General features: G+C 43.7%; 1 protein-coding gene across 1 annotated transcript; it reads left to right on the forward strand.

Moving 5' to 3' along the window:
• Window positions 1-31,328: 31,328 nt before the first annotated feature.
• Window positions 31,329-57,113, forward strand: TNFRSF11B (TNF receptor superfamily member 11b). The gene is made up of 6 exons (XM_065397711.1): window positions 31,329-31,358; window positions 31,747-31,920; window positions 45,016-45,385; window positions 53,896-54,090; window positions 54,669-54,893; window positions 56,725-57,113. Exons 1-6 carry the CDS (start codon window positions 31,329-31,331, stop codon window positions 57,111-57,113), a joined length of 1,383 nt encoding a protein of 460 aa, XP_065253783.1.
• The last annotated feature ends 87,066 nt before the right edge of the window (window positions 57,114-144,179 follow it).

Below are 144,179 nucleotides of genomic sequence, written 5' to 3' on the forward strand. Positions count from 1 at the left end.
GGAAAACAAGCCTTTAGTGAGCCCCTCACCCTCGTGTCATTTAAAGTTACTTACTTTGTTGCCCCCAGGGTGGGGGGGGGATCATAGTTTATTTAACACCTCTTTGACTTGCCCAAGCTACACAGGAAGCTTATAGCAGAATCCAAATCTCCTGAGTCCCAGTCCAAGACCATAACCACTGCATTGCTAGGGAGAAAATGGGAAGAAGTCGTAGCAATGGCACCTTTTTCAATAGTGGAGCCAGAGGAGGAGCCCACAAATAGCGGAAAAGGGAACTGTTGCAAATTCATTATGTGTGCACCTCTGTGTAAGGTCTGATTGCTTATGCCGGAGGTGTTAATGTAACCCACACACTTCCTGGGTCTGGTGCTCTCTCCCATCTAGTGGCAGACACCACTAAGGGCTTGTCTACACTGGCACTTTACAGCACTGCAACTTTCTTGCTCAGGGATGTGAAAAAACACACCCCTGAAAGCAGCAAGTTTCAGCGCTGTAAAGTGCCAGTGTAGACAGTACACCAGCGCTGGGAGCCACGCCCCTCATGGAGGTGGGTGTTTTAGAGTGCTGGGAGAGCTCTCTCCCAGCACTGTGCTGCAACTACACAAGCATTGCCAGTGAAGATGTGCCCTTAGAGAGAGAGATTAATGAGTCTACACTACAGCCTTAGCTAACAGCCATATGGCTTTTAGCTCATGCACTAAGCTCCAGAGGTCCCAGGTTCAATCCTGCCCACCGACGACCAGGATCTGTCAGCGTTACATTAACATAGTTCTCATTAAAAGCTATGTGGGCTTTGGAATCATCCAATCAGGAAGCAGAAATAATATCATCTAACCAATCACACACTGTGTAAAGCACATTGGGTGAAATGCTGGCCCAACTGAAGTCAATGGTAAAACTCCCAATGACTTAAATGTGGCCAAGATTTCATCCATCATGAATAGTAAACCCTCAAAGCTATAGTGGCTGTGAAATATGTTCTCTCAACCCATTCATCAAATAATGCTGAATAAACAAGTGAATGAAAATCAAAGTCAGTTTGCAGATCATTCATGAAAACAAAAGGGTCCCGAATTTCTTGAATACGCTGTTCATTGCAAAAAGTTCCCCCAGTTCTAATCAAAATGAATAAGGGAGAGATAGCTGTGATCAATAGAATCAGCATAAGAGTAAGTCCATGAGGTTGGACTATGGTAGCTAAAGAAATAAACCGTTCCCATTAATCAGCTACTAAATTACACTGGGCTTAAGTTCCTGTGGAGATGTCCTGATTAAGTATTTTTCCAGAACAGTGAGGTGTCTCAAATGGAATGTGATGTAATGCTTTGCACTTCTACAGCACCTTAAACAACATTACTTTGAGTAAATTATATGCTGTGACTTATGTGCTCAACTCTATCGGTTATATTGGCTAAATTATGCACATTTTATATCTAACATATAGTAATGTCTTTGTTTATATATGCATCTTAAGCCACAATAATTAGTGGCTTATGCATCTCAGTGATTTCTCTTTTCAGCCATTTCTTTTTAATAAAATGAAATGGAAATTCAATACAAAAATATATAGTCACTGTTTTCAGGTACTGAATTCTACTCACAGTAATTCTCACACCTGTCAAATCTCATTTGGAACCTTCTTCTGTCATTTAAAAAAAATAGTCAACACGCCACATAGCCTCATGTGTCCTTTCCCTACTCTGTCTAAAGTTCTTAGAAAACAGATGTAAAATACAAACCAGAGCATGAACTGTTATAACCTTCAGGGTTTGGAACTGGTGCATTCTGCAAAATACATGTTGACTTTATTATAATGTACAAGAATATCATCAAAGTGAAAAGGCTGGGGATGTGCAATGATCTCACAGAAGTAATAACATCTGGAATCTAAATGCTAAAAGAACTTTGAAAATTGTTTTTTTCCCCTCTAGTACATAGGAAAAAGAACAAGCATAAACAAATCTGAATCCAAGGCAACAATGAAGCTTTTTCAGTAAGGAAATATTAAGGAGAAAATTAGAAAAGGTGGGAATTTGTGCCTGAGGTTGCCTTAAAAAGCAACTGTTAAATTTCAATAAAGCACAGGATATTTATTTATGTCTCATGTGATGGAATTTAATTATAAACAGAATTCCTATTGAGGGAGTCCTCTGCAAAAGAATGCTGAGGATCCAAACAGGATCAATGCTTTGCCCAGTACATGAAGAAAGTGATTATAGAATCATAGAACTGGAAGGGACCTCGAGAGGTCATCTAATCCAGTCCCCTGCACTCAAGGCAGGACTAACTTTCTAGACCAGTATGGTTATGGATCAGTATGATTCCACTGTTGGGTAAATTTGAATTGGTGTTGAAGTTATGTGCTAAGTGGCAAACACAGGATGCCTTGATCAGTGTTTTTACTATAGGACAAATTCCCAGCTCCTTCAAATAGACATCATTAGATCTTCTCCAGCTCAAGCCCTAATTTCCTTAATACTTAACTTGCTATTTGTGACATGGCCATATTGAATGTGTTGTCTCTTTTCATCCCGAGCGGCCAGTCAAAGTTCGGGGCCCTGGGGATGTTCCAGCTGGTAGTTGAAATTGGTAACAGTCAGGTATTATCTTTTGAAACACTCTCACCTATTTACAAGGAATGTACCAAGTCCAAGTCTGAATGCAGGAGGAACCAAGAACAAAAAGAGCAGTTTCTTCAAAATCTCTCTCTAGCTTTTTCTAGATTCACACTGTGCTCTCAGGCTACTGCTTGGCTTTCTTGCTTTTTGCCTCTCTCTCACTCACTCTCCCACCCCGCACTACTTAGCAACAAACTCCTGGGCATGTTCATATATTTCTTTTGTCCTAGGATGAAGCATATCCTTACAGGTGTTAATTGGAGGGTGAGTTCACACCTATCAATCTCAATGAGGTCTTAACCTACTAATAAGGTTTCACCTAGCTCATAGCAAATCTAAAAAAGCTAGAAAGACGTTTTCTCAGAAGCTCCGCCTCCACACAATACCGTTTTCTTAGGCTTTGTCTATACTAGTACTTTTGTCGTTAAAACTTTTGTTGGTCAGGGGTTTGAAAAAACACACCCCTGACCAACAAAAGTTTCACAGACAAAAGTGCCGGTGTGGACAGTGCTATGTCAGCAGGAGAGCGTCTCCCGCCGACACAGCTATCACTGCTCACTGGGGGGTTTAATTATGCTGGCAGGAGATCTCTCTCCTGTTGACATAGAGAGGCTACACAGGAGACCTTACAGTGGCATAGCTGCAGCAGTACAGCTGTGCCACTGCAAGGCCCATAGTGTAGACATAGCCTTACGTGTGCAACCATTGGCTGAGAAGTTGTAGTACATCCAGTGCAGACACATGGCCATTCTAGGACGGGATCACCACAGAGCACAATTAAGATTTATTTGTTTGTTTTCTGGCAGTATGCAACACATTCAGGGCCATCTAGGGAGTTCCAGGGACTGCTACAATCCTTGGGAATTAGCAATAACACATTATGGCAGGGTGTTAGGGGAGTAAGTTGATCCACATTAGCTTTTATTACACACAATATCAGAAAGACCACATACTAGTACATTTCAGTACACCAGTAAGTGTCATTTACACTCTGGCATCAAATACAGGTTCAGATTTTTTGTTTCTGTTTATTTTTTATTTTTTGTTCCACTGTCCAGTGCTATAATAAAGAGGTTGTGATTCTAAAGAAGTGGATTTGGGTCAATGCAATGGAGATTTTTGGTTATATTTAGAGATGGATCCCAAACAAAAATCTCCAATGAACTCCCCTGAATTTTGGATATGTTGAAAATCCAGATTCTGATACATCTGAAAGTTTGCAATAAACCTCTTTGTAATTCACTGACTCTAAACATCCCTAAACTTTGAGTTATTTGAAATATGAACCCAGAGCTGAATTTTGCTGCTTGATCCCATATCTAGTTAAGCAATACAGCAGGTCTTGTATGACCGTGTGTATTGTTTCTCTAAATCTGTTATAGAAAGCCAGGCATCAGTGGCAAGGTTGCTAGGGAAGATTTTAGGAAGATGTTCTGCAGAGAAGCAAGGATAGTGAGAGCTTTCTGTATTCTAATACAGGTCCGTTCAATGGTGGAAGAAAGTGACTTTCTGTGTGAAACCCTTATGCCAGGTGTTGTCAGCAGCAGCAAGGGCTGGGTTGAAAGAGCTAGAGATCCCACTTAAAAACTAACAAACACCAACAGCTCTAACTCCCGCCCAGAATTATTGAGATCACTAAATACCTTCTCTGGGTACCCTTAGCATGCAATACTTCCCCACTCATAAGCAATGAGTTTGTATGAAACTAGGAAAAACTTTTTTTGGGGAAAGGGAACACAGCATCAACTTGGGAAAACAATAATAATATCTATATGAATGGTAATAAAACACTTCCCCATGGCAATAGTCCATTTATTCTGGCAGTTCATTAACTCTGTTCCCCAACTGATGGTGTAAATGTCCAGTAGGCAAATATCAGTTCACCAGGTCACTTCCCTCTTCACCATCCACTAAACCTCACTCATGGTTTGGTGTCAGTGAATGGCACAGTTCCAGAGTTGAGAGGTGTACTGTAGCAGGCCTTTCTCCAGTCTCTTGTGAAGTGCTGCTTGTTCCTGTCCTTAGGTTCCACCACCTAACCCAGCTATAGTGACTTCAGCTTTAGTTAGGAAGGGCCTCACCAGATTTCACTCAGCTCTGCTACTTCTCTCTGCAGCTTCACTGAAGAATACTCTTTGCATTGCATTGAGCCATGCTGTGCTAGCTCTCATCATGAAGCCCTCTCAATAGCACAGAATACTCAGGAAACAAAAAAACAGCAGCAGCTAGGACCCTTAAAAAAGTCCTATGAAGTTGGATCCCTTTGTCTGTGCTGTTTAGTTCCACTACCTAGCCAATTCTGAGTTTGTGTACAGTTATGGTGACTTCCAAAGTAGCATTGGAGGAATTGTGGCTAGAACGCTTATGCAAATTAAGCAGTTCCATGGCCATTCTTCCTCCTAGTCACCAACAGAGAGCTCCTTACCTTCTAGAGCATCAGACCACAGCCTTACATGTGATTTACCATTGTTGCATGGTGTCTTCCTAAAATGCCTTCAATAGTATTAGGTTTAGAGATTTCACTGGTGTGAATACAGATATTTGGCGAGGCATTTCACTGGATAAGACTCTGAAGGTGCATGATGGAAAGTATAAAGAGTTTTTCAGCTTAAAATCTATTTTATGTTGCATCTTATGTAACAGGTACAATATGTTCTGTGACTGTATTAGACTATCTGTGGAGGGAAAGAAATAGAATTTACTGGCAGAATGGGAGAGTCAAAACACCAAGCTATTTTTGACAAACATCACTAAACTAGTATTGTTGCTTATAGGCATTTTCCCTGCAATAGGAAAAATGTATTCTGTTCAAATTTCACTGCATCCATCTCTTAGTAAAACATTTTGTAAGGTTCTAAGTAGAGACTACTACTAACAAAATGGCCCTGTTGGTAATAAGAATGAGTCACAGCACTGGTTACACCAACATATAGCCATGGATCAGAGAAAACAGAAATTGGTGAGGATTTTTCCCTCAAATCTTTGGAATTTCTGCAGATGTGTTTTATTTTTGACTTGCTGTGGCCAGGCTAACTTACCCTCAGAGCGCCCCTTGTGTTGGTTAGGGGTATTGCTGCTACCTTCATCTCCAGCATCTCCTGCCAGCCGCCTGCCTCTGGTGCCATGTCCTCTGTGGCTCAGCCCTCTGGCCAAGTCACCTAAACTCAGACTCCTTCCGGGGTATCACAAACAAGTCCTAACAAAAATCCAAATGAAACTGAATAGCTCACCTATGCTCTTGGGCTGCTGAAGTCTTTACAAACCCTATCTTAAGGCTTCCCTGGCAGGAGCCTACATTGCCCCTGTAGTGTACTGCTCCCATTGTCTCTGTCTGTGTACCCTAATCGTGGGCTTCTCTCAGCCACAGAGACCTGTATCCTCTCTTGTCTCTCTCAACTGAGCTCCTTCAGTCTACCTATTATGGCTTACCTCTGTCCCCTCTGGCCAGGAGCCAGTTAGCAAGCCACCTCCCCACTTGCAAAGCATGACTAATTGGGTGCATTCGCTAGCCTTCAGGTGATGGGGGTTAAGCCCCATCACACTTGCCAATACCAGATACCCTTGTAACCCATCATCAAAAATATTTCTTGGCTTATTAAACCAAACTGCTTCCACTGATGTTTTATCAAAATTCCTGCATTTCACCACGTTGGAGCTTGATCCAGCTCCCACTAAAGCTGGGGGCAAAACTGTCACTAGTTTGGGACCTTAGGAGTTTAGAGGGGTGATAAAGGAGGTCCGTCCTACCCAGCCACTAAACCATAGCTTAAATCACCATAGCTGAGTTAGGTGGTGGAGCCTCAGGTAGGTGCTGTGCAGCCTCAACTTCCATTAGCCTCAAGAGGCTTCACTGAATGCCCACTGAAGTCAATGGAAAGATTCCCACTGAAGTCAATGGAAAGGCTTTGGAGGCATTGAGTTAACCCAAGGGAGTTAAAGAAGCTCAACATCTTCCAGGATCAGGTTCTAGCCTTTTTAAACGGAGAGTGAACAAAGCAAAAGCACTTTCACCCAGACATAATAGAATATTCAATATCTGCACACCCCAAATGTGCTGCATTATTCCTGCACACGCTCCTTTCCGATTAGTGCCTTCAGTTAGCATCCCACTGAAATGGGTGGTAGATTTGGTGATTCTTCCCTGAAGTAGAATTTATTTGTTAATTAACTAGCAATTTTGCCTGATTCGTATTTGATGCATGCCTCTGAAGGGCATCAAAGAGGTATGAACCATGAGCTTCCTGAGCAAGTAACAATCATATCCTTGCATAGCAGGTGTGTATGTTGTTTGCCTATGAAGCAATACTAGAAAGCGTGAACTTTTCTTACCATATTTTATCTGATGCCATGGCTTCAGGAAGCCATATAGGGGCAGCTCCCAGGCTACCTTTAGGTGAGACTGTCCAGTGTCTGGCTCAAGGAAGTCTCACAAAACCTGGCTGAGGAGAAGGGAAGTGACTTGGAAATTGAATTGTAGATTGATTTTGACATTTATCACCGGACGTAGTGTGGAAAGAGGAGCAGGCTCTGGGGGGCCGCTACTCCCCCACCAGGCTGATAGGCAGGCAGGGTTGAGGAATGAGTGGGGAGCCTTGAATCTCCCTTCCTGTAATGCACTGGTCAGTGGGGTGCCATTTAGGGGGGCAGGGGAGGGCTCTGTCCCCTCCCCCCGAGTTTCGGAGGGGAGGTCTACTCACCCTAGCCCCAGATGGAGCTCTTAATTGCAACAGCTTGAGTGTGATATGTGATGAGTTTGGAAGCTGGGAGCAGCACAGCCTTTGGGGCAGGGAGTTTGTTTACAAACGGAGGCAGGGTGATTAAGATAACAAAAGGCTTATCATTAAAGTAAATTAAGGATCTGTAGATGATCCTGAAAGCATTGTCAGGCACTTCAGATAAGAGATAGGAAACAAAGGGTAGGAATAAAAGGTGAGAATGGAGAGAGGTAAATAGTGGTGTCCCTCAACCGTCTGTACTGGGACCAGTCCTAGTCAACATATTAATAAATGATCTGGAAAAAGGAGTACACAGTGAGGTGGCAAAATTTGCAGATGATACAACATTACTCAAGATAGTTAAGTCCAAAGCAGACTGCGAAGAGTTAAAAAGAGAACTCACAAAACTGGGTGATTGGGCAACACAATGGCAGAAGAAATTCAATGTTGATAAATGCAAAGTAATAACAGAACTAGATAAGTTCATGGGGGATAGGTCCCTCAATGGCTATTAGCCAGGGTGGGCAGGGATCCAACACCATGTTCTTCATGTCCCTCACCTCTGTTTGCCAGAGGTGGGGAATGGGCAACAGGGATGAATCATTTGATGATTGCCTGTTCTGTTCTTTCCCTCTGGAGCACCTGGCATTGGCCACTGTTGGAAGACAGGATAGTGGGCTAGATGGACCATTGGTCTGACCCAGTATAGCCATTCTGATGTTCTTATATAGAATCCAGATGTATCCTCTCCCCTCTGTAACCCACTAGACCCCGCTCTCCTCTCAGAGCTGAGATATAACCCAGGAGTCCTGACAGGGTCTCTATCTCCACAGAGTTAGTAACAAAGTAAGAATATAGATTAAAATTTTAAACCTAACCATTGTCCCTTAAGTGACTTGCCACAAGATGTCAGAACATGTTGTTATTAGAGCTGAGTGGGTCTAGTATTTATTTAATTTTCTTTCTTTTATAAAGGAATTAGATATAGGGCTCCTGTCAGCTAATTGCTAAATTATCTGCCAAAAATCTAGAGTTTTCAAGTGCCTAAGTAGCCCCAGGAATACGGTTAAAATTGCTCCCCACAATCAAAATCTGAAATGGCGCCCCGTCGTGAAGTTGAGCCTGTGCTGAAGGGGAATTGCCTTGCTGACCAAGGAAAGTCATAGACTGCTTTCCTTCCTGAAGCCAGGGGGAACGCACTGTGTCACTCAGTTATGGTTTGTTCACTGGCCTGTGCCTTCTAAGATTATAAGCTAGCCATAAACCAGGCATTTTTAAAATGTGATCAGTATTATTCAGATTCATATATAGCATCCAACAAAACGTACAGCCTAATATTTGGTACAGCGTTGACACGATTTTAAAAAGTGGATTAGTCACATCCTTAATGACAGAGAGTGAGGGGAGCTCCTCTCTTAGTGCAACTGTTTCATCTGTTTGCATGCCCCACAAGAGAACAGCAAGTACATTGTGATGCACTATATTCACAACTAATAACAAGAAAGACCATTTCGTAGAACAAATGCTTAGATTCCAGTTAAAAAGCCTCATAAGCAGTATCTGTGGGGAGATCCTAAATCTATGAAATGAATGGAAATGTTCTGTCCACAAAGCGATAACAAAAACAAATGTCTGGAAGTTAAAGCCTGACAAATTCACATTAGAAATAAGCCATTTTTAACAGTGATGGTGATTGTGAAAGTGAAATGAATTATATTAAAGAAATAGAATGAATTAAAGAATGCTGTATGTGCCTTTAAGTAGAAATGAGAAATGCTGCGATCCAGGTGTCAGGAAAGTAGACATTAAGATAGAACAATTGCTCCACTTAAGGGCGATTGGTGAAGTATTAGCCTTAGATTGATAAGAGTTAGTAAGGAAGTAGGATATGCATGTTGTGCCCCAGGTAAATTTTACAATTTTGCTCTCTTTGTCCCTTTGTTTAGTTTGCGCCCTTTTATCTGTATAAATAAGACTGTTTGGGTCTTGCATGGGGGCTCACATTATCTGAATGTATTAGCAGAGCACTGTGCTAATAAAACAGAGTGGTCTGACAAACTGTGAGTCCTGAGTCTAACTTTGACATGATTAACCAGTGGAACAAACTCCCAAAGTAAGTGGTGGATCCTCCATCTTTTCAAATCTTCAAATAAAGGGTATGTCTATACTTTGAGCTGGGGGTGTGAGTCCCAACTAGAGGAGACATACTCACACTAGCTCAGATTGAACTAGCATACTAAAAATAATGTAGCTGTGGCAGCACAAACAGTAGGAGGAGCTAGACAACCCACCTGAGACTCTCAATGTGTACTTGGGGCAGCTAGTCCCTCTCACTGCTCGTGCTGCTGCAGCTACATTCTATTTTTAGTGCACTAGCTCAATCAGAATCATGCCCCCAGTTTGAAGTGTAGACATACCCCAAGACTGGCTGCCTTTCTGGAAGATATGCTTTAGTCAAACACAAATTACTGGGCTCAGTAACTGGGTGAAATGTTATGGCTTGAGGAGATCAGACTAGATGAGCTAATGTCCCTTCTGACCTTAAAATCTATGAACCTTTGAATAAAATGACTAGTTATATTTTAATCTTTCTTTCAGCTACATGTATTTTAGCAGTTAGCCAAGGCAGAATTTGGTTATTTCTAGTAAGGAAGTGACAGAAAATTGTGGGTAATAATGTTTCCTGGAAGCCCTCAATGGTCTAAACATCTGATGTGGTTGCTTTCATGGTTTCACTCATGAGGAACTGTGCAGTATGTGGAACATGAGTGAGCTCAGGGTCTATGAGGTCACACTGTACTATAGACCCAGCGTCTTCTTACATTAAAAAAATTAGATGCAGAATTCTCTTCCAAGGACAACACTAAACTGTGTCTTTCCCTTTGAAGTTATGCTTCGTAATGTGAAATTTCAGCTGTTGTGGGGACAATAGAAGGCCATATTCTCAACTGTGTCTAAGAGTGCAGCTGGAAGGTACAGGGGAGTCACCAAACCCATGGTTGGTTCTGCACCAGCCCAGAACTTGGCATAATTTGGAGCAGGCTCAGATTGCTTAAACAGCTGTCAACATCCCTCAGCCCTTCAGGCAGCTGGGGGTTGCTGGGGCATCGGGAAATCCCAGCCTTGGTCTCTTTTCCCCTGGACATACCCACACCAAGGTTTCTGAGACGCCTGCTGTAGGAGCTGCTACAGTGGATCAGCTCCACCAGCAGATTCCCTTATGCAGCAGGGGTCCTCTGCCAACAAGTTAGGTCAGCTTCATGCCAAGCATCTGTCTTCATATGTTCCTGCATGTTTTGCTGCTTCTACATATTAGATCAAATACAAAAGCAGCAGAGGGTCTACAATATTGAACTGTCAAGAATAATCCCTTTAAAGTCCTGCTCAGTGAGCTCCCGTCCCTCCTTCCATAAAAAACCCTGTGAAATTAGTTTTTGGCCCTCTCATCATACAGTCAGTCATGCAACAAGAGGGAAAGATTCATGGTACCAAGCACTACACTACTTTGTAAGTATTTGCATGATCAGGCCCCCAAAATATCAGAGCCAGTAAAGTGACTTTAATCAGCCCAAACAGAAACAAAGCAAAATTTGATTTCCAAAATGGAATGCTGCCACCTAAGAATATTGATAAATTACTCTAATTAATCTAACTTGCCAAACTTTCCAGCCAGTGTCTGCTCTTTGGGTAAATTTACCCCTGGGTGAAGAGTCTGTGCCGAGTTCTTCACACTTGGGGACTCCTACAATAACACTGAGCAAGAGGACATCGGTGGAGCTGCCAAACTGTAGATGAGAATAAATCGGCACAGAGAGGCAGGCTGGGATCATTGGGATCACTCAGACTGAATAGCTGCCAGTCAGTGTAGAGGGGGCACAGATGGGAAGAGGTTGCTTTTCTGTCCTGTAGACTGTGGTAATGGACATGGGAGGGCTATGCTGCAGCTTATCCCTAAACTGGAGGGGAGTAAATTCCATCCTCCTCAATACCCCTCCTCTGTCCCAGCCCAGCCACATGTGGAAAGTCACCATTTTGACTTGGTGTATTTCATCCATTCTGAATAGGATCAACACACAACCACACTCCATCCACCCTTGAGTTATAAAATCTGACAAAAAGCAGTGATCTCAGATAAACTTACCTCAGATGGGTCTGCACAAGAGCCAGTAAACTGTGTGTCATAGACTCATAGACTTTAAGGTCAGAAGGGACCAGCACGATCATCTAGTTCAGGGGTCGGCAACCTTTCAGAAGTGGTGTGCCGAGTCTTCATTTATTCACTCTAATTTAAGGTTTCCTGTGCCAGTAATATATTTTAATGTTTTTAGAAGGTCTCTTTCTATAAGTCTATAATATATAACTAAACTATTGTTGTATGTAAAGTAAATAAGGTTTTTAAAATGTTTAAGAAGCTTCATTTAAAATTAAATTAAAATGCACCGCCCCCCAGACCGGTGGCCAGGACCTGGGCAGTATGAGTGCCACTGAAAATCAGCTCGCGTGCTGCCTTTGGCACGCATGCCATAGGTTGCCTACCCCGATCTAGTCTGACCTACTGCACATTGCAGGCCACAGAACCTCATCCACCCACTCCTGTAACAGACCCCTAACCTCTGGCTGAGTTACTGAAGTTCTCAAATCATGGTTTAAAGACTTCAAGTTACAGAGGATCCACCATTTACTCTAGTTCAAACCAGTAACTAACTTGTGCTCCAGGTCGGAGGAAAGCAGCCACTACTGCCAGGACTTTTAAGAACACCCTTGGGGCAGAGGAAAGGCTAAAAGGGAGCACTCGGTATTGGAAATGATATTGGCTTTTAGTTAGGCCAAATTCATGGTCCATTTTGGTTAATTTCATGGTGATAGGATTTAAAAAATCATAAATTTAATGATTTCAGCTATTTAAATCTGAAATTTCATGGTGTTGTAATTGTAGGGATCCTGACCCAAAAAGGAGTTGGGGGGAGGGGTTATAAGGTTATTGTGTGTGGGGGGGTTGCGGTACTGCTACCCTTACTTCTGTGCTGCTGCTGGCGGTGATGCTGCCTTCAGAGATGAGCAGCTGGAGAGAGGCGGGTGGCTGCTGGCCAAGAGCCCAGTTCTGAAGGCAGAGCCGCCACTACGATCAACGCAGAAGTAAGGATGGCATGGTATGGAATTGCCACCCTTACTTCTATGCTGCTGACTTTGGAGCTGGACCCTCAGTTAGCAGCCACCTCTCTCCGGCCACCCATCTCTGAAGGCAGCAGCACAGAAATAAGAGTGGCATGGTATGGTATTAAGTATTAGAGGGGTAGCCGTGTTAGTCTGGATCTATAAAAAGTAACTTCGTCAGACGCATGGGTATTCACTCACGAAAGCTTACGCTCCAATACATTTGTTAGTCTATAAGGTGCCACAGGACTCTTTGATGGTATGGTATTGCCACCCTTACTTCTATGCTGCTGCTGGCGGGGCGCTGCCTTCAGAGCTGGGCGCCTGGCCAACAGCTGCCACTCTTCGGCTGCCCAGCTCTGAAGTCAGCACAGAAGTAAGGGTGGCAATACCATGATCCCCCTAAATTAACCTTGTGACCCCCCCTGCAACTGCCTTGTGGGTCAGGACCCCCAATTTGAGAAACACTGGTCTCCCCCATGAAATCTGCATAGTATAGGGTAAAAGCACACAAAAGACCAGATTTCACAGTAGGAGACCAGATTTCACAGTCCGTGACGCGTTTTTCATGCATTTCCATGAATTTGGTAGGGACCTACCTATAGTGAACCATAGGTACTTCCTGTGTGATGGGTGTTATCACCCAGAGCAAGTTGCTTATTTGGGCTCAGTAATGAGAACTTCCCTTGGTGACATCCACTATGACAATTAAACCTGTTGACTGGCAGTCGGTGCTATATACATACCAAAGTATTGTGGATCAGCATCTATTAGCCTACGTTAAAAAACAAAACAAAACTCAGATTAGGTGTTTTTACTTTTTGCAATTTGTTATGACACATTTGTTTATAGAACCATAAGAGGGCAGCATTTCATCTATCATTCATTCACTCTCTCTTAGGAACTTAATAGAGGCATTTTCTCTAAGGTTTATCACATAAGCGACAATGATTTTGATATGTCAGCTCTATTTGGAGCCTGATCCAATGCCCGTTGAAGTCAGTGGGAGTCTTTCCCTTGATGACAATAGGCATTAGATTAGGCCTTCAGACCATTACGAATGACATCAAGAGAAACTGTATATTTAAAATATAAAGATATCATACATATCTCTGTACGTACTTAGGAAATATATGTCTGTTACTAATGTTGAAAGTGACTGACCATTTGAATAAACTATCAAAGAAGTAATGGATTCTCCATCTCTTCATGTTTCCAAATTGAGATTGGATGCCTTTCTGGAAGATATACTCTATAGTCAAACACAAGTTGGGCTCAATATTGGGTGAAATTCTTTGGCATGCGTTAAACAGGAGGTCAGATTAGATTATCTAATGGTCCCTTCTAGTCTTAAAAATCTATGAATCTGTTAACTGATACCCTGAACACAGTGCAGCATATTATTATAGTAATAAGTTAAGTCCGTAAAACAGTATTTAATATTAATGATACATACGAGATGTTTTTTGCAAAATTCTAATTTAAAAAAATGGAGCACTGGAGGACTAAATACCTGATGGGATTGGAAATGGGATATAGAGCTGTTCACCTCTAAGCTGCTGATTCAAATCCAGCCCAGGTCGCTAGTCACTGAAAGCTACTAGTCTTGTGGATGTTTGATGTCCTAACTCTTACAAATTTGAATAAGTCAGCCCAGTGCGCAGGGAACAGGTGTTAACTGACATCTTTACCGGCAGTCTCAGCAGAGAAAAAGAGGACTGAATGGTCATGGAGACTGAACTTCCTTTTTTTTGCCTCTGGAGTGGTGAACCAACTCCAACTCTCATGGGCTTGTGATGAAATTGTATTTTGCTTGTTTGTTTAGATTATCTCCAGGGGAGGGAAAATCCTATATGTGTCTCACTGTCACTAAGGGTATTTTCAGTCATTTCAACATGTCATTTCCACACCACCTCACTGTGTCTTTCCCTTTGAAGTTATGCTTCATAATGTGAAATTTCAGCTGTTGCGGGGACAATAAAAGGCCATATTCTCAACTATGACTAAGAGTGCAGCTGGAAGGCACAGAGGAGTCACCAAGCCCATGGTTGGTTCGGCACCAGCCCAGAACTTGGCATAATTTGGAGCAATAACAGGGACAAAATGTGGTTCTATTAAAATGTCCTGGGAACAGACCAACGGCAGCTCAAACATGCAGCATTCAGGCAAAATGAAATGCCTGAAATGCCCACACCCATTAGAAGAATACAAAAGATCCCCACAAAGAGATGATGCAAGGACACAAGCAAAATACAATTTGATCACAAATCCACTAACCATCACACTTCATTTTTATTTGCTTGTAACTTTTAATATGTGTTTTGATATGTGCAGCTATTAAACAGACATGATTTCCCCAGCCCTCAGTTTTATTGTCCATTAGCATTTATTAGAAAACCATTATTGCTTCAGAATTGTTAATTTCCTATTTGAATTTTTGGTGAAAGTTTGCCAGTTTGGAATTTATTGTGGTGTTACCACTAGAAAAAAATGTGAAGCACTATTTAATTTCCTGTAACTTGCAATATAAAAAGCAAAAGTAAGTAAGTTTTGCTAAGGCGAGTGTGTATTTCCTCTTTTGGCAGAAATAAAGTATATGAGTTCATTTTTAGCTCCCACCCCCTTTAAAAAGGCTTTGACTTGCCATTTTTTGGATCAGATGTTAATAAAGTTAGTCAATTGTGTTTCCTATGTCTTTAACCAAAAGAGTGATAATGTTTAGCACAGAATCCGCATCCTGTATGTTATTTAGACTCCTAACTTCCATTGATTTCAATGGAAATTAGGAGGCTAAATACGAAATGTAAGTACAATATTTATATTCCAGTTGATTTATTTTATAATCATATGGTAAAAATGAGAAAATCAGCAATTTTTCAGTAATAGTGTGCTGTGACATTTTTGTATTTTTATGTCTGATTTTGTAAGCAAGTAGTTTTTAAGTGAGTGAAACTTGGCGTATACAAGACAAATCAGACTCCTGAAAGGGGTACAGTAGTCTGGAAAGGTTGAGAGCCACTGCTTTACAGCATCTGGGTCCATAGGCGCCATCCCTGCCCCGCCCCCATTCCAGTCCCTTCCCCAAAGTCCCCGTCCCAACTCTGCCCCCTCCCTGACCCTATTGGACTCCTTCCCCAAATCCCGGCCCCGGCCCCGCCTCTTCCCCGCCTCCTCCTCTGAGCGCATCGTGTTCCCGCTCGTCCCCCTCCCTCCCAGAGCTTGTTACACTGCAAAACAGCTGTTTGGCTGCAGCAAGTGCTGGGAGGAGAAGCAGGGACAGTGGCGCTCTCAGGGGAGGAGGCGGAGGTGAGCTGGGGTGGGGAGCTTGGCTGCCGGTGGGTGCAGAGCACCCACCAATTTTTCCCCATGGTTGCTTCAGCCCTGGAGCACCCACGGAGTCGGCACCTATGTCTGGGTCTAAGGCTCCAATTCAGCAAGGTACTTCAGCACATGAGTAGTCCCGTTGAAGTCAATGGACTTACCTACGTAAAGTTAGACATGCAGACTTTGCAGAATCAGGGTCTTATGTAGACTGAAACTAACCCCTGTATAGCAGACAAACACAATACCTAAGCAACACTTATGTCCCGCCTAAGCCCTGTTTTGAGACCTGAGTTGGAATTTAATTGGTGTATAGAGCTTGTGTGTTTAGCTCATTATAGAAAGAAGATAAAAGGGGAGAAAAGGAAACAGGAAAGAGTGCAAATCCTGCATTTTCACATACACGTGAGGTAACTGCCTGCCTAGCCACTCAATTGGGGCAAGTAAATGGCTCTGCAAGCACAAATTAAACCCATTATAAAAGTGTGGTCCAAAAAGTTAAATGTGAACTTTATGATAGTATAGCCCCAAGTATCTTCCTCCAGCTTTGCCAGCACCCATGGAATACGATGTTCTTCTTAAAGCCTGGGAGTCATGTGAAAACCTTAGTATCTCAGCTTTTGTTGGTAAAATAAAGTAAGTTTCTGGCCCCATGGTTACAGTATTGCCAACTTCAAGAGTTCAAAAATCATGAGTTTGACCCCCCCCCCCAAATCATGAGATTGGCTCAAAAAATCATGAGATTTTTTTAAAAAGATGATACTGTATTTTTAGGTCAGTCTCTTGATTTTTCAACTCCCCCTGGCCATTCCCAGGGTGTGTGCATGTGATAATGAATGTTGCCCACTCTCTCACATGTACTGGATAAGGTGATTTTGGCTCCTGCTGCAAGAGCTCTCACTCCCACATCTGCCCATCTCCTGCCCAGCCATTAATCCTGGGCCCCATCAGTTCTGTCCCCATCCAACCCCCTTCATTCAGCCCCGCTCAGTACATACTCCCAGTCCCCATCATCACTACCACATCAATTCAACCCCCCTACTCCAGTGACCCCCACCATCCTTAGTTCACCCTCCCAGCACTCACCCTATCTGCTCAGAACCCACCATCCATACAGCCCCCCACCCCAGGAGCCCCCACCCTCCTCATTTCATCCCCCCACTGCAGCCTGCAGGCCATAGTTCAGCCCTTCCTGCCTCACCTCTGTTGCTCTTCTGAGGGTTCTTCACCCTTCCCAGGCCTGGGGGAACTGCGGTAGGGTCCCCTCTCCCACCTCAAAGGCTGGCAGGGCAGCAGCTGCCCAGGGCTGATGGCTGGAGCCCTAGCCGCCCAGGGTTGACCATGATTTCTAAGTAAAATTATGCCTCATTCATGATCTTGTGACTGAATAAAACTTAAAAACCCTGACATTTGAGAACTCTATTGCAAGATCATGAGTGATTTACTTAGAAATTGCATTTCTCACAATCAATTTGCGAGAGTTGGCATGTCTGTGGCTATGGGGGGAAATGTTGAAAATATGAACCTGAATGCCTCTGAGAAGGGTGCAAGTTAAAGAACCAAAAATGTATTTTAAAAATCTCATGATTTTTACGCCAATTTCAAGGTTTTGGAGGGCCTCACTTTGACTTTTGAACAGTTGGGGTTGTCAGTACTGGTCCTCATTCCCTGAATCCAAGGGTTAAATGCAGAAAATTTGTTTCCTAGAAATTTCGTTCATGTATTTTGTGGGGTTTTTTTAATAAGCTTTTATAGCCCTTGCTTTCAGCACCAAACATCTCTGTTTAACTGCATCGGCCTGCTTAGCCCAAGGTGTCTGTTTTCTGCTTTCTGAGCTGTGCAGGCTGTGGACGCCCATGGATATTGACTCCTTCGACAGATGGCTGACAATTAGGGTGAACAGATGTCCCGATTTTTGGGTCTTTTTCTTATATAGGCTCCTATTACCCCCCATCCCCGTCCTGATTTTTCACATTTGCTGTCTGGTCACCCTAGCTGACATATTCAGAGGGGAGGTCATCCTGCTTAGTGAGCAAAACACCAAGGAGCACGTTGCAATGAAATAAAATGTACTCTCTAATTGAAACAGTAGTTTGGTTTTGTATAAATCTTTTTGTTGTCACAGTTAATGCACAAAACGCCAGGGCCTGTCAGCACCAATTTTCAGTCAGGCAGAGGGAATCGTGGGAACAATGTAAAGTTCTCCCTCCTTCTCACAAGCTGATAAACTTAATCCACAGCACTCTCGGCCTGGGAAGCATGGGGCCAAGCATAAGAACTGGCACAGTAAAAGACCTGTGAGTGACAAACATTTGTAAATATCCTATGCCAGTGGTTCCCAACCAGGGGTACACGTACCCCAGGGGTACGCAGAGATCTTCCAGGGGTACATCAACTCATCTAGATATTTGCCTAGTTTTACAATAGGCTACATAAAAAGCTCTAACAAAGTCATTACAACTAAAATTTCATACAATGATTGTTTATACTGCTCTATATGCTATACACTGAAATGTGAGTACAATATTTATATTCCTATTGATTTATTTTATATTTATATAGTAAAAAATGAGAAAGTCAGCAATTTTTCAGTAATAGTGTGCTGTGACTCTTTTATATTTTTATGTCTGATTTTCTAAGCAGGTAGTTTTTAAGTGAGGTGAAACTTGGGGTACACAAGACAGATCGGACTCCTGAAAGGGATACAGTAGTCTGGAAAGGTGGAGAGCCACCTGTGCCATATGCTTGTAAGGTTTATAAATAGTAAATTTGTTGCATTTAGCTATGGAACTGTGACGCCTTTGTTTTTGGTGAATGCGAGCTTTGAAAATACTAAATCTGCTTGGGAGCAATGGCAGCAGCCACTTTGCCTTCAGAGCTGCACCAGCCTATGGAGAAGAGACTCATGCACTATGCACTCTCATGGAAACTTTACTTTTGTTCTTTCTTGTTGCTATTTTCCTGAGTGTAAATTAAAAATTATTCAGATTGAAATTATACAGTTACTCCTTGTATATGCGGGAGGAGGGGCAGGATGGGAATCCTAAGTAGCAGCCCTAGATTTTGTTAAGAAACAAATCATTTTGGCACTGATTCTGACCTGTGCACCCCAATGAGTTTATTAAGCTAGCGGAGGTTATAAGTGAGAGCAGAGTTTGGCCCTAGAAACTGGAGAACAGACTTTTTAGGTCACCCGCAGACTAGTGTAAAATGATTCAAGTGACACAGGGCTTCCACAGCTTACCTTGGGAGAAAATGCCTGTCATTTTGCTCTGTTTTATTCATTTAATCAAAGTTGTACTCTTTGAATTCATCCTTTGCATTTAAAAGGCCAAATTCTACCCTGGATTACATTCTCCGCAACTCTACCCTGAAGTAAGCTTGATTCTGCTATTGCAGAAAAGCCCTATAAGAGTTGATAGGGATTGAAACCCTTAGGATTCTGTAGTAATTATTGTAAAAACTTACAGAATTTACTAAATAGTGATAATTAGATAGGGGTTTGTTTGTTTGTTCGTTTGTTTGTTTGTTTGTTTGTTTGAACCATTCTATAGCAGGGATGTCATTCTCTATTCAATTCTAACAGTTCAAAAAGCGTTTAGAAAAAAATCATTTTCTATTCAATTCTGATGGGCTTTTTCCAGGAGGAAATAGGCAAGCCCTACGGGAACTGATAGTTATGTTGCAGAAGGATTTTCCAGGCTTACAAAGCTTCAGGGAGGTTGTTTTGATGCATTAGCATGCATTCTGCATTCTCGCCTGGTGTTCCGCACGTACTATTCTGTGTCTCCACAAACTACTCTGGATTCAGATCAAAATTATTTAAAAGAATTCATGGCAAAAAATGGGATACCTGTAGTAGTTCCTATACATTTCCATATTTCCTTCATTTTTTCACAGACATTTTGTCTTTTTAAAGCAATATGAGAAGAGGAAGCAGAGAGAGAAAAGGCCATTTTCTCATGAGAAACGCCTTTACTTTTTGGAGAGAAGTTCTCACAACAAATCAGACCGCTTTTCGCCATTGCCCTACTTTAGCTTGCCTTGTGTATTCAGTACAAACAATTTAAAGCGGAAAGAAACGAGTTCTTTAGCTGAGAGTTGTTTTTTTGTTTTTAAATACATTCTTTCTTGTTTGTAATCCTTCACTTAGAAACTTGAAGATAAAAATGCTTTTCCCTGCTGTTTTTGTCCTTTTCCGTATGCCAGACATTCATTCCTCCCCCCCCTCTTCCCACACACACCCCATTTTTCTTACTTTCCTCAGGCACTTCTGCCCCACACCCTCACAGCAGTACAGCTGGTTAAGGAGGCAGGGTTTCCCCTTCCAGGGCTGAAATCACCCTCATGGTAGTGGGGGAGTTGATAATGCAGAGCAAGGTTTCAGGAAAGATCAAGCTTATAGGGTCTGTCACAGAGATGTCTGAATCACCCTTGCTGGACACTTACCAGGCCGCTATGTTTGTGTCCCACACGCTGGACCTGTGCGCTTTTAAGCTTCACTTGATCTGGGAAGGCTCCGGCACTGTCACTTTCTGCGGGGACCACTCTCTGGCATGACTTTGTCTGTTACCTCTTCACAGAGGTGAGACCTCACAGTGCAGCTGCCATAGGTCACCAGGACCAGTGTTGATCCCCATGACACCCCAGTTGCTTATGTACCCCCTTTCCTAGCGCTCCAACCTTAAGCACACTCTGCTTTACAGATTACCTCTCCAGGGACACATGAGAGTTGAAGCACATAACACACGGGCTTTGTAAAAGGGATGCTGACAGGGCCAGTGCTACCATTTAGGCAAACTAGGCTAGGGTTACCATACGTCCGGATTTTCCCGGACATGTCTGGCTTTTTGGTCCTCAAATCCCCGTCCGAGGGGAATTGCTAAAAAGCCGGACATGTCCGGGAAAATAGGGAGGGGTCTTGGGGCTTGGGTCCGGGAGCCGCTGGGGCCGGAGACGGAGCCGCTGGGGCCTGCGCCGCTCAACCAGGGCCAGGGCCGGGCTGGGGCCAGGTCCGAGCCGCTCGGCTGGAACTGGGGCCCGAGCCGCTCGGCCGGAACTGGGGCCCGAGCCGAGCTGGGCCGGAGCCGCTGGGACCGGGGCTGGGGGTGCTCGGCCGCCGGCCGGAGCTGCTCGGCCGGGGCCAGGGCCGGTGCCCCGGGGCCCGAGCCGAGCTGGAGTCGCTAGGGCCGGGGGTGCTCGGCCGGGGCTGGGGGTGCTCGGCCGGGGCCGGCGCGCTTGCCTGGAATTAGGGCCAGGGCCCGAGCCGAGCCGGGCCGGAGACGCCGGGGCCAGAGCCTCTTGGCCGGGGCCGGCCGGCCGGCCGCCGGAGGGAGCTGCTCAGCTGGGGGGGCCAGACTGGGCTGCGCCTCCTCGCACCCCCCCCCGCCACTGCCCCAACCCCAGCCCCAGCCCCAGCTTACCTGCTACCTCCGTTTCAGGCTTCCCGCAAACATTTGATTCACGGGAAGCAGGGGAGGGGGAGGAGCAGGGGGGCGGAGCGTTCAGGGGAGGGGGCAGAGTTGGGCAGGGACTTTGGGGAAGGGGCGGAGTTGGGCGGAGTTGGGGTGGGGCTGGGGGCGGAGTTGGGGTGGGGCCAGGACCCCGTGGAGTGTCCTCCTTTTTTTTAATTAAAATATGGTAACCCTAAACTAGGCGGTTGCCTAGGGCGCCATGATTTGGGGGCGCCAAAAAGCAGTGCCCCCAATTTTTTTTTTACATCGTTCCTACGCCCCCTCCCTGAGCGCACGGTCGCCGCTCCACTTCTCCCGCCTCCCAGGCTTGCGGCGCCAATCTGCTGTTTGGCGCCGCAAGCCTGGGAGGGGAGGAGAATTAGAGCAGGGGCGGCGTGCTCGGGGAGGAGGCGGAGCAGAGGTGAGCTGGGGTGGGGAGCTGCCGCACGGCTCCCCGGGTGGGGGAGCTGCCGCGGGGGGGGGGGGCGCCTCAGGGCAGGGGGGAAGCTGCCACGGGGGGGGGGGGCGCCCCAGGGCAGGGGGGGGGGTGGGGAGCTGCCGCAGGGTGGGGGGGGGGGCGCAAGGTGGAAGTTTCGCCTAGGGCGCGAAACTTCCTTGCACCGGCCCTGGATGCTGAAACAATTTACTCTGTAATTGAGATAGCACAACAGAGATATTTATCCAGACAAAACAATAAAACACCTGTACACGATTCCCTGCCTCAGTTTCCTCACCACTCTGGAGCATTGTTTGGGCTTAGATCAGAGCTCTTAGGCCTTGCTTTGTGCTTCTGGCTACTTCTCCCTCCCTCTAACATGGCTGGTGAGAGAATCCCCCTTTTATAAAGTCTCAGTCCCCTGTGTCATGTGAACTCCCCCCCACCCCACATGTGAAGCCCCCCGTCCCTCCTCCCACTCTCCAGACCAGCTTTGTCATGTATTCAAAGTCCCTCACTAGCTGTCCCACTGCCTGGTTACTAGCCCACCTGCTAGGACCAGTTTTCTTGGTTTGTCCACCTTTGTTGTCCAAGGGTGCTTCCATTTGACAAGAAAACTATCAAGGTCAATCCTTCAGTATTAGCCCTGTGTCACCGCCCCTTGGAATTTCATCCCAAAATAGAGGTAAAAAGACAACAGAGAAGGCAGACTAGACTTGCAGTCAAAACGGAGTTTGATATAGTTCTAGACAAAGAATTAATAATCCAAGAGAATTCATACATTGTACATAGATTACCCAAATCATCACAGGCTCACCTTCAGATACATGTGTTCACCAGCCACTCTCCCCTTTGCAGCTTCCAAGAAAATCTGTTTCTTCTTTGCAGACTGGAGGGAGAATCTTTTTACTTGTTGTTCCCCTGGAGGAATCTACTGCTCAGCACCCCAACTTGGATTGCTGCTTCCCTAATTTGACCCATAGTGATTGATGATCTTCTCTTAGGGCCTGATCCATGAGACTCAATGAGAGTGTGGTAGTTTGCAAGAAACTGCAGCGATGCATAGTTATTTTGCTCACTCATGCCAGCAGCCAGACCAAGTATCTTGACTCCAGTGCTCTATTCCTGCTGACATGGATGGTAAAATGCACCCCACGGCACTTTGCACAGTCAGAGAGGTAAAACCTTGCAAGGTAAGGATGGACTGAACAAAAGGAGGTGTCCAGTCACCAGGAACAAAGAAATTATTTTTTGTAACTAATTACTTCTATGTAGATCGCTCGGCTTTTTCTGGACCAACACTCCTGAGGAGTGTGAAATGCTTTCCACATTTTTTCCCCTGCATCTTCTGCTTTCTAAATTTTCTGGGCCACAGGACAAAAGCTTTATTATGCCTGATGTGAGACCAGAGGCAAAAGTGTGAAAAAGTCTTTGGAGCATTGACTACACAAAGTGTGCTCTATTTGCAGCAGACACAGCATGGCATTTCAAATAACTATTGCTACCCTCGTCTCATGTGGCACAGCTTCATTTTGTGCTCAAGATCCACGTTCTGTCTTGGCTCACACCACGACAATCCCACTGACGTCAATGGGGCAGGAGAGGTGACACAGTAGGCAGAATTTGGTCCAGCATGTGCAAGCACATTTGTGATCACCTGTTATTTATGTATTTATTTACTGACTTGTATTGTGCCTCAGTCATTATGGAAAGCCCTTTGTGCTAGGAGCTGCACAAACACAGAGGAAGACGTTCTCAGATCTCCATGCAAAACCCTGGAGTGAGTTATTTTAATGAATAGTCCAAAGGGGCTGGCAAATGAAAACTGCATGTGCAGCTTAGGGGAGGGAATGCAATCAAGCAGATCCACTTTTTGAACGTACATGAAATACCCTGCAGCTCAATGGGCAAGGTAGAGGAACTTAGTAGGCCTGCGTGGAATGGATTTTGGGGATGGGAGACAAAGGGGATGCTATGTGGTGTCTGGAGTCACTGGAGAGATGATGTTACTTACCTTCTTCACAGGAATGATGTGAAGCCTATTTGAGATCCTTGGCATCATATATATTATTTTTATTACAGCTAGTTCCTTGAAATGTCTGGACAGTAACATTATTTACTTTGTCTCAGTCCCCATAAGGGAGATCAGACTCCAGGTGACACCCCACCTATCTCCTATCCAATTTCTGCCCCAACTACCTCAGCATTCACAGATCACTATTAAACCACAGGGCCTCTGGGATAAGAACCAAAATGAAGCCCTTTCTAATAACTGCTAGTAGCTGATGTCTAACTGATTATCTTCCTGGCTGGCAGCGAAGATCGGACATTCCTCAACACTGATAGGAGACCACAATACTCCACAAGGCCATCAAAAAAATTAAAAAACAAAACAAAAACAAAAAAACAGTTCTAGAGCAGAATGGTATAGTCCCTCCATTAAGATGTCTGAGTGGATGGTTGGCTCATAGGGTTGCCAACCCTCCAGGATTGTCATGGAGTCTCCAGGAATTAAAGATTAATCTTTAATTAAAGATAATGCCATGTGATGAAATTGGAATTCATCCAATCAAAGTTGGTAACCCTATTGGCTCACCTAACAGGGGTATTCAAACCAGACCCAGACATGACAGTGAACACATGGCTGACTCTATAGCATGAGTTCTCAGATGTCCATGCAAACCCCTGGAGTCAATGATTTTAATGAAGCATGCCATCCTGCCTGCTGAAATCCAGGGGAGAGGGAGAAAACTTGCAATATCTCCTTATCACACAAACATACAGAGTGGACTCAGACTGATGGCAATAAAGTTACATCAGTTGATCTTGAATTAATAGGACCATCTCCCTTAGCCAGTGCCCTGAATTACAGCATCACAAGCAAATTAGTAAAGACTAAAATGAAAAACCTGTTAGCTGAAAAGACTCGCTGGCTGAAACTTGTGTTGTTTCAGTTCCAGTATTGTTTACTTTTGATAGATTTAAAAATAAATATGCTGCCTCTTTCAGAGCATTGGCGGTAACTAGAATATGTTGATTTAGTTAATGACAAATTGCTGCTTATCAAATACATGGGTTTTATTACTAAACTGGATTTTGCACAAGAAATGAAAGTTGTCTGACCGGATGCAGTCTCTCTGAATCATATTGCAGGATGGCTTCTATCCACTTTGAGACAGATCAGTTTAAGGGGTAAAGCATGACCAAAAAGATCAGCTCGTCACTGAGTAAATAAAAGAGTCATTTCCTCAGATCTGGTTCCTCTGATATACTCAGTAGTCTCAGATTCTTACCTTTGCCTTATTTTCTAGTTCTTGCACTCTCTCTTCAAGTGATTTTTTAAAAAATTCTGAATACAGCTGTTAAAGTTGTCACTGTAGCCAGAGTGTCCTCTAAATCTAATGTGATCAAATACTGCAGTGAGGATGCCATGTAAGAACCTAAATAGAATGGAGTACATGACTTTCTGCATTCTGAAGTTTTAAAGAATGTCTGTATTTCACTGTCTATGGCTGACAATGTGCTGTTATCTAACATTTTATGCACCAAGTCTACTTTTTTATGATTGTGTCCTTCACTTCCTTCACTGTGACCTTCAAATTCTATGATCCCACATCAAGATCTGCCTTGATGGGGCAAGCATCATCTTTGCCTTCCTGAATGCATAGTTTGGAGGAGGAGTTTTTCCTTTATGCATGTTTGCTCCACATATCTGCCCTTTAGTATTACCAAGAGAAATGAGGTAAAGCTTCAGTTGAAAAACGGAGGCAAGTCTGCTAAAAAGGAGTAGCAAACTATAGCGCTAAAAGCAATACATCCTCTTAGTCTGTATGTATGCACAGCCAGCCTTAGTTCTCTGTTTTACAGTACAAGTTTTATTACAATAATGATATTAATGATTTTAAAAACTCCTCTTCTATTCCCTCAGTATATGTCTGAATCAAAACCTCTCCCTTCAACCTGCTGTCCTGAGTTATATTGGGATACAGTCACTACAGTGGCATGATATTGATGCACCAAATTTTACAGCTGGAGTAATTGTTCTGACAGAATCTGAACCATATTTACCTGTGTTCCCTGCCTCACCACATTTTCTACCAAATGAACAGTGTGCCATTTCTTCAGGGCTCCATTTTGAAAGTTCTTCTTGGACATTTCAGATCACCAACACCTATTATAACTTTAGCAGAATGGTTCATTTTTAAGGGATTAGCCTAATGGCTCGGTAGAATGCCAAATTGCTCTCTTCTTGCAGCTACTATTATGCTTGCTTTCCACAATGTATCCGTTTGAGATCCTCCCTCCTTAACTGGACATAAATCTATTACTGGTGAAGCTCTTGGTGTCTTTTAAATGTAATCTCTGTTGAACAGCGAGTCCTGTGCTTGAAGCCAGAATTTTCCCACTGTTTGTTGATTGAACTCAACAAATATCTCATTGAGATCCTGAGATGACTCAAGGTCACAACATTCACCTACCAGCACCGAGTCACTGGTCTTGACTTCTGAATTTTTCCAGATAGCAGACAGGCTTAAAGAGCAAACCCATTTATAGACCCAGTTATTATAATGATGCACAGGAAGAAAAATAGATTTATAACAATCATAACATACAAAATAGTAATACAAATACTGAGAATTAGAGCTATGGAAAGACAAATACTGGATACTGGGTCTATGACTACTACTAAACCAATAAACTGCTATCCCACTCGAAGCACACCATTCTAGAGCAAAACATACAACAGCAACAGATTTCACTCTTTAACCTGAAATATAGAAGTTTTATGTATTGATACAACTCTTGCAATTACTTCTTCCTGCTCTCTCCATAGTTCCTGCTTCCTGCATAATTGTTTATTGATTACTTTTTTAATGGAAACCAGCCATTTTTCCTGTAAGAACTACTTAGGTTGCTTTCTATGAAAACTGAAGATGTTAAACTTATTTCTAGAAAGAGGAAATCTTAATGTGTAAGCTTCTTTTCATCCTACAACTTTTAAACTGTTTTAAGGAAAGTAAAGTAAAAGCAATTAACTTTTAAAAATAATTTTAAAACTGTGCAAACACCCTCCTATGGGATGTGGTCACAAACATGATACTTGTAAAACACTGCTGAAAGCAGTTTGGTTGTCATGTGGACAAGTCTTTATTACAGGGTTTGCTACCTTGTAATATGATTCCATGCATTGCAAAGCACGTCTTAATTAATTCCCAAAGGCAAAGTGGAAATGTGCTAAGGCAATTGTGAAAACATTCTAACTGCAGTTTAGACCTTGTAGTTCTGCTCTGAAAAGCGACTCTAAAAATGGCATCGTGGGATTCTGTATTTATTGTTGGTCCATGCTTTCCAGATCAAATATGCTCAGGTATAAAGATTTTTTCCCCCCTTCCCAGCCACGGTCTCACCATGAGATCCAAAAGTTAAAGCTTTCTGATTCGTGCACCACCACCTGTAAGAGATTCTGTCAGCAAAATGCTGCCTTCCTTTGCCCCTGGCCAAACCCACTGTACTCACTAAATTAGGCAGACTTTGGCCCTGCATGTGCAACTTAATTAATTCTGGGGAGAATCAGAGACCTCAAAGAGAATCCAGCTCCCTCACTCAAAATTGTGTTAGGTTTTCAGTGATAATGGGAGTAGAAACATAGTAAAAACATTTTTCACTAACGTCAGCAGATCTGACTCTGAAAACACAGAGGGAGCAGAACTTTTGAGGAAAAAGATGCCATTTTTATATGGTCACTTTTCAGACCATAACCACACTTTAAGCTAAACAGTTTTTTTTAATGTTTTTTTAAACTTTGTGCTAGTGTGTTACATAGCACAAGAGACTTTCATCCCTAGAAAAACCCTGATAGGTGCTGAACAATAAACTGTATGTATTCTAAGCTATATTAGTAAATATACATTTGCATTAGCTCCTATTGGCTTTGTCATTTTATTGGGATGGGCCCAGATCCTCAAAGGGATGTAGTTGTCTACCTCCCATTGATTTCATTTCTGCTGAAGTCAGTAGGGACCGGGACCCTAATTACTTTTGAGGACCTGGGCCATAGAGACTGAGTATTCATGGCAGACAGCTAGAGATGGGAAGATACTCACTGAAGTAAGTGAAAAGACTCACAGATTCATAGATTCTAAGACCATTGTGATCATTTAATCAGACCTTCTATATTGCACAGGCCATAGAACTTCCCCAAATTCCCACTGACTTCAGTGAGTTTTCATTCAGGTCCATAAAGCAGAAAAAACATTACATTGAAATCAGGTTACACTGTTCTGTTACTCTCATACTAACAGTAAGTATGTCATAGGCTGGAGCTAAATATGAGTTTGGTGCTTTGCATTTCTCAGTTGGGAGCAGTAAACTTCATCCACCTTCAAGACATAGGGCAAACTCACATCATGGGTTCCTGTCCACAATCAGGAGAGGGGACTCAGCAGTGTAAGCCTCCTGCAGCCTTTGCTTCACTGGGATGCTCAGAACTAAATGATAAAATCCCCAAAGTGGGCAGGACTGACCCAGGAAGGGCTAAAGTGAGGCTGGTTGGGATGGGGAGCAGTCCAGATTTAAGGTATGTCTCCACTGCAATAAAGAGGTGTGACTGCAGTACATGTAGACATATCTGAGATGGCGTTCCTCTAACTAGATCAAAGCTAGCTTGAGTAACAATAGCGGTGTAGCTGTGGTAGCATGGGTGGTGGCAGAGGCTGGCTGCTCAAGCATGTACACAGCGTCCTGTCCTCTCCTCTCAGTGCTAGGGTTTCTGTTACCCTTTTCCAGCTTCTCCACTATCACATACAAACAAACCACCCTTAGATCAAAGCTTGCCTGGTTATGCCTACATAAGCTGCAACCACACCTCCTGATTACAGTGTAGACATATCCATAGTTCCTGTCGTAGGCAGCTGGTGCTGGAGAGGCTGCTATGAAATTATGGCTTAAAATTGGCTTCTCTGTGAAGCCCCTCTCTGGCGCAGCTGGCCCATGTGGCTGAATATAGCCCATTTTTTAAAATATTGTTTTCCAGAAGAAATTTAGGGGCAGATCCTCAGCTGGTGTGAATCAGTGTGTAGCTCCTCTGAAGTCAGAACTAGGCCAACATGTATCAGCTGTGGATCTGGTCCAGAGTGCCTTGCCAACATGTAGGTTAAAATATAGATCTAGTATATGATAATACATGTGTTAAGGGAATAGAAACTACTAAAAGTAAAATATTACAGGAATCGTTGCAACACACCTTTCTGGTTCATAAATCATCAATTAGCTCTTACATGGCTAAATAACAGAAGCATTTCCTCTCTTCTCAGTGCCATGGTTTCTGTTCCCCTTTTTCCAATTTCCCCACAGTTACTTACAAACAAATCATCGTTCGTTCAAGTTCCTCAGATTTTTACACCATATATCAGGTGTTGAAGGGGGTAATTGAGGATATTGATTTCTAATTTAATAACATCATGGCACAATGCCTGCTAGGAAATGGTTCCTGCATGTGTGCAGAAGGATTCAGATACACTTTCTTTGCTCTGTTAAAGTGGTCACTTCTGTTATATTACTTAGTGTAAATGCATCTCCTGCTTAGGAGCTTTTGTCACACAGTGTGCAAGCTTTCACCTCCCCAGGTTCTTGCCAACTCCCCACAATTTTGTGCGCCAACTATCAATAGGGCAAAGCTGCAAAATTCAGAGCCAAATTGGTATCCGGATTTCAAACACTCCAAAGTTGGAGTGTCCATGTATGAAGTTTTGGTCCATTACAAAGAGAGAGATGTGGAATGTCAATCCATACCTAGGTATGGATTCTACCCCAGTTCCCCCCAAAGTTTGGGGTATGGATCATGGGCTTGAATTAGACCCACTGTTTACTCCCAGCATTTGAAAGCTATTAGATTTTAGTCCTCGCCAAAATATTTTTGGACTTTGTGTATTTTGTGGAGGGACAGAATGAGAAAACTGGAACACTTCGAAAAAGTGATCCTGCTAGAGGGGGGCAGAGGGCATACCAAAGACTTAGGATCTAAAGAGCTGAAACTTTTCCCCCAGAGTCAATGGCAAAACTCCCATTCACGTTAAACAGGCCCTAAGGAAAGTGACAGGCTTGGTGCTTCAGTAGTCAGCAGGAGTGAAGAATAACAGTATTTTGCATCTCTCTAGCACCTTTAAGACTAAGATTTCATCTCAATAAGTTTCACAAACATTAAATAATTAATCTTCACCACAATCTCCAATTTAAGTAGGGAAACTTAAAACCAAGGCATCAAAGAAATTTGCCAGTTTCTCCTCTCTGGTGTAAGAATTTAGCCCCACTCTTTCCCCCTTTCACAATATCTACAGGTTTCGGGAAGGACATATACTTCCTGCTGCTTATTTTTTTTTAAGGGAAATTTTCTTAGTTCCAGTTGGCTCTGATCCTGCATTCTTTGTGCATGCAAAACTGCCCTGGTTTCCAGAGGTACTGAGCAATGGCAGCTCCTGGGAGTTCTCCGAAAGTTTGGGGCACACAAGGAAGGCAGGATGGGGCTTATGGTGCCTACAGAAAAAAACCCACATATGTACGTACCCTGCCATCTATTTCAATTTCAGTCAAATGTAGTGAAGAAAAGACCCAGGCTCACTTTGAATGAGTGCTGACCCCCACTGACTTCAATGGGGCTACTCCTGTGAGCAAGTGCTTGCCAGTGTAAGGGTTCCACAGCTGGAGCCTTTGGTTTTTTTTCAGATTATGAATGTCTTTGTCCTTTCTGGCTAGAATCACTTATAGGAAGAATTATCATTATCCTTGGAACTTCTGCATGTTCCAAGCCCTGTACAACTAGGAAATAATTCCACCACTACTGCACTCCCCCACGCCTTCTGCAAAGCCCCTTGTGCTGCCTTCCCCTGCATCCTAGGGGCTGAAGAGGCCTTTACACCTGCAGGCGGCCCATCCAGCTCTGTGGTACCCTCACGGCCCAGGAAAATCACCGCTGAGGCCCCCAACAAAGCGAACCAGGGTGGATGGGGAGAGATGAGGTGGCTTGTTACTTTCCTGCATTAGAAGGGAGGGGAGCTCAGTGGAGTCCCCTGGTTTCCTATCCACCCCCTGCACTGCAGCAAGTCACTGGGCAGCCAGGTCCCTGCCCTGCAGGATCCCTGTCCTCCATAGCTTTGGGAAGGTTGCACCAGCAGATGCAAAGCGCTAGAGGTCTCTGCACCGCAGGCTGGACGGAGGAGATATTTTTAAACCTGTCTCCTATTAGCCCAGGGCCGCCGATGACTCGCTCTTGCCCTGCCTGAAGGTGAGTGACTCCCCCTCCCTAGAGAGAGGGCAAGGCAGGCAGCCAGCAGACACCGCCCGTCAGAGGCCAGCCCCTGACACTCCCTCCTACGTTTTCCAGCCTGTGGTGAGCTCTGAAAGGGTCCCATTAAGTCATCAAGTTTTACAGTTCCTTAAAAAAAAAAAAAGTTGGGTGATGGACAGGGAATGAGTGATCAAAGCTGAGCTAATGCTTCCTGTTGCAGCAGGGGCTATATATATACCGTGCCTTTCATGTTGGGGGGATGTCAGCAGCAGGCTGCTAGGAGACCGGAGCTTTCACTAACTCCCTGTCTAGCGTCCCAGCTCCCTGAGGTTTCTCACACCGACCACAATGAACAAGTTCCTGTGCTGCACGCTTGTGGTAAGTCCCTTCGCTGAGGTAGATAGGAGCCTTTGGATGGCTGGGGCTGCCCTGAGAGGTCAGGCTGCAGATCCACTCTTCCCTCGCTTTTTCGTTTGCTCTTCATGCTGGTAAACTTGTTCAGGTTCATCACAGGGGGCTTTTGTGGTAAGATTTAAACTGGGACGGGCGCGTCCAGCGTCAGGAGAAAAGCAGATACTTTTATCACATAAGGTATTGGCATCATTTGCTTTGCATTCATGTTCTTTCCTGTCTTACTCTTCCCGTGTCTTACCAGGCTCACATCACTCTTGTATTAGCATGAAATATATTAGCTGGCAATGGATTTTTAGCTGGGGATGTTTCTTTTATGACTTATTAAAACTCCATATTTGCCTAATCTTCCTAGTCAGTGTTGGTTATTATTGCACTAATGCTGATCAGTATCTCCAGGTCTTGGGAGAACATTCTTGCTTTAGGACTTTCTAAACAGCTCAATTTTGCTTTGTATACACAAACATATGATGAATTAGTAGCAGTGTCCCTCATGTCATTGCAGGAAATGTCATTGCCCCGGCAGCAGGTATCTTGTAAGCCCCTGCTTTTAGTGGGTTGGTGGATTTTTATATATATATATATATATATTGCTCTAAGTATACCTCTGGTGGTCTCAGCACTGTAACAAACCTTTTAAAATGTTGTTTAATCTATTTAGCTGTTTGGAAGTTAAAATTGCATTAAATCAATTTTTAAAATGTGTACAAACTTCTACTGTGTAATAAATATTTAAATAGTACTTGGTTGTTATAAAAATGGACTATTACATATTCATATACAGTAACTTTTCTAGACTGTCTTAGCAAGTATTGTGGCATTAATGTCCAGGTAATCTCTGATAGAGTTAGAACTGAGTTACACTTATTCTAAAAGTTCTTTAAAGTGCATGTGTGTGTATATGCATGTAAAACAAATTACAAGATTTCCAGTCACTGATGAGTAATGCATGTGTATTACTTTGGGTAGAATTTCCTGAAAGAGTTTTTTGAAAAATAAACCGAAGTAATTAATGGGGGCTGGAGGAAAAACAAAAATTGTTATGTTTATGGTCAGCAAATTGAAATGTGAGACTAAAACCTTTACCTTATAGTATTAAGCCTTTTTTGTTTATATAAATGCACAGGAAGTTAATTGTGGAATGTCAGCAATAACTTGTTACCAACTTGCCTTCCTATCTGTTTGTCATAATGTAGTATCATTTAAACATTTTAATGTAATAGATTCCTAGTTGACTGTAATATAATAAACTGGTACATTTTCTAACCTAACAATTTACAATTAAATTAAACTTGATCTTCATTTTAGAGCAGCACTGATGTCACCAACAGACTTTCATGCACCAAGGAATGTGAAAAAATGCCAAAAAGTTGTTACTGTATCCTGTTACTAGTCCTCCACTTTATCCCATCTCCTAAATTTGACTTCTCTCTCTGCTATTTTGGATCTCTAATATGACACCCTTTTCTTGGTGTGCCTGTCATGTGTAGGCAGCCGTGGCTTTGCAGCCCTCTAGGGTTTGAGTTTTCTTTTCTTTTCTTTTTTTATTACTTTGTTTGTTTGTTAAAAATAGAACACTGACGTTACCAGGAGAACATTTGGAAGAAATTGCTGTGACTTTAAACTAGAGCTGTTGTTTTAATCTACTGTAGCAATTTTGATGCTTTCTCATTTATATTTCTCTTTGGTCATGATTCAGCCTCTACATTGAATAGGATTGCTACTAACTCACCATCTTCCTGACCAAACCTGAAGAAGAGCTCTGTGCAAGATCGAAAGCTTGTCTCTGTCAGCAGCAGAAGTTGGTCCAGTAAAAGAGATTACATTGCCCACCATGTCATCTTCCTGGAAGAATACTATGTTTGTAGTAGTAGTAATTCTATTCAGTGTAGAGGCTGCATGTATCCATGACATGAATTCATACCCATGACATAGGTTTAGGTTATCTCAGAAATCCTGCTGTCACTATAAGATGGGTAATTTTAACTAGAGATTTATACATGATTTGCAGATCTGATGTATCTTTCCAGAGATGTTCTGTTGGTTGGTTTTTTCCCCCCTTCACTTCCTCATCCTCACAGAGATTGTGAATCGTAGCTCTGAAGAATACTTAGTTCACTATTTGTCAAACCCAAGAGCAGCTGTCTGTCTGTTCAGACAGCTGAAAATGGAATAATACTAATTTAGACTTCCAGAGAGCCTTTTCCACAATTCTTAAAGTAAAGGTGTACATTTGTAAATACTGACGAAACAAAAGCTCTGTAAGGTAGGCTACATACCTCATTTCACTGACGAAGAAACGGAGGGCTTGTCTACACAGCAAGCTACTGAGCGGCAAGCTGGTGTGCTGTAAATTCATATCCTGGCTTGTGTAATGTCCTGTGTGGACACTGCCACAGTGCAGTGAAAGTCCCTGAGTGCAGCTAGAGTACCACGCTTTGAAGTAGCAGTACATTAAAACACACTCTGAAACGATCATAGCACAGCCCTTGTAGCAGTGTCCACATGGCAAGGTAGTGTGTGGCAAACCGGTGTGCTAGAGATTCATGCCCTGGCTTGTAGCGCAGTAACTTGCCATGTAGACAGCCCTGAGACAAAGGTTAAGATCCACATCTTTCAAATACTGGTGCCTATAGTTAGCACCTACATTCATATTTAGCTACAGTATCTAAATAAGTGCCTGGTTGTCAGAGGTGCTGAGCACATGCACCTTTCATTCAAGTGAACTAGGTAACAAAGTTTGAAAATGTGTACCTTAAATAACTTGCCTGGGTTAATATAGCAAGTGTATGGCTGAGACAGAGAGACGAACCGATCTCCAGGTTCTCAGCCTTGTGCTTTAACTACCAGCCTACTCTCTCTCATGTAAAAGGGAAAAAAGTATAGGCTAGATATCTTTCTGAAAGATTAACTTGGACAATTCAATAATTAAGAGATCTCAGTTTATGCAATTAGGGTCTGATCCTGTGATGAGCTGGAAGGCTCTGTTAATTGATATATACATATGCTTGTCATATAGCTGTTGAATTCCATTTGCAGTTTAAGGGTATCTTCTGCATTTTTCCAGATGTGGAGAATACTGTACTGAATATGCTGCAGTTAGATTAGATGAAGAATTCAACATCGAGTTTAGGCTGTTGAGTGCTTTCTGGGACTGCCTCTGCTCCCATTGCAATCAGAAAACATCCCCGTAACTCCAAAGGGCCCAAGCCCTTTATGTAAAAAAAAAAAAAAAAGATGATGATGGAGTTGTGCAAAACCTTTATGAAGAAACCCCAAACCAGATAAAACCTGCTTGGTTTTAGCTTCTATTGCACACCTGAAACGCAGCCTTTCTTTGCCAAAAGGTTTGCTGAGTTTGGGCTGAGGTTCAAGTGCACCCATGACGAATTAGGACTTTGGGTGGAAAGCATGCAAAGCTCAGTCATTTTACAAGTGTTTCATGGCAAAACAAGTCAAGCTTGGTGATTTCAGATGGGTTTCACTTTTGGATTAATAACACTCCCCAAAAAAGTAACAATCAAGAGGTGCAATCCCACAAGAAAGAAAGCCTGGAACATTTTGCACAAAGCAAGACCACATGTCTGTACAGATCTAACAATTACCTCCTTAGAACTTGATACTTTGAGGTGTCCACTGCCTTTAGTTTCCATTGAAGTCTTCGGAGTTGAGGTTACTTGGCATCATCCAGGATCAGGCCCATAGGAAACATAACATAGTTCCTATTAACAAGTAAACATACAAGTATTTGAGACACCACAGATTTTTTTTTAGAACAGTCGATAACCTGTGGTATCACAGATAATGTTGGGAGGTAATTGATGTTCATTTTTTAATGATGTAGATGGAATAAGATATCAATCATTCTTTGTTTGCCTGCACTGGTAAAGGTATTCCAGTTTCTAACAAAAAGGTTAATATACAGTGGAAAGGAGAATTTTGCAATCCCTGTGAAATGTATATGAAAAAAGGCTGTGACGTAAATTTAAAGTGGATACAAGACTTTTCACACAATGTATAATGAAACCTCAGGACTCACCACCATAAAATATTTTGTGGTTAAAAAGCTCAGCAAGATTTGAAAAGTACTAGATATATCTATAAATAAGAATAGCACCTGCAGTTACAACAGGTGAGATAAAATGTACAAGGTCTGTCAAGACTCCTGCTTCAGAGTATGAAATAATCATGAGCGGAATTCAGGAAAAGAAATTTTGCCCATGGGGTCAAATTCTGTTGAATTTACTCAGAGGTGAGTAGTCCCAATGAAGTCTTTGAAGTAATTAGGATTTAGTAGTAAGGAAAGTGAGGAAGTTTAGGCCCATGCTTTTAGTATCTCAGTTAGCCAGGTGACAGGATTCTCCCCCCATTCCCTTTCCCAGTCTGAAAAATTTTGCATACTGCCAAAGACAGGATGATAGGATTAGAGGGCCATTGATCTGATCCAGTTTGGCAATTCACTATGTGCTGTTTTGACTCACTAAACTATTAGTAGCGTGAAGGCTCTTTAATGTCATTTCAGGTATTTCAATACTATAGGCCGTATTGTGCCACTAAACTTTAAGCAGGACCTTCCCATTGATTTCAATTGAGAGTTCTGTTTAGGAATTGATGGCATGATTTAGCCCTCTGTTTTCACTTCATTCAAATACTCTGAAAAGCAAAGCCGCAGAATTCTGAGATTCTAAGAACATTAGAACATAACATAAGAATGGCTGTACTGGGTCAGACCAATGGTCCATCTAGCCCAGTATCCTGTCTACCGACAGTGGCCAATGCCAAGTGCCCCAGAGGGAGTGAACCTAACAGGTAATGATCAAGTGATCTCTCTCCTGCCATCCATCCCCACCCTCTGACAAACAGAGGCTAGGGACACCATTGACCCATCCTGGCAAATAGCCATTAATGGACTTAACCTCCATGAATTTATCCAGTTCTCTTTTAAACGCTGTTATAGTCCTAGCCTTCACAACCTCCTCAGGCAAGGAGTTCCACAAGTTGACTGTGCGCTGTGTGAAGAAGAACTTCCTTTTATTTGTTTTAAATCTGCTGCCCATTAATTTCATTTGGTGGCCCCTAGTTCTTGTATTATGGGAATAAGTAAATAACTTTTCTTTATCTACTTTCTCCACATCACTCATGATTTTATATACCTCTATCATATCCCCCCTTACTCTCCTCTTTTCCAAGCTGAAAAGTCCTAGCATCTTTAATCTCTCCTCATATGGGACCCGTTCCAAACCCCTAATCATTTGAGTTGCCCTTCTCTGAACCTTTTCTACTTTGCATCCATTACAAACACTGGCAACATTTTTGACAAAGTGAAATTGAATCATAATTTATCAAGTAGGAAAATATGCTTCAGGATGGACTTGGAATTCAAAACAGAAACAGATTTATCTCTTTCAGTAAATTAAACATTCTCCTGTGGTCTGCTACCCAAACCACAAAGCCAAGCCAAATAATAATATTTTCATACTCTGAAAAGCTACTTTCCTTTCTCCCAACGAAGTGATTTAAGGGAATGATGCTTGAAGGATTTTGCTGTATTTGCTGTATTTTTGCTGTATTTCATTTTTAATTTAACAGAGAAAAGCAAGCAGTTATTTGTCTTACATTTGAAGATAAAAGGAAAGGGTGTGTACTACTTTGCATGCCCAAGGTCTGAAATAAAGTAATAAGATCACTTTATTTCTCTTTCTGAAGCCTCTTCTGAAGGCTCAGAGAAAAAAAACCCTGTCTGATGTTGCATTTGGCAGATCCTCTGACTTCTTTGTGCAGATTGATGTAAAGTGTGTGTGAAAAAATGTTGCTCTAGGCCCATGTGTTGAGTGGCACTGCCAAAGGATTGCTTTTTAGTCTTCTGTAACTAATTTTGAATGATTTGTTAAAAGGCATTAAATATGTTAAACAAACCATACATAAAGATAGAACTATTTGAAATTTTGTTTAAAAAATCATCTAAGTTAGACATAGACCTTAGAGGGTTTCTGGGCATATCAATTATGGCTAAAGAATCATGTATTACTTCATTATTTTTCATGCCATTAATCAATTCAAAGATTATATGAAAGTCTTTAAGATTGATCCCAAAGCTTCTTGGAAGAGATCTAAATTCTGTGCGATGTTTAGTACCTCTTAGCAAGATTGGACCTTTAGAGTCCAATAGGATTGGACCTATGATATGACATCAGAAATCAATTTGAATTTCACTCACAAGGTGAGTGGATATTGTTCTTTTTCTAATGCATATGGCATGAGATTTTTTTGGTGTACAAATTTTTTTTTTACCAGTATCATTCAGAATTGAATTTTGTTTTGTTTTGTTTTTTGTTTAAATCGAGCCTTAAGTTCCAGCACACTGAGAAATAACCTCTGTTGACTTTACTCTGTAACAAACTACCTGTTGCTCTACATTTGTCCACTTGTTGAGTTTGTAGTTATGGTGTAAGGGCTCAGTTCCACAAGGTACTCAGTATCATTGACTTCAGAGGGTGTTGGGGGAGTTCAGGGATCAGACCTAAGTTGCTGTGTCTGGTTGGCTGTTTTCAGGTAGTGCCCTGATTTTCTGTGCAGTAAATATTGGTTCCATTCATGGTCCTAGTTTCCCACTCCTCAGTCCATGGGAGTCTTTCCATTGACTTCAGTGGGAGTTGGATGAGGGTCTGGGCCAGCCATGGTTGTGTGCTCCTGGAAGGGAGATGCGGCACTTTGCATCAATCTTCTGGATGGCAGATGGGGAGCCGTGACTACTAATGAAAAGAGTCTTGTCCAGCACTGCTTGGTCTGAATGGAGGTGGCCAGGGAGGCTTTAAATCTGGGCATAGAAATCAGGGGAATCTTGAAAGGATTCTCAAGGATCCACCAAAGTACTTGCAAAGACTAAGTCCAGTGTTTTTAGTGTTTTTTTCCTCCGCTATGTTTTTCTTTAATACTGTTTTTTCAGTGCCTGTGTCTGGTAGTAGCATTGAATGGCAATTGTGATTGAAAGTGATAGTCGTTATATGTACAAAGGTTGAGGCTAACTGTTGAGTTCATGATTTGCCTTAAAGTGTATGAATCTATGAGTAAGGGATTAACTGGATGCCCATTTATTATAGTTTTCTCAACCATTATTTCTGACTCTTACATAAATTCAAGACAGACTGTTTTTTCCTTCAAAGTAAACGTGCCTGTTTTGGATTTGGTGGTTAAGTAGTCATGAGTCAATGTGATCTAGTGCCAAATTCTGCTCTCAGTGAAACTGTATTGAAGTTGTCAAGGCTGTATCCCCACTTTGAACTTTAGGGTACAAATGTAGGGGCCTGCATGAGGACTTCTAAGCTTAACTACCAGCTTAGTTCTGGTCCGCTGCCACCATTCCCTACCCTGGGAAGCTTTTAGAAACTTTTCACCAATTCCCTGGTGAATACAGATCCAAACTCCTTGGATCTTAAACAAGGAGAAATTAACCCTTCCCCCCTCCTTCCTTTCACCAACTCCTGGTGAACACAGATCCAAACCCCCTTGGATCTTAAAACAAGGAGAAATTGACCCTTCCCCCCTCCTTCCTTTCACCAACTCCTGGTGAAAACAGATCCAAACCCCCTTGGATCTTAAAACAAGGAGAAATCAATCAGGTTCTTAAAAAGAAGGCTTTTAATTAAAGAAAAAGGTAAAAATCATCTCTGTAAAATCAGTATGGAAAATAACTTTACAGGGTAATCAAACTTAAAGAGCTCAAAGGACTCCCCTCTGTCTTAGGTTCAAAGTACAGCAAACAAAGATAAACACTCTAGTAAAAGGTACATTTACAAGTTGAGAAAATAAAGTAAAACTAAGACGCCTTGCCTGGCTTTTTACTTACAAGTTTGAAATAAGAGAGACTTGTTTAGAAAGATGGGGAGAACCTGGATTGATGTCTGGTCCCTCTCAGTCCCAAGAGCGAACAACCCCTTAAACAAAGAGCACAAAACAAAAGCCTTTCCCCCCCCCCAAGATTTGAAAGTATCTTGTCCCCTTATTGGTCCTTTGGGTCAGGTGTCAGCCAGGTTACCCGAGCTTCTTAACCCTTTACAGGTAAAAGGATTTTGGAGTCTCTGGCCAGGAGGGATTTTAGTACTGTACACAGGAGAGCTGTTACCCTTCCCTTTATAGTTATGACAGAAGTCAATAGACTTATAGTAGTTTAAAAGTCCAGAATTTTACCATAAGTATTTAGAGTACCATGAAACGGTAAAAGGTCCAAAGTCTAACTTTAAAAAAAAACCTAACTAAAGCTCTGTTTCCTCCTACTTAAAATCCTCCTAAAAGACTTTCAATTGCAGTATTGATGCCATCTAAAATCTAAAATACTCTAAAATCTTTGCTCAGGGTAGGACACATTTTCACTGTTTTTACAAATATGGTCAGGCATATGCAATGTAGTTGAATTTCCCATATTTTCTCTAAGTTCTGTGAATGAATTCAAGTCACTACTTTCCATTAACCAATAGGCATTCAAACAAGAGGTTTTCAGTCTGTCAACTTTTTGTGTTTTTTCAGATGACAAACATATCAAAGCCTTGCATCGTGACAGGTTTCAGAGTAGCAGCCGTGTTAGTCTGTATCAGCAAAAAGAACGAGAATATTTGTGGCACCTTGGAGAATAAGAAATTTATTTGGGCATAAGCTTTCGTGGGCTAAAACCCACTTCATCGGATGCATGCAGTGGAAAATACAGTAGGAAGATATATACACACAGAGAACATGACAAAATGGTATGGCAACACCCATTTTTAAAACAAACAAGCAAACAAACAACCTGGCCTGCTGAATGGTCTTCTTTCTCTTTTATATCCACATTTAGATTATTATGGGTGCTGCTCCACTACAATGTTACATAGGTATCTGTGCTTACCAGGGTAGAGATTCAAATGAGTAGATTCACCCATGCACAGGTCTGTTTGGTTTTTTTACCCCCACCAGAATGGACCTCGGTGGTCCCAAAAGCTATATTTGTATTAACTCCCCTCTGAACCTGGCTGGAATAATTTGCTTATAATTTGTAATGAGTTGCATCATTTAGGACCAGATCCTGTAAGGCAGTGAGTGCCCCCTCTCTTCCTCACTGTCTCCCCTGCCATCTGCCCTGATTATGGGAGCTGAGCTCTTTGGAAAAACTGCCCCAACCTCTACAACAAAATCTCATGCTTGCCTCCCCTATATGGTCTTCTGTGGAAATCGGCAGCTAGTGACAATGGGCCAAATCCTGCTCTCCTGGGTGCTGAGCACTCTGGGAAATGTGCTCCCGTGTGCACAAAGAGAGAATGAATGGTAAGCGCTAGAATTCTACAACTGCAGTAAGAGATGGCTTGTCTTTTATGGAAGCATTCAGATGCATTACAGTGTAGAGATATTCTGTACCCAGGACCTGCTGTAATTTCCATTCAAGCTGCATAATAATTTTCACATAATGCCAGCTTCCCATCTGCACTGAGTACTATCTGAAGCTCTCAGAGCTCCATAATCATCTAAATTACAGCATTTGGCTTAGAATTGTCATTTCAGTTTCTCCACCCCACACTGAAGTCTGACAAATGCTGCTCTAATGTGCTGTGTATGCCCATGCAAGTGTTTAGGATATTCGGGAGGGTGGTTTCATTCTTGCTAAATGAGCTGTCTGATGAAGAGAAAAACAAACCCTAAAAGGAATCTTGGACTGTTAACAGCCACGATTTATGAGATTATCAAGCCTTTTTTCTTACTAGAGTAATAATCAGAGGTTTACCAAGGGTGGGTATGTGGCTCATCAGTGAAAAGCCATTCATTTTTCAAAAATGTACTACACCCTCTTTTTAAATAGCTTCTGTGAATCAGATACAGACATTTAAGAAAAATAGAGCTGTAAATCATCAAGACAAATTCGAATTAGAAATAAAGCACCCATTTATAACAGTGAGTGTGATTAACTATTGGAACAAAGTACTGAGGGAAGGGGTAGATTCTCCTTCTTATTATGTCTTCAGATGAAGACTGAATGCCTTTCTGGAAGACATGTGTAACTATAGCATGCTTGTGACAATCATGGAGTCCGCTCTGTGGGCAGCTACAGCCAAGAAAAGGCACGCGTAGGAATACAGCAGGGAAACTCCCTTCCAATCCGAGGTGCTGGAACAATTTGTATAGTGGGGGTGCTGAGAACCATTGAACCAAACTATAAACCTTGTATCTGATGGAAACCACTTCAACTCCTAGTTCCAGTACCTATGCTTCCACCCCAGAAACACCTGTTCCAAATCCCCCAGAGTAAATACACACACACAATACAGTGGAATAGTACAATGAATATAGGAAAGGGAAATACTTTATTTATTTACTGAGGGATGAATGGAGAAAAACAACAGGGGGAAAAGATAGGGGGAACAGTAAAACAGAGTTACATCTAACACGAGGACCCATCAGGCTGGTGGTACCACAATATAAAAGGATGGACACTGAGCACTGCATCTAGATTCAAATGTTAGGAATCCTGGGCAGAGTTCCAGTCCAGCAGTGGGTCTTCCTGGTCATCTTCCGCACCAGTAAACTTTCCCCAGCAACCCCCTCCGGTGCCCTCTTCTACTGCTCTGCACAAACCCACACAGGGCGACAACCTCCCCACTTAACTATCTATAACTTCCTTCCTTATTCCCAACACAAGGTCACAAGCCCTAGTACTCACGGCCCCATACAGCACTGGGTGACAGTGATACTGGGTCTGGCTCTGGTTTGGCCTTCTCAGGTGATTCCTTCTTGTCACAGTGTTCCTCCTGGTTCCTGTCCTGGGACATCCCTGGTCGGCTGCTCTGTCCCTCCCAGGCTTCAGGCTGGTTCTCAGCTGCTTCTGTACGTGAGGGCCTGCTCGATTTGGGGCTCTTGTCTGGAGCTCCAGAAACACACACTCCCCTGTGGCTTTCCCTACCGTAACTCCCCTCCCTTTGGAACAACTAGGCCTTCCTCTGCCTCAGGTTTTAAAGGAGTCGTGCTCTCTAAACCCCGAGGGAAATACACAGGCTTTAGTCACGCACAGTTTATTGGGCTCAATGAAAGGGTAACTGGGTGAAATTCTATTCCCTGTGTTATATAGGAGGTCAGACGAGATGATCTGATAGTCCTTTCTGGTCTTAAAATTATGAATGAACCTATGAAAGCTATGCTGCCATGGGCAGCACGTAATGGAGGCTGGGAGAGGCTAAGCCTCCCCAAACCTCCACTAATGCTTCCCGCCACGGCCCCAAGGCCGGACTGTGGTGGGGCTCAGTGCTCCTCTGGACAACCAGGACTTGGACAGGCAGGTGGGCCAGGGTGGATTGGGAAGATGGGTGGCCAGGGTGGCTCGGGCAGGCTGGCCAGCCGGGGCTCGGGGCAGCTTGGGTGCGTGGGCTGGGGTGGCTTGGGCAGGCTGGCCGGGGCTCCTCTGGCCCCAGCAGGTGAGAGTGGAGGGATGGAGTGGGGGCAGGGTCTTGGTGTAAGGGGAGGGGCATGGGGCTAACCTCCCTGAATGGGGGGTTCATGCGCCATCCATGTGTGCTGCACTACCATAAATTTCCTAATGGAGGACTGCGTAAATCAGGGGAGGCAGAGAAAGCCTTTTGACCCCTAACAAGGCAGCGGTGACCAAAAGTCGGTACAATCTGATACATAGGTGCTGGAACTAGGGTCGCTGGGGGTGCTGCCACACCCCCAGACTTGAAGTGGATTCCATTATATACAGGGTTGACAGTTTGGTTCAATGGCTCTCAGCACCCTCACTATAAAAATTATTCCAGCACCCTTGATTAAATAGCTGTTTGGAAACCAACATGATAATCAGGTGATGGTCAAGTGTCCACTTCTCCCATTGATATCAGTTTTGGTTTTGTGCCTGAGGGAGTTTTGCTTATGTAGAGTGCAAATCTGGTTCCCTTGAATAAAGCCTCAATACGGAGGCTAATGCTGAATGGGCATAGAATGTGAGCCACCACTTATACCTAGAGATGGCTCTTCAAGGTCAGGGTAAGGGTATGTTGGTGGTGGGAAGGTGTTGAGAAGCTTGTGGGTTGCCATTGCCTGTGTTACATTTGTTCTATGTATCAACAGAGAACTATGGAGCTAGAGCTATCAATCCAGCACCACTGTTGGACAGCCAAATATACTTTAAATAAATAATGTTCTCCTGGTATAAAGCTTCATATTCAGTTCTCATTATAATCCATTCTAGAAGATGAATCCCTCAGTAACACACACGTGCTTGTTTTCCACAAATAGCCACAAACAGAGGTAATACATTGGAACTGATTCATATAACGTTTGTAAAACCAACAATATTTAAAAGAGTAGCAATGAACAGAATGCACAATATTTGTCTGGAGCAGTGTTCTGGGTCCCAGGGCTATGCCCATACCTACTGACATCACGTGTATCCCAGCACTTTATGCATGGAAGTAAACAAGTGCACTCATACATTTTGTTGATGCATTACTGGAGAAACTGCAAAAAAAAAATTGTATTTAGATGACAAAATAATGACATTCCTCAAATGACTGCAGGAAGTTGAACTGATTATTCATAAGGTAGTTCCCAGTATAGTGTTAGTATTGTTATAGGTGCGTGTGCCTTTTGGATAAGGTGTAAAAGTGAGATCCCATGACAGGAAGCATTAGCCCTAGTGTTCTGGGGCATTCCATCTTGGGAGATTACATTCTACCCTCCTAAATCCTCCCTGCAATTTCAGTTAGCTGCAGCATTCTTCACATCTGTCTAAAACTATTGTTTAGTGTTGCTGTTGGATATTAAATAGCAGTTACATTTTATCACAGGAGTGACTGAATGTCAGTGCTAGATTAAATGAAAGGAACTTAAAAAAAGCATGCTGCTACATTTATTTGATTGTTAAAAATAAATATAGGAAAGGAGTGTCCTTTGAATTTTGATCTACCTTTTTGGTAATAGTGCAATCTAGTAGTTTTTTTTTCTATCACAGCATAATTAAAATTGCTCAACAGTACAATAATATATTTATCATTTCTGTTGCACTATAAGTGTGCATGATGGTTCACGATACAGATGGCCTGATTCTCCTCTCACTTACATCAATGTAAATCAGGAGCCATTCCACTGAAATCAGTGGGTCGGATCCACAGTTGGAGCAAACAAGCACTGCTCCTTGGCCCACTGGAGTTACATTAGTGTAAGCGAGAAGACAATCCAAATCCACAGTCCTGTTCCCACAGCATTTACAGTACCTAAGAGCCCTCTCCTGCAAAGAACTGCTTAAGGGATTTTCAGGGTAAGTCCATTTGTTAGTTAATGAATAGACCCAGGAAAATAGAGGGGTATCACCGTAAAATCATGCTTTTTAATTGGTTAGGGTTAGAGTGGACTTTGTTGGTTTCAGAATATTTTAATAGTTGTAATACGGAATGCCTGATTTTTCTTTCAAATATTAAATTTTCTATGATAATGTAGCCACTGGAGAGTGGGAAAGTTGGTTCATGTTTTTATATATTGCTGCAGTACGTCTTTTTTTAATGACTTTGAAGAGACAGACATGATTAAATACATAAGCACATAGAACTGTAGGGTTTTTTTGGCTGTGCTGTATTATAGAACTAAAGAGAATAATATTTTATTTTATTTTTACTAGTTCTTGGATATCTCTGTTAAGTGGACAACTCAAGAAACCGCTCCCCCAAAGTATCTCCATTATGACCCAGTAACATCTCGCCAACTGATGTGTGACCAGTGCCCGCCGGGAACCTATGTAAAACAGCACTGTACAGCTACAAAAAAGACTGAATGTGCACCATGTCCAGATCAGTACTATGCAGAGGACTGGAACAACAACGATGAATGCCAGTACTGCAACATAGTGTGCAAAGAGCTGCAGTATGTGAAGCAAGAATGCAACAGTACACAGAACCGCATCTGTGAATGTACTGAAGGGAGATACCTTGAGCTAGAATTTTGTTTAAGGCACACAGAATGTCCTCCTGGATTTGGTGTAGTACAACCAGGTACGTATCTTCTTTCAATATGCAACAGAATTAATTAGAGCTGTACAAAGCATTAAAGACTTGTGGCACTTAAAGATTAGGAAACAAGCTTGTCCAGATGAAATTACAGACTAATAAATGGCAAAGCTAATGCAACCTGTTACCGTTGTGACATTGCTTTGGACTATAGCCAAAGGAACATTTCTCAGTGGAATACTCTGCTCCTACTGAATGTGTAATTTAATGGCAGTACAAATGTAGCAAATTGCACTCTAATGAGAAACATGATGGATAGCCTCTTTTAAAGGAACATTATCTGGGATACAGTATTTCTGTTCTGTCATTTTGAAATCTGCTGTTTCAAGCCACTGTGTATCTTGACAAACACCAGAAGCATTAACTGATACAGTACCAAGAGCATAATTATAACAATATTAATGTAGCTCTAGAGTCAGAGCAAAATGTGGTAATAATTAATTATCGGTCTCCTAAATGGGAACTGCAAGAGAAACCATTATTATTATCATCCAAAGACCAGCCAACTACTTCTTTGTCAAACAAGCTGGTAACATGCTGTATGTCTGGGAGGGATAAAGGCTGTAGCAATGTTGTTTTCGTGGAGCATTTTCTTCATTTTAGACAAAATAAATTGTTAAGCCTAAGTTCCTGCCTTGAAACAAAATATTTTGTCATCCTGCAAATGACTTGGCCCAGGCTAGTGCCAACATTGAATGTGGCCTAAAAGAAATGGAAGCTGGCATTCTGCCTAATCATAGTTACACCATATCCTTCATGCTACTGCTTAGATCTATATGGCATTTAAATTGTTTCATGGGCTCTGATTGTGCAACAGGATCTACATGCCCAGACTTCTATGCCTGTGTTGAATCCCACTGAATTTTGGGTGTAGAGATCCATGCAGGCAAAAATCTATGGATTTCTGGGCATAAGGATTCATGCAGGTTTGGGGCCATAGTTAGTATCACTGTTAACTTTGAAACTCTAGTAGCAGAAAAACAAAGGATAATGAACGGGAATTTCAAAAGTAGTTAGCATTGGCCTACCTCTATTCCTATTGAAGCCAGTGACAGTTATATTATTGACCTTAGTGGGAGTAGAGTTAGGCCACCAGTGAGTATGTTTGAAAGAAGTGAGCTGAGGGCCCAAGAGGATCCAAAGTTTGAACATTCAGCTCCTTATGGATTTGGTATAAAAATCAATCTTCCTAGCACTGAGTAATTACTTTGGAGTCTGTATCATTGTGTGTTCCACCTGAACAAAGATGTGCATGTATGCTGTATGGTTGTGGATGATGTAAATACACAGCAGGGTTTTAGATGTGACCAGCAACATATGTGTATTTGTACTTTTTATGCAACAGAAGAGGAGGGTTAAAGAGTTATTGTCGATGCATGGTGGTGCTGTCCACATCTGGTCTGATTGATGTGGCTGTGCTGTGCATACTAGATTAAACAACTCAGTCTAGTAATCCATCAGTCAAGTAATTTGTCCTTTATTAAAACAAATAAACTGTTTCTGACAGTAGCAGTAGCAGATTCACATGGCTATGATGTAGCCATGGTTGCCCATAGAACAGACTTCTTTCTTCAGTGGTCCCTCGCAAGTCTTCTTCCTGTGATTCAGTATGGGAGGATTTAGACTTCCTAAATCTCTCAAAATTGCATCTTTCAACCTCATTTGTGGTCAGTCCCATGCTCTGCTTCCTTTGACCTCAGACCTACAAAACTTCTGTAAAAGTGTATCTTCTGCACATTGGACATAATTCCATCGTTGCTGTCATCTTGTTCTCAGCTGGTGCAAGACTGCAATTTGCCAGGATTGTCTAAGTATCTCCTTGTTTGTGACAAAATCAAACCAATGGCTGTTAAGAATATGCCACAATTTTTGATACTGAAAACTGTTTAGTTTCCTCTCCGTAGTTGTTTTTAACCGCCATGTTTCTGCTCCATACAACAATTGTCATCACTTCTGCATTGAACACTCATATCTTAGTTGTCACACAAACATCCCGCTGCCCAAACAGAGGTCTTTGAAGATGCTCAAATGCCACTGATGAAAGAATGATCCGACCTGTAACTTCTTCGGCTATTGAACCTCCTGCTGTCAAGCAACTACCCAAATAGACAAAACTATTCACCCATTCAGTCTATTGCAATCTACATACAATATCAGAAGGTCATTCGTTTCCATTTTATAGGAGGTATACCTAGCTTTGGTTTGTCATCATTGATCTTAAATCCCATAGATTCTGTAGTGTGTCGCAACTCTTCCAGCATTAGCTGTAGCTGGTCAGTAGTCTCTCCAAGTAAGGCAATATCATCCACATACTCAAGATCCTCTAAAGATGAATCTTTAAGTTTCACACCTTCTACTTTGGCCTCAAGCAGCTTTCTCATCATATTGTCTATTAGAACATTAAATAATATAGACGAGAGACCGCATCTCTGGAGTACTTCTGATTCTTCTGAAAACCAGTCTCTAATATACTTTTTGACCCTCATACGGCTAAATGTACAGTGGTACAGGTCCTCCACTAGGCCCACTAAGTCCTCAGGCACTCCATACTGGTATAGCAGTATCCACAATTCTGATTGATACACTGGGTCAAAAGCAGTTACAAAGTCTGTAAATGAGGTGTTAACTTCCTTTGGTCACTCTAGTCATTTTCAATAACATTTTGCAGACCGTATATTGCATGGACTGTAGGTTGACCTGTAAAGAAACCACACTCATTGTTTTTTGGTTGAGATAGTATTTCAGTCAGTTCAGTAGTATGATCATACACCCCTGCCCTGGGATAGACAACAACATTATTCCCCTATAATTTGAGCAAGCTGATTGTTCTCTTCTTTTGAAAAAAAAAATGATGCAGCTGTTTTTTCAATCTTCTTGAATGTGATCAGTTTCCCAAACTTTAAAGACAAATCTGAAGCCAATGAACTAAACCCAGGTCTCCACTCATTAGCAGTTCTGATGAAGTATTGTCAAGACCAGGTGCTTTATCATTTTCTAACTGTTTGACAATAAGCATCACTTCCTCTAATGTCACCAGCCTGTTTTCTACAGGGTTCATTTTTGGATGAAGTTGTAGGTTATGCCTTGATGGGTTTCTGTTCACTAATTCACAATAATGTCAATGCTTAGGTTGTGCATCAATATCATGGCAGAATTCTCCATTTTTGTCCTTAACTGAAGAAGCTGTGAGAATGGATGTCCAATTAGGACTTTCAAAGTGTCAAATACACATTTCTGATCATGTCTTTTAGAGGCTTCCTCAATGCACTGTGCCATACAAGTCCACCATTGCTTACAATCACTTCGACAAGCCCTCTTGACTACTTATTCAAAACATTTCTTTTCCTGTATTGCCTATTTCTTCCCCTCGTCACTGACTCAACTCTGACTTTCCAGTGCATCCATTCTGCAATTCACCTCTTTTTTCTCCTATAATTTGATGGTATTATCTTTAATCCAATGTTGCTTTTTCATTCTCCTTAGTCCTAGTTGTTCTCCAGCAGTCTCTGTGATAGAATCCGGAAATAAAGAATCCCATTCTTCCTTCATGGTACACAGCTGGTTATCCAATATACAATATTTGTTGGAAATCGCTACCATGTGGCTATTAACAATTGCTTCAACATGAAACTTATCAACATTGAAGCATTTCAATGCAATACATACATGTCTCTGGCACTTCTTTGAACATCCTTGTTGCTATTAGGAGCAAATCAATACTCCTAAATACTCATACATCCCAGAGGAGTTTAGTCAAGAGTGTCTGAACTAGAATGTGATCCAAGATTTTACTGTCACCCAATGGATATCAAAATGCATACTTACGGCAATTCTTGTGCTGAAACCAGATACCATTAAAATAGTCCAATAATTTGATAGTATCTGATAAAATAATACAGATGAATAATAACGATTAAGGCACAGGACCGGGAGTCAGAAGATATAGGTCATATTCCCAACTCTGCTATAGTTTCTTGTATGATCTTCAGGCAAATCATCCAACCTCTCTGTGCCTCATTTTCCTAATTTGTAAACTGGGGTAATAATAGTCACCTCTTACACAGTGTGTTCTTTGGCTTAACATGCTAATGTTTGTCAAGGACTTCATGATCCTTGGATGGAAGGTGTTACAGAAACGTGCAGTAATAAGAATAGAGGCAGGTACAAACTTGCGATTGGTTACTGCCTAGAGAAGAGAATGAAGGGAAGGAGACACAGGAAAACAAAGGAATGTCTCAGAGATAAGTCTTTTTCAACTGTAATGCCCCAATCTCCAAAGCTGCAGAACTGCTTTCCTAGTCATGCTCATACAGAAAGAGGCAAGGGATTAAATATCGTAGGAACATTAGCTGAAGCTTTTAGAGCTACACTATTCGTTGGTACGCAGATTGCAAAAGCATTGTTAAATAAGAAGTTTGATGTAGTGGCTTTTACAGCTAGGTTAGAAGCAAGACTCAAGGGGCCTGAAACAAAGTACACAAGGATGTCCATTTGGAAGACCCACAAAAGAAGTCTAGGTTGTGTGGGAAGCCTGCTTACTGTATCCATCAAAGAATAATAAAATAATGGCTAACAAAACTGAAGTCATCAATCCAAGACCAAGCCAAATGTGTTAGGCTTTCAGAAGAAGACAAATGATCTAATCACATAATCTTTTGGAGAGATGGGTTCCCAAACCACAGCAGAGTGCATCAACTAAACAGCAAGTAGGCCTCAAACAAGAAACAGAGATACAGACTCTGGCAACACAATTACTTTTATAATCTTCAGGTTTTTAAGACAAGGCAATTGCTGGAAAATTTAAAGACAGTGAACCAAATTTTGTTCTCAGTTACATCTATGCAACATCACTCAAGACAATGTGTTTGCACTGGTGTAACTGAGGGTGGAGTGCGGCCTTAGTCTATCAAAAATATCCCTCATAATCACACATGGAAACAATGTGGTCCAGTGGCTAGGACGCAGGCTGGAGAATCGGAATCTGACTACTGCTCCCAGTTGCCACTGCCTCAGTGTAACCTTGGGCAAATCGCTTAATCTCTCTGCTCCTCAGTTTCCATATCGATTACTGCAGATAAAGGACAATTAACCATCTTTGTAAAGTGCTTTGAGATCCATTGAAGTATAGCACTATAAAATTAAGTATATTAAGTATATTTTTCTTCCTTGATCTTAGTCCTGGCATCCAGGCTATGAGGCATACATTGGTGACACTATAAATCTTTCAGTGGCAAGGGAATCAAAGCAGAGGTCACCCTCCTGGCCAAATATTAGGTATGCTACACCATCAAAGCATATTTATTCTGGGAAGTGATCCTACTGTCAGACTATTAGACGCTGTTAATTTAGCAGCCATCCAAGATTGCTCATTGCACATGATTTGTTTCTCTTGGATACAAAAGGGCCTCACTCTTCTCTGGGACTGTTCCTATATTTGGACTATAGTATATATAGCCTCTTTCTCCTACAAAATTGATTCTGGCAACTGGAAATGTCTTATTTTAATGAATTTTGTAAATTGATCAGATTGTTTCTCACACTGGTGCTCTCTGGTCTGTTTAGTTCTTGTAATTTACTAAGGTTTGGTATTGTGTAGTTCTAATAACATATGCCTCTTACTTTTGAAACTCATTTTAACTAGAATGTGAGTTCCTTCAAAGGACTGATAAGGAACTAAAATTGGGCCAAAATTAGAACCTCAAAGCAAAGTACCTTCAAATTGCAAAGAAGAACAGGAATTTAATCTGTTGACCTAAATCAGCCATTATAACTTTGATTCTAGGTCAGATCAAAACTACATGGGGCTTGTTTTCTGGTTTGGGTATGGATGCAACTGAAATCACACAGTAACATCTATTCTCAGGACATTTCACCTCAAAATGACATAAATTACATGAGATCACTTGATCGTACAAAGGTGGACCATTTTTCAAGAACAATCTTTGAGATCTGATCCTGTCAAATCCAAACCAAGCCTTTGCCACTCTCTGCACTATGGTGCCCAATAATGTGGCAGACTTCCTAAGAGAAATCCACTTGGGAGTTAATGCAGATTAAAGCAGTGTTAGCTCTCACTTTGCACCTGCTATTCCCCTCAAGCGGGCACCAGGGGGACAGTTAATGGCAGCACACATTCTAAGTGAGGGAGGCTGGAGGAGCAGTGCAAAGGTGCCATACTGCTTTAACCATGTAGAACCTGGGGCTCTGCTGGGTTTCCAGATCACCCACCCTATTCCTTTCCCATTCAGAGGAAGATGCAGAAGAAACTCTGCATGGAGTTTCCATGTAGTTTGTCACCCCCTGCAGGTATTTTTGGGAATGAGGACAATCTATCTCCATCTCCCAAAATATGGAGATGCTAATCTCTTTGGAAGGAACAACCTGAAAAAGCAGCATATCTGTGGTAGGGGAAAGTCCACCAGAAATTCTCTTAGCAATGGTAGTTGATGCCTGATCATCTGAAATGTGCAGATCTCTGTCAGTTGGACTTTCATATTGTTTACGGCAGTTGTCATTGCATAATATTAGCAGATTAAAAAGGCAAACCTGTATGTAGCCTTCTGTGGTGCATTATTCTGTCACTATCTTTTAGAGGGTTGGCTATTGCAAAATTAATTTCTTTTAAGTAATTGTACAGAATCACTTCTGAAGTTCAGATATGCTCTCCTGCACATGTTTTTACTCATTATCTAGTAAAAGCAGAAGTTCTGCGTTTGAGTATATATAAATATACTCTTTATTTCTTGGCTACTTGAAAACTCAGAGATTCATATCCTTTTGTTTCTAAGGGAATCTTAGAAATGTAAAATTGTAGTAAAGGTGGATTTGCTTATTTTAACGCAAACCTCTGTGCATTTAGCTTTTAACAGCAAGTACTCCCAAAATACACTAGATGGAGGCATTTTCAAATGCAAATATAGTCCTCAATTCCAGCAAAGAATTGAATAATAGACTATAGACTAATAGACTTAAAGGTCAGAAGGGACCATGTCTTTAAGTGCATCCTTTTTCGATGAAGCATTTACTCATGTGCTTGAATTTGGGCACATACTTAAGTCCCATTGGTTTCAGGGAGACTTAAGCATGTGCTTAAAGTTAAGAGCATGCTTAAATGCTTTGTTGAATAGGAATGTATTGCTCAATTGGGGATATATTGTATGAGCTTTGATTTGAGCCGGGATTTTCCTTTGATAGACTCTTCGCAGTAGCTGCCTGGCTTAAGTTTCATGCATTAATCTTCTCCCTTTCAGTCAACGCGGTGCAGTAATGTTCCATGTTTTCTCAGTTCTTTAACTGTGGGACAATAAATATTTTCTTCATAATAGCAGTTAGGGCAAATACTGTCTATATACTTTTCCTGAGCATACATGTTTATTAGATTTTAGGCAAGCATAGAATAATATAATCAATCCAAGAAAGAGGGGTCAATATGTAATCTTGAATTTACCATGTTACTGAACAACAACTTACTTTTAAAGGCTTTGGAAACTCACTTAGTTTATGCAATGGCATAATTTGTTATAACTTTGGAATTTCATATTTGAGAGATTAAAAATACGTATTGAGAAACTTCCACAAATGTGCATATATAAAGAAAGGGAGGAAAGTCACCATGGATGAATGGTTTTAATTTAAAGGCCAATATGTAGACCGGGGTAGGCAACCTATGGCACATGTGCCAAAGGCAGCATGCGAGCTGATTTTCAGTGGCACTCACACTGCCCGGGTCCTGGCCACCGGTCTGGGGGGCTCTGCGTTTTAATTTAATTTTAAATGAAGCTTCTTAAACATTTTAAAACCCTTATTTACTTTACATACATCAATAATTTAGTTCTATATTATAGACTTATAGAAAGAGACCTTCTAAAAACATTAAAATGTATGACTGGCACGTGAAACCTTAAATTAGTGTGAATAAATGAAGACTTGGCACACCACTTCTGAAAGGTTGCCGACCCCTGATGTAGACGGTATTCAAATTATATTACAGAACACTCACAAAAAGAAGAACCTGCTTGCAACAGATTTAAATAAATGGGCTGAATTCTATTCAGTTACAACCAGAGTAATTTATTTTAGGGATCATCTGCACAGATGTAACAGAGCAAAATTTGGACCAATGTTTTGTGCCCGTTAATTGATTCTCAGAAAAAATCTATATGGAGGAAAACTGAAGGTCAGACACCTTTTGTAAACATGTGAATAGAGCCAAGTTATCTGATGCTAATTTACAAATGTATGCAAGGATGCAAGGATGAGAAGCCCGTGTGTTTAAAAACATTATTTAACATACTTCTGTAGCATGAGCATCTGAATTTGAGAGAAAAGTTTTCAAAATTATACAAATATCTTCCAAGCGAGTGTTCATGTAGGAGCGAGAAAGCATGAAAATCCAAAGTCATGGTTTATTTTTTGCTATTTTCTTTCCTGGTGCACAAAAACTCACACACAATATGTATCTTTTGTAAAAGGTAGTGGGTTTTGTTTTTCTAAAGGCACCCCTGAGAGTGACACCATTTGCCAGAGATGTCCAGAAGGATTTTTCTCAAATGAAACTTCATCCAAAGCAGCCTGTGAAAAACACACAAACTGCAGTGCACTGGGTCGTAAAATAGCACTGACTGGCAATGCGGTTCGTGACAATATGTGTCGTGAAAACACGGATGCATCAGCTCAAAAATGCGGAATAGGTATGTATAATGCCAAAGTGTCCCAACAAGCATTATTAAAATGGGATTAGCAATGGCTATGGTAAAAATTATTAAAACTGTTAGGTGCTCAGATCCTACAGTGATGGGCAAACTGTAAAATTCTAGTTACTGTCAATTAGATGATATAGAAGGGGTAAGAAGCCTATAGTGCTATGAAATAAAGACCAGTCCCTTAATTTAAACATGTTTTTAAAATAATTTTTCTTACAATTCTGGACTCTCTATGTTTTGTCAGGGCCAAACAATTTCAGAAGAATTCAGACACTTGCTTGGATCATCTTGGTTTATTTCACCAAATCAATTCCCTATCATGGCAGGGGCCTCAGGCATTGGTGTACCTTGGTCCCTTCTGTTCTGTGCTTGTGGCATACAATAGTTTAGTCTCTCCTGAAAGCTGTAATTCTAGTCTATCCAGGTTATTGGCGTCAGTGCAGGAGTAACTTGGTGGGGATTAGTGTCCTGTGATGTGCAGGAAGTCAGCCTAGATGATCTGCTGGCCCCTTCTAGCCTTGACTTCCAGGACTTAACCTATCTTTTTCTCTCTTATTTGTTTTTAGATGTAACCCTATGCGAGGAAGCAGTTTTCAGGTTTGCTGTTCCTGAAAAACTCACTCCTAACTGGCTGAATGTACTAACGGACGGTTTGCCTGGGACAAAGATTAATGCAGAAAATATAGAAAGGATTAAACAAAAACATAGTTCTCAAGAACAGATGTTCCAACTGTTGAAATTATGGAAGCAGCAAAACAAAGAACAGGATATGGTCAAGAAGATCATTCAAGGTAATTCCGACAGCATAGCAAACACAGTTAGAAGTAACTTTTCAAATAGCACTTTTGTAATCTCCTGGGGCCAAATTCTGCCCTGGGTTGTGAGCACACTGCTCACACTGACACCAATGGGAGCTGTGTAGGTGCGACTGTGTGCAGAATTTAACCCTTTATGTTCAACAGAAAGGACCAAATTCTGCCCAGACTTGCAGTCTATGTGACCCCATTGGGTAATATGTATGGAGTGTAAATCAATGCCCCTTTGGGACCATAAGAGTAGGAAATATTGTGATACTCAGGGTCCATACTGCCCTCATTTACACAAGAGCAAGAACTATAGAAGTCAGTGGGAGCTGGGTGTATACAGATCAGGGGAAACTCAGGCTTACAGTATATGATATAAGTAGGGCCCTACCAAATTCATGGCTGTGAAAAACACGTCACGGACCGTGAAATCTGGTCTTCACTGTGAAATCTGGTCTTTTGTGTGCTTTTACCCTATATTCTACAGATTTCACAGGAGAGACCAGCATTTCTCAAACTGGGGGTCCCGACCCAAAAATGGGTTGCAGGCGAGTTGCAAGGTTATTGTAGGGGGGTCTTGGTATTGCCGACCTTACTTCTGCACTGCCTTCAGAGCTGGGTGGCCAGAGAGTGCTGGCTGCTGGCCCAGGGTCCAGCTCTGAAGGCAGCAGCACAGAAGTAAGGGTGATACCATACCATGCCACCCTTACTTCTGCACTGCTGCTGGTAGTGGCGCTGCCTTCCAAGCTGGGCTTCCGGCCAGCAGCTGCCGCTCTCCGGCCACCCAGCTCTGAAGGCAGCACTGCTGCCAGAAGCAGTGCAGCAGAAGTAAGAGTGGCAATACCACAAGCCCCCTACTATAACCTTGCAACCCCCCCCCCCCCCTATTAACCCATTTTGGGTCAGGACCCCTACAGTTACAACACTGTGAAATTTCAGATTTAAATATCTGAAATCATGACATTTATGATTTTTTAAATCCTCTGACCGTGAAATTGACCAAAATGCACCGTGAATCTGATGGGGGCCTAGATATAAGCAAGGCACTATAGGTGCTGGTTTGAGAGACCTAAACCCTTTAGATATCCACGAAGAGGAATAGTGTGGGCACTGGCAAATCAAAATCTCATACATACCCCTGCAAACATGCTTTTCTCTTCTTGGAAAGAGTATCCCTGCTCATTCCTTCACCTCTCTGCTGAAACTGCCACCATCGGTGTCAAAGGTGAGATTATGATGGCAGTTTTTGTGATGTTAACACTTGTTGCTGGAGTTTTCACTGAAAACCACCACACCCTTTTCACATGAGCCACCATCAGATTTGAATGACTTTTGTTCTATAAGGAATGGATTTGAAATGGTGTCCTAGAGAAACCGTTTTTAATCTATGTCTGTTTATGCCATTGTAACATGTCTGTGCTGGAGCTGATGCTATGTTGGAACTGAAGCACCAGTGACAGTTATAGCTAAAATGTCTAGGCATTTCCTGTATAGCAGGAGTAAAATAGTTGTGTAGTGCAATGTAAGATACAGAGCCCTGCCTCATGCACTATACATCTGACAAGATGCACATTACAAAATTGTAGAAATAAATGTATGATAGCAAGTATGTGCGTAATTTGGGACTACTTATATGAAAAAAGTTACACGCGTGCTTAAGTGCTTTGTAAAACAATAATGATAAAAGGGTTATTTGGAAATAAAACTAGGAAACATTCAGTGGGTACATGTCCTTTTCTGACTTTAGAGTTTGTTTTAAGCCATTATAAAATAGTAATGAATCATATTAATGTCCCTCCTTGCTTTTTGTTTTGTGTAGATATTGATCTCTGTGAAAACAGCATTTTAAAACATATTGGCCAGGCTAATCTAACCTTTGAACATCTCAACATTCTGATGGTGAGTTTACCAGGAAAGAAAGTAAGAAAAGAAGATATTCAGCACACTATGAAGCTGTGCAAACCTACAGAACAAATTCTAAAGCTTCTTAACCTATGGAGAATAAAAAACGCTGATCAAGACACTATTAAGGCCCTAACGCATGGGCTGAAGCATTTGAAAGCGTACCACTTTCCCAAAAAACCTATCCAAAGTCTGAAGAAGGTGGTCAAGTTGCTTCACAGTTTTAAAATGTACCAATTATACCAAAAACTCTTTTTTGAAATGATAGGGAACCAAGTCCAATCAGTAAAAAAACGATGTGTCTAATTCAAGATATTTTTCCATACATTCTCCACTATTTCTCCCTAATTACTGTTAGCAGTAATTAACGTAGAACATTGTTCCCCTACATTGTATGTGACTATTTATAGGAATGTATGACTGGAATGGCTCTCAGCTCTCAGAGCTTAGAGGTTTTTTTATTATAAAGTCACTTCTGTAAAAGCTATAATCATTTGATGACATTTAGGTCCTGATCTGCAGCCTTTGGCATCCAAAATTGAAAAGTACCACTGAAGTCATTGTGTGAGCAAAGAATGTTAGACTAGGCCTAATACAGTATTTACTATTTATATGCATTGATATAAAGGTTTTTGTTGTACATATTTATTAACTTAAATGGAAATTATATGAGACTTAAATTTAGAAAGAGAAATGAAATACAAACTATATTTTCAAGATAGACTAAAATGATCAAGTATATTTTTAAGCAGAAATTATGTAGCATTTGCTAAGAGATCCTACTTTCTTTACTTTGTGGATTTTTTAAAAATTGTTACTTAGTTTTATGTGTATAAGTTGTGGTATCTTTTGGTAGGAGTTGTTTAATTTATCCAAAGTTTTTAACTCAAATAGTATGAGAAATATACCATAAATGACCTGAATATTTAAATATTCTGTGAGAAAGTGAATGTACCATATTTAAAAACTGGATGTTCAAATACGATTCTAGGATCTTATTTTATAAAACAATTAATTTTTTCAGTTTACCTTTTGTCTGTTTATGTGGTTTTTCTCATCTGAAATGTACAAACCCAATACAGATGTTTTCCTGTAGATTTTGCTCCCTGTTGTGAAGACATAGGGCCTGTTTCCCCAATGCCCCATGTCTTGTGTAGTCACTGATACCTGAACAACACAAATGCAAAGGGATTAGATAACACCGGTATTCTGACCTGGTAGCATTGTGCACTCACTACACATGGGTCAATGATTATACAAGGTACGAGGCAATGGAGCATCAGGCTTATGGTGAGGCTTAAACAGATCTGACGCAAGCAGGTACAACCCCATTGAAGCCTGATTTCAGTTTGGACTGTAGCCTGATTTGGGGTGTGTTAGTAGTGTTGATTTAATTTATCCACTTAATTTAATTTTATCTAAGTAATTTTAATTAATTAATTAATTAATTAATAATTTTAATAGTTTAATAATGATTATTGTGGATATTAATTAGTATGGGTTTCGGCTCGCCAATTTGTTTGATCAGAAGATAAAGTTCGTCCTGAATCAGGCTTCACAGAGTTTATAAAAGGAACTTCGGGGGTATGACAGGAAGTTTACACTGAGACAGATGTAGTCATAAAGACCTTTTTATTAAAATCAATGAAGATAGTAAGCAAATGGTAAAAAAGTCAGAATTACAGAGTTAAACTTGTATCACAGTTCTTTCAGACATAGATATATATGAATATAAGATTATAAGCTGCAAAGTTGATTAATACTCACACTCTGTTTTGATAATAACCTGGTGTTGGCAACACCTTGGGCGTTTTCACACCTCTGGCAGAGGAAACTGCAAAGTTGTTTACTCTCTAACTTAACTCTATATGTCTTAACTAAAATAAAATATAATATAAGGGAGATTACATTCCTTTTTAACTTACAGTCTTGAAAAGAAATGAAGAACGGCCTATCAATAGTTAATAGCCGTGTAGGAGATGGGTAGCATCAATACGTAATTGAAGATGGAGGCAATGAAGAGTAGACAGGAGCAGATAGGTGGGTAAATTGCCTGTCTAATGGCGAGCTGCCTCGCCTTTTTATAGGGCATTAATCGGAAATCCTTCCTCTTATGCCCAAATTTCATTCCTCCCCCACGGAAATGTTAGGGTACACTTACCCCATAGGCTAGTATGTATGTGCGTATGGATGACAGGTATGTACGCACTTGTGGTGTATCTGTTAGACTTGTGGGCAAAACCCCCTTTTTCCACCCTTTACTGCTATTGGTCCAGGTAAAGGTCTCTAGACATCTGCATGGGTGTTTTGTCTAATTTTACTTTTCTGGGTAAGGGTCTCAAAAGGTGTTAACTTCGCATTAGCTTAACATACAGGGGTTTGGCCTGTAGGTAGGTCTCTTGCATTACAGCCAAACTTACTTTTAATATAAAATCTATAAGCCTAATACATCAAATACTCAAATTTAAAAGAAAGATATATTTATACAGACAAGCAAATTAATCCTTAGGGATACACGACCATAGTAATCCTTGCAGAGTTCACAACCTTTGAACATACCACAGATTAAGAATTCAAGAAGGGAGGATACACTGGCCTCAAAGAATTGGAATGCCCCATTCCACAATGTCAATGCAAAGGGAAGCGTGAAGATATGGCACCACAACTATGCAGCTTCACAGGCCTAACCCTTGTGAGTAGGGAGTGTGCAAAGGCCCTGGTGCTATTAAAAGCCCATGTGCTATAACAGTGGCAGCCAGTCAGCTTGGGTTATTTTAGGTCAAAGGACTGGAGAGGGTTGCTTGCCTGATTGCCCCTTTAAACCATCTATACAAAGAGACAAGGTGGGTGAGGTAATATCGCTTATTGGACCAACTTCTTCTTAGCTAGCGAGCCACACAGAGCTCTTCTTCAGGTCTCTAATATCCTGGGACCAACATGGCTACCACTACACTGTGTATACAAAGCCTGTTCACTCAGGGTGTGGTGAGCCAGGGGAAGGAAAGGGACAGCAGCATTTAGTCCCAAATGAGAATTATTATTACACTAGAAGTGATGAAAACTTTATATACATTAAGCAAAGAACAGGAAAGAGGCTACTGCAATATACAATAGATTTGGAAATATGCACCAGAAGAAATTTCTTTCTAGAGAACTCAGAATTGAGGCATGTTTAAAAATGTTTGTTGTGGATGTTTAAGTATGCAGGAATAAATTCTCCTTGATATTCCGAATGAGATGGATTAAAATCTAATTTAGTGTAGCTCTACTTTGAAAATATGGGTTATGGGCATCATTGCTATCAAAAAAGATTCCTCTTACACATTAAAAGCATGTACGTGATTTAAAATGAATATTATAATAGAAGTTGTTTCAACTAAATTATAATAAAAGAACTTAAAAGACCATCACAAAAGAGAGTCAGATGATTTGAAAAAGAGACCTCATATCATTTCAAGACACTTTTCTAAGTGTAAAACCTGGTTTGGATGTTAAAGGCATTAAAATCAGTGTACTAGTCATGCCATTACAGCATTATAAAGTGAAATCCAACACATTCTCCATAAATATTTGTCTTAAAGAAACCTGATCCAGATCAATTTAATCCATGAAACAATTCAGCAATTGCTACTTCAGTTACAGTGCCAAGTTGACATACAATTAAAAGCACCTTCAAAGTCAATCTAAAAGCACTAATAGACAAGGAGAAAACTCAGTTGCTTCTTAAACAAGTATTTTATTTTAACAACATTCATCTTCAAAATGCGTACCTTTGGACTTCTATATCAGAATGAAATATTAATAATTATTATCATTTAAATAGCATTGGAAATGTACACAATGCTTCACACAACATAGAGTATGACCTTGGGGAGATTTCAGAGACACAAAGGACAATTAGGCACTTAACTCTCATTAAAAGTCAATGGGAACTAGGCATCTAACTGCCATTTGTGCCTTTAAAAAATCTCCTCCTTGCCTAAATACAAAGTTGCAGCTGTTTAACTAAAGATGCATTATTTAAGCAATGTAGTTAAACAGGTGCATACTCATGTGAGGGCATTCTTAAAGCAGTTTAAACCTGGTTTATATCAATTTAACTTAATTCTCTAAGGAATCTACTTAATATTATGAGTGGACAATGCCTAGGACATGCTGTTGTGTTCCACAGGGAGCGTCCTGCCCAAAGTAGACAAGACATAGAAAGACAAGACCCAGTATAATAAGGGAGGCATAAGACAAGAACATAAATGGAAAGGATGCTCAGGAAAACTGTGTTTTCAAGGAAGGTTTTGAAGGAGGAAAGAGAAGGTGTGCACTAGCAATAGTGGGAGAGCCTTCTACATATAGGGTGCAATATGAATGAAGTGCAAACTGACAGTGAGGAAGTTGGAAGGAGTAGCCAGGTGAGAGGACAGGGTGAGAGAAGAAAAGCAGAAGGAAATGCCAGCAGACCTATAAGCAGGGGTGCCGTTACATACCATACCACTCTAGCCTTCAAGGCAAACACAATATAAGCAACCTTGAGCTCCATCTGTGCCAGTCCCAGTGCCTTCCAGTTATGCTCAGTTACACCTGTGCAGCCCCACTCTAGCTGAGGGGATAATTTGCCCTGCAAAATCTCTCTTAGTGGGGATGGTGCATGAAGTTGAAAGAATACAGTCTGCTTTTCATTTTTTATTCCTGATTTTACCTCACTCCTTTTCTCCCCATTCTCTGCTCGCTGTGCCCTCATTTCTCAGTTCTCTCATTCGCCCCACTCTCTGTCATAAGAAGGCCCATACTGGGTAACAACAAAGGCCCATCTAGCCCAGTATCCTGTCTTCCAACAGTGGCTGGTGTCAGATGCTTCAGCGAGAATGAACAGAACAGAGTAATGTACTGAATGATCCATCCCCTATCTTCCAGTCCCAGCTTCTGCAAGTCAGCGGTTCAGGGACACGCAAAGCATGGGGTTGTGTCCCTGACCATCTTGGCTAATAGCCATTGATGGGCCTATCCTCCATGAGTGGGATGAGGGGACAGTTAGACAGAGCACTATGAGACATCACAAGGGGCAGCAGTGGGGAATGGGGAGCAACAGGATGGGAGGCAGCAGAGAAACCACACAGGAACAGGAGATGGGGGACAGGGCACAGGCAATGACTGAGGTACAGTGGTGGGAACTGAGGACCCACAGCACTAGGAATGGGGGAGGGGCAATGGAGAAAATAGCAGGGGGACAGCACTGAAGACAGAGAGAGACATGTAAAAGTATACAGCCCAGAAAATAACTTGAAGAGCAACTAGCAAAAGACACGAAAACTAACAGCAAATTTTTTTTAAATACATCAGAAGCAGGAAGCCTGTCAAACAATCAGTGGGGCCACTGGACAATCAAGGTGCTAAAGGAGCACCCAAGGAAGATAAGGCTGTTGCACAGAAGGTAAATAAATTCTTTGCATTGGATTGCATGGCTGAGAATGTGAGGGATATTCCCACACCTTAGCCATTCTTTTTAGGTGACAAATCTGAGGAACTGTCTCAGACTGAGGTGTCAACAGAGGAGGTTTTGGAACATATTGATAAACAGTAATAAGTCACCAGGACCAGATGGTATTCACCCAAGAGTTCTGAAGGAACTCAAATATGAAATTGCAGAACTACTAACTGTGGTATGTAACCTATCACTTAAATCAGGCTCTGTTCCAGATGACTGGAGGATAGCCATTGTAATGCCAAATTTAAAAAGACTCCAGAGGCATCCTGGCAATTACAGTCCAGAGAGACAAAGCGGATGAGGTAATATCTTTGATTGGACCAATTTCTGTTGGTGAGAGAGACAAGCTTTTGAGCCGCATAGAGCTCTTCATGTCTGAGAAAGGTACTCCCAGCCTCACAGCAAATGCAAGCTGGAACAGATTGTTTAGCATAAGTCATTAGCACATATTGTAAGGGACCATTCAGGGTAAAGTGGCCCATTAACACCTCTTCAGTCATAGGACAAAAGTGGGAATCTACCAGTGCTCTGAGCCAGTATGGCCATTTTTTTGTTCTTCTGTTCTTAGTTTCGCCCTCCATTTTGGGGACAAGTCATACCGCATTTACACTTCATTTCTGTTTCCTCTCTGCCCCCTTCCATTTTGAGTGATGTTCCCTCCTTGCTTAAAGTTACTCCTGACATATCTCATCCCCATCCCCATCCTCCCCCGGTGCTATAAGGTGCAGTTTCTTGCCTCTTGCCACAGAATCTGTTGGAAGCTGCACTAGGTAGCACCACCTAGTAGATGAAAAGGGTCAGAGACCCAAGGTCCACAGGCGCAGTTAGAGGAAGTGACCAGCACTGGAGCTGGCTAGAACAGCCAGAGAGATGGACACACCTACTTATGGCCATACCCCGCGAGTTGGGAATTCCTGCTATACAGACTTCTAAGAGCATGGTCAGGTTCTGTGGTTCTTCTCTGAGTGGAGGAATGCCCGATGAGGTAGAGCTGTATTGAGGTTTTACCAGCCTGCGCTTGGGATAGGCACATTACTCAGTGGTGAAGTCAGGAGTGAGCTATGCTGGTCATCCCAGAAAAGTTTCAGCCAAACCTTTCTACCACACCACACCACACCCTCTTGCACTCTACATATGCCACGTGTTACAGGAAAGTGGTTTCAGGAATGTTATAGAGCTATTTAAACAGTTTTTAATGGGATTGTTTTTTCATATCCCTCAGCTTGTAAAGGCAGGTGCCTTAGACTCAGAACCTCAAAGGTATTTAATCTTCTCTTGTCCATTTAAATCAATGGACATGAGGAGCCTAAATATATTTGAGAATCTGGGCCTTAGTTACCACCTGTCCCACCAATATTCTCTAGATCTAAAAAAAGGTCATGAGTTTAAGGCCCAATATCTTGGCTCTTCAAATAACTGACATTTTTAGATATAGAAAACCAGTCACTGGTGCAGACCTGAATTTTGGCCCTCTGGAACGGGGTAAATTTTGGTGAGTGGAAGGAAAATTCTGTATCTGGGGGAGAAGGTAGAAACAAGATGTTGGCGCAGGGACTGAGTTTGTTTAGTGTTTGTACAGTGCTAGCATAATGGGTCCTGGTCCCTGACTGTTTCCTAGCTGCTACAGAAATACAAATAATAAATCCAGGTTGATTTAAAAATAATGTCAGCTATCTGAGAGTTGCTCAGCGATTTGGATAGCTGGAGCAGTCAAATCCAGTGAGGTGATCAAAAGTGCACGATAAATTTACTTATTTCTTGTCTTTGAAATTTATCATATGGCTATCACCTACACATACTCGCTATCTAGGTATATCTAGATATCTATAAATAAGGCTACGATTCTGTCATGGAGGTCATGGGTTCTGTGACCACCAGGACTTCTTCTGGGGCAGGGCTGGAGCAGCTATCAGCCCAAACTGCTGAAGCAGCAGCTGCTGGAACAGCTGACCAGCGGCCAGCCCCAGGGCTGCTAGAACAGCTGACCAGTGGCCAGTCGCGAAGCTGCCGGAGCAGCAGTCCCCAGCCCACCAGAGCAGCAGCTGGGGTTGGGTCAGCCCCTGCCGCAGGAGCAGCTGCGGGGCTGGAGCAGCTGCAAGCCCCGGCAGCACTCTGTCTGTCACCCCGCCCCCTCTTCAGGGTATTTTTAGTAAAAGTCAGGGACAGGTCATGGGCTTCCGTGAATTTTTGTTTATTGGCCGCGACCTGTCCGTGACTTCTACTAAAAATAACTGTGACAAAATCTTAGCCTTACCTATAAGCAGATATAGATATAAATATAGCTATAAACTAACACAGAGAGGTGGGAAAAGTAGATTCTTTTTTTGGAAGCTTGATTGGCTAACTTTAAAATATCTAAATGGATTTTTTCCAATCTTCTAAAAATACCCAACTTTGGCCTCAGGCCAAAGATGAGAAATTTCCATGCCAAAATACTGTTTTGGAGAAATAACTGTAAGGAAAGGTTTTGAATTAGTCCTTCCACACCTTAATTAAACTCTAACAACTCTACTGCTAAATAAATATGGATACAAAATGTATGGGACCAATACTTCAGTCCTTACTTATGTGAGTAGCCCAAGTGGATTAAATGAGGCTACTCATATGGGTAGGGGCTACAGGATTATGTTTCATGATTGAAAAGAGTGGAATAACACTATTTATTTTACAAGTCTAGTCTGGTCACAGAGCTCCCAAGTACAAAAGTAAAGCAGAACTCGAGTGAGGCCTGTTTGGTCACCCCAAATACATAAAAATAGTTTATTCCACTTTCATCATCATTATGCCTGGTATTTATGGCAAGTTTGCGTAGGATTTCTCTTGTTTATTTTTTCATGTTTAAAAAAAGTTCTTTCGTACTAGCAGGTTGTTTTTTTAATCATCGTGACCTTCGGTACCCAGGAGGTTATTTAAAAGCAACCACATGATGAGAGAGTGTGGCTTTGGCAATATTATATACATGAAGAGGACAGGGTGTGGGTCAAAAACTGTGGAATATGGCATGTTCTAGAGAATATTTTCCCTTTCCTCCTTAATCTAGGAAAAAAGACTTCACTCAATATGAAAATAAACAAACATTTACCAGCAATGAAATCATATTTCATTCTGGATGTCTAGAATTCTGCCAGGATTTTGTAGTCATTTTTGTTGTCAGAAAGGGTCGCAGTGCAATGAAGTTTGAGAACCATTGCTCTAGAGCTAGCATGGCTCAAGTGAGAGCGTTCACACTGCAAAATAACACTCAAGCTGACAGAGTGATTGGATTGTTGCACAAAGTAGTCGTGTTTGCAGCTGACAAGGAGTGCCAACTCTAGCCAGTACCACTTGATGCTCCTCTCCTCTGCAGGGAAAGAGCAGCACAAGCTGTCAGAGATGGTCGGGAAACAGCAGAGAAGAGGGCGCAGATGTTGGGGTCAGGGGTGCACAAATTAGCTTGACTGTTTTTACACCTGGGGATGCTCTAAACTATGCCATCTGCCTGTGGTCAGCGGGGACCATTATGCCAGTTGAGAATATGTGAAGCCCAGAAGTGCTCTGCCCCATGACCCTCTACACATAAATAACGGCCAGCTATGCCAGCTGGGGAATCCACTACAACAAGGGAAGCCTCAGATGCCAAATTCTGGTATTTTCTGGCCTCTTTGCTCCACCACAAAGGGGCCTGAATACAGAAGAGAATCTGGCCCTTTGTTTATAATTTGCATTTAATTTTAAATAAGGCATACATTTTTAACAGTGAAGGCAATTAACCATTGGGAAAGTTTACCAATGGTGGTGGTGGATTCTCCATCACAGGCAATTTTTAACTCAACCATGGCTATTTTTCTAAAAGAGATGCTCTAGTTCAAATAGGACTTGTTTCAGGGAGGTCAGGCTCCAGGATCACAGAGCTCAGCCTCCCCACATTCAGGACCCAAAAGGAATGAATGTAATGATCAACTTCATAAATCTTATGACGAAGAAACATAAATAATAATAATAACTTAATGTTTACAACGCAACATGGTTATTTTATAATCCACATACATTATCTTCACAGCTATACATAAACATACATAAAAAAAAGGTCAGTCCCCACAGAAACACATTGAGAAGAAACTCAGAGTTCCCAAAAGCTTAGGTTGAGTTCACCTGAGTCTCAGTTAAAGTCTTTGATCTCCAAAATCTATACACTCGGCAGAGTCAAAAAGCAACATCTTCCCTCCACTTGCTTGTCGGAATCTTCAGTTGGGATCCAGGCAGAATCTCCTCTGCTGAAATCACTGCTAGCCAGTCAGCTGACAGATTAACCAACCACTCAGTTAAGTGTATAGATTAAAAAAAACTCTGTTACAAGAAAAATACAAAACTGAGAATAACAAAATATATGACTCCTCCTCATGATCACATTTAAAGAAATGTTGGTGGATCATATTAGTTGAGACACTTTTAACTAAAATAGTTTGGTGAAAATCAAACAACATTCAAAGTACACAATTAAAATAAAAGAAATTATTTTTCCCTCCCAATTTTCCCTTTCTATAATTCACTCTGCCAGGGCTTCCCTGTGGGAGGGTTAACAATATCACTAACCTCCTGCAAAATGCTTCAGAGTTAAGGAAAACTCCTGGGATACATCTTCACTACCCGCCGTATCGGCGGGTAGCAATCGATTTATCCGGGATCGATATATCGCGTCTCGTTAAGACATGATATATCGATCCCCGAACGCGCTCACCGTCGACTCCGGAACTCCACCAGAGCGAGCAGCGGTAGCGCAGTCGACGGGGGAGCCGCGGCCGTCGATCCCGCACCGTGTAGACCCCAGGTAATTCGATCTAAGATACTTCGACTTCAGCTACGCTATTCGCGTAGCTGAAGTTGTGTATCTTAGATCGATCCCCCCCCCCCAGTGTAGACCAGCCCCTGGTTTCTGCTCCTGTGGCTCAACTTCTCCCAGCCCACACAGGGCACATGGCCTTTTGAAAAGTAACTGCCCTGACTACGTGCCCTCATGGCATAGGCGGTGAGCATCATATTAGGGTGACCAGACAGCAACTATGAAAAAATCGGGACGGGGAGGGGAGTAATAGGAGCCTATTATAAGAAAAAGACCCCAAAATTGGGACCGTTCCCATAAAACCGGGACATCTGGTCACCCTACATAGACTGGGGGAAGCTGTGCTTCCCCAAACAGCCAGCTATGGCCCCGTCCATGCTCTGCCCCAGCAACCCCCACTTCCTTCCCCCTACCCCCGCTTCCCACTTGCTCAGCGCGGCTCCAGTCTCCCTGTGAGGTGGCCCTGGCTCGGGCTGCGCCGCCCACCTTCCCGTGCTCCAGGGGTGGGGAGGCTGCAGCCATGCCACCCGCCCTCCCATCGCTCTGGGGCTGGGGAGGGCTTGGGGGCACTCCGGGGCTGGGGGCACTAGCTTGGGGCAGGAGCCAGCGGCTGCGGTGGGGCTCTGGGCTCCAGCAGGGGGCGGGGGCGGAAGGGGTGCAGCTGGGGGAGTCTGAGTCCAGCTACAGGGAACCTACTGAGCATATCCAAAACTACCACATTGAATTCCAGAAACTTCTGGATGTGCAGTGCTAATTGTGCAGCTGCCTAGCACCAACAACCCAGACACGTTCACTTCTATCCCTGCCCAATAGAGCTCATAAAGAGCTATCTCCCTATTAGGCACGTGGGTTACAGTTGGATACTGAAATTTTACATGGCTACATAATGCCAGAAGCACTGTTGGGCCTAGAGTTTAAAAAAAAGCACCATTTCTGCATATCTTAATCGGGAACGTATCACACATTTAGAATCACTCAAGGTACCTTCAGAAAGCTTTCATAACAAATTATTGATTCCCTGTCATAATGCATTAAACTTGCAACTCACAATCCAACAGCATAATCTGCAGGGAATTTGTATCACAGGGGTGGGGGAGGGAGATGAGAGGGAAGTCTGACGAAGACTGATGCTTAAATGTAGAAGTTCTGCCTGAGGAAGTACTGAAAAGTCTTTGTTTACAGCAGTTAATAAAACTCAGAACCAACTGCCATTAACTGAGATTCGCCCTTCAATTAAACATTCTCAGACAATATTTCTACGTGCCTAAAGAGATGCTGCCTTTTCAAAAAGAAAAATAAACTGTATGACAATCCATGAATAGCACAGTTAGTTCTGAGTGTTCGGGTTATGTATTATTTGTTCCATTAAAATGATTCTGCTTGCATAGTAAGTCTGTGTCTGCTTTCTTGGGGATCAAAAGGCATTAAAAAGATTTCCAAATAGATTATGTATCTTTAAAGATAAAGGAAATATGGATCTAATTTAAAGACATTGATCAATATTTTCCTATCAGTCACCCTCCAGTAAATAATAGGATTTTGGAAAGATACTTCAGTACTGAGACTGAGATATTAAAATGACAAGATGTTGGTTACAATTAGTGGTGAGTCACAACATGGAGCTACTCTTCTCACAGGGTCATGTGTTCTATTCCATGTGTGGAAGGTGAACATTTACTTGAATAAATCCATGACTTCCAAAGGCAGCCTTAAAGGTAGCGCAAAATGGAGAGTGGGTGCAACCTGAAAACCTCCTGGAAGCAGGAGATCTGCAGGAACAGACTGGCCCAAACTCCTGGATCTATGTCTAATGTGTCTACCCTTATGCCAGCTTCCCTGTCCCCTGTCCTTCCCACCCCAGCAGTGTGACTGGCTCAGTAGATGTGCTACCATTGACCCCACCCCCGCCCCAGCCCATACCTGCTGCATCCTGCCCTCACTGAGTTAGAAGCTGCAAGACACAAATCAATACCACAAGGAGCAATGTTAACTTTGTCAGGGATTTGCACCAGTATGGGTTTGCTAGTGGAGAATGCTACCAAGAGTGCTGTATGCTTTAGCCTCCCCCCGCCCTCTTGATGGTCACACCCCCGATTCCCAGAAAGCTCCAAATTCATGTTAGTATCTTGTGATGGGAACATATGCAGTGGAGGTACTACTTTGTGCTACCCTGTAGTTGCACGCCTTTACATCCAATCTATTTTTTCCATCAGGGGTGATACTTGATCCTTTAAGCAGAGACTGAACAAATGTTGAATGCAGCACTGTAATACTACAGTGATTAAAGCAGTACCCTGCAGTATAAACCACAGCACTGGAGGAGCACGCTTAGTACACAGAATAAAAAGAATCAGACAAACCGAATACCTGGGTTATGTGAGTGGTAATGATTAGGAAAAGTCTTAAGCTAAGAAAATGCACCTCTATTAAGAATCTATACTACTCCCCAGTGTAGTTACTATAGGACATATGCTCCAGTTTTTCTGAAGCAACAACAAATCTGATAAGAAAATCTCAATCCTGTTGCCTGACAAATCTCCAGCAAGGCTAAAGTTGTGACAAAGCTTATACAGCACTGAAAACACTTATTCAGCAATTTCCTGCTTTAGACTCCCAACAAAACGTTTAGAGTAGAAATAAATACACACTTCCAAAGTGGCCTACTTATGCAGCATGTCGAATTTAATAAAAAAAGGAGTATCTCTTGCTCTTATTTACTAGTCAGCTATGTTCCTCTTTTGTGTGAGAACATTTGGATTTAATATTGGGCTCTGGAGATATTCACTGTTGTTTAAAAGGAAGTTAGTTTCAATGGGCCTAATTCAGAGATGGAGGAAACCTCTGGTCAAAACTGAAGGGAGGCTTGGGGTGATTTCTCTGCCTCTAGTGGAATTCACCACCTTACTGCATCCATATAAGAGATAACTATCTCTGGGGTACATACAAATACTTCTTAAGAGCAATTTTTTTTCATGTGCCAAGTATGAGGTGTTTTCCAAAAAAAAAAAAAAATCCCAGAGAAATGTAACAAGCTGGCAGTGTTTGCTTGAAACATTCTATCCTGTTAGCAACTGTTGACCCTGCAGGGAAGGGATTAGGGCTCTGGTTACTCATTGAAATAGATGGCTCATTACCCAACCCATATAGAAAGAAATGGGAGAGTGGCTTTCTAGAGAGGAAGAAGCACACAGACATGGGAAAGCAACAGACAGCCCTGGGGAGCAGGTTTGAGCTGAACTTTATGGTCTGTTAGGCCTTGGCTACACTCGCGCTTCACAGCGGCAGCGCTGTGAAGCGCGAGTGTAGTTGCGCCGCCAGCGCTGCGAGAGCTCTCTCGCAGCGCTGCAAGTACTCCACCTCTCCGAGGGGAATAGCTTGCAGCGCTGCGAGGGAGCGTGCAGCGCTGCAGGCGCTGATTACACTGGCGCTTTACAGCGCTGCACTCGCTGCGCTCAGGGGGGGTGTTTTTTCACACCCCTGAGCGCAGCAAGTGCAGCGCTGTGAATTGCCAGTGTAGCCAAGGCCTTAGTGTTAATAAAGGCAAGGAAGGGTGCGAGTAGACTTGTTTGTGATATAAATGTTTGCATAGTCTCTACCTGAATGCATGTTACTGAGGTCCTTTGAATGTCTTATTTTGATGAAACTTGTGTCTAAAGCCGAACACTGTAGCTTGGGGCCTATCTCTGTTCTTACCCTAAGCAATGAAGAACACTTTTCCTCCTCACATTCAGATCAGTTCTCTGAAAAAGTTAGCAGTCCTTCTTGCCATGAATAAAATCTGAACTGGATTTGAAAAATGAGCTAGTTACCACTGAGGTTTTAGAACTTCTTGCTGTTTGAGGACATAAAGTGTTGATGTCGGCCGCACCAAAGAGTAAGCCAGTTTCCAACTTCCTTCAACCATATTTTTCACAATCACAAATAACAGTAGTGTTTAAATGTTTTTTAAAAATTGGTTTATTACAATTTAAGGATCTTACCCTGTATTCCTCGCAACCCCCAAATTCTCATTGATTTAAGCAGTAATTCTGGGTCTGGAAAATGTGCTTGATAAGTCATAGTGCAGCAGGCTGTAAATAAGTGTTATATCTCTGCCATTGGCAGTCTGAGAACTCAGCATTACAAAGGCCACTGCTTGTAGAAAGATGACAAGCGTTTTAGACATGAGAATTTTAATTAAAAATGTTATTTTTAAAGTTTACTTGAGGTGAGAGGGCCTTCTTATCTTTGCAGCTCTTGGACTGTGGGGCTGAACCAAATGGCTACAATTTAACTTTAAATTTAAATGTACTGCATAGGATTACTCAAGCCATAACTAAAATGTTGGGAACCTACCCAGCCATTCAACATGCTATATAGGAGTCATATTGAACCACTGGCTAGAACACTGAACAGTAAGTAAAGAAATGTTACTACAATTCAGATATCAGATTCACTGGCTTTCTACTCATTATTCATAGGCAAATGTTTAATGATTGTTCTAAAGGGGAATTCTGACTCATCATAGACAGACACTTCACTGAATTTCTGAAGGGTTATGTCAAGGTGGAGGGTTTCAGTCTGGTCTCTGCAGACTTTCCCTCTATTAGTTTTGGTTCCTCTTTTCTGTCTGCATACACTGCAAGCTGAAACTTAATCTTTCTATGTGAGCCTGATTCTAATCTTGCTTGGACTGGTGTAAGTCTGCTATAACTCCATTGACTGCAATAGAGTTGTTCTTAATTGACAACAGCATGAGAGACAAATCAGGTGCTATGGCCTAATCTACACTAGCTCTTTTCCTCCTACTGGTGCAGCACCAATGGTGCAGATGAGGCACCAGGAGTTACAGGTGATCTAACCATCTTGTGTAGACGAGATAAGAAGACAGAGGCTAGAATTCCAGTCACTACCTGAGAGCTCTTGCTACAGTAGCTTCATCGCTGGTAACAATGGTGGGGAGTTCCAGGGGGAAAAAAGACTAGTGGCTAGTTTCTTTATGAAAGGAGGAGAAATGATATCACTAATTAAGCTGAATCCTTCTTGTAGATGGTGAATCACTTTTTCCTGTGTATTTTTGGGACTTATCAGAAATTGTTTCTTTTTACATGCCAGATTAATCCCAATGCCCCAGGAGGGGGGGAAAAGCTTTTAAAATTAATTTATTACATGTTCTTGACTACAGTTAAATACTCTCTTTTGAGCATTGCTGCTAATACCAATATCCTGGAGTTCCAGAAGATTTGGAGTTGTGGTTCATTTGAATATGAAAACAGAGTGGCTTGGATTTATCATTCTAAACACAAATGGCCAAATTGAGCCCTGTTGTAATTGACTACAGTCAATGGAATGGTAACAATTCACCAGGGGACTGCATGTGGCTTGAAAATTCAGGAACCCCCTTATTTATAAATAATCAGCAACACATTTATTGAAGCTTCTGAAAGGAATGAATAGATCTGTTTCTCTGGAAGAATGGGATGCAGCATTTAAAGTATCACTTTACTCTGTATGTGTAGTCTGGATATTTTCTAGAAGTTTCTCCCATTAAATGAGTATATAATAAGCTGCATGTGATTTACATATGGTGCATGGCTTAAGAAACTAGTGGGTGGTATATTCAGGTGCCTAACTCCTTTAGGTGCTTTAGCAAATCTCCCCTAATGTTTCTAAATAGCCAACTTTCCCAGGCCTCCACCAGTCTACTTTTATTATGATAAAAGTAACATTCTCAACTTTATCTTTTTGCTTTCTTTACTGTTCTGCTAATGGTCTGAGCAATGTAAATATGGGGCCTTGGGTGCACGTGTTTTCTCATTGTGATATACTGTATGACTTGGCAAATAATACTTAGGATTTATATGTGGCTAGATTATCACAGACCGTACTTGGCATGCAGGGGAGCAATACCTCCTGAACAAACCTGTTCATATTGTGAGTCTACCTGCAGTGAGGCGGTCAAGGGCTATTTGTCTGATACCACCTATGACAAGGAAGGGGATTGTAAAGGACAGGGATTGAGAGGATCCCTACCTCCTCCCTCTTAATCACTGACTAGGGCAGCACCTGCTCTATGACAAAGATGGAACTGTCTCTGAGAGCTTTTCTACACATGGAATTATTCTGTAATAGGTACTAGTTTTTACTTCACACTCTACCTTAGTCTGAATTAACTTTCAAATTAAAGTGTAGACAAGCCCTGAGTTGCAATTTTGTTTTCTTGTCTGCTCTTAGAACAGTGTAGCTACATTCTGCCTCTTATTCAGACCAGCTTGTCAAGTTGCATTCTAACCCAGTGTGGTTTTCATAACAAGATCTAGAACAAGTCTACTCCAAAGTTACAAACCTAGGTAGGAGGTCAAAAATACCGTCTTGGAATGACCCTTACAGAAAAAAGTCAGCCATTCACTCTCTCATTCTGCTTCTTTCACCTGAGCTATACATTAATTTTTCCAGACAGAAATGAGTCATGTTGCTGGGTGTAATAAAATCAACAAACAATAAAGGGCTACTATTATTTGATGTCATATGAAATTATCTGATACTTTAAAACTTGTAGCAGCTTCACTTTCACACTAGATATCAGTCTCTTAAAGTGGTGGTTTATGGCCTTTCATACAAGAGGTGTGAGTAATACAATAAACTTCCCACTCATGAACAATCCCACAGACTTGTTTAGATTTAGAATCTGGTGTGTCTAGTAGCACATGAGGAAACCCATTTTTCCCCACTGCTGTCTATCCACAGCAAGATGTTTGACTCCATCATAAATTGTCTCCATGATGGCAGCATCCTTTTCAATCATCCTGCCATAGGTCATTCTTTGTCCTCCACACCTTCCCTTCTCTCCAGATGAAATCCAATCTAAGATGTAATTTGTGCTTCTGCCATGGGGTAGCCTGAGAACGTGGTCAAACCACTGTAGTCATCTCTGTCAAATTAGTCTGCAATCTGTTGACCATGCAGTGTAGCATTTCTGCACCGATTACACAGTCTCTCTAATGAATCCCCAAAATTACTCACAGACAACACTGGTGGAAGGCATTCAGCTTCCTGTTGTGTACTTCCACCATCTGCCACATTTCTGAGATGTACAATAGTGTTGGAAAGACAATAGAGTTGTACAACTTCATTTTACTGTGTAGATGTATCATCTTACTCTTACAGAAGTTTGACAGATGGGAAAATGATCCACTGGCTTTACTGATTCTTGCCTTCACTTCTTTAGTGAGCTGCCCATTAGCAGATATTGTACATCCAAGATAGATAAGCATCAGCTCTTTCATACTGTTATCCATCAATCACACATGTGCATTCTCCCCTTATTCCACAGTCTTGGTCTTCTGCATACTGATACAAAGACCCACTATACCAGCTTCTGTTTTTATGCTTGTGATGGAGGGTCCACCACACACGAAGCCTGAAGGTGGTAAGATGTCTAGGAGAGCCAATTTATTCTCCAGGCTGCACCTGGAGGAGAAGCCAGGGAACAGGGATTAATTAGAGATAAGGCTCCACTGGGCAGGAACAGGTGGGGCCTGTATAAAGCCCAGGAGCTGAGAGCAGAAAGGGGCTGCAGTGAAATAGACTGAAGTCACTCCCTGGTAGAAGGGAGATGTGTTTGGGGCTGTAGAGGTAAGTAGCCTACAGTTACTTCCTGGGAGGAGGGAGTTGTATGGCTGGAGGAGAATCAGAAGGTACGGAATGGCTAAAGGAAAAGGCAGCAAGGTCCAGGATGGAACAGACCTTGGCTGCTAACTAGAGCTGGAATGTGAAGTAGAGGGTGGGCCCGGGTTCCCCTACCAGCCAGTGGGAAAGTGGTACAGACCAGGCAGTGGATAATGGACTGCCTGGGACAATTTGCCCTGAAAGACTTTGATGCCCCAGAAGGGGAGGACCACAGTGACCTGGCTTGAGGGCCAAGTCACAAAGAGAAAGCTGTAGCTCCTGGAATTAGAGGGGCTGCAGGGTGAGAGAGGATGATGGGTGGAGAGACAACCAGAGGCGGGTGCAGCAGTTTACATCCTATCCAAGACGATAGTGCAAAACACTTTTCCAGGTGCAGATAGGAGGATCAGCCCTCTCCATTTATTGCAAATAAGCTTGTGACAGAGTGCTGGGCAACAGCAGCTGAACCAGCACCAGGGTCACTGCAACTCCAATTGGTTGCCTGGGGGTAAACCCAACAATGATAACAGTGCCTGATAGCTGGGAAACGGGCTGGAGAGAGCTGCCAAGCTAATTAACCAATTAGCCTACACAGTAGAAAAGGCATAAGAAGAAAGTGGAGGGGAATGACGGTGCGAGAACCAGGCTGTGAGTCAATCCCACAAGAAAACTCTGAGGGAGAGATCTACTTCTCTTATCCTTGACTGAGGGGGCTGAGGATGACAGGCAGTTCTAAATAAGGTGCTCCACAACAATGTACAGCTGGTGGGGGAACAATGAAAATAAAACACTTGTGGGGTTACAAGGTGAGAGTCTCTGAGGGGTTCATGTGCATGTGAAGAAAAAGACAGGAGGAAAGCCTTGCCTTGTTTTAGGGCTTTTACAGATCACACCTCTTCTCCAGTCTTTAGGATATACCTCCTTTTCCCAAACCATTCTATACAACCTGCACATGTATTTCACCATCACTTCCTCTCCAGCTTTTAACATGTCAGCATCTATCTTATCATAGATGGATGCTTTACAACTCTTCAGTTGCTTTATGGTCTCAGTTACTTCCTCCAAGGCTATTACTTCTAGTGATATAAGTTCGCTATTTCTTCACCTCTGTCAATGTGTGTTAATGGGTCTGGCTGGCTGAGCATAGCCTGGAAATGTTCTATTCAACGGGCTCTCTGTCCTTCCTCTGTGGTTAGGCCTATAGGCTCAACCCTGGAATATTGGGGCTCGGCATTCAGAAACTGGCTTGCCGTCTATGTGAATTAATGCCTGGAGAAAATTTTCAGTCTGAGTGTTCTCATCTAACATAAGGACATAGGCCTAGATTTATAAAGGTATTTAGGCCTTGCTTCTCTCAGCATTGCAAGGCCTAAGACACTTAGGTGCCTAAGTCTCATTGCTAAAACTGAGTTAGCTACTTAGGTGCCTAAGTTCCATGAACTTTCAGTGACACCCAGACTTCTAAAGGCTTTAAGTATCCTCATGCCTTCTTGTCAACTGTCTAAAATGGTCCATCTTGATTATCACTACAAAAGTTTTGTTTCTCCTGCTGATAATACCTCATCTTAGTTAATTAGCCTCTTACACTTGGTATGGCTACTTCCACCTTTTCATGTTCTCTGTAAACATTTCTTACTATATGTTCCATTCTATACATCCGAAGAAGTGGGCTGTAGCCCACGAAAGCTAATGCTCAAATAAATTTGTTAGTCTCTAAGGTGCCACAAGTACTCCTGTTCTTTTTGTAGATTCACAATGGCACTTAGGTGCCTAAATCCAACATTTAGGCACCCTTGGCATTCACAAAACCCCTGCTCAGCTGCCACCTAACCCTGTAGGTACCTAAACTATCTAGGCACCAAGTTTCCACTGATAAAGTCCTTAGGAAACTATGTACATGTGAGTATGTGCACAGCCACCTCAGTCCTGATGGCCAACTACTTGGTTCACACTGAAGCCCTCTTGAGATACTCAAACTAGGTGTCTCCCTGCCTATCTTGCCTGTAGGGCTCAGTCTGTTAGGTGTGCTGTTAGATGCGGCTTACTTGCATGAGTTCTGTCTGAAGACTGATTGGACTACTCACAAGAGTAAGGGCTACAGCTTTGGCCCTGTAGCTTCCAGTCACCCCATTGACTTTGCTCTGAAAGCTATTTGGAACGATTATATTAACATAGAATCATAGGACTGGAAGGGATCTCAAGAGGTCATCTAGTCCAGTCCCCTGCACTCATGGCAGGACTAAGTATTATCTAGACCATCTCTGACAGATGTTTGTCTAACCTGCTCTTAAAAATCTCCAATGATGGAGATTCCACAACCAGTGGTTAGGGGTCTATTACAGGAGAGGGTGGATGAGGTTCTGTGGCCTGCAATGTTCTTAAAAAAATCTCCAAAGATGGAGGCAACCTCCCAGGGCAATTTATTCCAGTGCTTAGCCACCCTGATAGTTAGGAAGTTTTTCCTATTGTCCAACCTAGACTGCCCTTGCTGCAATTTAAGCCCATTGCTTCTAGTCCTATCCTCAGAGGTTAAGGAGAATTATTTTTCTCCCTCGACCTTGTAACAACCTTTTAGGTACTTGAAAACTGTTATCATGTCCCCTCTCGGTCTTCTCATCTCCAGAATAAACTCACTTATTTCAACCTTCCCTCATAGGTCATGTTTTTCTAGATCTTTAATCATTTTTGTTGCTCTTCTCTGGACTTTCTCCAATTTGTCCACATCTTTCTTGAAGTGTGTCACCCAGAACTGAACACAATACCCCAGTTGAACCCTAATCAGCGTAGAGTAAAGTGGAAGAATTATTTCTCGTGTCTTGCTTACAATACTCATGCTGCTACATCCCAAAATGATTTTTGCTTTATTTTTATTTTTTTGCAACAGTGTTACACTGTTGACTCATATTTAGCTTGTGATCCACTATGACTCCCAGATCCCTTTCCACAATATTCCTTCCTAGGCAGTCATTTCCCATTTTGTATGTGTGCAACGGATTGTTCCTTCCTAAATGGAGTACTTTGCATATGTCCTTATTGAATTTCATCCTATTTACTTAAGACCATTTCTCCAGTTTGTCCAGATCATTTTGAATTTTAATCCTATCCTCCAAAGCACTTGCAACCCCTCCCAGTTTGTTACCATCCGCAAACTTTATAAGTGTACTCTCTATGCCATTATCTAAATCATTGATGAAGATATTGAACAGAGCTGGACCCAGAACTGATCCCACTCAATATGTCCTCCCAGCTTGACTGATAACTACTCTTTGGGAATGGTTTTCCAAACACTTATGCACCCACTTTATAGTAGCTCCATCTAGGTTGTATTTCCGTAGTTTGTTTATGAGAAGGGCATGTGAGACAATACCAAAAGCCTTACTAAAGGCAAGATATTCCACATCTACAGCTTCCCCCCCATCCACAAGGCTTGTTACCCTGTCAAAGAAAGCTATTAGGTTGGTTTGACATGATTTGTTCTTGGCAAATCCATGCTGATTGTTACTTATCACTTTACGTATACAGAACATGTATAAAAACATGCATCTGTGATTTACCACATGGATATTGCCTCCACCTCCAAAACAGCCGTAGAGCCAATAGATATGGCGGCTGGAGGATTCCCAGTGCATGGGGCGTGGCTGAGGAAAAGAGGGCATGAGTAGGCCACCCCTACACCTGATTGCTCAAAGAGTTCCTGTGGCTGTGGGCTGCCATCACAAGCCACAGCAGACTTGGTCCAAGGACTATCCTGGCATCTGGATGACCTCAGTGTTAGGATATAGATATTCAAGCCTGTCTGCAAAGGCCTATACTTTGAGAATTTAGGTTTATTCTTATCACTTAGCTAGTTATAGAGGTTATAGAGGTAAAGAATCAAAATCACTGTCTGTCTGTGTAAGGGCCTTCTCTTACTGTGACAGTCTGAGGCCTGGTTCTTAGGCTAAGGCCTTTGGCTAAGCAGCAGAGGCCAGCCATAAACTGGGAAGTGTATGGTCACATCCTCACATTCCAAACTAGTCACATTGAAATAAGGTGCTATTGGGCTGTTAGAAATACAATCCTGTCCTGATATTCCTATCACCTGCAGAGAAAGGGAAGAGCCTAGAAGATGTAAAAGGAAACTTAGTTTAATAGCATCCTGTCTGGCAAGAACTCACTTATCAATAGCTGGGATGTGAAATCCTCATTTCTGTATTGTTCTATCACTGTAGTCTCCACTTCCCTATTGTTTGTCTGTATAATCTCTGTCTGGTTCTGTGATTGTTTCTGTCTGCTGTATAATTAATTTTGTTGGGTGTAAACCAATTAAGGTGGTGGGATATAATTGGTTAAATAACCATGTTACAGTATGTTAGGATTGGTTAGTTAAATTTCAGTAAAACGATTGGTTAAGGTATAGCTAAGCAGAACTCAAGTTTTACTATATAGTCTGCAGTTAATCTGGAAGTAAGGGGGGAATGGGAACAGGGACTGGGGGGGGGGAGAATTGGGACCATGTTTTGCTAAGGGGGGGAATGGGAACAGGGAATGGGAACAGGGACACAGGCAAGGCTCTGTGGTGTCAGAGCTGGGATGGGGGACACTAAGGAAGGAAACTGGAATCATGCTTGCTGGAAGTTTACCCCAATAAACATCGAATTGTTTGCACCTTCGGACTTCGGGTATTGTTGCTCTCTGTTCATGCGAGAAGGACCAGGGAAGTGAGAGGGTGAAGGAATAAGCCCCCTAACATCAACACTCAGGACCAAGGGTTACAAAACCATCTGAAAGCAACTATTCCACACACTATTCCAGGACTAACACAAAGAGCTCTTCACAAGCACTTGGAGAATAGGGGCAGAACTCATAGCAGTGTAAGCAAAGGCCTGGAAGACAGAAAACTGCCTCTATGTACAGCCGTATCCAAGTCCTTTGATAGACTATGCAAAAAGTCAGTCTCCTTAAAAAGACCTCTACTACATCTTAACTTTTAACAGAAAAAAACCCTCCATCTGTAACCATGCCTTTGGAAAACAGCCATAATTCAATTTGCATTCATATTATTTTAGGGACATTTTCAGAAATAGTCTCCAAGGAAAATGTTGGAAGCCCTATCACTTGAGCCATTTAAAGCTAAAGTAGACAAACTAGAGAAGAACCAACACACTCTAGGGAACACACCTACGTTTGTGGGGTGGGAAAATGGCCAAGCTAACTCTTTTCCTTCCCAGTTTCAGCATTCACAAAGACAACTGTACATACGAGGTAAACATTGACTTGATTTGAATTCTGCTCCAGTGAAATCCCTCAGGATGGTGCTCTGTACAAACGGCATGACTGACAATGCGCAATGTGTCCATGGAAAGAGGGCTCATTATATAATTTTTTTAAAAGCTATTCTAAATAATTTGGAACCACTGAATTGGCCAGATAATGGGTCTCTGTAAGCAAGTGCTCATATCATTGTTACACTCACATTCCTTCCTATGTATTACACCTATTGTGTCTTGTCTTCAATTAAACTGTAAGCTCTTCAGGGAAGGGTTCATCTCCTTCCGTACAATGCATAATAAGGACTCTGATTTTGTCTGCCACGTGTCATGCTACAAATAAATAATACATAACTGTCAATTTTGTGGCCAATATGGAAAGATTTGAAGGAAATAAACTGTGTAGCTTGGGCTGGAAGGGCAGCTAGTTATTTCTTAAACACTGATCTTCTTGGTTATTGACCTATGTGTGTTCATATAATTCTGAATAAGAACATATTTGTGCTTGGGAGAGGAACCCCATTGGAGCTAAAGAGAAACTGTTTTGGAAAAAGGAAAGGCTTTAAAAGGTGACGCTTTTAAGTAGAGATCTAGTCCACCTTCTGAATCTTGGGAAAGTTGGGATCAGCATCTGAACTTTATAATATGGCCCTTTTTCTATGACCAACTGGACCAACAACCTGGACCCACCCCTCATCCTCTCAAGTCTGGGAAAGTTCAGATCTGGATCCAAACTTTGCAAGTTGTGTCCTCTCATCTGAAGAATTAACTCTGTTCATTGACAGCTGTTCGGGGAAAAAAATGTACTCTTGTTTTCTTTTATAGCTGCTTATTTAACTGGTTTACCTTGAAGAACAGCTTAAATGGTTTTTAATGGGCCTCTCTGGTATTATGTTTCTTTGCCTTTTGGAGAGCAAAAGAAGGCTGAAAGTGATGGGGGATATCAGGTATGTGAGAAAGAGGGCAAAGATTCAGAAGGGAGGAGGGAAAGGCAATAGTGGTGAAAAGAGTGGGATAAAGTATAGGATAATTAGGCTGGATATGCAATATATTTATGTATGGTTGTGACATAACCCCAGGTATAATCTGGACTATTGAATAGCTGTGTCACCCCAATTCTCCAATTTAGGGTGCCTCTTACACTGCTTTACTGTGGGAACAGCCACTCCTGGCCAGTTAACACACAGTCTCCAGCATGTAACTTGCTCCCAGTTACACAATATTGAGTGCTACTAGCTAGCCACTCATGAATTAAACTGCAGCGCAATACCAACAAGCTCTCTAGTCCCAGACTTTCCCCCAAAAATGTGCATCTTCTACTGTCCAACACAGTGCTGAACAATGCAAGCTCATATAAAGTCTGTCATTTCATCAATGGAAAATGATATGCGCCAGCCTTATTATCCTAAATGGAATTGCCCACACACTTTAATCCAAACACACTGGTTAAGATAAAAGAGTGAAACCAGTTTATTAACTACAGAAAGAAAAGAAAGATTTTAAGTGGATACAGGTAATTAGGCATAAAAGTCAGGATTGGTTACAAAAGAAATAAAAAGATAAAATGCAAGCTAATTGCCTAATTTAACAAATTAAGTGAATTTAAAAGCAAAAGGTTTTTCTCACCATAAGCATACAGCAGTCTGTACTGGCTGAAAAGCCTCCCAGCCAGGACTTCCCCAACCCTAAGTTCCGTTCTTTGAGTGTTGTTGATGTCATGAGCAGAGATGAAGGAGGAGAGTGAGGTCAAGCAATTTTCTCCCCTCTTTATAATTAAATTTCTTGTGCTAGAAACATCCTTGCTGAGTCATGCTGACAGACAGTCCCTTGTGGATGTGAGGCTCTAAGTGATAGTCCGCTTGACTTTATTGATACCTGTTTGCAGGTACTAATGTCTCTGAAGAATTGGTTTGGTCCTGCCTTTCTAACTCTGGAACATGTTACACAGTAGAAACTTATAACTTTACATACAAGGTTGATACACATATTTTACCAGGACAATAATGTTCAGCAGATTATGAGTTTTCAAATGATACCTCACAAGGCATACTTTGTACCGAGTTTGTAATAATTCTGTAAAAGTGGTGAACATAATGGTATACACCATCACAATGATGCCTTGTCCTGTGTAAGCAGAGTGTATGTATGGTGTGCTGTACCGTATAACAGAATGTATGAGATGTTTTCATGCATATTAGAAAAAGGGGGTTTTGCTGGTTGTGAAAGGACTCTATAGTATTAAGCGGCTGTCAGTGCATTGCATGTATTGAAGTGCCAAAGCCTGTTGGCATTAGGATTCAAAGCACAACTTGGGATGTCTCCTTAGTTTTCATAGTGACCAGTGATTGCTTTGAAGTTGCACAGACAGAACCAGAACTCAAAAGGAAAAAAGACTGGAAGGAATCAGAGCCGAGAATTACTGACACAGTGAAAAAGAAAGTAAGCAGTAGGAAGAAAGCAGCCGCTTCTGCCTGTCTTCACCAAGCAGCCTCATTGAAAGTAAGTAATTAGAAGCCACATGAGATGTGTGTGAATTTACCAGATACAGTACTTCACTTTAAAATATGACTAACCCTGGTGTTCTGAGAGCTTAGTTGTCCCTCAGATAATCAGGGAAGCTATTTATTGTAACAAAAAGCAGGAATTGTCCTTCACAATATCTGGCAACACTATGTATTGTGAAGGGGATGGGGGAAGATAAAGACTTTCATCAAATCCTGGGACTGGGGCTGAGGACTGAAAAGAGAGGGAGGGCTTTGAAGCAGAGGGCACAGGTGCTGGAACTAAGTGTGCTGGTGGTGCTGCCACACCCCCGGCTTGAATCAGTAATAAAACCCCAAATACATGGTTTCCACCTTCAGCACTCCCACTATAAAAATTGTTCCAGCACCACTGGCGGGGTGGGGAGAGGTTCAAGGCCAAGAATTACCATGGAGGTGCAGAGGACACAGAGCCAGAGAAGACAGAATAAAGAAGGTTTGAAATGATTTAATAGAAAATAAGATGTTAAAAAGATGTGATCACAGAACTATATTTAACTGAACTGGAATAATTCCTCATAACACTATCTTTCTTCAGTTACACATATTTTGACAATAACTAGGGACAAATTCCTGAGAGGAGCTGAGCGTCCTTAATACCCAGTCAGTGGGTACTTGGCACCTCTCAAGCTCACACCCATGAAGTGTCCAATTACAATCTAGACACCTTTGAAAATTATCCCATTTTTTACTCCAGAAAGTCAAGGGGCAAAAATCTACTTATTGTGACTGTTTTAATCAATGAACTAGAAACAGAAGAGATGTCTGCAAAACATAATGAGACTTGAGTAAAAAAGAACTGTCTCCATTCTTATTACTTTCACTGCCTTTTCAACTTTGCACTTGACCAAAGATTCACCTGTTTTTGTATAATAAAATGGATTTGAAAAGAGATCTTATTGTGGTGTTGAGTGTGTTTATTTATGTTTAGTTCAGAAGTGCACTTGCCTCAGCTGCATTTTTAGCATCAGGGTGGGCAAATCTTTCTATTTTTTTCATTGGACAAAAAAATATTATTTCCTTCCTGTTACATAACCCAGAAGTCCCAATGTCTGCTATTGTGATAGCACTGTCTACCTTCCTAACACACAAGCTAAAGTTGCTCACAGACAGACAGACGTATTTAACCTGTCTTATTTTAAGCTTTACATTTTTTTACTAATGTGAAATTTCAAGTCAGCTGGAGTTAACTCTGAACTTTTCAATCCATAATTCTGCAGTACTAATATAGTTCTAGCAGGCATTGCATTGAAATCAGACTTCAGCGCCGTATGTTTAAATTGGAGCTATTTGTGGTTTATTGGATATATGCAGAATTACAGTTCTGTTTGTCTTCGGGTTTGGTTTTTTTTAGACACTCCCTAAATTTATAGTTATTCACTGAGTCTCTCTTCCAAGAAAAAGCCTTATTTACTTTTAAAAATACACTTGTCTATATATTTAGACTACTCTTTTGTTATTCTGTATTTAACTAAGATAAAATACTGATAAAAACAAATTAAGAATGAAATCATTCATCATGAAAGCCTGTTATTCAGTCATTAAGAGCGTCCATATATATAAAATGCAGACTCTACCTAATTAGGAAGCTAGACCTGGAAAATCTGTCTATACAGAAAACAAACAAAAATATGAGACCTAAAATGAGTAAGAAATCAATCATAACAAATACTGAAAACATTAAAGAAATAGACAATATACAACTTTAGCTCAATCCTCTGTTTGTTAAGAGACAATGCATGCTGAAATCAGGCAAAATGAATACGAAAGTCAGAGGTTCTACCAGGGTTCCTTTGTGATCTTAAGTAATACTTTTGATAAACAGGCCCTGATAAGAATAGCCTTGATTAGATTGAAACATACTGAGCTTACCATCAGAAAGGTATGTGAAGGTAATACGTCTCTCACTAGGCGCTTTCAATAGCAATTCAGACCATATGACTGCACAGAACAGTCTGGGAACCCTTAATAAGTAGAGCAGGTCAGAAAAAATTCTGACAAAACACTTTTTCATTGGGATTTGTCAATTTTGCCCCACCCAGTCTAAACGTTTCATTGTGGCAGTTTGATTTGTGACTAAGTTCCAACAGAACCCAGGTTTCGGAATCCTGCATGGTTTCCTGGCAGCTCACCTGCTCTGCTCCGCAGTAGCTTGCCTGCCAGCCTGGACTTCCCCAGAAATCCTGGCCTTTTCATAAAGGTCCCTGGCCTTTCATGGGGAATTTTGGAATTTTGGGTTTTCGTTCTCAATTGGAACAAAACCAAATATTGAAATCATCCATGAGACAGATTTACTTTTCTCCTCACAGCTCTAGTCATCAGGTGAACCTACTACTTTATGTTCCCAGAAGGGATACATCTCTTGTATCTTCAGGAGGAGACCATTTTGTACAGCATCTCTTGTTCTTTTTTAATTATTTATATTTGTATAGTGCTCTTGACAAACAATAGTGAGAAACAGCTTCTTTCCTGAAGAGCCTGGAATCTAAATATACACGGCGAAGGATGGGAGGGAAAAACAGAGGCACAGAGAAGTGGAGTCACTTGACCAAGGTTCACAAAGCAGGTCTGTGGCAAACCCAGGAAGAACACCCCCACTTTCTGACTCTTAGTTCTATCCACCAGACCACACTGCACTTGTACTTATCTTTCCTTTTGGTTTTGCCGCATCTTCTCTTAGGCCTTGTGCTAACTCAGTCATAGATAACTCCAGTTAGCTCTGCAGTGAACTCCTCTCAAGTTAGGTCACGTCTACACTAGCAAGCTTACAGTGGCACAGCTGTACCAATGCAGCTGCGCTGGGGACGATCGCTCATGTAGCTGCTCTGTGCCGACGGGAGAGAGCTCTCTCATCGACATAATTAAACCACGTAAACAAGCGGCGGTAGCTATGTTGGCAGTAGAAGCTCTCCTGACAATATAACTCTGTGCACACTACCACTTATACTGGCAAAACTTATGTCGCTGGCGGGGGGGTGGTGGTGTTTTTTCACACCCCTGAGCGACATAAGTTTTGCCGACACAAGTCGTAGTGTAGACATGGCCTTAGTCTAGCTCAAATGAAAACGGTTCACAGTGCAGAATTTGGGCTACATGGATTGTTTGTGTCAGCAGCTGATGAACTGAGCTAACTCGAGCTGTAGCCTATACTCTCTTACAGGCCAGTCAACTTGAGTTAAAAGCAGTGCTTAATTTGTGCCAGGACTTGCCAGGGCTGAGCCCATTGCCCCGGCACCTCTGGGCTTGCCACATCAGTTATGAAAGTAAAAAAATTGCTTGAGCCCCAGCACCTCATTGCTTGAGCCCCGGCACCTTTTTCATTGCAAATTAAGCACTGGATAAAAGTACCACCAAATATGAGTTAAAGGGATTTTATATGTGAACAGGACTTGAATTATAACTCAAGTTAACTCTGCAGTGAAGACAAGCCCTTAAAAACAGAAGGCAATAATAACTAGAGCCAAGATCTACATGTACTTTCAATGAGACATCATAGGGGTTTGTGTGACTGTTACCAGCCTGTTTCAAATGTACAGTACTCTTTTTAAGTGGGAAGTCTTTAAACTGGATGTCTCCCAAAGAACTGATTTAGGCCTAATTAAACTTAATAGCATGGCTGCCTCTTGGTAGGGATATTAATTTTGGTTTCATTGGGATGCCTTCAAGTAATTTAGTGCTGCTTAATTCTTTGTGCCTGTCGCAGTCTCATGCTGGTTCTGTCTGCATGTTCCTTTTAATAACATTTTCTCAGTCACTCCTATGCTGTGTTTCAGACAGTTCTTATAACAAATGAACTGCTTGCTAGTTTGCTCTTTCCACATGGTGCCATTACATCACTCCTTCTATCACTGGCAGTGGGTTTGTTCTCTGGAAAACTGCAGGTCACCATCTGCCCAGCTCCACAAGCCTATCCAGTAAAATGAAAAGCCTGTTGCAGCACCTTAGATAGCAAGACCACTATTGAATTGCTGTTATGTTTTTCTGATACAGAAGCAAGCCATCAGCCTGCAATTTGTTTCCTTAATCTTCAATAAACGCACAGGACCAGATCCTCAGCTGATGTAAACTGGTCTAGCTCCACTGACTTTAATGGAACTGTGTTGCCTTGTACCGGCTGAGATCCTGGCCCCAAATTCCTAGCTCTTAGGATTGTGGAGAGAACCTTCAAAATGCATAGAAGATGTGAGGGGGATGATCTGGACCAATGACTACAGGTGCAGGGTGGGAAACAGAGAGAACTTTTTTGTTTATTTAAAAGAGCCTTCTTGCAATTAATGATGCATCTATATGTGCCTATTTTCATTACCTCCTTCTTTCTGTTCTCCTTCCCTCCTGTGATTACCGCACTGACTTTTTGTGCCATTTCCAATTAGATTTGAACCTTCTGCGGGCAGAGACCATGTCAACCTGCATGTGAACCAAACCTGTTAAAACTTTACCTGAGCTGACAGCCTGGCACTGGCTCTCAGCTTCTTGGCTAACTGACATCCTTGAATATGGAGGACTCAAGGCATGTGCCAATTCTTTTATTTTTGTCATGATGCTCACAATAATCCACAGTCTATATGTTAGGGTGTAGTCTGCCCCTTAAGGGTAGTGGTGCCTAGCAGTCAGCCCACCCCTGGTTAGGTGGCATGGCCCTTTAAGATTTTGGAAGGGTTTTTTTTGGTGTATACAAAGACCTGGGAAATAAGAGGTAATAGAGGAGAGGAGGTGGTCCTGGGAATAAGTAGTCTTTGGAAGAAAGTCAGTCATTGCTTTTTTATGGGCCTAGGACCTGGCGCCTTGCAGAGTGGAGGGCAACACTCCCCTCTCACCCAGCCAATTGGGAATGAGCTGGGAGACAGGGACTAGCATATATGTTGCCTCTTCCCACCACAGAGTAGGGCAGACATCAGTAGGGAAGGCTGCCTGCTGAGCCCCTAAGCTGGGGGACTAATTGGGAAAGGGTGCTCAGCTGAAGATTAAGCTGGTTAAGGCTTTGTAGCTGACCTAAACCACTACCCCCAGCTCCATGGAAGAGGACGTGGGGGGAACTCCTGTTTGAAGGAGGGAGATACTATTTGTCCCAAAGCAAGCAGCAGAGAGACTACCTGAAATATAACCCCAGCCCCAGATGGAGGACTGAAAGACCAGCTCCTGGCTGGAGGAGGGAGATATTGGTCCCTTAAGTTGAGAGACACGAGGACTACTCCCAGCTGCTGTCAGAGGGTCTGTGAGCATCTCTGAGGAAGTGCCTCTGTAGCTGGCTGAGAAGAAGCTGTGAGGAACTACAAGTCCAAGGTGGGGATAGGAGAGTCTGCAGATCTGGTGAAGACATTGACAAACAGGGCAAAGGTAGGAGCAGCCCAGGGAAGTGGTTGAGGGATTGAAAGAACAGTCCTTAGCTGCCTAAAACAGGGTGTCTGGGCTGGAACCCAGAGGAGAGAGTGGGGCTGGGTTCCCCTATCACTCTCCCAGATCATGAGGGGAAGTACAGGCATCAAGAGTAAAGAGACAAGATCTATGAATCTCAGACAGAGACCAAAGGATGGGCTTGGAGACCATTAGACTTTGGGCTTTCTTGGTTTTGGACTTTTCTGTTAACACCAGAAGAGGAACTGACTGTGACTTGGCCTGAGGGGTAGGCATTGGAAAAAGCAGATCATTGTGGAATCAGGATGGACAATCAGGATGGAATCAGGATGGACTGCATCCTGACACAAGAAGGTGCACCGGAGGTAAAAGTCTAGACTACACCACGTAAAGCTTCTTCTTCTTTAAATAGGGGCACTCAGCTCGGAGAGCAAAACTCATGTTTTGAACCATAGTGCAAAACCAGACTCCCTGGAGGGAATGAATCTGCATTTACTAGCTTTAACATGGCCAACCTGTTCTCTCTCCCCATTCTTGTGTCTCTTTTCATGTTTAAAGAAAGCAACACTCAAGCATCCTCTTGATGAAGACACAGCAGCAGACTCTTTTCTCTGTATGCCCATACAGTGAAATCCTGGTCTCACTGAAGTCAATGGGAATCTTAGCATTGACTTCAATGGGGCTATGATTTCTCCCATGACTAGGGTGACCAGATGTCCTGTATTTTATAGGGACAGTCCCGATTTTGGGGTCTTTTTCTTATATAAGCTCCTATTACCCCACACCCCCTGTCCCGATTTTTCACATTTGCTGTCTGGTCACCCTACCCATGACATAACCTCCATTGGTGCTGAGGAACTGAGATGAGCACCCGTGTAGATAGTGTTACACAGAATGACATTGCTTCTATGAATGACAACTCACATCTACACATAACTAAGAATCCCGTGGAAATGAACAGCACTGGTTTTCCTCTGAGCTGTTCATCCACATACTATAGGGTCTTACTCCGAATAGCTAGTTAAACATCCTGACTAACAGTATAAACCTCCAATATGAAGTGGGCCTGCTTCCCCTTTCACACCAATACGAGTCAGGAGTGATCCTACTGACATTAATAAGCTTAGACCAGCATGACAGGAATTAGGTCCAATGTATTTGGCATATGTGACTTGGATTATCCATTTACAGAAAAGCCATGCTTGGCAAATTAAAGCCACTGTGCCTTTGCAGCTTACTTTTCATCTCATTTACACTTTTTTTTTTAATCAATGCAGTTTCTTCAGCTACAATTCAGTATGTTGGAATTTCTGCCAGGGTATGAGAGTGGATCAGACCTATAAGCTAACTCCACCTAATGAGAAACTTCGATGCAGTGAGTGACCTGGATTGCTATTAACTGAGGGATATAAAACTTTCATATAGTGCTTCACTGTAACTTTGAATGCAACTGATTGATCAAAATACCTCAAAAAAAGGAAGTTATTTTCTTAATGTTCCAAGTGTCATTTTATTGTAGCTTCCTAAAGTGCACACTTCCCCTTTGTACTACTATGACTGCCGTTACTAAAGCTTTTTGTCGAGAGCTTCATGTACATCAGTATGCAGGACTCAGTAGGAGCAGATGTGTGTCTCCAGCTATCAAGTTTGAGAAAAGAGGGGCCTTTCTTTAAGCACATATATTTTAAAGTGAGGGCAAAGGAACCAAACTCTTGCTTATGCAATGACCACGATGCTGCTTCATTTTTCCCCACATCAGTTTTGACACCAGTTCAGTAGTGAAGCCTGCAGGAAAAGCAGAAGCAATGAAATGAAGGGTGTTGGCAAAACAACAAAGAACATGTTAGAAGTCAAAGTCCATATCCTGCCCTTGTGACACCGAACACACACACACACACAATGCTCCCATTGATGTCAATGGCAGTTTGGTTTTTAGAAAGAGGGCCAGATATGGCTCTGAATTCGTGTGCCTCTTTAAGTACATGAACTGTCTCACTGACTGCAATAAGACACAGGCAAGGGCTTTTGTGTCTTGCTGAACTCATAGACTTTAAGGCCAGAAGGGACCATCATGATCATCTAATCTGACCTCCTGGGTTGAATGACTAGTTCTAACAACAAAGGCAATTTATGCAATAATAATTGCAATATAGCATTTAACTGCATAAATATATTCAAACAATGGATTATCTGACTGCCCTGGCATATGGACACCATAGGCCATATTTGTTACTCTCTCCAGGTGGTAAAATGAATTATCCCTACCATGAGACCCCAGCCCATTGGCACATAGATTCCCCCAGAAATAAATTATTTCAATGATGAGGAGGAAGAAATACCTGAGTAAATATTTACCTGCATATTTCTTTGGTCTTTGTAATTGTAGTTTCTGAGCAGCTTTGTGCTATGGTCTGAAAACTGCTAAACCAAGGCTATGGTAGAAAGTGAGAAGAAGCAGTTAAACCAGTCTAGAACAGACCCTTGGGGAGGGTTTGCAACCTCCTACCTAGAACACATGTCCTCACCCCTCTTACTTTTCACAGGGCTCTGGCATTTGAGCCCTCACTTAATGAGGTTCTTTCAGCTGAGGGCGAACCCCTCATTTGAGACAGGTTAAGCACAGTTCTGCTCCCCTTTATTCACAATAATGCCAACATTGGTAACAGCATTTCACTAGCCCTGCATTCAGTACTAAGGTGATTTGTAACCCAACACCAGCCAAAGTTGATCACTTTGAGCAACACACTGCTCTATCTGCTGAATATCTAAGCAGAGTAGGTGTGTTCATGTAAATACAGATTGCTCTTGAAGTCTCTCCCCCTCCCAGCTAGCTGTCAGGGAAGAATTCAGCAGACACTGCTTACATATAGTTCATCAGCTACCCTTGGCCTACAACTTCTCCTCTGCCTGTTTCAAATTTGAACAAAACCCTTGACTTGACGTCCCATGTTTCCTTTTGACACACTAATAGCAATAAAGAAACATGCTGAAACAACTTTAAAAAATTAGGTTTATGATTTGTCTATAATTACCATGTCACTTCCCTTTTATGTTTGTAAATTACAGGGGAACAAGCTAATCTGTTTTTTGATGTTCTATTATTTTAAATTACCCGGTGGCTTTGTGGGGCCAGTGTAACTGAATAGCTTTGTTGCTATTACACAGGGAACGCCTTCCCCATTAACTTTATGACTCTTCCTCAATCCTAAAGGTTAGCTTCAGGGGAAATAAAAATTCATTTCCCCTTTTAGTGGGCTAATCAGTTTAATATAAAGTTTTTAATTCTGCACATAGGCTTTAAATTAAATAGGATTACACAACCTCTGTTCTTGTTTCAAGAATATAATTTTCCAGGAGTATCTTGAATGAAGAAATCAGGATAGTTAGAGACCACATGGATCAATGATTTGTTTTTAGTCAAATGTGGTCTGCAGTTCAGCATTTCCTGGAGCAGCCACATCTGCTACCACCTGTCTTCTCTGAAACTAACTGAACTGTGACTTTCAGCTTTCTACCTTTATAGGAAGACACAGCACAGCTTTAATTAGATCCCCTACAGTTCTCACCAGCACACAACCTACCTGCATATTACATATAGAAAGAACCACTGTGGGACAAAGTTAAGGTTGGTGTGATGCTGTATGGTTGAATATGACCACTTATAAAATTGATATTGCCACTGTTATACAATTGCAACAAATCTTGTACAAAGTATGTCATGTAAGGTGTCAATGGAAAAGTTATGATTTGCTAAATAAGATTATCCTGTTCAAATCCATGTATCATCACTGTATGTGAAGTTATGAATATCGGCTATGTGTCTGTATCTCAAATACAGATACATTTGAGGGGGGGGGGGAGGGATAGCTCAGTGGTTTGAGCATTGGCCTGCTAAACCCAGGGTTGTGAGTTCAATCCTTGAGGGGGCCACTTGGGGATCTGGGGCAAAATCAGTACTTGGTCCTGCTAGTGAAGGCAGGGGGCTGGACTCAATGACCTTTCAAGGTCCCTTCCAGTTCTAGGAGATGGGATATCTCCATTAATTTCTTTTCTTTTCTTATTTCAAATGTGTTTGTTCCTAGGGTAACACCCACAAGGTAGTTTACTTCCAGTCTCGCCAGCCCATTGTGAATGGACTTTTCAAACTTGATGGCCCATTAAGGACACTTCACTCTAACCATGGGCCATAGAAGAAACTCATCCTGCCCATTAAGCCTTCCTGTGAATGCCTCAGCAAGTATATGGGTAATGGCTGCCCCTGTTAGTCAACAAAGCGTGTAAAGACATGTGATATGCTCATGTGACCCTGAGCTCCATCTTGAGCCAGTAACTTTCCATGCACCTGGGCTGTGAGCTTTGTTTGAGCCAGTAAATTTCCAGTAAACATGGCAAAGGGTATAAAAGATCCCTGAGATAGCTCCATTTTGCCTCTTTCCTGCCCTGATTCTCTGGATTGTGGATTTATAACTAAAAGGATCATTTTGAACTATGGACTGAGGATCTTCCAATCTTTTGGAAGTTACCAGAGAGACTTTACAAGCTAGCAGTTTATTCATTCACTGCTACAAACCTGATCTAAGGACTTTGCAAGTATTTGTATGTATATGATCTATCAACCATTATTAACTCTCTTCTTCTTTTCTTCTGTTATTAAACCTTTAGTTTTTAATTACTAAAGGATTGGTATCAGCGTGATTATTGGGTAAGATCTGAGTTATATATTGACCTGGCTATGTGGCTGATTGCTTGAGATCATAAGAACTCTTTGTTTGATTAAATTGGTTTTCAATAACCACTCATCATAAAGTCTACTGTCTGGATGGTGAAATAAGGGATGGAATGCCTAACGAGACTGCATTTTTTTGCTTCTTGTTAACCAGTGTGGCGAGACAGAAGTTTACTTTTGTTACTGGCTTGGTATAATATAATGATAGAATAACCACTAGTTTGGAGTGAGTCTGCCCTATTTCTCATCAGTTTGTCCTGAATGTGGCATCTCCAGCTGTGACCCACTGAGGCACAGTGACAGTTGGCATTAAAATAATAATAATTAAGCAATCCCTAGTTCTCTCAAGTTTAAATCCTCAACCTTAACTCTGCATCCAGAAAGTTGTTTTGTTTGGGGAACTGTGTACTCATGACAGAGGTCATACATGCTTTCCAGTGAGCAAAGACTTCATTCCTTCCTTAGGTCTCCAGGCACCCTCCCCACTTCTTTACCCATGGAGACAAGTATAATCAGGCCTTAAACTAAGATTGGCTCAGATACACACTCACGTTATCTTCCTTTGTTATTTGACTGCTATTCTCTTTCTATTTTCCTTATGTTTTAAAGCCATCTCTTTATTGGAAATTACACTGATGACAAACAGGTCGCACACAATATAAATCAGATAAAGTCTCAGGTTCATATTTACTGAAAGTAAACTATACATTTGTTTCTATTCAGCTTTTTAAAAAAAAATACAAGCAAGGGTAATTAGGGGCACAAATGTGTGAAGTAAATAGTTGTTCAAGTGACACCTCAATTCAAGGAAAAGCATTAATCAGGGTTTTTTATCTTCTTTTTTTTGTAAAGAATTTATACAAGACTCATGAGGATGGACGTTAGTATGCAATAGAATTAGTTTACTTAACACGTAATTGCTTGGATCTATGTTTTCATGTTATTGCCCCTTTAGTGGTTAGCCAATATTTGGAGCCTTGCAGGGTTGTTTCCATTCGGTGGGAAAATTGGTGACATGAGTCAGGGGTATTCATGGTGTGATCTTGTTTGTTTACAAAAACCAACCAAAAACCCACCTACACAAGGTCCTATTTCCCTGAACAAAATAGAAACTACCACCAGTAGGTGGTATCCTTGCTCAGAAGGCCCTAATCTGCCATTCTAGCAAGCTCTATGCCAAGAAGCTGTTCCTTTCAGGCAGAAACTCACAACTCCTTCTCCTGGCTTACTGGTACCTCCTAGACACACATCACACATCCTGTACCCAATCCTAGCTCCTGTGTTTGCAGCCAGGGAAACTGCTGAGTCCACATGGACTAGCAGTGACCTTCCTCAGCTGATCAGGTGTTCTTAATCTTTCCCTGTTTGTTGTATAGGATGCTGATCAGGTGTTCTTAATCTTTCCCTGTTTGTTGTATATCTTCCTCAGCTGGTAGCCCCACAGCCTCTACCTATTGTCACTACATAAAGGGGCTTGATTGTTCCTTCTGTTGAGCTTGAAAGAATGCCTGTCATACCCATTGGCTTTTTTTACTTCGTTTGACCCTTTGACCACACTCCTGTCCCTGTTTTTTCATTAGTTGTCCCCCGTAATTTTTTGGTCTCCAGGTCCACAGGAGCTGGGGGGGGAGGGGATCCTTTAGTAGTGGGCAGGCTTTGCCCGCCCACTTCCTGGATCCCAGTAGGATACCCATTGGCTTCAACAAGGTCTGTCAGCATAACAATAACAGCACTTTCAAAACATTCATTTGCATTTTGTTACACTATACTGTATACAAGAATTGTACAATAGTTTCATACACATTAGTTACCATTCAACTAATAAAGTTACTTAAACATGGATCCTTCCTATCCTATAGCATGTTTCCTCTGATTCTAAGCTTACTTTGTTTTTGCTGTATTGTACTCAATTGAAGAAAGAAGCAGAGACCAAAGTAAGTTCTGTTCCCTCCCAACACTAACCTAATATTGTTTTTGTTTCTGGCTCAGGGAAACAAATGCTGGATGAGAACTAAACATTAATCAAATCTTTGCTACATATAGGTCAGGAAAGTCTGATAGGCCAGAGAATCCAAATTATTTTTTTCTGGATTGTTAGAATTGTATTATATTGCACTGTGTTGAATCATATATTCTGTGTAATGTGCTTTTGATTGCCTTTGTATGATTAGATATATGGTTGAGCTGGTTTCATATATTGTGAACTGGAGCAATAAAAAGCTAAAGTAATCATTCTCTAAGGTATCTATAATAAAATTTGATTTTTCCTTCAAAGTACTCAAGAAAAAAAACACAATTCTCTCTCCATCTGGCTTTGCTACAGAAGAAATATTTAGACCATTGCTGCAACAAGGCTGTGATTAACGTTTGCCCTGAGTTACAACTATGCAACCCCATTTAAAAACAAAACAAATAGAGGTTGCACTAATAAATGAGGGCAACATTTAGCCATTGTCTTGTCTTTCTCACCACCAGAAATTGGTCCAATAAAAGACATTACGTCACCCGTCTTGTCTCCCTAATATCCTGGAACTAACACGGCTGTAACCACACTGTGTAGAATATCAGTAGTCAGCATTCTTCTGTAAGTGTTTCTGCCTCAGGTGCCTTTGACAGTGGTGCAGAAGTAAAGGGCCTAGAGACCTGCCTAGGGTTGCCAACTTCGTAATATTTAAAAACTGGACACTCCAGCAGGAATGCCGGAACCTTCCTTTCCCCACCCCTGAAGACCTGCCCCTGCCCCACCTCTTCCCCTGAGGCCCCGTTCCTGTCCTGCCCCTTCCCCCAAGGCCCCTCCCTCCGTCACTCACTGCTTTTCCCCTCTCCCCCCTCCCCCGTGTGGGTCAGGAGGTACTCGCCTGCAGAGCCGGGGCTGGGAGCTGCAGTCGCCCAATGCAGGTAGGAGGGGCTGAGTAGGGGCTGGTGCAGGTGATGACTTGGTTCCTCCTGCCCCCCCGCTATCCGCCCATAGTAACTGGACTTTCGGTGTCCGCTCAGTAGATCAGTAGTTGCAGCTAGCAAGAGATGTTAAGAGTAACAAGAAGGGTTTCTTCAGGTATGTTAGCAACAAGAAGAAAGTCAAGGAAAGTGTGGACCCCTTACTGAATAAGGGAGGCAACAACAGAGGATGTGGAGAAAGCTAATTTACTCAATGCTTTTTTTGCCTCTGTCTTCACAAACAAGGTCAGCTCCCAGACTACTGCACTGGGCAGCACAGCATGGGGAGGAGGTGACCAGCCCTCTGTGGAGAAAGAAGTGGTTCGGGACTATTTAGAAAAGCGGACGAGCACAAATCCATGGGGCTGGATGCACTGCATCCGAGGGTGCTAAAGGAGTTGATGGGTGTGATTGCAGAGCCGTTGGCCATTATCTTTGAAAACTGATGGCCATCGGGGGAGGTCATGGATGACTGGAAAAAGGCTAATGTAGTGTCCATGTTTAAAAAAGGGAAGAAGGAGGATCCGGGGAACTACAGGCCAGTCAGCCTCACCTCAGTCCCTGGAAAAATCATAGAGCAGGTACTCAAGGAATCAATTCTGAAGCACTTAGAGGAGAGGAAAGTGATCGGGAACAGTCGGCATGGATTCACCAAGGGCAAGTCATGCCTGATTAACCTAATTGCCTTCTATGATGAGATAACTGGCTCTATGGATGAGGGGAAAGCAGTGGACGTGTTATTCCTTGACTTTAGCAAAGCTTTTGATACGGTCTCCCACAGTATTCTTGCCAGCAAGTTAAAGAAGTATGGGCTGGATGACTGGACTATAAGGTGGGTAGAAAGCTGGCTAGATCATCGGGCTCAACAGGTAGTGATCAATGGCTCCATGTCTAGTTGGCAGCTGGTATCAAGCAGAGTGCCCCAAGGGTCGGTTCTGGGGCCGGTTTTGTTCAATATCTTCATTAATGATCTGGAGGATGGCGTGGACTGCACCCTCAGCAAGTTTGCAGATGACATTAAACTGGGAGGAGTGGTAGATACGCTGGAGGGTAGGGCTAGGATACAGAGGGACCTAGACAAATTAGAGAATTGGGCCAAAATAAATCTGATGAGGTTCAACAAGGACAAGTGCAGAGTCCTGCACTTAGGACGGAAGAATTCCATGCACTGCTACAGACTAGGGACCGAATGGCTAGACAGCAGTTCTTCAGAAAAGGACCTAGGGGTTACAGTGGACGAGAAGCTGGATATGAGTCAACAGTGTGCCCTTATTGCCAAGAAGGCTAACAGCATTTTGGGCTGTATAAATAGGGGCATTGCCAGCAGATCGAGGGACGTGATCATTCCCCTCTATTCAGCATTGGTGAGGCCTCATCTGGAGTACTGTGTCCAGTTTTGGGCCCCACACTACAAGAAGGATGTGGAAAAATTGGAAAAAGTCCGGCGGAGGGCAACAAAAATGATTAGGGGGCTGGAGCACATGACTTATGAGGAGAGGCTGAGGGAATTGGGCTTGTTTAGTCTGCAGAAGAGAAGAATGAGGGGGGATTTGATAGCTGCTTTCAACTACCTGAAAGGGGGTTCCAAAGAGGATGGATCTAGACTGTTCTCAGTGGTACCAGATGACAGAATAAGGAGTAATGGTCTCAGGTTGCAGTGGGGGAGGTTTAGATTGGATATTAGGAAAAACTTTTTCACTAGGGGGGAGGTGAAGCACTGGAATGGGTTACCTAGGTAGGTGGTGGAATCTCCTTCCTTAGAGGTTTTTAAGGTCAGGCTTGACAAAGCCCTGGCTGGGATGATTTAGTTGGGGATTGGTCCTGCTTTGAGCAGGGGGTTGGATTAGATGACCTCTTGAGGTCCCTTCCAACCCTGATATTCTATGATTCTATGATCCCCTTTTCCACTTTCCGGTCGAAAACAAGACACCTGGCCACCCTAACCCTGCCTGAATTTCCTGATTCTGTTATATGCTTAGTGGTGCACACTGTATGCAGTACTACATGCAGACCACTTTCAAAATCTTTGAATAAAGCTGCCCTTGCTACCTTTGGATTACAGAGCTGTCTCCGAGGTTTTTGCTGCCCTATGCAAAATCTCTCTCGCAGTCATTAATTGCTGATTCAATAAGTAGCCATTAAACATTGTACTGGCCTAGGAATCTTCTTGTACTGCTTAGTGTTAACATTTGCTTGAGTAGCTTTTCTTTTAAAACAAGATTTCCACCTAAAAATCACGAAGAGACTGATATGCAGAGGTCACAGCAGAGAGGCAGGTGGCAGCAGAAGGTGACTGACAGCTGGCGAACGAGTGGCTGGTGAGGTGGTGAGCAGAGCGAGCAGGGCTGGGGCCAGGTCACTTCCCGCCACCCCGTGAGTGCGGGGTTGGGCCCGCCCTGCAATCACCGGGCAGCAGGAAGTGGAGCGACCCGGCCTCAACTCACTCCACTTGGCCAGCTTGTGCTGGGGGGCGGTTCCCCCCTGCCCCTCAAGACTGCTCCTGCCCCCCCGCTGAGGCCTGGGGCACCAAAATGCACCTGGTGCGTAGGGCACCAAAATGTCTAGGGACAGCCCTGTCTGTAGTACCTTCAAACTTTGCATCTCAGAGATTTACAAATCAGAGTGAATTAAACCCTCTGAAATAGGTATTGCAAGGACTATTATCCTCACTGTATAGATTAAGGAATGGAGGCACAAAGGGTTTGAGTGACAGTGACACACTGATTCAGGCAGGAAATCTGTGGCAGAACCAGAAACAGAACCCAAACCTCGTCATTCTATTATTAAACCCATTGGCTCTTCCTGGTGAATTCTTCTGACTGAGTCAGTGAAACCCATACTCTGCAATTAGCATTTTTAACCTCAAATAATATAGGACCACTTGGGCCATCTATTAGTGTACATGTACTGTTGCTTTAAATATGTGGCAGAAAGGGAGTGGGAAAGCATCTAAACAGATGCTGCCCAGTCTCTCAGCGTATGCACAGTGTGCCCAGCCATTTGATAGCATCGTCATCAGCCTGCCATCGAAGTAAGTCGGTGGGCACTCATCATGTCTGAAGTTGATCGCATCTACACCATGGGTTGTTGGAGAAACCCCATTTGAAGAGATTGGCTACACAATTTCCCTATTCTGTTTGAAACTGTTAAAGGGATGACCACAAGTGCATTGGCAGGTGTAGCCAAATAGTTTATTGTTCATTTATTGGGTGTTTTATCATGTTATGTCATACATAACCATTGTATGCTAATAGAGTTAAATTGTAGGATTATAGAAGTATAAGACTGATCAGTAGTTAGAAAGGATAATTATGTATTAGGTATCTAAGTAAATAGGGCTGAAACACAAGGCCTACAGGCTGAGGCCTGTAAGATTTTAGCCATATGAGGCCATAGACTTAAGAAATGCTAGACATAAGTAAGTGACCAGGGAATGACCCTATGCCACAAGATTACGGGAAAAGAGGTACTAATGGGTGATAATGCGAAAAATTAACAGTAAGAATAATGTTTTTGCTTACAAGATACCTAGTAGTCACATTTTTCTAACACATGCCCTAACCACAGGATGCACAATGTGCATAAATGCTAATGAAGTATAGTCACAATCACATTATAAAAAGAGAGTGCCCAGATTAGGAAAACTGAGCTCCCTATGGGAAACTCCAGCAGGAACCACCCCATTACTGATGATCAATCCATCAGACCCAAACACTATCTAAGAGGATGTGAGTATAATCATCTTTGTAACTTGTGCATTGGTCTGTATAAAATTGCTATATATTTGGGTATTCATAACTTTAACTGTGACTTTAATAAAACTTGTAAAACAGACTAGACCTTGTACTTGTAAATGTATGTGTGGCCCGGGGTGGGCAAACTTTTTGGCCCAAGGGCCACATCTGGGTATGGAAATTGTATGGCAGACCATGAATGCTCACAAAATTGGGGGTTGCGGTGTGGGAGGGGGTGAGGGCTCTGGTTGGGGGTGTGGGCTCTGGGGTGGGGCCAGAAATGAGGAGTTCAGGGTGTGGGAGGGGTCTCCAGGCTGGGGCAGGGGGTTGGGGTGCAGGGGGGGCTGAGGGCTGTGGCTGGGGTTGCGGGCTCTGGGGTGGCGCTGGGGATGAGGGGTTTGGGATTCAGGAGAGTGCTCTGGGCTGGGACCAAGGGATTCGGAGGGCGGGAGGGCGATCAGGGCTGGGGCAGGGGGTTGGGGCCAGGAGTAGGTCGAGGTGCAGGCTCTGGGTGGCGCTTACCTCAAGCAGCTCCCAAAAGCAGCGGCATGTCCCCACTCCGGCTCCTATGCAGAGGCGCAGCCAGTCAGCTCTGCATGCTGCCCCGTCCGCAGGTGCCGCCCCCACAGCTCCCGGAAGCAGCGGCATGTCCCCACTCTGGCTCCTATGTGGAGGCATGGCACCAGCCAGGCGGCTCTGCGAGCTGCCCTGTCCGCAGGTGCCGCCTCTGGAGCTCCCATTGGCCATGGTTCCCAGCCAATGGGAGCTGCAGGGGTGGCACTTGGGGCGGGGGCAGTGTGCAGAGCCCCCTGGCTGCCCCTACGCATAGGAGCCAAAGGGGGGACATGCCGCTGCTTCCAGGAGCTGCGTGGAGCCATGGCACACACAGAGCGGGGCAAGCTCCCAACCCCACTCCGCGGCTGGAGCAGCAAAGCGGGACAAGCCCCAGACCCCGCTCCCTGGCGGGAGCTTGAGGACCAGATTAAAACGTCTGATGTGCCGGACACGGCCCGCGGGCCATAGTTTGCCCACCCCTGGTGTGGTCACTACCCTTGGTCTTTATGTGTTCCTAAAGACTCTAAATCTGAAGCAAGTAGCAGAGATGACTTTCACTCTGTTAAGCTTGAAACTGTAGCCACTGCAGAGCCGAACCTAGAGTGGTGTAATACCACATTACTAAATTCACTTTAAATAAAATAAAAGGCTACACAGATCAAAACCTGGTGGATAGATGGTTGGGTTGTTGACGAGAGAGTGATTAACGACTGTCGTCGCTGACCACTTGTTATGCCAGGCAGATTCCACCGTCATGTCCTGGGGTGGCATAGATGACCATAAAGGGCATCTAGAAGACAGGCGAACAGGCAGGTGGTTGAAGAAAGCGCATGATGGAGACCCCTTCACGGCGAATAAAGGGAAGTGCTTTGTTACTAATATTGGCAGCCATGGCATGTAAAGTCCCAGTAAAAATGCGCATAGCTTTGTTAAGCTCTACTTCAACCAGCCTCAAGTGAGACAAGCGACACCAGACAGGAGCACAATACTCTGCTGCTGAATAGCAGAGCTAGGGCTGATGTTCTAAGCATCCAGGCGCTCATACCCCAGATTGAGCTGGCCAGCTTTCTGAGCAAGTTGTTCCGAGTGCTAACTTTGGCTGCTGTCTTCCTCAAGTGGTTGTGGTACGTTGATGACCTATCCAATGTTACGCCAAGGTAAACTGGGTTTGGGTCGTGCTGCAGGCATTGACCGTTTAAGAAAATATTTAACTTGTGGCTTGCGCTTGTGTTATGCAGATGAAATATGTTATAAACCGTCTTAGAAAAGCTCGGCGCAGGTGCCATCAATTACAGTAGTCTGTCATGAGCTTCATATCATCTTTCAGGACCATGTCAATTTCTGAGAAGGAATGAGCTTGATAGCTGCAGCAGATGACAGCGGCGTAGATAAACTTGCACAAGCGTGTTGCTGGCGAGTCATTGATGTACACATTCAACAGTATTGGTGAAAGAACTGAACCTTGAGGAAGACCCGTTAATCTGACACTTCCAGGAACTGCAACGGTCGCAGTTGTGTACTGTGAACCCCCTATTTTGGACAAAATGCTCTACTACTTTGACCACTCAATGTGAGGCAACTTAAGCGAGTTTACACAGAAGGCCTCTGGGTCAGACCATGTCATAAGCGGCGGTCAAATCCAGGAATATGTCTCCTGTCTTTAGATTTTGTTGAAAACCATTTTTGATAAATGTGGTCAAGGCCAAGACTTGATCAAAGGTGCTATGTCCTTTCCTGGACCCTGCCAGCTCAACCTGCAAGACATTGTCCAACTCTGGAGCGATTCATTGGAGGATCAAGTGTTCAAACACCTTGAAGCACACTGACAGTAATGATATTGGGTGGTAACTTGCCATGTTGTGGGGGCCCTTGCCCAGCTTAAGAATGGCAATAATCTTTGCTTGATCCCAAGCGCATGGTAGCTTCTTCTCATTAATGATGCATATATAGAAGTTAGTGAGCCACTGTAACGCCTTTGGTCCAAGGTACTTAAGGAATTCCGGCAAGATGTTATCATGCCCTGCTGCTGTGCCTGGTTTGATGGAGCTAAGGTCCTTATCTAGCTCATGGACCATGAATGGCTCTGGTTGACTTCTGCCCACATTCTAATGTTGAATGTGAAGCAAAGGGAGACAGAGTAACTTTAAGGATAACACTGTTTTCCTAATGAAGTTCCTTGTTCAGTGCTAGAAGAAAGTGACTTACTGACGCTCTTTTCTATTGTCACATGACACAGTCGAAGGCCCAGTGTCTTGCATGGCAATTTAGACACTGGTGTTGGACAGCTGGCAATCTTGTATTCTAACCTGAAGTGGTCAGGAGGTCTGGGCTTTCTCCGTTGACTCCAGAATGTGTGGTACCTACATATATGCCATGGTACATTTGTGGGCAAGGCTCCTGACGTTCTTGTTTCCTTTTTCGTTTAGTTGCTTGGGGATTTTATGTTGTTGGCCCTGGATATGTTTTTATAGGCATGTTGCCCTGGCTTATTGCAAACTCATTTTTAGTTATTTTAGTTAAAGCTGCCCAGTGACTATCAGGCATGGAAGCCTATAAATTAGCATGTATTATTATAATAAAGTTGCATCATTACTGAAAGTCAGACTGTCGAGCATAGACATCTAAATAGAGGGTAAGTGAGAAGTTGGAAGGCTTCATCACTTTGCAACAGGGAATGCAGCAGAAAATATCTAATCTGGAGAGGCAGGAAAATGAGGTATACAAAAGAGAAACCATGCAAGTTTCTGTTAGCTTCCAAACTCAGTTGAAAGACCTAGAAAGCTGGGATGTTAACAAAAGATCCTCGGGATTGTCAGTCTTTCAGAGGGAACTAACAAAAATTACACACTTTTAGGACAACCACAGCTGTTGGGGTTTTTTTGTTTGTTTGTTTTTAACTATTGGGACTAAATGCTAACAGACAGCATGCTTATGATCCCCACCAGACCAGAGAGCAGTGATTGTGCACTACCACAAATAGAGAGAGAGGCTGCTTGTAGCATCAACTACCTATGAAATGGAAGAGTGTAATGATCAAGCACAAACAGCCTGCTATTTTTATAAGTTGCTTCTCCAGGCATCCATATGCATTGAGCTCACTTAAGTTTATGGCTTTGGAAAGAGCAAACCATTTGCCATTATTTGGTATTGACTGGCAGTCCTCTGCTATGCTTACCTCTAGTAATGGGCAAAATTCAAAGGTACAGGGGTTCTGTTCACATAACTGTGGAAAAAGTTGATTATTATAACATACTCTTGCACTCTGAAAGTACCCTCTCTTAGGATCTCAAAGTGCTTTCCAGATACTAAGTCTCTCTACACCCCTTTGATATAGGTAGATATCTCCATTTTCCAAATAAGGAGGTATGGACCAAAACTTTTACATCCAGATGACTAACATAAGGTGCTTAAATTCACACTGATGCACTCAAGTAGTGCACAGGCCTCCTTTTCAGGGGCTATCTGCAAAGGGGTAAAATTCATCCTATGTGCAAACTCCTAGGCCATGTCGGCACTACAAAATTACGTCAACCTAACCTACATTGGCATACAGCTACTGCATTATTAAATTGCTTGTGTGTGTGCACACATGTGGCTCCTTGTGTCGGCAGTGCATGTCCTCCCCAGGAGCGCTTGTATCAATTGTATTGTCAGTGTGGGACATTGTGGGACAGCTCCTGAAAGCCAGTAACAGTTGATGTAAGTAACGCAGTGTCTACAGTAACACTGTGTCAACCTAATTACATTGACCATGACTCTATGCCACGTAGGGTATGTCTACACTACGAAATTAGGTCGAATTTATAGAAGTCGGTTGTTTAGAAATCGTTTTTATAAGGTTGATTGTGTGTGTCCCCACACAAAATGCTCGAAGTGTATTAAGTCGGCGGACTGCGTCCACAGTACCGAGGCTAGCGTCCCAATCTTATTAATCTCTCCTCATACAGAAGCTGTTCCCTAATAATTTTTGTTGCCCTTTTCTGAACCTTTTCCAATTCCAATATATCTTTTTTGAGATGGGGCCACCACATCTGCACACAGTATTCAAGATGTGGGCATACCATGGAGTTATATAGAGGAAATATGATATTTTCTGTCTTATTATAATCTATCCCTTTCTTAATGATTCCCAACATTCTGTTTGCTTTTTTGACTGCCGCTGAGTGGATGTTTTCAGAGAACTATCCACAATGACTCCAAGATCTCTTTCTTGAGTGGTAAGCTAATTTAGACCCCATTATTTTATACGTATAGTTGGTATTATGTTTTCCAATGTGCATTACTTTGCATTTATCAATATTGAATTTCATTTGCTATTTTGAAAATTCAACCTGTGGTCCGCAGACCCCTACCATATATGCCTTAGATTGAAAACTGACTGAACAGAATTCAACTATAAATGTGGCCTGTGCTCAGTGCTGCATTTGATGCAGTATGAGAAAAGGGTTCTAAATTGTGGTCTTCTATGGTAATGACAACACTTCCAGGTTTTGACCTGTAGGTGGGGGTATTCACATACTTTTGATTGATCAGAAAAACAGAATGCCCTCTCTGGGATCTGAAATTTTATTTTCATAGTCACCTTTGTCAGACCCTTTAGACATGGTCTGCGAACCGCTGCATTAGATAAAGCACTTAGCCTGTCAGTGGAAAAGGCAATCCCTCCTTAGTTCAAGTGCACAGTTACTTCCATTCCTATCATCTAAGAATAAAGTATTAAGATAATATTTGCTTCTGAAAAGGCCTGAACTCAGTTTCCAAGTATGATCTTTAATTCGTCATAAAATTAACTGTCTGGTTTTCTGGTCATTTTACTCCCTCAAATGAAACAGCTGTGCTCAGGTTTTTCTGCCCTCTGTCAATAGAGGCATAAGTACTACAGTTTTAAAAAAAAATCTGGTAACCGAGCCTTTGATATACAAAAACCACAGAGTTGAGTCATGAACTATGGACACAAGACAACTAATTGTGGGTTATGTTAGGCTTGGGGAACAGGTTAACTCTTACATAATTACAATTGAGATAGCTGTGGAAACAGTCAAGGAAACACAGTTAATAGAAAGAAGCAAATTAAAATATATTGATACCTATAAGGGAAAACAACAGAAATGTCTGCTTTCTTTAGCTCCTTCAGTGACTTTGGATGTTCAGTAGATTTACCACTATTGAAAAAAATATTCCTATTGTTACAGGGAATGTCCGACTATTTGTTCTAAATAATTAGACTAAGTACATGGAAGGAATAGCAGCGACGGGGTTAATAAAAGCATCTTTAACAAATACCCTGTCATTAACTGCATTAGCGGCTGAGCAAAAGAAACAACTACAGATGAAAGCAACATATTATTGTGTGTCTTGGAGACAGACTGGGGGAGTGGGGCATCAAACTGCAGAGATCAGATGGGCTGGGGAAAGGGTGCCGGTACATGAGGAAGGCTGGAAGTCAAAGGGCTAAGGAAACAAAGAAGTGGTGTGGGGAGATTGGAAGTGTCTGACAGTTCTCATGCTTGGAGCTGTTCATGTGCATACGGGGAAGGGAGACAAGGAAAGGGTGTGTGTGTGGAAGAGCCTGCCAGTGCTAGTGTGATGTCTTCTGCTTATATTCCACTGAATTAGGGTGTGGGGGGAAAAGTATCTCCAAGGAGTTGTGTTAATAATGTCCAATAACTTATTAGAATGTATTAGGGAAGTTGTCCCCTATATATCCCAATAAGTTACTGGACATTATCATTAGCACTTAGCTTCATGAAGCTATTTTTCCTCCACACCCTGCTGCACTGGAGGAAGTAACCAGAGGGGCAGCCATTTTAGACTTGATTCTGACCAACAGGGAGGAGTTGGCTGTAAATCTGAAGGTGGAAGGCAATGTGGGTGAAAGTGATCATGAAGAGAGAGATTTCATGACTGTAAGGGAAGAGTGAGAGCAGCAGAACTATAAGGACAATGCACTTATAAAAAGCAGACTTACACAGACTCCGAAATGGTAAGGTCCCAAGGGAAGAAAATCTTAGGGCAAAAGGAGTGCAGGGGAGCTGGCAGTTTCTCAAGGAGACAACATTAAAGGCACAACTGCTAACTATTCTGATCTGAAGAAAAGATAGGAAGAGGCCAGTATGGCTCTATCAGGAATTCTTTAATGATCTGAAAATCAAAAAGGAATAAATAAAAGAGTTTTATTATTGTTAAGCACTAGAACAGGCTTCCAAAGGATGGTGTGGAATTCCTGGCAGTGAAGGATTTTTCAGAACAGGCTAGACAAACACCTGCCAGTGTGATGGGGTGTACAAACCCCCACTAGGCAACAAGGGATTGAGGGATCATTTTGGGCTCAGCCAGCCCCACCCCGCCACACCTGGAGCAAATGCTCCATCTGCTGGAGCAGTTAAACGTCAGGGAATTAGCTCATTTGGATGGCAAAGCTGGAGGTGAAAATAAATTTGAGACTTCAGCTATTCTTTCACCAAGACCTCCTAGCTCTGATAGAAGCAAATCCATTGTCGGGAAGAACACCTGTACTTTGAACTGAATATCGGGAGAGTCAAACGTATAGTCTGCATCCCCTGTGTCGTCAAAGAATCGCTTGTTCTTCTGGATCCTAGAGTCACTTTTCATTTTTGGGTCAATGCTGAGGCTTGAAGTGACTTGTTTGGCTTCTTAAAAAAAAATTGTCCAAGAAACTTTCATTGTTTGAATTTCCTTGACTAAGTTGCTGACGTGTTTAGCTCCCTCTTCCATTGTTAATTTGGTGCTTTGTAGGACCTTGTTCTTATCAATACACTGAAGCACTTTAAACCATATTGTAGTAAGAACTACAAATTCAAATGACTTAAGCCACTTAATCAAACAGTCAACATCTGCCTGGATTTCAGGAGGTAAATGAAGCTCCTCTTCAATTTTAATTAAACTTTCCAGCATGCCTGTGTGATTTTTGATTAGGGGGTAAACATCAACTCTTGCACTCCACCTAGTTTTAGATACAGAGTGAAGAGATATATTTTCAGTGGTCTGCAAAATTTTCCGTCTCGCAGGGCTAAGAGCAAATACTTAATAGAGTTTCTGAACATTTCCAAAATATGTTTTTACCTCTACACTGGTTTCCATAGCGTGGGTGCCACAGAGGTTCAGCGTGTGAGCACTGAATGGAGAAAAATAGGCGTGGGCATTTTCTTCCAAAATTCTTGTCTTTACTCCCTGAAATTTTCCTGACATGTTAGAGGCATTGTCATATCCCTGCCCTCTGCACCAAGATAGTTCTAAGGGTATGTCTACACCCAGCCGCTAGTTCGGCGTCTGGGAATCGAAGTTCTGGGTTCGACTTATCGCGTCTTGTCTGGATGCGATAAGTCGAACCAGGAAGTACTCGCCGTTGACTGCGGTACTCCAGCTAGACGAGAGGAGTACCGCGGAGTCGACGGGGGAGCCTGCCTGCCGCGTGAGGACCGAGGTAAGTTCGAACTAAGGTACTTCGAACTTCAGCTACGTTATTCACGTAGCTGAAGTTGCGTACCTTAGTTCGATTTGGGGGTTTAGTGTAGACCAAGCCTAAGTCACATTCTTTTAAAAACCTCTTTATCTGTTCTGCTATATCTGCGCTAGTCTTCTTTTCAAAAGAAGTTTGACAAATCTTTCATGCACATCCCAATTTCCATTTTTTTGCATCACATATCTGAGAATAAAAACTAACTGCTCTGTGTGTGAAACATCAGGTGTACCATCAACAACAACGCTGAAATATCAGGCTTTTATTACCTCTTCAAGAATAGAGTTTAAAACTTTCTCCCCACACAGTTTCAAGAACTCATTCTGACTACGCCATGACAGGTAGTGAGCCTGCATTCTTCGACCAGACTCTCTGCATTGAGCTACCAACTCTAGATGTTGTTTCCCCTCAGTATTGTACCTGCCCACAAGCTTCAGTGTTGACAAGAAAAGCCCACAGTCGTCATAATCAACAGTAGAATGGCTACCACGAAATGGCAGATTATTCTTTGCTAGGAAAAGGATTACGTCAACAACGGCAGTTAATATTTTATGCCATTTTTCCTCCTCCTGTTTCATACTATGCTGTAAAGCTGCATCAATGCCTCTTTTATCACTGAGTGTCTGAAATAATTCCTTCCACTTAATGTAATTGCTCAAATGTAAAGCGTTTTCTTTATGATTCTTGATTTTCTCATAAGTCTTTTTCCAATTATCGGCAATTCCACCTTCGTCAAATTTTGAATGATGTAATTGGTTAGTTTGAGTTTCACTTCTGTAGAGACTGCAGGGAAAACAAAATATTGCTGCAGCATCTTTACTCCACACCATCCAGTCTCTTTCAATACATTCGCCATTACTCAGATCAGGGGTCGGCAACCTTTCAGAAGTGGTGTGCCGAGTCTTCACTTATGCACTTTAACTTAAGGTTTCGCGTGCCGATAATACATTTTAACATTTTTTAGAAGGTTTCTCTCTCTCTAAGTCTACATTATATAACTAAACTATTGTTTTATGTAAAGTAAACAAGGTTTTCAAAACGTTTGCTTAATTTAAAATTAAATTAAAATGCTGATCTTACGCTGCCGGCCCACTCAGCCCGCTGCCGGCCTGGGGTTCCATTAACCTAGTTCGGCAGCGAGCTGAGCGGGGCCTGCGGGACCGCGGCTGGCAAGGGGCCGGCAGCTGGGACCCCAGACCGGGGGTGCAGGTGGGAATGTGGGGGGGGTGCAGGAGCTCCCATTTGGTGCTCAGGGTGGGAATGTGGGGGGGTGCAAGAGTCAGGGTATTGGGTGTGGGGGGGCTGGGTATGTGTGGGGGGTGCAGGGGTCAGAACGGGGGCTGGAGGTGTGTGAGGGGGTGCAGGGGTCAGGGCAGAGGGCTGGGTGTGTGTGTGGGGGTCCAGGGGTCAGGGCAGAAGGCTGGGTGTGTGGGGGGGTTCATGGGTCAGGGCAGAGAGCTGGATGGGGGGGGGTTCAGGGGTCAGGCAGAGGGCTGGGTGTGGGGGGGGTTCAGGGGTCACGACAGGGGGCTGGAGGGGATATGCCCCGTTCCCACCTCTTCTCTGCCTCCTCCCCGGAGCAGCCAGCACGCTGCGGCTCAGCTCGGCTCCGCTTCCCCTTCCAGTCCCCCTCCCTCGGGCGATCAGCTGATCGGCGGCAGGGAGAGGGAGGGGGAGGGGCAAGAAAGCACCACGCTGGGGGAAGAAGCGGGGGAGGAGGGAGCTTGGCTGCCGGCAAGACGAAGCTTCTGCCTCCTGCCCCCGCAGGAGAGATCGGTGGGCGGGGGGGCTGAGTGGGGCCAGGACCCCAGCAGGCAGCAGCGTGCCATCAAAAATCGGCTCGCGTGCCGTGTTTGGCACGCATGCCGCAAGTTGCCGACCCCTGACTCAGATGTTTAGAAAAAACAGTTATCAGCAATTTCCTGCCAAAAGAATCACAAGGAAAGTTTTCGGGCTTATGTGGTGGACCCTTCAATACAATAAGATCTCTTTATATCTAGGTACTTCCAAGAGGCTGGGTCATTACTGCACAACTCTTCTTCGTCATTCCCATCTACAGCAGCAGGACTAGTCGACTGTACCAGTTTCTCAGTTATAGCAGTGTTACCTCTGTGTTCTCCATTGTCTATCCAAAGAGGTTGGATTTCCTTCTCTTCCTCCACAACAACCATAACATTGTTTTCTGAATGTGGTAATATTTTGGATTCCTCACACACCACCTTTTCTTTTTCTCTTACAACACCACTTTCACTTCTCACTTCTGAAGAGCCTTGAATGTCAGCATTGCTCAACTCAGTCAACTGACTTGACTTGGATTGTGCCTGAAGAAATTTGTGAAGAGTTACTTTTCCCTTTCTTCTTGTGTCTGTCTAGCTTTCTTCTGCTTTCTGTTCTCAAATCCTGAAAGATATGTACGTTTCATTTTTCTAACCCCTACGATCATTGACTATGTGATGATACCTGCAAACAAATTAATTCCCTTGGTATCTTTCATTTTGTTAGGTAGTGTGACGCTGTACCCCATAATGCTTTATGGGAATATGACATAACTGGAATATGATATACTGAATCTATCTATGCTACATATGCTATGTAACATATCTATATAAAGGTTATGATCTACTGAATCTATTAATCCTATCTGCATGCATGTATCATTTTTGTATTCGAAGTTATAAATATTGGCTGTGTACTGGCTTGATTTCTAAATAACCTTAGTAGAGCATTTGGTCAGTTTCTGGAGAAAGGAATGTTGAAGTTAAGTACCTAATCAAGAGACACTTAAAGGACAATGAATCTTGGAATGCTCCAATCCACATAAGAAGTCTACTTGAGGACGTTCAAGGTAGCATGTAAACAATGGATGCTACCTGTAAAAACTGTGAGTCATGCATGGACATGTGACTTGCCCAGGTAACTCCTAAACTCCATCTTGGAGCTGGACTTTGCATAGGAGTGAGGAGGGGGTCTCCACCCACAAGAAAAAGTCTATTTAAACCCCTGGGAGACCCCTCCATGGTGGTCTTCAGCTGTCTAAAGAGAGAGCATCCCTACCCCCCAGGATACTTGAAAGAAACTGGAACAAAGGACAGTGTGCAAGGGGTGTGAGTGATTGCTGGACCCAGGCTAAAAGGAGATTAGTCTGTAAAAGGGAGCATTCTGGAACTGGTGAGGATCTTATCTGTATTCAGTTTGATTAGACATAGATTTGCGCATTTTATTTTATTTTGCTTGGTGATTTACTTTGTTCTGTCTGTTACTACTTGGAACCACTTAAATCCTACTTTCTGTATTTAATCACTTTTTACTTATTAATTAACTCAGAGTATGTATTAATACCGGGGGGAGCAAACAACTGTGCATATCTATCAATGTTATAGAGGGCGAAAAATTTATGAGTTTACCCTGTATAAGCTTTATACAGGGTAAAACGGATTTATTTGGGTTTAGACCCCATTGGGAGTTGGGCATCTGAGTGTTAAAAACAGGAACACTTCTGTTAGCTGCTTTCAGGTAAACCAGCAGCTTTGGGGCAAGTAATTCAGACCCTGGGTCTTTGTTGGAGCAGACGGGAGTGTCTGCCTCAGCAAGACAGGGTGCTGGAGTCCTGAGCTGGCAGAGAAAGCAGGGGTAGAAATAGTCTGGGCACATCAGGTGGCAGCTTCCAGGGGGTTTCTGTGATCCAAACCGTCACAGGTAGTTAATTGAAAAAATCCTTATGTACCCCATGTGTTGTGGAACAATTTGAACTGCGACTCCCTGCCCCTTATCCAACCCCCCCGGCCTTGGCCCCTTACCATGCCGCTTACCCCATCCTTCCCCCTCTCCCGGAGCCTCAGCGCGCCGCATCCAGGAGCGGCCCTGGACAGCGCTGCAGTGGCGTGGCTCCGGCGGGACCTGAGCTGCTGCCGCTCGGCCTGCCGGAGGTCACAGCCCCGCCCCCTTACTATGCGGCTCTGAGCAGAAGGAGCTCAGGTCCCGCCGGAGCCACGCTGCTGCAGCGCTGTCCAGGGCTGCTCCTGGACGCGGCGCGCTGAGGTGCTGGGGGATGGGGGAAGGTGGAGGCGGGGGCGGGGCTGGGGGGAGCCTCAGGCATTCTCGTGGGGGCCCCTGCGGGGCCCAGGGCTTGGGGCAAATTGCCCCACTTGCCCTCCCCCCCCCGGGCAACCCTGCACTGCAGCCTGGCTGCGGCTCCGTTCCCGTGTCCAGTCTCAGCCCCGCTCCTGGCCGCAGACCCACCCCCAGCTGCTGCCCCAGCCTCAGCCCCCTTATCCCTGTCCACATTCCTCCCATTCTCCCCCGAGCCGTGGCCCCAATCCCAGCCCCGGCTCCAGGGAGGCAGTGGGTGAGGACAGGGGTAAGGGGGGGGGGCACACAACCCTCAAAAGTTTGCGGACCACTGGTCTAGAATGAGGATTTGCCTGATCAGCTGATTAGTTTGCCTAATTCAATACTCTGCTTCCAGCAGCGGACATAGCTATGCAGGTGAGTATATACCTCTGTTGAATATGTCAGAATATGTTCTATCTCTTGCACGAACCCAAGCATTGTTTGGTTTAGCTCTAGACTGGACAGACATCTTCTAAGTAATTTAAAAGGTTGTTTTATACCCTGTGCCTTTTTCCCGAACGTGTCTTTCAATACACAAAGGAGAAGCTGACACTATGTAAAGCACATTGGCAGTAAAATTTATCCAAGCTAAGTTATTTACTATCATGTTGCAGTCACCCCATGTGTTTAAATCCATTTGGAGTTTCTCACAAGCCCCCATAGTTTTCATTAATGAAAACCGCTTAGTCATCAGAAAACTAACTCACTGGCTGTCTACTTCCTCCCACAAATCATTAATGTGTCAACATAACACTGGACCCAGTACTGATCCCTGGGTTACCCCACTATTTACTTTTCTCGACTCTGAGAAACAGCCTCTCTCTTAACTTCTTAATGCGTGCCAAGATATTTCTCCTTGACCTCTGGTTATGTATATCCCATCACCATTTGGATTGTGGACATTCCATAAAACATTTATACATTCTATTTAAAAGGTTAATAGTTACTGTATGAAGGACCTTTTTGAATACTTGTGTAAATTGTATCTACCAGGTTGCCTTTTTTCTACCCTAAACTTCAACTGATGCTATTCAGTCTGTCACTAATAAGATCATAGCCAAACCCATGATTTAAAAGGACAGTGGATCTGCTAGCTGCCTTCCACACCAAGAGTTGCTTCACAATACACTCCCGCAAGATCTCTAACCCAGATCATGAGCAGGTGGAATTCTGTAGCCACAGAGCACCAGAAATAAAAACTAATTATAAAGTTTCAAAAAGTGAACTATAATTACAAAGGAAGTACATTTTAAATGCGCTCACAATGTATTGTGATGGATGAGTCTGTCTTGGTGATGAAAGATGTCCTCCATGAGCATGAATTGGGGGGAAAGAGTTACTTTTGACCAATAGGTGAATGCAATACTTTTTTTTTAAACCATCACCTCCATTAAAGAGAATCCTGATTGACAGAAACAAGAGGATGAAAATGGGATGAGAACTTCAAAGGCTTCTGCTCTTGAAACAGAGTACTCTGCTTTCAGGAACCCCAAATCTCTCACATTCTTCACTAGAGTCATTTCTAAGCCCTTCTCACAGGAGAGGTGTGATGGGGCATACTAAACATTGGGAGCCTGCAACTAGACCGCCAAGCTGCCACAGAGAAGGAAGCTCCACTGTGTGTTTTTGGTGATTGCTAAACTTTTTACTGTGCATGACATACCTGATCTTGCATGTATTACTGACATGTAGGGGATAACTCATCTGACTCTTTGTTGATACAGCTTGCTATAACCAGATACTCAGGCCAACAGCCCACCAGCCAGCACATCCAGCTGTGCACTTTGCATCTGATCAGAGGTGTTGGAGATGTTTTTCCGCAAGAGTAGATTCATGGAGTTCTAATATAAAATGTGAGTCCTGTGACTGAATGTATCTGGGCAACTTTGGTACGGTACAGACTATCCTACTGCTTATTAAAATAGATATCTGTTAACTCTGCCAAAGAACTCTAACAGGTTCGACAGGACCAATTCTCCCTTAAAGAACCTAGAATCTGAACTCCTTTTAATATCTGTGGGTGCTGGATTTGAGTGCCTGGATCTGAATTCTCCCTTACAGTTCATGTAAGTACTGCATCAGAACCTAAACTAGAAAGATCTAACTTCTGGTTCAGAAAGCCTCCGAGCATGGCTATATTGCAGCATTTCTAGCACTCTGGGCTGCAATTATGCAAGAACAACTCATAAGACTTTGGCACCATCTAATCCTCAAACATAGTCTTGTTTCAAACTCAAACCTCCTATTGTAGCCTAATTTCACCTGCAAACATGATTTCTTTTGTGCTGAACTTAGAAACGGATCACTTTCCACAAACTGAAGTGAGGGAAAAAGGGGCTAATCCTCCACATGTGCACCAAGACTGAGCAAATGGGGTGGAGAGGGTTGCGTGTATAGGGGGGAGTGTTAATGCTAGAGGATGGTATCCGCACCTCAAACAAGATGACTCAGTTGAGGGTGTCAGTTCAACGAGCCTTATTCTGGTTATTCTTTGGTACAGGAAGAAGTAGTCAAAACCCAAAGTAACAGGTGAGCAACTATGTGGATTCACACTGAGGACAGCAAACAACTTTTTTATTATAGATAGATAGACAGAATTGCATATACTGCATTATTGACCATCTGCATAGTATTGAGCTCCCTAGCCATGCATTATGAAACCACAGGGCCTAATTCAAAACCCACTGAAGTTAATGGAAGCCTTTCCATTGACTTCAGTGGACTTTGGATCATGTCCCACAGTATCTACTTTTTTTTCCTTATCTTTGCATAACCAACATTGGAGCAACACCTTTGTTGTCCACTGTAGCATCTGGCCCACAACACTACATTGCAGTCAAACCCCCAGCCATGCTTGAGATATTCTATTGAATAATAAATGATACTTACAGATAGAAACACCCATAGGTGCAGGGGGTGCTGCTGCGTGGCTCAAAGTGGTTTCCATTATATACAGGGTTTACAGTGTGGTTCAATGGCTCTCAGCACCTCTGTAAACACCTGTTACAATCTGCAGTGCAATTTTTCCCTGTTCACTGTTCCTACTTATCTTTCTATTAAATATGTCCACGGTACTTACAGCCTAGGGCCTCTCTCTATAATGGTAAAATAATAACAAATTGCTAATAGCATTGCTGAAGCATAACCTACCCTGTGAAGCATCTCAACAATCTATGGATGAAGAGTGTATCTGCAATTATTCAAGTCCTCTATCTTTCTAATAATATACATAAAGGTGAAAGCTGAAAACAAATAGTGAGCATTTTATTTTAAAAATGGCATTCTTTTATAAGCATATCTTATTTACTAAAACAAGTGGGTAATGCTGTCATCAAGAAAACATTGTTACTTGGCCATGGTCAGATTTGCATTCTTCCCATTGGATCATAATTCCTTTTCTTTCCATTCCATAAAAGTTCATTCCGTTCTAACTTCTCCAGTAATGTTTATCTAGAGTACCTAATTATATAGTGCAATCTGCATCTGGAGTGCTGGTCTGATGTTGTTATAATTCCCCACAGACATAACAAAAATATTGTTTTAAACTTATCCATTGAATAAAATGGCTGCCTTTTACTTTGACCACTGATAACACATGGATGTAAAATAAAATTATTAGATCTTTTACAAACATGACTATGTTGACCAATTATAATCTGATCAGTAAAAGTGCTGAAGTCATTTAATATCACAGAACTATCTTCTGTTTTTTTTGTTCCTGAAGCAGCCATAAAAACTAACACATTTAAATAAAATGGACCAGATATTGTTAAAATGGCAGATCAGACAAATAATACAATAAATTTTTGTGAATATGGTGAATGTCTGATTAAAACAAAACTTGGAAAGAATGTTGTGTGGGAATAATGAAAAGTGAATAATAAAATGGTGTCGGAATAATAATTTCATGGTTTCTCAATACTCAAAGCCTAAAAAAAGGAAGGTTCTGGCGAACCTATATTGTAATAATTATATGCAGAGCACCATTACTCTTAACTATAAAGAGGATTTTTTTCTCTTTTTTTGGCAACAGTAAAAGGAAAGTGGGTAGATAAAACAAACTCTTTAATTCATATGTCCTTACTCATAGGTTTCCCGTCAAGCATGGCTTCTTCTTCATTTAGAATCAATACTAAGTAAGGAAAGTATAAATATATAAATTGAAAAACACTTTCTGTGGGCGCACCGGTAGCCAAAGTAAATTGTCTGAGGTTTGGAGAGACCATACATTTGTTCTGTACTTTCTCTAAAACTTGCAAGCGAAGAAGAAATGTTTTGTTTAAATCCCTGGAATGATATCTCTAAGGAGTGCTTAAAGTATGGGATGTGTGTATAAAATGCAGCAAATAAGTAAATGAGGACAAAATGCTCAGTGAGTTCCTTGCCTTTTATTTGCGCTCTTTTCCCATTCTCCTTGGAGAAGGCTATGGTCTCACTTAAAGCAAAAGATTGGAAGTGTGGACGACTTGGTTCTGTTCTTATTCTGCTACCAACTCTTATTTATTCAGTGCCAAGGGAATGCATGGCATTCTGGCTGTAGGCAACAAAAATAGAGGCCCCTGATCCAGCAAACTACTTAAGCAGATGTTTAACTTTAATCATGTGAGTAATCCCTTTGAAGTCCATAGGGCTACTTGTGCTTAGAGCAAAGCACATGATTAAAAGCTTGTCTGGAAAGGGACCTAAATTAAGACTATCCTTTTACCCTCACAAAATTATTTCTTTGCCATCAGGCATGTCACTAAACTTTTGTCTGCATCGCTTTCCCATTTGTAAAATGGGTACAACAATTACATACTTTATAATTATTAATTCTGACTTTATTGCATGATAGAGTGCTTTGAGAACTTTTGAGAAAAGTGAGTTAGAAGCACATCCCACACACTTTTATCGCTTGCAAATCCTTTTTCCTAACTGCTCAGATTGGACAGCTCTCAATGATAACATTAACTGGGGGAAATCAAATGTGCTCCCACAGTTGAGGGGATGATTTAGCTCCCATTTCAAAAGCAGAGAGCTTTATAGACTCCATGATTACCAGCAGCAGCCCTGAAAAAATGTCTAAGTTTATTTAGGGGGGAAATGAGTAAGAGCATTCAAACATATTTGGAGGGGACCAGCTCTATCTTAACATTTGAAGCAAGGTAAATATGATAAAAAATAGGAAGGTATGAAATGTACCCACACATGTAGATGGAGTCACTCCCGTGCAAAAGCCCATACAATCCCTGTGTTCTTCTCAAATCCTGTGATACTGAAGCTCTACTTTTGAGTTCTTGGGCCTTGTGTGGTCACTCTGAACCAGAGTGAATTCCATCCATACAAATCAAGGTAAGCCTTGGTGTCACAGGGTGGCTTTAAATGAAGTGGATCCTGCTCCCCTGTGCCAACACAAGTGCATCCCAGATTGACCTGATTAAGAAGGCAGAGTGGCATCTGGGTCTACTTAATGAGAGGAAGACAGCGGTGACTGAGGGGAGGTCCCTGGTGAGAGTTCCTGAGAAAAGCTGAGGGCAGGAGACCATCCGAGAGGCTAGCCTGCTGAACATTCTCAGGCAGAGGCTTAGAAATCTGGGAAAGACTCCAACTGGGAGGGCTGGGGTGGCTGTTTTGATAAAAGAACAGGCAGGGACCAAAGGAAGGCTCATGTGAGACTGAAGATGCCAGAGTTGGGGTATGAGGTGTGTTGTTGAACTGGGTGTCTTGTGGACTACGTGCGCTTTGTGGGAGCTAAATGGACTGTTTGGCAGCTTTTGAGGACTACTTGCACTATGTGGGATAATAAGCTGGCCATGAATAGGGGTAATAATGGACTTGTGGTAGAGTCCTTAAGGGGCCTGAGAGAGGAAACTGAGGCAGTAACCCCAGCATTATTACGTCCAACTGCTTGAAGGTAAGGGGGAATCATGAAACTTGCTCATCTCATTTTAGAGCAACTCTTTATTCTTCACAAAGGACCTGATCTTGTGAGGGCCATTTAGGGTAAAAAATCTGTCTGGGGATTGGTCCTGCTTTGAGCAGGGGGTTAGACTAGATGACCTCCTGAGGTCCCTTCTAACCCTGATATTCTATGATATGAGGAGAGATTTAAAAGACTGGGACCATTCAGCTGCAAAAAGAGACAACTAAGGGGGGAATATTATACAGGTCTATAAAATCATAAATGATGTGGAGAAAGTGAGTTTGGAAGTGATTTTTTTACCCCTTCACATAACACAAGACCCAAGGGTCACCCAATTAAATTTAATAGGCAGCACGTTTAAAATAAATAAAAGGAAGTACTTCTTCTCACAACAGACAGTCAACCTGTGGAACTCATTGCCAGGGGATGTTGTGAAGGCCAAAAGTATAACTGGATTCAAAAAAGAATTAGATAACTTCAAGGAGGATAGGTCCATCAAAGGCTACTTCCCAAGATGGTCAGGGACACAGCCCCATGCTCTGGGTGTCCCTAAGCCAATGACTGCCAGATTCTGGGACTCAACAACAGGGGATACATCGCTTGATAATTGCCCTTTTCTGTTCATTCCTTTTGAAGCATCTAGAAATGGCCACTGTCAGAAGACAAGATACTGCACTAGATGGACAACTGGTCTGACCCAGTATGGCCATTCTCATGTTCTGGTCTTAACCCTGTTACAGAGCCTTAATCCTGTAAATGTCATAAATCAATTTTCTTTCAGACTCTCATTAATGGGAAAATAATGGATAGGATTGAAAGAATTGGAGAATTGCTACCACTCAATGTTGCTCCCTTTCAATCCAACTTGAAGGAAAATGGCAGCGGGCGGGGGACTGAGACAGTTGAGACCTTTGTTCCACTTGCAACACAGACCTAATCAAAAGCAGTGCTATATCATATAAAAATTACATCCCCCATGATGCCTAACAAGCTGACCAGTGATAGCTCTACCGTCCATACAGCCAGTGTGTTATAAATATTTTTCTCATCACAAGAAAAATGGTCAGATATATCCTATTTTTAAAACATTCACAATTTGTTAAATAGCTCTGAAGATTTTAAATAACAAATACGATTAAATGAATCGTCACATGATACAAAAATATTTCTGTGCCACAACAAATTTACATTTGTAAGTAAAATGCATTTTTAGCTCATTGTTTCATAACTAAGAGCTCTGCCATGCCTTGGGCCACTGCCCTGGGTTTGGCACAGAATCCTGAGTTCTTTGCCATGCTGGGATGTGTGTGTGATGGATGCACCACTCCTTAAGGGAGTGCAGGTTGCATTCTCCTCCTGTTCTGGCTAGCCCTGCTGGCTGGTTACCATTCCCTCCTGCTCCCTTTTCTTTGTGCATGTGCTCCTGGGCTCCTAAAGATTCTGATTAAACCCAGCACCTATGAGAGCATTTAGGGGAAGGGTTAAGGGGAGGTGGGCAGAGGAGAGCTGCTTCCCCTCTCCCCCCGCTGCACACACTCACACTGTGCAAGCCCCATTTTGTCCTTAAGGAGAACCCTGTACACGTGATGGGCCAAATTCTTCTTGCAGTTACACTGCACTGGTATAGTGGAGGAGAATATCCCCCCTCTCCCCCTTCTTCCCCAGAGTTCTAGCATAATGAAATCTGTTTGGCTTTTTCCCATAACATTTCAAGCACTTGAGAGGTTTTCAGTCAGAAAATACCACAGACACCCCAGTGCACTTGGGTGCCTTGGATTTTAATGAGCATCATGTACCATTTGTCTTTGTGGGAGTTAGGGGGAAAAGAGAAACCATTCTGTTAACCAAGAAAGTCACCAAGATGATAGCATCCTTTGCTTGTGCCCAGCACTAATTTCCACTTGAAAGCATTTAGAAGAACTTACTTCCTCATTGGGGGGATTGTTTTAGCATTTGAAATATTGAAGCTAGCATAATTGAATTTTAACTATCTGATCCAAATTTATTTCAGGGGATTGAGTCAAAACAAATACAAGTTTGCTTACTACTCTTGAAACTGACTACACACACCCACACTCTTCAGACCTCACCAGTTACAGCATTAAACTTATTTCTGAAATAGTTGGCCACATAACATATCTATCTAAAACCATCTTCCAGGCTTAGCTGGGGGATCATCACAACGTTGTTCTATTGCTAATTCACATTATAATGTTCATGGGAAACATTTTCTAATAGCTACTTCATGTTCCTTGTTTTAATTTAAAATTATGGCTTCTTCAAACATCAATTGACCCACAGGATTTCATTTTTGGACCATTTCTCTGAGCCACTGAAAATGATGATTTCTTGGAGAATGCAATCTGAGTGTCATTTAAGCCCACATACCAAGGCCTTATCCAAAGCCATGGCAAAGAAGCCAAAAACAATCCCATACCACTTCCGAGGTCTAAGCTGCACAACGAGTGGGTCTGTACCCTCCATAAAAAAATAAAGGGCTTTGGCCTTATGCCTGCTGTACTTTTCATAGACTGATATCCATCTCTTGGATTTTGCCTTGCACTATGTAATCATGGTCCTGTGTCATTTGTAGCTGCTTGAGTTCTTGTATTCCATCATTTTCATTTCTGGCTTGTGATCTGATTAAATGAAGATCTGTATGCCATTCAGACAGCATTTTCAGCTAGTGACATGTGTTTGTATTATCTGCTGAGCCTTGCTCTTAATCTTTTATGTTTTGTTATCTGGAGTTCGACAAACATTAAAAATGGTGCCTCTGGTGCATGTTACAAAATCAGCACCTTACTCTTGCCTCCTGCCACAAGAGTCAATAGAAGTGAGCCTCCTATTTCCTACAAAACACCTCTCCTCTATATAGCTCTAACCCCCATCTATCTCCACTCTACATATGCTCAACACCTTCATCAACATCCTCAGCCGGTGTAAATAGTCTTCAACTGAGCTATGACCATTTACACCAACTGAGGATCTGCCCCCTAAAGTCAATCCAGAAACATAAACTGATAGCGAATGCAGCAGCCTACATAATCAGCTGTGCTTCCTGGTGGGAACACACAGCACTGGTGTTTCATGATCTGCACTGGGGCTTGTTGGTTTCCAGATTTAATCGTTTTCACCTATAAAGCTCTAAGGCCCAGATTTTTCAAGGTATTTAAGCATTGCTGTGCTCAGTGTTGCAACGCCTAACTGATCTAGAAGCCCAAATCTCATTTTCAAAAGGGTTTTATGCAGTTAGTAGTTTGCCAATGGGGAATCATTAAAACTGTACTTGAGTAAAGATACTGTGTATTGATGCACCCCAGTCCCGGCACAGACTCTGGCTGTTCCCTTTTATCAGGCAGGCTTTGCCATTAGTATTTCTGTGCACCACCTGAACCCCCTGGCTCTACCCCTACCATTCTGCCACCTCAGCTATAGGCTCCCACATACCCCTATTCTTCCACACTCCCATTGTGGGAAGCAACACGAAGCTCAACTCCATGATTCACAGGTTGCTGCAGTTTCCTTGCAAGGCATGACTGCTTCTCAGGTCCTCCCTTACACAAATGCAATAGAAATAGGATAGTTCGGTGTGTTTTGCATGCTGGGAAGCAGTGCCAGGGAATATAATGAGCAGCCTTCCCTCTACAGAGGAAGGAAAGAGCAGGTCTGTTGTATAGTTCTCTGCTAAGGGAACTGAGGAAGTACTCAGGCCAGGAGGAGCTGAGGCAAGGCCCAAAAATAGGGAGGATAGAGAAGGACCCTCAGGAAGGGTGAAGCAAGAAAAGGAATAGATGTGGAGCAATAAAGTACTAAGGTGGGACTGAAACCTGGTGTTTCTATTCTGCCCTTTTTTAAGTGCCAATTTGCAGGTCCACTTAATGGACAGCAGCATTCTGCAGCATTAGCTTTGACTTCTTAATGGTCTGCAGGTGTAGGTGTAACACCGACCAGAGTCTGTTAGTGTTACACCTACACCTGTGGACCGTTAAGAAGTCAAAGCTAATGCTGCAGAATGCTGCTGTCCAGTAAGTGGACCCGCAAATTGGCACTTAAAAAAAGGTAGACCTCTGGAGTGTAGTGCATGAGCCTCTATGGCATGAGCTAAAAGCCAACTGGCTCTTAGCTAAGGCTGTAGAGCAGACTCATTTTAACTCTCTCTAAGTGATTTCAGTGCTACTAGATGGGACAGAACACCACACCCAGGTGGTGTGTGGGTTACATAGGCATAGAATGGGTTACATAAACTATATATGTCAATCCTAGATATAATTTTGAGGTGACAGAGGCATGGATAATTGTGATGAGAACTGCATCAGAGAGAAAAGGAGGAGGTTAGCTTGCCAAGAAGTGATGGAGAAATCTTTCTTGGCCACAGCTGCTACTTGAGCATCCAGTTGAGCAACTCCAGGGTGTTAGATCATGGCTTACTGCTATTTTACAAACGGCAGACAACCTGTAGCAACACAAGTTCTGCCAACTTTTCCGACTGCTTTCCCAGCCTGTCAAGATTATCTCCTCTGGGGTGAGTTGCAGCCAGTTAGTTCTCGTGCAGGCCCCAAGCTCATCAAGGTACTGGGTGATTGTTCCACTGTTTAGCCTGGGTCAGATGTGGTGGAAATGTACACCTGAGTATCATCATTGCATTGGATGCACTCCAGCTCAGGTTTCCTCACTAACCCTCCTAGCAGCCTCATACACATATTGAACAAGAGGGGTAAAAATACAGACCCAAGTGTCAGCCTATAAAAGAGAATCCTTAGGCCAGAAAAACTACCCATAGCTACGGTTCTCTCAAACAATGCAGCCACTCAAGCACAGCTCCATCCACTATGACTAGTGTTAGCAAACAAGCCAACAAAATGTCACAGTCACCTGTGTCAAAGGCTGCTGATCGATCTATAAAGCTCAGCCTGGACACTTTATCTTCATCCATTGTTAGATCATCAACTAATGCAACCACTGCAGTTTCTACTCTGTGTTTAGGCCTATAACCAAATTGACACAGGACGAAGGAACCCGAGGAATCAAAAAATTTGCAAAGTTGCCCTGACACAATTTTCTCAATGACCATCCCTAAAAATGTGAGTTTTGGACTCTCGTTTGCCTCAAATTGGAATACTCCTACTGATTAATCGGATATTGAAGACATGGTCTTGTATGGAAGTAGACCATTTTTGAGGAGAAACTGAGGAAGAGGATACATATCCATGCCAGAAAGGTAAGATGTCTGTTTCACTAATATAAAAAAATTGTTACTTGGGTGTATCTAGATAGCAGCTAGGGATGTGATTTTCTGTCAGGTCTTACAAATAAGCAGGGGTGGGTCTGATCAGTAATGAATGGGAGACCTCTATAGAATAGCAGAGTGCTACAGGCAATACTGTTGAACTTTAGTAGAGCACTCTGAGTCACCATTAAAACACTGCTATGGAATTTTGTTGTCTTTTGAATAAGGTATAAAAACAAAGTCTTGACAACATGGGCCATTTAATGATCCTTCAGCACTTTTTTGCAAGAGTGAGGTCGCTAGTCCTAATGTCCTGGCCAAAGTGTGTTCTGTTTACCTAAATTTGCCCATAATTTAATTAGATACACTATTTTAACGTAATGATCTAAACTTATGTGTATTGTCTCTATGCATTATTAAATAACTACTGTATTCCACACAAGAATTTGAGTGGTTTGTGAAATTATTTATATATGTGTGTGTTTTTGTATCTATTTTAAAGTACTTTGGAATGAACGGTATATGTAAATATGTGAATACTGAATAGATTGTCATTCCAGGTATCAGAATGCATACACACAAGGGGACGGAATTAAGGTTGCATGGATGACCTTAATTCTAGCATTCCTTAATTTTTGAGTGCTTGACTTTGCAATATTCTTTTAATGTATTTTTGTGTGTGTAATTTCCAAGGATTTTAAAAAGCAAACAGAAATTCCATCATGTGGAATCCACATTAACACCCACAAGGTTCACCAGCATGCACCTTCCACAGCACAGTCTTCTGCCACTTGAGCTAACAGAGTAGCTGATAGCAGTAATTGGTTGTCATCCACTGTGTGCACCAGCACTAGAGGGGATTAGGAGATATACTTTAGTAGTAGGTTTCACAGATATTTGCTAACAGCAGGGGGATGTTGACACTCACTTTAGGCTAGGTCTACACTACCCGCCTGAATCGGCGGGTAGAAATCGACCTCTCGGGGATCGAATTATCGCGTCTCGTCGGGACGCGACAATTGATCCCCGAATCGACGCTCTTACTCCACCAGCGGAGGTGGGAGTAAGCGCCGTCGACGGGAAGCCGCGGAGATCGATTTTGCCACCGTCCTTACAGCGGGGTAAGTCGGCTGCGATACGTCGAATTCAGCTACGCTATTCACGTAGCTGAATTTGCGTATCTTAAATCGACCCCCCCCCCCCCCCGTAGTGAAGACGTAGGAATTTTGGGTTCCATTCCAGGCTCTGGAGGGGAATGTGCACTAGCAGTCACAGACTTTTCTTTTCCTGTTCTCTTCCTTTCCCCTCCCCTAACCTGGCCCCTTCCACCCATCCCCTCAAGTCCATTCCTGCCCTAGTCTCTTCCCAGCCCCCCGGCTTCTCATCCCAGTACTCCTGCCTAGCCAGTTTCAGTCTCTCCTACCCCTCAGTTCCTCATACAATATCAGTCTCCTCACCTGGTCCCAGACTCCCTGGCTCCTTATCCCCAGGCTCCTTGTCCAGCTAATTTCAGTCTCCTTCCATCCATATACACACTAGATCCCAGTCTCCCTCCACAGCTTCCTCATCCCAGCTTCCTTGTCCCACTGGCCCTTGTTCCCCATCCTCATCCCCACTCTGACTCCCTGTCCCAGTCTTCTGCCCCCACCTCCATCTTGGTTTCTCAGGCTCTCTGTGTTCTTCCAAATCTCAACTGCCTCCCACAATTGGGCTGCTCATATGACCGCAGTCTCCATCTGCCATCCCAGTGCCTTGTCCCAGTCTCTTTTCCCAGTCTTACCCCACATCCAACCCCTCATCCAATCTATTTTCCCTCACCTACACGGGTTCCCAGTTGACCCTTTTTCCCCACACTCAGTCTCCTCATCTGATCTAAGTCTCTCTCCCCACTACCACCACTCCTGTTTCCCTTCTGGCTACCAGCGCCAGTCTCCTTGCCTCATCAGTCTCTGTCTCTCTCTTCTCCCCTGAACCTTGCCAGCCCTCAGTCATCCTCTCCTCAGGTTATTTGTCCCAATTTACTCGTCCTGCCTCCCAGGTCTGGCTCTTGTCCTCTCTGCATAGGAGTCAGACAGGTTCCTGCTCCATGCTACCTAGATGCCAGTGGGGGATAGTGGGGGGACATTAAGACAGGGGTGCCATTTCAGATTTGGGGGTGCAACTTTAACTGTGATTCCAGGGACTACTTAGGCACCTGATAACTATTTTTTTGCAGATAATAATTTAGAAATTAGCTGACAGGATCACTGTATCTAGTTCCTAGATAAAGAAAGAATATATATATATATATATATATATATATATATATATATATATATATATATATATATATATATATATATATATATAAATACCAATTAAAGCCATATTTAAAGTTTATATGTAAATTTAGAACAATTAGGAGATAATACAGCAAGATATTCCACTCCCGAGCCTTGAGGTGGAGTCAGAACTGTTCAGTGGCGTCTTGCCATTAAACCATTAAGACCCTCATTCAGCTCAGTTTGTGGTAGGGAAGAACCCATGCTTTGGGAATGGGAGGAGTCCATTTCAGTCCCCATGGCCAGGATAAAGCCCCATATGAGGAGGGGGTGCCACAGTCACTGAGGGGCCAGTTGCTCTTGAGGGAGAATTCTAGATTTGGGAATGACAGGTCCCAAGATCCCATCTCAGACAAGCCCGAGCAAAGACTGTGGAAGTTACAGGGTGGAAGCACTTGCTGCACAGAAATTTCTTATGCTGATGTCAGAAGTAAGATCTGAACAGCTAGTTCTGAGGGCAAACTTTGTCTCTTTGGCAAGTGTGTAATGAACAGGCTGGTGTGTATGTGCACACAGGTACCTCTTGTGGTTCCCCCAGCTGTCATGGGCCCTACGCTGCTAACAGACAGCAGAGATTCTCCTTTAGCTCAGGCATCAGGGCCCTGTGCTTTCATGCAGACGATGGGGGGACTGCCCCGGCCACAGCTATTGTGGGCAGCACGGTGGCATGTGGCGGTTCCAACTGGCTGGAGAACGGTCACAACAAAGCAGTACTTCCCTGAGTTCCTCCTTCGCCTGCCCAGTGAGCTATTCAGTGCAGTCAAAAGGTTGTTACATAATAGAACAGGGTCAAATAAAAGCTGGCCACAGTCATTTGAAATCCGTGTGTAAGTGACAGGGGCCAACATTTCATCAGTAGCTGTGAAAAACTTGAATCTCCAGACCCCTCAGCTGGAATTGCAGCCTGGGACTCCCCAGCTCCATGGAGCTGAACGCATGTGAGTGCCAGGGGGCGCTCGCTGCCATGTGGGACTCTAGGAGGCCTTTCCTCTTTGCCACTGCCATGCAGTTGTGCCAGGGTCAAAGGTTTCTCAACAGCCAAGGGGCAGAGGTCAGCGCTGTGTGCGGCAAAGGCCCCAGGACGGCACCGACCTTGTGAGCCGCCTGAGCAGTGCCCCAGGGGTGTGTGTCAGGGCCATGTTCAGCCAGGCCTCCCAAGAGCCACGGCTGTGCAGCTCCGCACGCTGGCTTGTCAACAGAGAAACCCTGGCCAGGGATGAGTCTGTTTAAATTGCAAACACCCTCTAGTCAGTACAACTGGTGATTAGCAACTTTAATGAGACCTTAACCCCAGGTGCCCTCTCTCCCTCAGCGCTCTGCCAGGGCTCAGCCCTGCACACAAGTTAGGGAGCATGAGCAGAGCCAGTGGGGCACGGCCAGACAGCAGAACTGGGGACGGCAAGAGCTCCATCCTGAGCTAACTGCCCACACAGTCCTTCTAGCAGATCTGTACAGCACCTAGAAAGCGGTCGGGACCCCTCAGGGGGTCGTGAGGTTATTACATGGGGGGGCACGAGCTGTCAGCCTCCACCCCAAACCCTGCTTTGCCTCCAGCATTTATAATGGTGTTAAATATATAAAAAAGTGTTTTTAATTTATAAGGGGGGTGGCACTCAGAGGTTTGCTTTGTGAAAGGGGTCGCCAGTAAAAAAGTTTGAGAACCACTGACCTAGCACATTTCATGTATGCTTCATCACATGGCCCCACTTGTGCACCCCTTATCCTCCTAGCGCCTATGCTGAGGCTCGTGTCCCCTTCTCACCTAACCCCTGCAGTACCCTCCTGAGCCCCCTAATCCCTCCTGCACCTCTTCTCCCTTAACCCTTTCTGTGCCTCCTTCCCCACTAACCCCTGCACTTCCCTCCTGTACCCCCTTCTCCCCTAACCCTCTGCACCCCCTCCCTGTGCCCCTTATCCCCCAGGCACTTTGTGCAGCCGGTCTCCTACCTCCAGCAGCTGCACCTAGCTCAACAAGAGCCAACTGCACCGCCGTTCTTCTTCTGCCCTTCCCACCCACCACCATCCAGCACCTGCAGCACCACGATCAGCTCCCGCACTGCAGAGCACAGCCCCTGCCACTGCCACTCCCCAAAGAAGGGCTACAGGGGCTGGCAGCATGAGCCCAACATGCTGCACCATGGAGCTGGCCCACAGGGGCTCCATTTTAGGAGGGCAGGGGGGTACTCCTTCCAAAACCTGGAATGACACCCCTGTGGTACAAAACTCGGGGGGCAGAGCAGAGGGGGCAGGCACCCGCCCCTGACTTCCCTAAATGGTGCCCCTGCATTGAGAGCACAGGAGAGGGTCTCCCTGCTCTCATTTCCTGTGTCCAGCTCTGAGCTGCTTGGAGCAGCAACTGAAGGGAAAGCCCTGCTTAGCCCCTGCAACCCTGGGATGGAGCATACTCCAGTCACTCTATGGGGATGGTACATGGGGATGGGGCTACACATGCAGGAGCTGTGAGGGGATGGAGCATGCTCAGTGCAGATGGAATCTTTGGAGAATTTAGCTGCCAAACTGCAACAAGGTTTTTCCTGAGCATGTGTGAACTGAGATTTTTCCAAAGCCTTATAACTTGGCCAGAATAGGGCAAATGGTCATGGAAACAGCGAAAGGCAGACATGGAGGCACCAGAGCTTCTTAAAAAGTATTCCTATAACCAATTCATTACCATTGGCAAAACAAAGTATTTCCCCTAATATTGTCTTCAGAAACAGCTAAACCATTTTTGGTGAATTTTTTTTTTTTTTTTTTTAATTCCAGCTGAGGCAGACATCTGGCGTGAAAAATCTCAGCCTGAACCACTTAAATTTGACAAAGTTATAAGCAACTGAACACAGGGTCTTATAATGGGAAGTATTGATAACCTTATTATTACAAATTATTATTACTATTTTATTTTATTACTGTTGTGCCTACGACCCCTAGTCATGAAGCCCATTGTGCTAGGCCTATACAAACACAGAACAAAAAGACAGTCCCTGCCCCCACAGAGCTTACAATCTAATATAAGAGATAACAGATGGAGATAGATAGACAGCCCGAGGAATACAAGGAAACAATAAGATTATATTAGTCAGCATGATAAGCAGTCTTCTCTACACACATGTGGTTTAACTGTTGTCGAGTTTATTGTAGGCATCACGGAAAAGGGGAGTTCTGAGGAAGTATTTGAAGGAGGATAAGGAGGTAACTTTGCTGATGTTTACATGGAGCTCTTTCCAAGCATATGGGGCAGCACAGGAGAAAGCACAAATGTACTTTTATTGGAAATTTAACAAGTGAATAATGGAGGCTGGTATTATGGGCTGATCAGAGGTGAGTGTCAACAGCTCGATAGCGAATGAGAGCTGATCATAGATTGGCGATAGACCACGAAGGGCCTTGAAAGTGAATTCAGTCAGCTTCTGTTTGACGTGATAAAGAAAGGGGAGCCAATAGACGGATTCACCTATATGTCTGATGCGATTTAAAAAAAGGAGGGGCAAGTGGATAGATGCTATCGGCATTGCTATTTGCAGCTATCTGCCAGCTGTGTGGTGGAAGATGTGTCTCAGCTAGTGTCAAGGCTCCTTCCCCACTCTGAACTTTAGGGTACAGATGTGGGGGCCTGCATGAAAACTTCTAAGCTTAACTACCAGCTTAGATCTGGTCCGCTGCCACCACTCCCAATGTGCTAATTCCCTTCCCTGGGTAGCCTTGAGAGACTCTTCACCAATTCCCTGGTGGATCAAGATCCAACCCCCTTGGATCTAAAAACAAGGAAAATCAATCAGGAAAATCAATTCTTTTTTAATTAAAGAAAAAGGTAAAAATCATCTCTGTAAAATCAGGATGGAAAATAACTTTACAAGGTAATCAAACTTAAAGAGCCCAGAGGAACCCCCTCTAGCCTTAGGTTCAAAGTTACAGCAAACAGAGGTAAACACCCCAGTAAAAGGTACATTTACAAGTTGAGAAAACAAAGATAAAACTAACACGCCTTGCCTGGCTGTACTTACAAGTTTGAAATATGAGAGACTTGTTCAGAAAGATTTGGAGAGCATGGATTGATGTCTGGTCCCTCTTAGTCCCAAGAGCGAACTCCCCCAAAACAAAGAGCACAAACAAAAGCCTTTCCCCCACCAAGATTTGAAAGTATCTTGTCCCCTTATTGGTCCTTTGGGTCAGGTGTCAGCCAGGTTACCTGAGCTTCTTAACCCTTTACAGGTAAAAGGATTTTGGAGTCTCTGACCAGGAGGGATTTTATAGTATTGTACACAGGAGGGCTGTTGCCCTTCCCTTTATAGTTATGACAGCTAGGGATGCCCCCACCGCCATTCCCTTCCCCTTTCAGAGACCTACTTTTCATGAAAGGAGGGAACATGTACTACACTCCTTATTATGGCTCTGGCCAGCAACTGCATGGGTGGGGAATGGCATTCCTTGTGTTGTCTTGAGACCCCATCTCCCTGTGCACCTGTGAAGGGGCTGGTCTGAGATAACTTTAAACAAGAACTCTTAACTAGATGTTTCCAATTCAGACTCTCACTTTTTGCAGAATGGGGTATGCTTTACCTTTTCCACTAGCTTTTGGAGGTTGAAACGACCCACCTAACATTCAGCATTGTTCTGCAGTTTTCTCCATTCCAGGAGCTGGAGGATATTGGGAGTGGCTTGCCTTCGTGCTGGGCTCTAAAGGGAGTACTGGCTGGTTCTCCTTTCCCTAAAGGATGGTGGCAAAGTTATGGAAAAAACCTCAGGGCTTCAGCAGGGATATAGAAGACCCTGTTGGAGTAAACAGATATTTGTCCTATCCAGCCAGGTTCATTAGTTTCGACAATAGATTCTGAGTATATCACAGTCTATCTTCTAGACTGCAGTCGCTCTGAGTACATGGCCTCACATCTGCTTGCCAGGTTAAATGCTTGGATATTCCAATATTTTTGCATTACAGTCACTGAAATAATCCAGCTAAGACTGCAACAGGGTTGGTTTTCAGATCATGAAAAACCCACTTATGGCCTGGAAATGTGAGTATTTGATTCAGATACAAATTAAACAGAACAGCACCTTGAAGGAGTCAGTCTACATATTTGTTTTACAGATTTGTTTAAGCAGATTTCCACCTATTGTATGTGGCCAGTTTTTCTTACAACAACCTTTGATGTCAGGCTCACAGGAGGGACCACTTTTCAATTAAAGATAGCAGCAGCATGCAGTATGACTGCCATCTCCTGGACTAGGCCTACCACTGCTAAAATTTCACTTGTGCAAGTTACTTTTTCTTGTGAATCTGACTTTTAAAAACAATGAGGAGTCCTTGTGGCACCTTCGAGACTAACAAATTTATTTGGGCATAAGCTTTCGTGGGATATAACCCACTTCATCAGATGCATGGAGTGAAAAATACAGTAAGCAGGTATAACTATACAGCACATGAAAAGATGGGAGTTGCCTTACCAAGTGGGGGGTCAGTGCTAATGAGGCCAATTCAATTAGGGTGGAAGTGGCCATTCCCAACAGTTGACAAGAAGGGGTGAATATCAACATAGGGAAAATTATTTTTTGTAGTGACCCAGCCACTCCCAGTCTTTATTCAGGCCTAATTTGATGATGCCAAGTTTGCAAATTAATTCCAGTTCTGCAGTTTCTCGTTGGAGTCTGTTTTTGAAGTTTTGTTGTTGAAGAATTGCCACTTTTAAGTCTGTAATTGAGTGTCTAGGGAGGTTGAAGTGTTCTCCGACTGGTTTTTGAATGTTATAATTCTTGACGTCTGATTTGTGTCCATTTATTCTTTTGCGTAGAGACTGTCCAGGTTGGCCAATGTACATGGCAGAGGGGCACTGCTGGCACATGATGGCCTATATCACATTGGTAGATGTGCAGGTGAACGAGCCCTTGATGGTGTGGCTGATGTGGTTGGGTCCTATGATGGTGTCCCTTGAATAGATATGCAGACAGAGTTGGCAACGAGGTTTGTTGTAGGGGTTGGTTCCTGGGTTAGTGTTTCTGTTGTGTGCTGTGTAGTTGCTGGTGAGTATTTGCTTCAGGTTGGGAAGATGTCTGTAAGCGAGGAATAGCCTGTCTCCCAAGGTCTGTGAGAGTGAAGACTTGTCCTTTAGGATAGGTTGTAGATCCTTGATGATGCACTGGAGAGGTTTTAGTTGGGGGCTGTAGGTGATGGCTAGTGGTGTTCTGTTACTTTCTTTGTTGTGCCTATCCTGTAGTAGGTGACTTCTGGGTACCCTTCTGGCTCTGTCAATCTGTTTCTTCACTTCCCCAGGTGGGTATTGTAGTTTTAAGAATGCCTGATAGAGATCCTGTAGGTGTTTGTCTCTGTCTGAGGGATTGGAGCAAATGTGGTTGTATCTGAGGGCTTGGCTGTAGACAATGGATCGTGTGATGTGGTTCTGATGAAAGATGGAGGCATGTAGGTAAGTATAGTGGTCAGTAGGTTTCCGGTATAGGGTGGTGTTTATGTGACCATCGCTTATTTGTACTGTAGTGTCCAGAAAGTGGATCTCTTGTGTGGACTAGTCCAGGCTGAGGTTGATGATGGGGTGGAAATTGTTGAAATCCAAGTGGAATTTCTCAAGGGCCTCCTTCCCATGGGTCCAGATGATGAAGATGTCATCAATGTAGCGCAAGTAGAGTAGGGGCGCTAGGGGATGAGAGCAGAGGAAGCGCTGTTCTAAGTCAGCCGTAAAAATGTTGGCATACTGTGGCGCATAGCAGTGGCCTCATTAGCACTACAAAAAGTAATTCTCCCCCCACCCTTGATATTCACTCCTTCTTGTCAACTGTTGGGAATGGGCCACTTCCACCCTAATTGAATTGGCCTCATTAGCACTGACCCCCCCACACTTGGTAAGGCAACTCCCATCTTTTCATGTGCTGTATATTTATACCTGCTTACTGTATTTTCCACTCCATGCATGATGAAGTGGGTTATATCCCACGAAAGCTTATGCCCAAATAAATTTGTTAGTCTCTAAACTGCCACAAGGACTCCTCATTGTTTTAACTGATACAGACTAACACGGCTACCCCTCTGAAACCTGACTTTTAAAAAACTTCTGTTTTCCAGGGGCTTTGTGAATGCTGGACCCTTGCTAGGAAAACAGAGTAAAAGTCTAGTGCCCTGTATTTTTCATGATGTGTAAAGACCCCAGTAAAAGGTTGATCTGATTATCATTTCCTTCAGACTGAGCTCACGGCTTGCCTCACTCTGATTAGGGGATGTGAAAGGTAGATTGATGGATTCAAGTGAACCCCAGAACTCTGTGATCTACGTCTAGGGTGCCTATCACTATGGATCCAAGTGCCTTGACCTGAAGAAGAGCTCTGTAACAGAAGTTGGTCCAATAAAATATATTACCTTACCCACCTTGTCTCTCTAATACAGTGCTTCACATTTGCAAAGAGGTATCCATAGTGGACCCTACATGTCACCTATCCATGATACAGCATCGCTGCTTGCAATCACTATTCAGGTTTATCACCTTTTGGTCACAAAAAGGACTTTTACAAAAACCTGAGTCTTGAGGCTCACTCCAAAAGCAGTTGGGAGAGTTCATCTCCTCAGGTAGGTCATTCCAGGGTCTGTAGGCATCAGCGGAGAACACCTTGTCTCCAGCTCTCCCAGTTCCATAGAAGGCATTGGCAGCTGCATTATCCCAGAGGAGGGGGTCATAAATGAAGATATAGTCTCTAATGTAGCTGGCCCAACCTTGACAACTAAGAGAATCTCTACACTGCCCCACAGTTCAGACGACAGGGATGTGAATAGCAGTGTGCACCAAAGTGTTGCCTGTAACTCCCCTGTGCGCATAGGCACCAACTCTGTGGGGAAAAATTGGTGGGTGCTCTGCACCCAGTGGCAGCCAAGCTCCCCTCCCTGCCCCCCCACTCCAACTCACCTCCGCCTCCTCCCCTGAGCGCTCCGCATCCCCGCTTCTCCGCCTACCTCCCAGCTCTTGCTGCTGCAAAACAGCTGTTTCGTGGTGTAACAAGCTCCGGGAGGGAGGGGGGAGGAGCGGGAGTGCAGCGCGCTCAGGGGAGGAGGCGGGGCTGGAGCAGGGATTTGGGGAAGGGGTTGGAATAGGGGCAGGGAGGGGGCGGAGTTGAGGCGGGGACTTCGGGGAAGGGGTTGGAATGGGGGCGTGGCAGGGGTGGAGTCGGTGCGGGTCAGGGGTGGAGTCGGGGCGGGACCGGGGGCAGAGGGGGGTCAAGCACCCACCGGTGCCAGCAGAAGTCGGTGCCTATGCCTGTGCGCACACTGCAGGGGCTTACTAAAAAGTTCCCAGTTTGCGTTAGCATAGTCCTCTTCAAACTAGGAACCGTTTAGTTCATGCCCACAGCATACACATGGGGGAGTTACAGCGTGGCTCTCTAGTGCATGCTGCTATTCACGTCCCAGTAGTCCAAACTGCAAGGCCCTGTAGACAGAGCCTTACAGCCGAGACTAAGGTCTTGAGTTAGCACCTGTAGAATGTGAGTCATTGGAGTAAGCAGGACACGAGTGTGATGTAGTCTCAGATGTTTGTCCCGCTAAGGAGAACCCTCGGAGGGATAACATTGTTATCCACTAGACTACAGTGTTACTGCCCTTATGTGACCATGACCAACAACAACTCTTATCTCTTGCTTGAGCTTTTGGCTCCTCTCCGTCATAGATTCATAGCTTAAGGCCAGAAGGGAACATTATATCATCTAGTCTGATTCCAGTAGATCAGTCCATAGAACTACACCCATTTCCCCCTTGTAAATAAGCCCAGTAACTTCTTTGTCTTCCAGAAAGACATCCAGTCTTGTTTTGAAGACATCAAGAGATGGAGAATCCACCTTGGTACTTTGTTCCAGTGGTAAATCACCCTCACTGTTTAAAAAAAGAAACTGTGGCTAATTTCTAATTTGAATTTGTCTGGGTTAGCTTCCAGCCATAGGTTTTTGTTATGCCGTTCTCTGCTAGATTAAAGAGCCAATTAGTACCCTGTATTTTCTCCCCCTGAAGATACTTATACACTGTAATCAGGTCACCTTTCAATCTTCTTTTTGATAAGCTAAACAGATTCAGCTCTTTAAGTCTCTGTCACTACAAGACATTTTCTCCCACTCTTAAATAATTTCTGTGGCTCTTTTTGGCCCCTTCTCCAATTTCTCAACATGCTTTTAAAAGGTGGACGCCAGACTTGTATTCAGTATCTCACCAATGCCTTGTACAGAGGTAAAACCACCCTCCAATCCCAACTCACTACTCCCTTGTTCATACATCCAAGAATTGCATTAGCCGATTTTGCCACACTTCACACTGGTGGGAGCTCATGTTCAGTTGCTTGTCCACTATCACCCCTAAATCCTTTTCAGACTCACTACTTTCCAGGATACACTCCCCCAGTCTGTCGGTATGGCCTGCATTCCTTGTTCCTCGATCTGACCTGGTATTTGGCTATATTAACATGCATTTTTTTGAATGAGCCCAGCTTATCAAGTTCTAAAGATTGCTCTGTATGACTGCCCAGTCCTCATTGTTATTTACCACTCTGCCAATCTTTGTTACATGCAAACTTTATCAACAGTGATTTTTATTTACTTCCATATCATTGAGGAAAATGTTGAATAGGGTCAGCCTACAACTGAACCCTGTGGAACCCCACTGAATACGCCCTCATTCAATGAGGATTCCCCATTGATAACTACTTTTTGAGATATGTGATGGTGTGACGGGGCAGCCCTTCCCCGCACTAGCCCCAGCGGCGTCAGACCAGTAGCTCTGACAGCGTTCGTACTGGGCATGCTCCAGATGCTCACTGAGTATAAAAGGAGGGAACTCAGCTCAGTCGGGGCTGGCGGCCGCAGGGGAAGGACCTAACTGGGAAACTCCTGCAGAGGACCAGCCGACGCTCTTGAAGCTGCCAGGAACAGAGGCTTCTGCAGGCCGGCACGAACCCCTACGGCGGGAGGAACCAGAGGAGGCGACAGATCCGGAGACTCGCGGAGAACCCTGGGATCCGTGGGAGACCCCAACTCCCAAGCCGGTAGGAAGCGACCCGGGGGAGGTGACGGACTGGTACCTTGACCCCGGTAAGCCTCAGCGTGTTTCAGTAGGACCCCCCCCCCCCCCCCCCCCGCTGAGCCAGTAGTAAGGTCCTACGGCCCTGCAACCAGGGGCGGTTATATGGACTTTGGCCACTAGCCTGGGCTGCCCTGCAACCCGGGGCGGTTATATGGACTTTGGCCACTAGGCCGTGCTGCCCTGCAACCAGGGGTGTAAACCCTCACACATGGTGGAGAATGAGGGCAGCGATCCGGGCCTGCTGAAAGGTCCGTGAGAACAGGGTTTAACCGTGGGAACCCCATTAAACCCCAAGATGGAGACGGAGAAGCTCCTAAAGTGGATGCTGGAACGGCAGCAAGAGCAGGCGGCCCAACAGCAGCAGCAACAGGTGCAGATGATGCAGCAGATGGCCAGCCAGCAGCAGCTGCTGATATCCCAGCATCAAGAGCACCAGCAGCAGCTCCTCCGGGACTTGGCGATCCAACAGCAGGCGCAACAAGAACGCCTGGTGCAGCAGATGGCCACACTATTACACCCGGCAGGAGCCACAGCCCCCGTACCTGCCGGGGCCGGACCCAGGGAGAATGTAGGGGAATTGCCGGTATGCCTCACTAAGATGGGGCCAGAGGACGACCCGGAGGCGTTCCTGGAACCTTCGAATGGGTGGCGACCGCCGCCAAGTGGCCCCCTGAGCACTGGGCCACCTTATTAGCCCCCTATTTGACGGGACAGGCCCAGGCCGCCTACCGTAGCCTCGACCCCCAGGAGGCCCTGGAATACACCCGGGTGAAGGCGGCCATATTGGACCACACCGGCATTAGTCCGGAGACCTATCGCCAACGCCTCCGCAAAGAACAGTACTCTCCTGGGGCCCAGCCCCGGGCTGTGGCCCAACGGATACGGGACCATTGTTGGAGGTGGTTGAACCCAGAAGGCTTAACCGGACCCCAAGTAGCGGAGATGGTGGCGCTGGAGCAGTTTACCCAGATCCTGCCCCCGGGAGGAAGGGCCTGGGTATGCCGACATCGACCGGCAACCCTCTCAGCGGCAGTGACCTTGATGGAAGACTACTTGTCTGCCGAGGGGACCGAAGCGACACCCCGGGCAGCAGGAAGCTATGGACAAAGGGGCGGACTGGGCAAGGGGAATCCCCAGAGAGCAGGGGCTTGGGAGCTACCGTCCGGCGCCCGTCCCGTGACCCCGATGCTCCCCAGTCCAGAGCCCAGACACAGGGCAGCCCGGGTAACGACCCACAGGGACCCGCTCCCACGAGAGAGAGGGAGCCCACCGGGACCCGCCACGGCCCGAGAGGGGTGCTGGGAGTGCGGACAAGAGGGGCACTTTCGGCGGGATTGCCCGTTTATGGACTGCAATTATGGACAAGCCTAGGTCGCCGGAAGAAGGGCCCATAAGAGAGGACTGGGAAAGCTCGTGGTCCCCGTCTGGGTCGAGGGGATCCTCACCAATGCCCTTGTGGACTCGGGATGCAGCCAGACCCTCATTCGCGAGGGGCTGGTCCCCAACCTCAAACTCTCTGACACGCAGATACATCTACAATGTGTACATGGGGACATCTGCCCTTACCCCTTGGCCTGGGCGAAGATAGAAGTCTGCCAGCGGGAGGGGGGCCTTTGTGTGGGCGTGGCCCCCAGATTGGCCTACCCGGTAGTCTTGGGACGAGACTGGCCGGGTTTTGGGGAGATTCTCCGGAGGTACCAACCGCCCAACCCACGAACCGACGGGTTGAGGCCCCCACGAGTGGGGCTGCTCGGACACACGCCACAGGATGACCCCAGAGAAGGGACATCAGCACTGGGAGAGCCCCCCGCGACCAACCCCCCTGTAAGGTCCCGGTCAGTCGAGGATGCTCAAATGGAACTGGAACGGGATGTGGACTTTGTGCAAGAACAGAGAGAGGACCCGACCCTAAGTAGGGCCTGGGAACAGGCCACCAGCCTCGGTCCCGACGAAGGCTAGACCCCTGGGCCCCCAGTGTCCACGCTTTGAGATATGGCAAGATCGCCTGTACCGGGTAGTGCAGGAACTGCAGGCCCAGGAGACATTCCGTCAGCTATTGGTCCCTCGGAGGCTGCAACAAAGCCTCCTCCGTCTAGCCCACGCTAACCCCTAGGCTGGGCACCTGGGGTGGGAGAAGACCCTCCAGAGGATAGCTCGTCGGTTCTTCTGGCCTGGCATACACCAGGAGGTGCGAGACTACTGCGCGTCTTGCCCGGAATGCCAACTGGCGGGACCAAAAGGTGTGGCCCGGGTACCCCTGATCCCTATGCCAGTCGTCGGCATACCCTTTGAAAGGATTGGGATGGACCTGGTTGGACCCCTGGACAGAAGTAAGACAGGAAATCGCTTCATCCTAGTGGTAGTGGACTACGCGACGCATTACCCTGAAGCCGTACCCCTGAGGACGGCCACGGGGCCGGCAATCGCTACCGAACTAGTGAAGATTTTTGCTAGAGTCGGGATACTGGCGGAAATCCTGACGGATCAGGGCACGAACGTGTCCTCTAAACTGATAGCAGAATTGTGCCACCTCCTCCATATACGAACCCTCCGGACGTCTGTCTATCATCCCCAGACAGACGGCCTGGTGGAACGTTTCAACGGTACACTCAAATCCATGTTAAGGAAGTTCATGGAGGAGGACCCTACGCATTGGGACACCCTGTTGCCAGCCCTGCTGTTCGCCATCAGGGAGGTACCCCAGGCATCAACGGGATTTTCACCCTTTGAGCTCCTGTATGGCAGGCAGCCCCGGGGGATCCTGGACCTCCTGAAGGAGGAATGGGAAGCCCAGGAGACCCGAGTCCTCGGGACCACCCAATACGTATTGCAACTCCGAGAACGGCTACGAACGCTAGGTGCGTTCGCCTGGGAGAACCTGATACAGGCACAAGCGAACCAAGAACGCCTCTACAACCGAGGAACTAGGGGATGGAGTTTCGGCCCCGGGGATCGGGTGTTGTTTTGTTGCCATCGGCCGAATCAAAACTGCTAGCCAAATGGCAGGGACCCTACGAGGTAATCCGGAGGATTGGACCAGTAGACTACGAGGGAGACGTGCATATACCATGTAAATCTTCTGAAGGCCTGGAAGACCAGGGAAGCCCTGCTCATCGTCCCATCCACCCCGGCATCAGAACTCGGACCCCTAGTAGGGGACCCCCCGGACCCGAGGCCGGTGACATTAGGGGTGGGCCTCGCCCCTATACAGAGAGAGCAAATACAGCAATTGACAGGGGAGTTCCCCAACGTTTTGTCCTCCCACCCTGGACGAACTGCCCTGACGAGTCATCATATAGCAACCACTCCAGGTCAGAAGGTAAGAGACCACCACCGGCCGTTACCCCGGAAGATGTGGGATACCGTCCGAAAGGAGCTGGAGACAATGCTGCAGAAGGGGGTTGTGGAGGAATCAAAGAGCGAGTGGCGCAGCCCCATCGTCTTAGTCCCAAAGCCTGACGGTATTACCCGTTTTTGAATTGACTTCCGAAAAGTCAATGCTATCTCCCACTTCGACGCATATCCAATGCCGCGGGTGGACGAATTGTTGGAGCGGCTCGGGGGAGCAAGGTACTTATCAACCTTAGACCTAACCAAGGGATACTGGCAGATCCCCCTCACCCCAAACTCCCAGGAGAAGACTGCCTTCTCAACCCCGTTCGGCCTCTTCCAATTTATAATGATGCCGTTCGGGCTACACGGAGCCGCGGCTACGTTCCAATGGTTGATTAATAAGGTCTTACAGCCCCACGACCAGTATGCGGCGGCGTATATGATGACATCGTAGTCTATAGCGACAACTGGGAGGACCACCTACGCCATCTGGCTGGGGTGTTGCAGGCCCTTAGATCAGCCGGCCTTACAGCCAACCCGGCGAAGTGTCACCGCGGGCAAGAGGAGGTAACCTACCTTGGATATATGGTAGGGGGTGGGAAATTGATGCCTCTAATCAGCAAAGTGCAAGCCCTCAGAGACGTACCCGTCCCAAAGACGAAGAAGCAAGTGCACCAGTTTTTGGGCCTAGCTGGATATTACCGTCGCTTCGTGCCAGACATTGCATCCATAGCCGCCCCCCTGTCAGACCTTACAAAGAACTCACAGCCTCGACAAGTGCAGTGGTCGGAAGAGTGTAATAAAGCTTTCGAAGCTCTAAAAGAACGACTCACTCATGAACCGGTCCTGCGACACCCAGATTTTTCAAAAGAATTTATACTTCAAACAGATGCCTCGGAAGTAGGCCTGGGGGCCGTACTCTCCCAGGAGTTGGATGGGGAAGAACACCCGATACTGTATTTAAGCCGTAAACTGTTCCCCCGGGAACAACGGTACTCCACAATAGAGAAAGAGGCCCTGGCAGTGAGATGGGCCATCGACGCCCTACGTTATTATCTGTTGGGGAATAACTTCAGGCTGATCACAGACCACGCCCCCTTACGATGGATAAATAGTATGAAGGACGCGAACCCCCGGATACTACGTTGGTACCTCTCGCTGCAACCCTATGACTTCCACGTATTTCATCGCCCGGGTAAGGCACACGCTAACGCGGACTTCTTTTCCAGACAGGGGGAGGAGGGGGCGGACCAACCAGAGGGGTCCCTCTTAAGGGGGAGAGTGTGTGGCGGGGCAGCCCCGCCCCGCACTAGCCCCAGCGGCGTCAGACCAGTAGCTCTGACGGAGGAAGTCCCACCCCGTTCGTACTGGGCATGCTCCAGATGCTCACTGAGTATAAAAGGAGGGAACTCAGCTCAGTCGGGGCTGGCGGCCGCAGGGGAAGGACCTAACTGGGAAACTCCTGCAGAGGACCAGCCGACGCTCTTGAAGCTGCCAGGAACAGAGGCTTCTACAGGCCGGCACGAACCCCTACGGCGGGAGGAACCAGAGGAGGCGACGGATCCGGAGACTCGCGGAGAACCCTGGGATACGTGGGAGACCCCAACTCCCAAGCCGGTAGGAAGCGACCTGGGGGAGGTGATGGACTGGTACCTTGACCCTGGTAAGCCTCAGCGTGTTTCAGTAGGACCCCCCTCCCCCCCCGCTGAGCCAGTAGTAAGGTCCTACGGCCCTACAACCAGGGGCGGTTTGGACTTTGGCCACTAGGCCGTGCTGCCCTGTAACGAGGGGCGTAAACCCTCACAGATGGTAACACATCTCCCACAACATGTGGGAGCAGACACCTTTTTCCGTGGCCCTTGACCATAACTAAGTGAGAGATGTATGTTTCTGAAAATTTTTACCCCCCAGCACTTCTCCTTAAGAGATACAGCATTCTTTCTTTCTTCTGGGGGTGTGTCATAGTGAAACCTCTCCTCAAGGGCACCCTCTTGGACCTAGAGGCATTGCACGAGGCCCTTGTCTCTGGCACTTCTTAGTGGCCATTTTATTGGCCCTGTAATGGCCTTTCCCAGCCTGTTTCTTCTTTCAGTTTTCTGTGTAGCAGGGTGCTGGTGCAAAAGCATCTAATTAGCCTCTGCCCGGTCAGCTCTAATCAAGGGAAGCAGACTGGGGCTGATGGAAAAGGCATGATGCCGGCCTGAGGATTGGCAACACCTGCTGGTCTGACAAGCCAAGGGCTATAAAGGCTGGGAGGGAGCCAGAAGGCAGGGGGCAGCAAGGAAAAAGTCAGTCAGGGAGCGAGCTGGAGGCCTCCTAGCTGAAGGCTGACTGCCTGTAAAGCTTGTATATAGATGGACACTGGTGGTGGGACAACCTTAAGTAAATAAAGACACAGGTGTTGCACAACCCTGAAGCCTCTCTGAGCCTTACTGGGGAGAGCAAGCGGGCACCAGGAAGAGGGGCGGGTCGTGAACCCTGCTATACTCTGTCTGGGTTTTCTGTGGCCTGGCCTTCAAGTCAGTCACATAAAAGTTCAAACTCCTTCCAGGGTAACAAAAGGTCCAAATATATTCAAACTAAAACTCTTCTGCCCCTTTTGGGCCACTCTAATGTCTTCTGCTTTGCATCCCCTCCTGGGTAGGATGGCCACTTGCACAGTCACAGAATACTGGACATTCTGGTACTTCCGGGAATGGCGTGGGCCTACCCCTAACGATGTGACCCCACCGCCTCAACGTGTCTTCACAAGTACATGTGTGTGAGGTCATGCCAAATGGAGGATGCCATTTTAAAGGGCGTGCTGCCCCACCCCCACCGGCATAACCTTGCGTGCATGATGTGTGCGAGGTTATGCTGTCGGGGAGGAGGGAGGGAGAGCGGTGTGCTCTTCATTAGGCCATCCCATGTCTGATACCAGACAAACCACATCTGGTTTTGTCTCAGTACAGTAACTCCTCACTTAACGTTGTAATTATGTTCCTGAAAAATGCGACTTTAAGCGAAACGATGTTAAACGAATCCAATTTCCCCATAAGAATTAATGTAAATGAGGGGGTTAGGTTCCAGGGAAATTGTTTTCACCAGACAAAAGACTATATATATATATATATATATACACCCACAAAGTATAAATTTAAACAAACAGTTTAATACTGGTACACAGTGATGATGATTGTGAAGCTTGGTTGAGTTGGAGGAGTCAGAGGGTGGGATATTCCCCTTACTGCTAAATGATGAACTAGCAATTGGCTGAGCCCTCAAGGGTTAACTCTCTCACTCTGCAAGGCAGCAGGAATGGAGGGAGATATGTGCATTTCCCTTAAGTACACTGCCTTGTTAATAAGATCAGCTTGCTGAGACCGCAGCTGCTGCAAGCTCCCTCTGTCCTGAGCCCTGTTCTATCGAAGATGGGGTAAGCGGGGTGCAGGAGCAGGGGGGAGGGGGACACCCTGACATTAGCCCCCCTCTTCCTTCCCTTCCCCCCAGCACAGCAAGCAGGAGTCTTGGGGAGCAGCTCCAAGGCAGAGGGCAGGAGCAGCACATGGCAGTGGGGGGAGGGACACAGCTGAACTGCAGGCAGCTGCTGCACAGGGAACTTAGGGGAGCGGGGAGCTGATAGGGGGAGCTGATAGAGGGCTGCCGGTCCACCCTGGTTCCAAGTCCCCACCAACTAGCTGCAACGGGCTGCTCTTCCTGCACGCAGTAGACAAAGCAGGCGGCTGCCAAACGACGTTAGAAGGGAGCATTACATAACTTTAAACGAGAATGTTCCCTAATTGATCAGCAACGAAACAACGTTAACTGGGACGACTTTAAGTGAGGAGTTACTATACCAGATAATGGACTAACATTAGAAAACCAAGACTGTCTGGTTTAAAACCAGACAAAGGACCTGTCTCCTCCTGGGCCTTGCAGAGTTCCTGCTCTGCTGATTCTTGTCCAGCAGGATTCCTTCCCCAGAGCTGCGGGCAGTTTACCTCAAGGATCTCCCCGACCCATGCAAGCCCTGTCTCAGTGCCACCTGCACAGGAGCCTGACCCGGTCCTTGTGTGTCTTATCCAGCCTGACTTCCCCAGGCCTTTCCCAGACAGAGAACTGTCTCCTTGTTCCTCTCTCCTGGGTCTCTCCCTTCCTAATTGCACTCTCCACTCTGTTTACATTCTTTTCCCGACCCTTTGCAGCTGGGGTCACCAATTATCATTAAATTACCATATCGCCATCAGCTGGGGCTAGCTGGTAGGTCACAGGCAAGGCTGAGCCCTGCTTGCCTTAAACAGCCAGCCAGCCTCTGACAAGATGTCTGCATGAAACAATCATACAACAGCCATCTTAAAACAACTAAGCTTTATTAAAAACAGAGAAAATGGAATGGAAACAAACAAACAAAAGAAAGAAAAGGCTTGCATTTACACTTCTCAGAAACCAGACAAGGCATTTTCAGCTCAGTTGTAGAGGAAAAAAGAAAGCGCAATAGCTTTCACCCCTTGAAAGTAATCCCATCTCTCTGAGCACTCCTTGTTCAGCCTGCCAACATCGCTTGCGGTCTAGAGAGAGGCTTTCTGTGCTGTGTCCAGAGATCTTTCTTGTTGAGCCTAGACTGCCCAAGGTTATTCCCTTTTCCAACCCAGTTGTCTCCAGTTAATTACACACACAACAGGATCTGGACTTCTTGCTTTCTTTAAGGCCTACACACAGTTTTTGTACCTATTTAACTATTTCAGTTAGGTGGTATGTTTTTTATTTTTTATTGATACAATTTAATCTTTACAGTCACCATAGCATGGATTCTATATGCAGCACCATATAAAGATGTCTTACACCGGGATAGCTTATTCCCTTGACCTTACTGGAATAACAGTGCACACACTTGGGGTTTTTACCACTTTAACTAGACCAATTTCAAAGGGATATAATTAAAATGTGCAAAAAATTTATGTGGACCAGCACTAAGATATCCTATTGAGGCTACAAAGGCTTTTCATGATGATTAATAGCCATTTTTAACTGCTTAGCTCAGGGATCATATTCTGCACATTCTTGTCTGCTCAGAACCCAGCATATCCAGCCTCTGGTTTCAATCAATTAATCAATTTCCCTCCGAGCAATTTTTACTGTGCTAAAATATATATATGAATTCTGGGCCCCACAACCTCCATCACATCTTGTAATCAACTTTTGGTCAATGCCTGTCAATGCACTAGCCCCCAGATACACACGCCCACCACATCATCTTTGAAAGCGGTGAGTGTTGTTCGCAGAAGGCCTGAAAACAAATGGAGCAGCAAAGGAAAGCCGAGAGTGTTGGTAGCAGAAGATGTCCTCTGAATCTGACCAACTGCGGCACAGACACTTTTTGCTGTGATGGAAGCTAAAGCTTTGAATACATTAACGTTCGTTTTATTTTTTAAAAGAAATATTTCAATGTTGCACTATTGCTGGGGCAGCTCAAATGGGGCCAGCAATGTGCTAGTGTAACCTCCCCCCCCCCCCTTTTTTTTTCTGGTGTTCGGCCAAAACCATTATTTCTGTAATTACAGCTGCTGTTTCTACTTGCTCTGAGTTGATATGGAAACATTCCCAGACAAGGTGGCAATATAGAGGCTTAAGTGACTGCAAACAAGTAGTGCTATTTCAGCACACTAGAGTGGGTGCGGGAAGTTGTTAGCCATGCTCAGCAGCTGTTCTGAAGCTGGCATGGAAGGCTGTGCAGAGGGAAGACATTCCTGCATATACATACGGGCATCCAGAGTTAGAAGCTGAAAGCTTCTAACCAAGCATTAGCAAGTTTTATCAGGGGTACAAAACTGGTAGCCAGGATGAGCACCAGTCAGATTCAGCCCACCTGTGCAGGGAGAAGATAGAGCTGCCCAGGGTAACCCGGTTGTAGCTCAATAC

The sequence above is a fragment of the Emys orbicularis genome, chromosome 2 (assembly GCF_028017835.1).
Source record: "Emys orbicularis isolate rEmyOrb1 chromosome 2, rEmyOrb1.hap1, whole genome shotgun sequence".
NCBI classification, from domain to species: domain Eukaryota; kingdom Metazoa; phylum Chordata; order Testudines; family Emydidae; genus Emys; species Emys orbicularis.

Bases quoted from the DNA above. Each gene is read 5' to 3' on its own strand.
- TNFRSF11B (XM_065397711.1), top strand. From the start codon at position 31,329: ATGAACAAGTTCCTGTGCTGCACGCTTGTG. The intron at 45,386-53,895 runs GTACGTATCTTC...GTTTTTCTAAAG, and splicing joins ATTTGGTGTAGTACAACCAG to GCACCCCTGAGAGTGACACC. The intron at 54,091-54,668 runs GTATGTATAATG...ATTTGTTTTTAG, and splicing joins AGCTCAAAAATGCGGAATAG to ATGTAACCCTATGCGAGGAA.